We start from the raw sequence: 115,000 nt of genomic DNA on the forward strand, positions 1-115,000 counted from the left end.
GCATGAATTGGCACGCTGATTTCAAAGAGGAGTTTAGCAAAGCCGTTGCATGCACCTCTATGACTCTATGACTGTGCGATCAACCTTTTCTCAGGCACATTGCCATGCTAGTCTTGCCATGTATCTACCTGTTAACTTCCACAGAAAACAAGACTACGTATTTAAATATCCCTGAGGCTTTCCAGTAAGGCAGTGTCAGACCCTCGACTTCTTCAACATCTATAGTGTTCTTCCTCAGACAGAAAATGGGGTAAGGTCTTCATCCATGCATAGATTAATTAAAATATAGCATATATTTATTCATACTATGGTCTGTCCGAATACTCGATTCTGATTGGCTGGTAGGTGTGCATTAAAACCGTATATACACCACATACTGCAGGTTGTTCAGCTCAGTTTAATCACCGTCCTAAATTAATGTGCATATAACATACAGTTAAACTCACAGCTTCATTATTAGTAGAGACGCAAGTAATTCACACATGCACAATCTCTCTCAATCTCTCTCTCTCTCTCTCTCTTTCTAATATTCAATTCAATTCAATTTTATTTGTATAGCGCTTTTCACAATAGACACTGTCTCAAAGCAGCTTTACAGAAATATCAACACGGTATATAGGTATTAAAGGTGCGAATGTATCCCAACTGAGCAAGCCACTGAGTGGCGACAAGGAAAAACTCCCTAAGATGTTAAGAGAAACCTTGAGAGGAACCAGACTCAGAAGGGAACCCGTCTTCATCTGGGTAACAACAGATAGTGTGAAAAAGTTCATTAATAGCTACAGTATTTACTATAATTCATTGAAATAAACGTAATCTCATAGCACTACTTTATCCCTGTGTATGATTTAGACCAGGCAGAATTGTAGACCCATATATAAAATAACCAACATTAATACAAACACTAAGATTACTAACATCGTAACTAACATTAACCATTACTTTTTATCGTTTCAGTCAAATTTTGTGCTGCAATCATCAGTGACAGCGTTAGCTTGCCAATGCAGGCAAGTGACCATGTTACTGTCATATACATCTTTGCCTCCACGTAGTGCATTAAAATCGTGTAATGCACAACTAGCCATGGATTATCCCTTACATACACACACGCACATATATTTCCATCCATATATCCATCCATTTTCTGTACTGTTTATCCTACACAGGGTGACACGGAGCCTGGATCCTATCCCAGGTGACTCGGGGCACTCTCCTGGGCAAAAAATAAAAAAAAGGCCAAGCCAAAAATGGCAAATTGTTAAGCTTTTAATGGTCTTAACAACAAATTATATATACACACTTTATATAGCACATATACAGTAGATATCCACCATCGTCACCAAGCTTAGCCTTCGAAAGGGCTTACCGAGTTTGAATTAAAGAGGGTGATGAACAGAAGATGGCCTCCAGTAAGACATATGGTTTACATTTAAATTCATGGCATTTGGCAGACACCCTTCTCCAGAGCGACTTACATTTATCTCATTTGTACAACTGAGCAGTTGAGGGTTAAGGACCTTGCTCAAGGTCCCAACAGTGGGAACTTGGTGGTGCTGGGATTTGAACTTGTGACCTATTGAGCAGTAGTCCAACATCTTAACCACCAAGGATGATAGTTAATACTTTTATAAGACTGCTGTAATCACACAGAAAAAAAACTGGCTTAAGGGAGGATTAATGAAATTGCTATGGATCCACCAAGCAGCTTTAACTTCAGCTCTAATTCTAAAACGTCGAGCTCTGCACTGACTCTGAATAGATTGACAGTATACAGTTTGTTCAGACAAAAGCACATAAATATTGGGTGGTTTTGACAATATGCAAATAATCACTATTAGTCACAGGAGACTGTCACGCACCGGAGTTGGCACAGAAGCAGAAGTGGGTGCGTAGTAAAGGGTAGTTCCAAAGTCGCAAAACAAGCAAGGGTCAGGCGATCGGACAAACAAAGCACACGGGGACAGGCAGAACGCGTAGTCGTAAACGGGAAAAGAGGTCGAGATAACAAGGATAGCAAACGGATGTGAAACGCAGGCTTGGAAACGCAGAGAACAAGTCTACTGAACGTATACTTCGCAATGGACATTTGGTGAATGACTCTCTAAATACTAGTGGAGAGAGTGTGTGTGTGATTAGTGACAGGTGTGGGAGATTAGAACTCCGGGGATGGTGAACGCATGCGTGCATGGGAGGTGAGTGTTGCTTCTTGGGAAACTGAGTCCTGGCCGGGTTGAGATATGACAGAGATAAATCGATAAGATTCCCAACAGCACAATATACAAGTGGCAACACATCTGGGTTGGAGCTAGTGTGGGGCAATAAATCAAACAAACAAAATGATAAGACAGTTAGTTAGTACAAAACTGAAGAACTTGGAGTTTAGAAGCCCGTCCTGAGGTCCTGAAAAGGAATGGTCGGAAGTTGGGAATTACAGCTCCTAGTGGAATTCTGCATAAAGTCCAGTTACCCCAATAAGTGAAAAGCGAGTAAATTGCATTTCATTCCAAATTCACTGAATGATGCCCCACGTACCTCTACATTTATAGCCTAATATATTTATGGAGAAACAACCGAAGTGCTAAATTTGAAACAATTATAAGTTTGCAATGGGAAACGAGTTTCCAATTTGATCATCTGCATTAGTCACTTGAAGTAGAAGTCATTGTGGTTAATATAATTTGATAATTGCGTGAGATATTCCCCCTTAGCTAGTGAGGTTTTCGACACCTGATTGTATTTACCGCTGTGTTTGTGTAACTGGCGCCTTACAAAACATGATCTTTGAAGGCAGACAGCCGAGCCAAGGTTAAAAAGTAAATAAAAATATGTTGTTTTGGTGAAATATGTTTATGGTTTGTTAAGATAAAGATACCAAATATATTACTGGCAGAAAAACATGATTTTCGTCAAAACCTAATTAAAACGTGTTTTTCAGAATGCAGCCGCAGTGACATCTGATGGGTATTCCCAGACCACCACACATTTTACTTTAAATAGCTTATACTTAATATTTTACCTATTGGCGTCTATTGGTCTCAGAAGCTCATTTGGCAGAGCAATCCTTGACCATATGTTGTGCACCTTTATTTGCCAAGCTGATCTCATGAGAGAGAGCTGATCACATTTTTTGTTTTGTTTTTTGTTCACTGAAGTCGTACAAAAATGTATAGATGGGATCCCTGCCTCAACCCTAAACTTAATGTTTTGTCATAAAGTTTCAGTGCTGCTAACTGTTACAAATTACCAAAGAAATGCAATCATAATATAATGATGTACTCCTTGCTTTAACTAGTTGTTGGTATGAAACCAGGTGCCTTGTTTGATTTACTGCCTCACACACCCTTAACCACAGACTTAATAGCATTTGAGTCTTTGGGAATGATTTACAGTGACTTTTACTGCTTTTCAATTCAATTCAGTTCAGTTTCACTTGTATAGCACTTTTAACAATGGACATTGTCCCAAAGCAGCTTTACAGAAATTCAGGATATAGATTTTAAATGTATGAATTTGCCCCTAATGAGAAAGCCAGAGGCGGCGGTGGTGAGGAAAAACTCCCTGAGACGATATGAGGAAGAAACCTTGAGAGGAACCGGACTCAAAAGGGAACCCAGCCTCATTTAAATGACCCCAGTTAGTGCGATTCTAAATAAATCCTTTCTATAAATGTGCTAATACTACATGGTCAAATAATGCAGTTGTGTAACCAGGAAAATTCATTACAGTTTTTACATGAAGTCTGTTTTGTTAGCAGCATAACTGTTCATATGAATTGAGGTCCAAAGTCATCTTTATGGTTTGTAAGTGGTTTGTAAGTCTGTAAGTGGGTTGTAGGCACATACACCCAATTGCAATTCTTTATATACAAAATTTTTTATATTCTCTCTCCTTATATACAGTGGGGGAAAAAAGTATTTGATCCCCTGCTGATTTTGTACGTTTGCCCACTGACCAAGAAATGATCCGTCTATAATTTTAATGGTAGATTTATTTGAACAGTGAGAGACAGAATAACAACAACAAAATCCAGAAAAACGCACGTCAAAAATGTTATAAATTGATTTGCATTTTAATGAGGGAAATAAGTATTTGACCCCTCTGCAAAACATGACTTAGTACTTGGTTTAAAAACCCTTGTTGGCAATCACAGAGGTCAGACGTTTCTTGTAGTTGGCCACCAGGTTTGCACACATCTCATGAGGGATTTTGTCCCACTCCTCTTTGCAGATCTTCTCCAAATCATTAAGGTTTCGAGGCTGACGTTTGGCAACTCGAACCTTCAGCTCTCTCCACAGATTTTCTATGGGATTAAGGTCTGGAGACTGGCTAGGTCACTCCAGGACCTTAATGTGCTTCTTCTTGAGCCACTCCTTTGTTGCCTTGGCCGTGTGTTTTGGGTCATTGTCATGCTGGAATATCCATCCACGACCCATTTTCAATGCCCTGTCTGAGGGAAGGAGGTTTTCACCCAAGATTTGACGGTACATGGCCCCGTCCATCGTCCCTTTGATGCGGTGAAGTTGTCCTGTCCCCTTAGCAGAGAAACACCCCCAAAGCATAATGTTTCCACCTCCATGTTTGACGGTGGGGATGGTGTTCCAGGGGTCATAGGCAGCATTCCTCCTCCTCCAAACACGGCGAGTTGAGTTGATGCCACAGAGCTCCATTTTGGTCTCATCTGACCTCAACACTTTCACCCAGTTGTCCTCTGAATCATTCAGATGTTCATTGGCAAACTTCAGACGGGCATGTATATGTGCTTTCTTGAGCAGCGGACCTTGTGGGCGCTGCAGGATTTCAGTCCTTCACAGCGTAGTGTGTTACCAATTGTTTTCTTGGTGACTATGGTCCCAGCTGCCTTGAGATCATTGACAAGATCCTCCTGTGTAGTTCTGGGCTGATTCCTCACTGTTCTCATGATCACTGCAGCTCCACGAGGTGAGATCTTGCATGGAGCCCCAGGCCGAGGGAGATTGACAGTTCTTTTGTGCTTCTTCCATTTGCGAATAATCGCACCAACTGTTGTCCCCTTCTCACCAAGCTGCTTGGCAATGGTCTTGTAGCGCATTCCAGACTTGTGTAGGTCTACAGTCTTGTCCCTGACATCCTTGGAGAGCTCTTTGGTCTTGGCCATGGTGGAGAGTTTGGAATCTGATTGATTGATTGCTTCTGTGGACAGGTGTCTTTTATACAGGTAACAAACTGATATTAGGAGCACTCCCTTTAAGAGTGTGCTCCTAATCTCAGCTCGGTACCTGTATAAAAGACACCTGGGAGCCAGAAATCTTTCTGATTGAGAGGGGGTCAAATACTTTTTTCCCTCATTAAAATGCAAATTAATTTATAAAATTTTTGACATGCGTTTTTCTGGATTTTTTTGTTGTTATTCTGTCTCTCACTGTTCAAATACAACTACCATTAAAATTATAGACTGATCATTTCTTTGTCAGTGGGCAAACGTACAAAATCAGCAGGGGATCAAATACTTTTTTCCCTCACTGTATTATACTAACTGTTTCTTTTGTATCTGTTTGCATCTCTTCCAGTAAATAATATATAGAGAAAATATGACAAATATTTTAAAGGTCTAGTTGTTATCTCAATCACAGGGCACTCCCCCAATCCCATATATGATAATCTTGGGTGGACTTTTTTCCTTTGAAGGTTTCTCTCTCGCTCACCACCATTTGTAAAACACTTTGTATTAAAAACCAGGCTTTGCAGTGTGTTTATGTCTGTGTGCATCTGTGTGTGTTGTTACCATAGCAGTATTTAATGTACCCTATTTACGTTAACCTTTCACTATGCAATTGTTTTAGCTTTTGTGGTTTGATATTTTTTTTATCACTACCTGCATGTTCAGAAATATTGTCATTAAGGATATTAAAATGAAAACATCATAATTAATATTCCATATGTGACAATCACGTACGGTAAGACATTTGTGCCATGATTATATGTCTTACATTAGGTTTTGTTCTATGTTGCTGCTCTCGTACCTCCATGTGCTCTTGGGAATAACTGATTTTGTGGTTTCCTGAACAAGCTGAACAGGTTCCAAAAAACAGTTTGCTGAGAGAGAGAGAGAGAGAGAGAGAGAGAGAGAGAGAGAGAGAGAGAGAGAGAGAGAGAGACTGGGGGATCAAAGGAGGTGTTACAGAGGGCAACTATGTTGAAGTCTCTCTCTCTCTTTCTTTTTCTCCCTGTGTGTATGCGCACACACATAAAAGTGTGCAAAAAAAACGCACACGCCTATGAAAATGATTTAGTGTGTTTCAGCATATCATTTAATCTGACATCTACATTTTATTGTATCTATGAGTTGCAAATTTAGTAACAGATTTTACACATCACAGATTTATTGATGAACATAATACAACTATTTGAGTTGCATGTATGCAGCCAATTGACACTACACGAGTCAAACAATCCCCTAATGCAACAGGACTGGTGTTGACGAGCTCAGGAAAAAAAAAAAAAAACCAGCAGAAGACAGTGTCTTCTCTTTTTAAGTATTAAACATTGGTTGAACAGGACTTGTTTAACAATACCTGAATACATTGTTAACTTGTTTAAGATTTTTATGTTTATGATGACGTCGTAGGTCACATGACAACGCTAACATGGCGGACGTAGTATGTCCGGGATTGTAGTCATACTACACACACATACTGATTAGTACGTACTGTTTCAACGGCCGTGCAGTAGATACTGCATCGAATTCAGTACATACCGTCAGAATACAAGATATTGGACGTAGCCATCCTGTCCATCCAAGATGGCTGCCCTCATGCTTGTTTGTCCGCCCAAGATGGCTGCCCTCATGATTGTTTGTCCATCCAAGATGGCTGCCCTCAAGATTGTTTGTCTACCCAAGATGGCTGTCCTCATGATTGTTTGTCCGTCCAAGATGGCTGCCATCTTGATTGTTTGTCCATCCAAGATGGCTGTCCTCATGATTGTGTGTCCATCCAAGATGGCTGTCGTCATGACTGTTTGTCCAAGATGGCTGCCGTTATAAGTTCAGCTACATGGTGATTTATTTGTGCCTTAAACCACTCCAGCAAGTCTGTGGGACATAATTGAAGAATTGGATATGGTCAAAGGGAGTTATTTACAGAAAAGTTTTTGTGTATAGTATACTTCCATTACACTATCATTACCTGCATCAACAAACATGGTAAATGGTCTGCACTTATATAATGTTTTTTTTAACCTTAGTGGTTCCAAAGCGCTTTACACTGGTTCTCATTCACCCATTCACACACTCACGGTAGCAGAACTACCATGCAAGGCACTAACTTGCCAACGGGAGCAACTTCTTGCCCAAGGACACTTCTGCATGTGCAGTCATGTGGGCTGGGAATCGAACTGCCAACCTATTAAAGCCATGGCAATTGACGACCTCTACTTTGCAGCACATCAGTGCCAACTTTGTTTCTTCATGTAGGAATGACTCATACCAATTAAGACTAATCCAGCATATTACTAATGAAAACTGATACTATAATATTTATTTCATTAACTATGCCTTGTGGCATTTTTCCTGCAGATTATCTAGATTTTTTTTTTTTTTTTTTTTTACTGCACTTAGTATGATAATAGTCTTTCTTGAAAATCATACACAACTTTTTTCACCATTTCTTTGTTTTCAAATCTGAATTTGGATGTCCCCCACTGCAATGTCCTATGCACGTAACCAGAGTTAATAGGACAGCGTTCCATGCAGTGTCTTTATTTGAGGGTAACAGGAATCATGATGAATGTCTGTGGTAAAGGTACGCGCCGATGCAGGGTGTTTTAATGTATTTCAAATAAACAAAATAAATTGAGTTGCCTGTTGTGTTTGCCTTAAATATGCCAAAAAATGGTAGACGTGACATGAACGTTTAATCAAAGGGAAACGTTTTCCTCACTTGCAATTTTCACGTCGTTAATGTGGTCTGCCACTGTTTACTGAGATTTTAAATTAAATCACAAAATGTACGGCCTCTTAAATGGTTTTGATGAGTGGGGAAAAAAATCCAAATAAGATCTAGTTTATATTTAATACATGACCAGTAAGTGTAATTTATTATTTTACTGTTTCATTAGCAGGGAAATGTCAAGTGGTTGTACAGTACATAGAGAGCGCAATGTAGTACCACTGGATTAAATCAATATTAAAATGTCATTTTGCTTGCTAATGCTGTCCTATTAGACTTTACAGAACCCAACCATTCATTACAGCCGTTATGTAATCAACTATTGACATAATATCCACTGGAAAAATGTGTGTGGAATACTGTGCTTTCACTGTAGCTAGCCTCCATTCATAGCTTCATATCATCTTCTGAGATGGTAGCTTCTACTATCTCTCTCTCTCTCTCTCTCTCTCTCTCTCTCTCTCTATATATATATATATATATATATATGTATATATATATATATATATACATATATATATATATATATATATATATATATATATATATATATATATATATATATATATATATATATATACATATATGTATGGGCGGCTGTGGCTCAGGTGGTAGAGCGGGTTGTCCAGTAATCACGCTCACTTGCATTTCTTATCACACTTGATGCTCATGTGTATATATATGTATATACATATATATATATATATATATATATATATATACATATATATATACATATATGTATGGGCGGCTGTGGCTCAGGTGGTAGAGCGGGTTGTCCACTAATCGTAGGGTTGGCGGTTTGATTCCCGGCCCACATACCGAGTTGTCTTTGGGCAAGACACTGAACCCCAAGTTGCTCCAGATGGCAAGTTAGCGCCTTGCATGGCAGCTCTGCTACCATTGGTGTGTGTGAATGAGACACAGTGTAAAGCACTTTGGATAAAAGCACTATATAAGTGCACCATTTACAAACATGTATTTGTTTTGCAATGGTTATTTTTGAACAAATGATCAAAAGGTATAACCATAAAGACAATATTTACCACAAAAGGTGCCACTATTAGTGTAGGGCACTATACGTGTTACCTCATATTTATACCCCTGTTCCTAGTCACCCTAATCCTTGTACTAAACCATTTAAAATATCATTGGGAATATACTTCAAATATATTTTCCTCATATGAATTCATGGGGTGCCAATAAGAGTTCTGCTCTGCATTTGCAATTGTTTGATATCCGTGAGAGCAGAGTATTTTTGTGAATTTTTTTCAACAACGGATCAAAAGGTTAAACAATAACGACAGTTTTTCCACAGCCTTTTCTCCTTGTATTTACCAAGATTACTGGAAATACTGGAAACTGCCAGTATTACTGGAGGGCACTGTAACTGTGTAAGGACAAAGCTCTACCCTGTTGTGAATATATCCATGGTTAATCTGTTGTTTTCTTGTCAGTAATTAAATAGATTATGGGTATACTAAGCCAGCTTTTTATATGTCAGGCTGCCTTGGGGTGAATTAACGGTTAATGATAAAACTGGTTTTTTACAAAGCATTCATAGGACTGGTGCAACTGTTGGCTTTAATTATTTCTTGTTGTATTACATGTTTAATCATTTTTTTTTCATAATACATAGGTGTAAATGGCTACTACTAATGTATAGGTTCAACGTCTACATTTTAAGAAACATCCCAAATGATAAAGACATAGATTCATTTCGAACATGATTATTTTTATATGATTTACACATTCTGTGTTATTGCAAGTATGTCTCTAAATTTATTCACTGACATTCGGAGAGAATTCAGCATAGTGTCCCAAACTACACAAGGCACACTATGTACAATCTATTTAGAACAGTACACCAAGCAGTCTGGGATGTGGCACAACTATACATGACAGCATTACAGAAGCATTATGAAAAAAAAAAAACCAAAAACGAATCTTTACACTGCTCAGTTTCTAATCTCAAAATGCGCTTCTGTTTTGGCTCTGTGCATCTGCTGATAGACGCGAACGAAACCAATAATTAGCTACCTAGTGAATATATATATATAAAAAAGGAAAAAGCCGTTAGTGTTCCATTTGAGATGTTGCTACCCTTCTAAATTTCATACACTAGATGGTGGAGTAGACAGTGCATAGTGTACAGTACGTGCATAGTGTGTAGTATGTCATTTGGGACACAGCTTTTGACTGGTGCTGTATGTTGACTGAATAGACCGGGGTTGCCAGGGTTGTGGTTTTTATGCTAAATTGGGCTACTTTTGGAACAAGGTTACAGGTCAAAAATTTTTCTTCTTCTTTGGCTAGTTTAAAAACAGTTGGTGGCAGCGAAGCAAAATCTTGTTTTAAAGCAAATAATTAGAATGAATTTAAATGCAAATATAGTCTATGGCAATCAAAGTTTAAATATGGTAAGTATGGACAATGAATCTACAGTATGTTGGCTCGAGACATGTCTGTTGTAAGATATATTGCAAAGATTAGGAGAGATCAAAGTGTATAATGGTCATACTAGGCACCTTGAGAAAAAGATGTATTGCAGATATTGTAAAATGCATGTACACCATGGTGAACTTTATTCCCCCTTTAGGAGGGCAGACTTTTTGGGAGAGGTCTTTTGTCTGGTTTTTGAGAAGTAGTTGGGCTGGGAAGTGTGCCAAGACCTCACAAACCCTGTCAAGCAAGTGTAGGCATGTAGGGAACTAATAAGATTCTCTGCTACATCCCTATGGAAGTATTAGATTACATCTTTTAGATTTTTGATATTTAATTAAATAAACTGTCAAATCATATCTAAACATTGTGATGTTTTTATACTGTATGGACTTATACACAAAATATACCAAAGTTTAAAGCTCAATAGCATTTGAAGAGAATGACTTACAGTCACAAAACCAACTGGAAAGTGTTCCCGAAGGTGCCAGGTATGATGTACACCTTTTAGATTTTTGATTAAAAAAAAGTGTGTGTTATAGCTGACACCTAGTTGAACACTTTACAGTTGGTTTTTTGACTGTGTTATTCTCTTCAAATGCTTTTAAAGTTAGAATCATGTATACCAATATGTAACTTTAGAGACGGTCCCTTAATTTGTGCATATCTGCGAATATCGAATGTAAAACGTCAAGCCAACTGTATACCAGTCCGCTAGGTTCATCTTCTCTTGTGGCTTGTTTGCACAATCCCACCACTAGGGGGCCGGCCCAGAGTAACGTGTTACAGTAGTATCGGCAATCCATTGCTCTTCCCGTGAGACCCGGATATGAAGACTTGAATTCTAAGACCCAAAGTTTAAGACCTGAATTTTTTCCGCCTGAATTTTTGAGGTTAAAAAATAATATGTTGAAATATTACCTGACGAATAATGAAGATGGTATTTAAACAACTGAATATTTTAGAACCATATTTTAGGAAGGTGAATACGTGTGCATTGAATTTTGAATGCTGGAATTTTGTTTTCAATCAAAATATTGGATTGATCCAACCTGGCAACCAAGATGGCGGCGCACACCGTTGCTGCGGCTCACGGCTCTCCTTTCCAGTGCTCTTTTTCATTGTTTTTGTATTATTTCTTTATTATTTGTTTGAGCATTATCGATTCCATGAACATCCGCTATACAAGTCAGAACCTTATGGATATTGGGGATCAACACCGCATACCTATTACGAGAATGTTTCATCACATGCACAACATCCCAGACGACATAGCGAGATTGCCGGGCTCTCCGTGGATTGTTGTCGGGTCCAGAAGGCGGCGCAGACGGCGGAGGGAGAGGAAGCAAAAGCGGGGATGCAGGTCCGGTATTATGCTAAGGCTAAGAAAACAGCCACACAAGCCACCTTTACCGAGCCTGTTTCTCTCCAATGCCAGATCCCTAGTGAATAAAATCGACAACTTGGAATTACAACTAGCTGGAAATCGCTATGTTCGCGACTGCTGTGTTTTGATTATTACTGAAACCTGGCTTCATCCGAGGATACCCGATGCTAGCATGCAGCTAGCAGGTCGTACTATGCTTCGCTGGGACAGGACTGAGGACTCCGGTAAGAGCAGAGGGGGGGGGGGGGGGGGGGGGGGGGGGGGTGCTCTGTATGTATGTGCATGAGAATTGGTGTAACAACGGAACAATGATAGACAAACATTGTTCCCCTGACCTCGAGTACATGTCTGTAAGATCTCGGCCCTTTTTTCTACCGAGAGAGCTTACAGTGGTGATTATCACGGCTGTGTATATTCCACCTGATGCCAATGTGAACACGGCGCTCTCTCTCCTGTTGAACACCATAAACGAGCAGCAGAGGGCTTACCCAGATGGTGTTCACATAATTGCTGGAGACTTTAATAAGGCGAACTTGAAGACTGTACTCCCGAAATTCTATCAACATGTTAAGTGTTTTACTAGAGGGGCGAACACTTTGGATCATGTTTACTCCAACATCAAGCACGCGTATAGAGCCATACCTCTCCCCCACCTCGGCCAATCAGACCATCTCTCCCTCCTGCTCTCCCCTGCCTACACCCCCCTCAGACGCAGTGTCACGACCACTATAAAGACTGTTACCACCTGGCCTGATGATGCATTCTGCAAACTACAGGACTGCTTCGAACAGACAGACTGGGATTTGTTTGAACATCAAGAGCTAGAAACATTAACAGGAACGGTACTGGACTACATCAAGTTCTGTATCGGAAATGTGACTGTGGAAAAAAACATCCGGGTTTTCCAAAACCAGAAACCATGGATGACCAAACAGGTCCACACACTACTCAAAGCCCGCGACGCTGCCTTCAGGTCTGGTAATAGAGCTCTGTACAGAGCTGCCCGTGCCAACCTGAAAGGCGGTATTAAGGAAGCTAAGGCGGCCTATAAGAGGAGCATAGAGTCCCACCTGTCCAGCAAAAATAAACGGGAGGTGTGGCAGGGTATACAGAACATCACGAACTACAGAGGCCGTGAGGCGACAACAGGAGTCCTGAGTGCGATTCTGGCAGAAGAGCTAAATTGCTTCTTCGCTCGCTTTGAAACATCACAACAACAACACTCATCTGCTCCAGCCCCACCTCCACCCTCATCTGGCCCCCGTACCAGTCCAGCCCTGCCTCCATCCCCTTCTGGTTCCTGCACCACTCTACTTACTGTGAGGGAACACGATGTTAGACGGATGTTTCTGGCAGTGAACCCCAGGAAGGCTGTTGGCCCAGACGGTGTACCTGGTAACGTGCTCAGATCATGTGCCCACCAGCTTGCCCACATCTTTACCAGAATTTTCAATCTCTCCCTGGCCCAAGCAGTCATCCCGTCCTGCCTAAAATCAGCCACAATCATTCCAGTGCCAAAGAAATCGCCCACCACTAGCCTGAATGATTATCGTCCTGTAGCCCTCACTCCAGTTATCATGAAGTGCTTTGAGAGATTGGTTCTTCAGCACATCAAGGACTACCTCCCCCCAGATTTCGATCCTTTTCAATTTGCTTATCGTGCAAACAGATCCACAGAGGATGCTATCGCCGTAGCTGTCCACTACATGTTGAGACATCTTGAGCAGCAACAGAGCTACGTACGGATGCTTTTTGTGGATTACAGTTCGGCTTTTAATACAATAATTACGGACATTCTCGTCACCGAATTGGTCACCCTTGGTCTCCCCCGCCTCACGTGTGCCTGGATAAAGGACTTTCTGACCAACCGGTTCCAGACAGTGAGACTCGGGCCCCACCTCTCCTCCACTCGCACGTTGAGCACAGGTTCTCCACAGGGCTGTGTGTTGAGCCCCCTCCTGTACTGTCTCTACACATATGACTGTAGACCAGTCTACAACAATAATATTATCATCAAGTTTGCTGACGACACCACAGTGGTCGGACTTATCTCAAAAGGAGAGGAGGCAGCCTACAGAGAGGAAGTCCTAAACTTGGCAGCCTGGTGTTCAAAGAACAACCTGACTCTAAACACCAAGAAAACCAAGGAACTTATTGTAGACTTCAGAAAACACAACACGGAGCTGGCCCCCCTCTTCATCAATGGGGAGTGTGTAGAGAAGGTCCACACCGTCCGGTTTCTTGGCGTCCTTATCTCTGCTAACATCTCCTGGACGGACAACATCACAGCGGTCATCAAGAAGGCTCAAACGCGGCTACACTTCCTGAGGGTTCTCAGGAAGTACAATCTGGACTCCAATCTGCTGCTGATCTTCTACCGCTCGTCCATCGATAGCTTGCTGACATACTGTATCACGGTGTGGTATGGTAGCTGCACCGCAGCAGACAGGGAGAGGCTTCAGAGGGTAGTAAGAGCAGCACAGAAGATCATTGGCTGCCCTCTCCCCTCCCTGATGGATATTTATACTTCCCGTTGCCTCAGCAGAGGAAAAACTATCATTAAGGACAGTTCTCACCCTGGCTTTGATCTGTTCAATCTGTTGCCCTCAGGGAGACGTTACAGGTGCATCAAAACAAGGACTAGTAGATTTAAGAATAGTTTCTTCCCAAAAGCTATTACCATGATAAACAAACACATGTACTGAGTCCACAGCATATGTATATATTGTCTCAAACTGTGCATTTCATAGTACCTCCGCCATCCACCCTAATATCTATCTATCGTGCATATATCTTGCATATATTGTATATCTTGTTTATTTATTTTGTTTATTTATCTTATTTATTTATCTGTGTATTATCTGTTTATTCTTCTTGTGTATTGAATGTATATGTTTGCACGGAACAAAAAGGAGTGGCTCTTAATTTCATTGTACATGTGTATAGTGACAATAAAAGGCATTCATTCATTCATTCATTCATTCATTCATTCATTCAAAATATACAACCCCAATGAATTGCAGAGGAAACTAATTCAAGCATTGTTATTGCTGTGTTTTTTGTTTTCTTTTGTTTTCTTTTCAATTTATGTCAAATTGCTGGGCAGAAAAATTCAAGTATTGTTATTTTGATATGTTTTTATTCAATTTATATAATTCAACATGACATTTTGCCTTGAGGACATTTGGCACTATTATACTTCCATATAGGTCTAGGTACTAGTATTATATCAATACACACAATAACATTGTTCTGATCAAAAATGTTAAAATATTAACAAACAAGTTAGGAGTATCACAGGATATTTCTCCAAACAGGCTTTAAAACAGTTCAATGAAGACCATCTACCAGATGCCATGCCTCTTGATGCATGTGCCAGAGTATACATCTTCATTATTTGTCTTCACCTGGCAGCTGCCCATGGCAAATGAAATTGACTGACAATCCACTCCTCATTCTTAGCATTGAGTTTCCAGTATTATAAAAATTTCAACCTCTGCAAAGCTGCATGATCCATGCGTTCCGTCTGTATCATCTGTCTGCATCTTGTGAGCACTGAAATCTCTCTCAGTTAGGCCAGTATGTGATATAGAAGCTCTATATACGTGATATTGAAGCTCTGCATAGTCAGTTTACTTGCTATTACAATTTTCTTCCACTAGGGCTTCTTGTATATGCATAGCCAGGTGTGTGTGGAAATATACGCACATACTATATATGCAATATATCTTCATGCATGAGCAAAACTTCCCATTAGAAAACATACCATTCAATGCATAGAAACGTGCATACACACAATCAAGGTCGCTGGTCTTTTACTATACACGAGTCTCCTTTAATAACAGAATCAAGTGTCTTCCTTTGCAACCCAGAATGACACTTTGAAATGGTCTGTTTTTAAAGCTATTACCCCGGAGCAACACAGTTATCTGGAAGGCTGTTGACATGCTGCTGCTTATCAAAACTTGGCAAACAACAAGTGATGACTACCTACATCTGAATCTGCCCACCCCCCCAGTGTAGCAACATTGTTGATCACTGTTGTGGAAAATGAACTCGCATGAAGACTCAACTTGTCCTTAAACAAACAAGTTAAAAAAGACAGGTTAAACCAGTTTGATCACGCATGACTAGTGCAAGGGTTGAGTAACATACAGTAAGTTCTCTTTAATGCACAATTCAAAGTTACCATATAACAAGCAAACTCGGAGTAATTAACCATTAAACAAAATCATGGTCCTGTTTATCTTCCCATATAGACTTCTATTACATCTGCCTTGCTCTACTCTCCAGAAAATCTCCAAAAACTCCACTTTCAATGTTCTTTTCAAATAGATCAACCTCACATCAAGGCGTTTCCTTTTCGCTGCTGTTGAGAGAATTAAATAAATAAAATAAATAAAAACAGTAGGCAAGTGTGATGGAAGATTCTCTTTGAGCATTTACATGCCAGCCAAATTTAAACATAAATTACCGGCCTTCACAGAGCACAATGCATTCAAAGAGATTTCAACGTGCTTAGAACAGTTTGATGTTTCCCCTGAAGGTGATTTGCAGGGAGTGCATACATTTAATGCCGTCTCTTTGTAATGGGTCCGATCTATTAATCCTGTCACTGTACATTAGTTACTGTAAACTGACAATTCAGTTCAGTGGAATTAGGCGGGGTCTTAAGAATTTCCATTTAATAGGCTATTAGTCTATTCAACATTAAAGACTTTAAAGACACACACAAATTATGTAATAATGTAAATAGCACACTATGATACCTCATACTTTGTACTTATGTGATTTGAAGTCATTTTTGTTACGAAGCATAGACGGAGACGAGCGCGGGTGAGCGGAGAGATGACGTGAGAAAGGATCCAGAACGAGAATTGAATCGGGACAGAACAGGTAAGCTATGTATCAGGGGCGTAGGCAATAGCATAGTGAGAGACGAGCGTTAAGTCGAGCACCAGGGAAAACACTTCTAATGAAATCGGCTTGGTAAACAAACAGACACGAGGCTGCTGAGCAATTACTTCGCAAACAGCTAATGCTAGGGAGGCCCTAATTTATGAATTACTAATTGGTTATACTAATTAATTGATTGATTGATTGATTGATTGATTGATTGATTGATTGATTAATTAATTTTTACTTTTTTTTGCAAGAGTATAAATCTAATCTCAATACCAAAATCTTTATCACTCTAATTAGGGACTTTAATAAAATATAAGAAGAAAACACAAACAAACAAAAAAAGTTTCAATAACAGTGTACAGTATATGAGTGCTACTGATGTCATTCGCCCAAGAATCCATCTACTGTCCTTTCACTTAGAAGGTGAAAGTGATATGATCTGGCTTAGCATGCCAACACATTTGCTGAGCACTATTATGCGTACGTGTTGAAATTCTGCCCTGCGGGGGAAATTTAATTATACAGTAAAAGTTCCTAGTAATTGAAGTTCCTTAAAAAACTGGGTGTTGCTTTCACAATTCCACACAGACTTGATTTCAGGTACAATTGAGTTGTTGAAATTTCACATTGTCTAAGCTTTTCTGGCATTAATTGAACGAAATACCTTAACATATGATGCATTTTTTAAATTCTCATAGAAAATGCGTATATCATATAGTATTCTAAAGAAGCATGGATTACCCTTTTATCATGACTGACTGAAAGCTATTTTTACATGATATTTACTTGGTTGGTGGATAATTTGAAATGCATATATTTATTGGTTTATGGCTTTATTTTCATTCTCAATTATATGTTTAAAATATTTATTTGTAGCATACTTATTTAAGGCATTACTGAATTTCAATAATTTTGTATGAATACAGTAGACTAAGTACAATTAAGTAGATATTACGAATCCGGTGTGTATGTGGAAAGGATTACTCTGGAGACAGGCACTATATAAAAATAAATTTTTCCATTTATTTTTCTGTGAACGATTTTCAGCGCTTCTGTTCTTATAAACAAACACAAGCAGCTCAGCTCTCAGTCTCTAAATCAGTGTTCTTCTGAAAAGCACACATAAGTAAACTAGCCATGATCTCACACACACACACACACAGGTGAGAATCTGCCTCCTTTCCATCCGCAGCCAAAGCTCAACCATGTACCCGCTGCCACAGCTAGCCTGAGTATTATTTTATAATTCAACACCATGATAATAATATGATTTTTAAAAATCTTCAATTCTTTCCAAAGGCACAACCAGTCTTTTCTAAAATTCAGTAAAATGCACCTATTCATGCATCGAAGAGACGACCTCTCAAGCCAAATTCCTGTCCAAGGTCGAAGAGGCGACCTCTCAAGCCAAGTTTCTGTCCGAGGTCGAAAAGACGACCTCTCAAGCCAAGTTCCTGTCCGAGGTCGAAGAGACGACGTCTCAAGCCAAGTTCCTGTCCGAGGTCGAAGAGACGACGTCTCAAGCCAAGTTCCTGTCCGAGGTCGAAGAGGCGACCTCTCAAGCCAAGTTCCTGTCCGAGGTCGAAGAGATGACCTCTCAAGCCAAGTTCCTGTCCGAGGTCAAAGAGACAACCTCCCAATTCAAGTTCCTGTCCGAGGTCGAAGAGGCGACCTCCCAAGTCAAGTTCCTGTCCGAGGTCGAAGAGGCGACCTCTCAAGCCAAGTTCCTGTCCAAGATAGAAAAGGCGACCTCTCAAGCCAAGTTCCTGTCCGAGGGCGAAGAGACAACCTCCCAAGCCAAGTTCCTGTCTGAGGTCGAAGAGACAACCTCCCAAGTCAAGTTCCTGTCCGAGGTCGAAGAGACAACCTCCCAAGCCAAGTTCCTGTCCGAGGTCAAAGAGGCGACCGCCCACGCTAAGTTCCAGTCCACGGTCGCTGACACTGACAACCAATTTATGGAGTCTGTTGACATGAACAACCAAGTTCTCCTCATGCCTGAAACCGATGTCACGACCAACCAAGTTATGCTCACGTCTGAGTCTGTTGCCACCACCAACCAAGTTCTCCTCATGCCTGAAACCGATGTCACGACCAACCAGGTTCTGCTCATGCCTGTAACTGATGTCACGACCAAAACAGATTGTGTTCACGCCTGAAACCGACGTCACGACCAACCAGGTTCTCCTTATGCTTGAAGCCAACGTCACATCCAACCAGGTTCTGCTCATGCCCGAATCTGCTGACACAGACAACCAAGTTCTGATCATGCCCGAGTCTGCTGACACGGACAACCAAGTTCTGATCATGCCCGAGTCTGCTGACACGGACAACCAAGTTCTGATCATGCCCGAGTCTGCTGACACGGACAACCAAGTTCTTCTCACGCCTGAAGCCGACGTCATGACCAACCAGGTTCTTCTCATGCCTGAAACCGATGTCACGACCAACCAAGATATGCTCATTCCCAAGTCTGCTGACGTGGACAAGCAAGTTCTGATCATGCCTGAGTCTGCTCACACACTCAACCAATATCTGATCACTCCCGAGTCGGGGAAGAATGACACTCAACTTCTCAGTGTGGCTGAGGACGACACTCAGCCATGCTGCTCAGCCGAGGACATCGCTCCACCTCCCTGCTCTGCTGAGGATGTCGCTCCGCCTCCCTGCTCCACTAAGGATGTCGCTCTGCCTCCCTGCCTCACTGGGGATGTCATTCCACTCCAAGTCGGGGGGGAGTCTTCTGTCATATAACAGCAATTCCCAGAACACTCACATTCATTCTAATCACCCACACCTGCATCAAATTCACAGCACTCACAACCACAGTATAAAGAGACTGTTTGAACACAATGACTTTTTGCGAAGTATTGAGTTTTATCACCATACCAGGCGTTTGTACCCTGTTCCTCATTTTGATTCATGTTCTTTGATCTTGCTTCTTGTTCCTCGTTCTCGATTCTTGTCCTGCCTAGCTCATGCCTGTTTACTAGATTTGTTTATAGATCGCAAGGAAATCTATACTTGATATAGTAACACTGAATTCAGCACTAATTTAAATCAGGCTTGCACCTGAGTTGATAGGTAAATATGAAAAGTAAATAAGGTAAATAATAAACACAGCTGTAGATTCACACCATTTATTATTTTGCTTAGCGGACTGAATTACAGTGCAGAATGCACAGTAGAGAAAACAGCAGGTCTCTTGCATACTACTCATACATTAACACATCTGCATAAACATGGCCACACCTACACCAATGTCTTTGAGATTATTTATCAACGCAATATACACACACACACACACACAAACACACACACACACACACATACACACACACACACCCGGTATGTTGAACAGTAGGACGGCTTAACATACAATCTTCAGGATGGGGAGGACAATCTTTCTTCTTCTATTTCTTCTGGTGATGAGTATAAACATTCCTGTTTAATATGCAAAATGCACTTTTTTAGATTAAAAGGGATGTTTTAGAGCAATGCCTCTCAAGTTTTTTTATTTTATTTTTTATTTACAGGACCGAGATTTTATGGGTTCAGTCTTTTGTCTCAAAATGTTTTTGCTTTGAGATGTTTTCTGCTCTCAGAAGCTACTAATTTGCTCTTTAAAACTTACTGAAGTGTCTTAATGCTGTGCAAGGAAATTTACTTTTATGAGTTTTTTCTGTGATTTTTTAAAAGTTGATGCATTAAGGGTCAGTCATCAAATAGTTAACTCAATTTTAACACGTGATTAAAAGTGAATTTGGAACTAAATTGACATCAGGCTTGAGCCCAAGCTCATGAGGTGGCTATGATGTAGCAGCTGCGGATTCACACGATTCGAAGTAAACATGAAACTTTGCTTCTCATACATCCAGCGTGTTACTGCAGCCAGGTCTCACTCTTGCAAATTCATAACAATTTAATTCAATTTTAATAAAAATGTGCTGCACTTGTTCAAATCTATAGTTTTTGTTTGTTTGTTTGTTTTTCTCCACAAGATCAGGTTTGTACAATAGTTCTCTAAAATAGAAAAGGTGACAAAATAGTAATAATGCCAGGTGAGATATCAGGTCTGACAGAAACTTAACTTTAGGTATTTTTTCGCACATGGCACTTTGTGATTGCTCAAATATTTTCACGTGCCTGACAACATTGTTGTGGTAATGGTCCGGTTTCAAAATCTATCTGGTATCAGTGAGAACTTGGGAAGTCCACTGGCAAATAAGAATGGTCTTTTTAAGCGTAAGCGTTTCATTGTACAACCGCAATTCCAAAAAAGTTGGGATAGAATGGAGAAGAAAAAAAAAGCATTTCACCCTGTACTATATTGAAAACACATTATTAACACACTATTTAATGTTTTACTTTGTGAATTTAATTTATTTATTTTTTATTTAATTTATTTAAAATCTGACGACTGCAACACACACCAAAGAAGTTGGGACAGTCGACGGTTTACCGCTGTGTAACATCAGCTTTTCTTTTAATAACACTTAAGTGTTTGGACACTGAGTGAAGACACCAGTTGGTTAAGTTTAGCAAACGGAATTTTACCCCATTCATCCATTATGCATTTCTTCAGCTGTGCAACTGTACAGGGTCTTTGTTGCCTCATTTTGCGCTTCATAATACGCCACACATTCTCAATCGGAGACAGATCGGGACTGCAGCAGCTCTGGATGGCAGCATATGTTGCTCCAAAATGTGTACATATCTTTCTGCATTAATGCTGCCCTCACAGATGTGCAAGTTACCCATGCCATGGACACTGACACGCCCCCATACCATGACAGATGCTGGCTTTTGGACCTGACGCTGATAACAGCTTGGATGGTCCTTTACCTCTTTGGCTCGGAAAACACGATGGCTGTTTTGTCCAAATACTAAATAATAATATTTTTTCTCGTTTCATTTATTGTATCAGATCTTTATCGGAGACACTATTTTTTTGTTCAGTCCGCAAACTTTCTATGGGATCCAGGTCAGGGCTTTGTGCTGGCCACTCCAATGGTTTCACGTTATCATCTTTAAGTCGTTTTTGTTACAACATTGGACGTATGCTTAGGGTCATCGTCCTGCCTGAAGACACATTTGCGGCCAAGTTTTAACTTTCTGGTTGATGCATTGAGGTTTTGCTTCAGTATTTCCAGATAATCCTCCTTCCTTATGATGCCATTTATTTTCTAAAGTGCACCAGTCCCTTTTCCAGGAAAACACCAAACAACACGATACTGCAACCCCCCATGCTTCAAAGTTGGCACCGTGTTATTTTGCCTCAAGCTTTTTTCTCTATGCATACCTCTAACCATTGTGGCAGTAAAACTTTCTTTCATCCACATTTTTTTTTTCTTCTAAAATCTTGGCTGAGTTGCTCGGATTTTCCCATTGTATCAAGGGCAAAATAGTCCTGTCTCTTCAGAAACTTCTAGAAGTTTTTACATTAATTTTTGAAATCTTCTAAACTGTTTAACATTGGTGCATAAAAACTTTTGACCAATTGGAATTCTGATATAGTGAATTAAAGCTGAAATAAATCTGTCCCTAATCATGTGTTTTAAAATTAGCTCTGATTTCAACTAAGTATATGTCCTTTGACTTGCTAAAAGAAATTGTTGTGAAAAATTAAGATTAAATCACTTTAGCCTAGGTGTATGTGTACTTTTTGCCTCAAAAAGTACATTCAGTTTTAGAAGTGAACACTTCTGCAAAGCTCTTTATCTGTCTTTGTTCATTTTGATGTTTATTTTCAGCCGTGGTCCGAGACGTCACGTGGCAAGCTGATGAGCCAAGAGGCGAAAAAAGAAGGGACAAGTGTATGTATTTAAAAAAGAACTTTATTTCATAAAGGTCTTTGTTTATCAAGCTATGAATGGATGTATTCATAAATTATTCACGGGAGCATTTACGCAAGAAAGTTTACACTTGTGTAAATACATGGCTCGATCAGCTTGAAAGCATATAATGTCTGACTGAGTGATTTACTTTCAAGATGAAATTGCTTATTTATTTTAATTGCATATATTAATTGAAGTAAAATTTTGTGAAACTCAGTTGTTTCATACTAAACACTTGACAGAAAGCAGTCCAAAACAAATTTATAAATTCTGACAAATAAAACTCCCCACTTAATTAGGACAAAAAAAAAAATGCTACCCAATAAAACTAAATTTACTAAAGTGTTAACAGTTAGTGTGTGTGTGATTGTGGAAGTCAATGCGCTGCAGTGGCTGAGCCATATTACTGGAAGATTTAACACATGATCACTTATGAGATGTCTGAAAATGTCTTTCAATGTTTAGTTGTCATTCTGACATGTTCAACTCAGTTACCTTTGCCTTTTATGGAGCTTTATGGCCTTCACGAAATATAAATCAGCTGTGTGAATGCTCTTGGAAATTTAGAGCTGATTGGCATTTATCAACATACGCATGAGAGTAGGAAGAAAATCTGCCTTACCGAAACTTGTTTAAGATATTTTTGTTTGTTGTAGCCTAAGAAAACATTTACATGCAATTTAATTACAAGACTGATAAATAAGGTTCTGCTTAGACTCACAAATGATGATGAAATTGGATGAGTCGAATTGAAATGAAATTCATTCTACATTGACTAAGTGTTATTAAACCAATCAACGTTCTTTCTAAGGAACGTGTGCTCGTTCGATCCAAGAGGAGATGGGTGCTGACTACGATTGAGCTGGAGGAGGAGAGTGTCGGACCTTTTCCTCTAAAAATCACAGAGGTACCACATTACAATCATTGGGGAACAAACTCAAGTGTCTTCAGTTTGCGACACTACTGGAACTTTAAATGGGATCGGGTTCTATGGTCAGAAGAAACCAAAATAGAGCTTTTTGGTAATAAACACCAGAGATGGTTTTGGTGCACACAGAGAGGTAGCCATATGGAAAAGTACCTCATGCCCACGGTTAAATATGGTGATGGATCTTTAATGTTTTAATGCTATTTTTCTGCCAGAGGACCTGGACATTTTGTTAGGATACATGGCATCATGGACTTTAAGTGAAAAACCTGCCAGAAAGCTTAAAAATAGACCGTGGTTTGATCTTCCAGCAGGGCAATAATCCAAAACATACATCAAAATCAACACAAAAATGGTTTACTGACCACAAAATCAAGGTCCTGCCATGACCATCCCAGTCCCCTGACCTGAACCCCATAGAAAACCTGTGGGGTGAACTGAAGAGGAGAGTCCACCAGCGTGGACCTCGACATGTGAAGGATCTGGAGAGATTCTGTATGGAGGAATGGTCTCAGATCCCTCACCATGTATTCTCCAACCTCATCAGGCATAATAGGAGAAGACAGAGCTGTTATCTTGGCAAAGGGAGTTAAATAAAATAAATGGTAAATGGTCTGCACTTATATAGCACTTTTTAAACTTGGCGGTTATATAAAACACTTTACACTGTTTCTCATTCACCCATTCACACACACACTCATACAGCAATGGCAGCAGAGCTGCCATGCAAGGCATTAGCTTACCATTGGGAACAGCTTGGGGTTGCTTTGGCATGTGGAGTCATGTGGGCCTACAGTACAAAGTATTGACTAAAAGGGTGTCAATAATTACTGCACACCTATATTTAACAAAGATATTTTTTTTGTATAAACCTGTGTTTTGTTTGCAATTGTTTAATATCCATGAGAGCAGACTATTTTTGTGAATTTTTTTTAACAAAAGATCAAAAGATTAAACAATAAAGACAAATTTTTCACCACCTTCTTTGCTCATATTTACCAAGGGTGCCAATATTAGTGGAGGGCACTGTATATGGAAGCCAATGAAATTGTCCTTGCTCCTCAGACTTTCTACACAATGTAAGATTAATTGGATTAACTGATCAAATCTTTCCTTTCACTCTTTTGGTCCCAGTTGTTCAACGACCAGCAAGATGAACATTCCGTCAGGTTCAGCATAAGTGGCCATGGGGTGACAAAAGACCCGAAGGGTGTATTAGGCATCGATGAAAGAACTGGTGAAGTCTTCATGTACAAGCCAATAGACCGAGAAAGATATCCCATTTTCCATGTGAGTCCTTGTTTTAGGAGTGTTGCTAATTTTCTAATACATTTTTTGTCTATAAATGTATTTCCAAGATTTACATTCTGTGTGTATTAATTAGGAAGCTAATGAAGACGAGCCATTTGAGTTTTCTACTGTTTATTTCAGGAAAAAACACTAAATAGGTTCAATTGAAATTGCCATATGTGTCTCATTACATGGTTTATAACTAGGTGGAGTTCAATGTGCGTGATGCAAAAACTAATCAAACCCTTGACAAAACATTGTCCTTCGACGTGGCCATACAGGATAAGAATGATAATCCTCCTGTGTTCAACCATAAAGTTTTCAGTGTACAAGTTCCAGAGAAGCAAAATGAAGGTGAGGATTGTCCACATTTCTGTTTGTCTGCATGTTAAACATTTATTTTGAATAAAGAGGTATTCTTCCCAAAAGATATGTATGCAGAAATGAAGTCTGTTTTTCAAGACAGAGTTTGTCACCTGACCATCTCCTATTGTATATAGGTATAGGTATATAGGTATAGGTATACAATATATGTATATATTGTATATATATATATATATATATATATATATATATATATATATATATATATATATATATATATATATATATATAAAACATATATACTGTTACACCACGGCCAGCAGAGGGCACTGTGGCACGGCTCCTGATGAGTCATGTGACTTTGTTTTGGTTCGCTCGCTTCCTGCTTGAGCATTTAGTTAAGTGACTTTAATTTGCCCCAGGTGTCCATGTTTTGGTTTGATTATGTTTTCTATTTAAAACCCCTCGGTTACTGAGCAATACGCTCAGTATTATCGTTTGGATAAGTGATGAAGTTTGTATTGTTTTTTTCCATGCCTCGATTCATGCTCTCGTTTTATGCCACGATTCCAGTTTCTCGTTTTCCGGTGAAGACCGCGTTTTCTTTGGTTCTCAGTTACGTGTTTAATAAAGATTTCGACCTGCACCATGCATCTACCTCCAGTCCCGTTTCGTAACAGAATACTCAGCCAATAATGCGGAACCAGCAGGTCGCCATGAGCGCCGCCGAAGCGGCCAAGTTTGAGGCGTGGCACCATTCGTTCGAGGAACAGAGCAAACAACTCACCGAGGAAATTGCTCAGCTCCACCGCCTTCTAAAGCTGCTGCAGCAAGCCGGGCTATGCGCCATGTTGCCCCCCGTGCCATTTACCCCGTCCCCGCCGCCGGAGAACTACGCTGTGCAATGCAGCCAGCAAAGCTACCCGAACTCCTGGGGCTTCCCACTGCAGGGGAGTTATACAATGCCATGCAGACAGCAAAGCTACCCGAACTGCTGGGGCATCCCACTGCAGGGGAATTGCACCATACTGCCCAGTCCGGAGGTGAAGGCTGGCCCAGAACTTTTTTTGGCGGGGGCAAGGACAACAGCAAAGCTCCCGCCTGAGGTCAACATGGCAACCTCTGAGCTACAGCTTGAGGCTTATGGGGAGGTCTTGGCTGTGGAGCTCCTGCACGCTGAAGATGCCGTCCCACTGCCCTGCCTGGCCGAGGAGTTCGTCCCGCTGCCCTGCCTGGCTGAGGAGGCTGTCCCGCTGCCCTGCACAAACGAGGAGGCCGTCCCGCTGTCCAGCCCAGTTGAGTAGGCCGTTCCGCTGCCCTGCTCAGCCGAGGCAGCTACCCTGAGCTCCAGTGTCCTGAGCTCAACTGTCCAGCCCAGTTGAGTAGGCCGTTCCGCTGCCCTGCCCAGCCGAGGCAGCTACCCTGAGCTCCAGTGCCACCAGGGGCGGCGCCCAGAATTTCAGTGCTGCCGGGGGCAGTGCCCAGATTCCAGAGCCGCCGGGGGGGGTGCCTTGACTTTCATCCCCGGTGGGGGTGTTGCTCCGCCCATCTGTTGCCCGACAGAGGCTGCCTCGTTTTCCGTGGCAGCGAGAGACAGCTCACACAGGGGCCATAATTCCTACAGAAAGACTGGTGATGTCCGAGGAAATTAGGAGAAGGACAAGGGGAAGCAGAGCTGGACTTAAATGCCAGGAGTGAAAAAAAATGGTATAAACCGTTCATTCCATCCATTATTATGGGGAATGTGAGATCTCTCTCCAATAAGATGGAAGAGCTAACGGCGCTAACCAGGCTGCAGAGGGAGTACCGGGAGTGTAGCATTATGTGCTTCACGGAGACATGGTTGAACGATCTCAGTACGGATTCACGGGTTACACTAGACAGATTTCAACTTGTGAGAGCGGACAGGAAAACAAAGGAGAGCGGCAAGAGGAAGGGTGGGGGAAATAGCAATGTTTGTGAATGAGAAATCGTGTAACCCTGGGCATATCAGGGTTAAAGAGCAGCGGTGCACTAAGGATATTGAGTTGTTAGCAGTTAGCATGCGGCCATATTACCTGCCGAGAGAGGTCTCACACGTCATCGCGATAACTGTCTACACCCCCCCCCCGCCTCGGCTGATGCTACAGCAGCATGTGAACTACTTCACACTGTTGTCACAGCTGCAGACATCGCACCCACAGTCCCTCCTTCTCATCTCCAGGGACTTTAATGATGCTTCCCTGTCCTCAAGTCTCTCCACCTTCACACAGTATGTTAAATGCCACACTAGGGGCAATAAAACATTGGATCTGCTGTATGCAAACACAAAAGATGCATACAGTTCTTCACCCCTTCCCCCGCTTGGCTGCTCAGATCACAACCTGGACCATTTGCTGTCTGTCTACAAGATACTTTTGGTGAATAAACGACTTCCAATCACAAGGTATGTGATAAAAAAAGGCTGAGGAGACCAGTGAGGCACTAAGAGACTGTTTTGGGTCTACAGACTGGGAAATGCTCTGTAGTTCACACCGAGAGGACATTGACAGTCTCACTCACTGTGTAAAGGATTACATTAATTTCTGTGTGGAGAACACCATGCCTAAGAAGAAGGTTCGGTGTTTTTCCAACAACAAACCCTGAGTTATTCCAGAGCTCAAAGCTCTGTTAAAGGAAAAAAGAGACTGTTCAGATTGTGGACAAAGTTGAGCTGAGGAGAGTTCAAAAACAGCTCAGAGAAGAGAAAAGGAAAGGAAAAGACAGCTACAGAAAAAAGTTGGAGGAGCACCTTCAACAGAACAACATGGGGCAGGTCTGGAAAACAATTTCAGGTCAGAGCAAAGACAATGGGAGGGGCCTTGTATCCGGCAAAAAAATTAAATGTGTTTTTTAATAGATTTGATTCGGCTCCATCTCCTCCCCCCCTCCCATCAGACCTCAGACCTGTCAGCGACTCAACCTTTCCCTCTTGGGCCATTAGGCACCCCCTCCTCCACCCCCAGGGCTCCTGGAATATCGGCATCATCCAACTCACACCTCAGAGCTTCTGAGATCTCAGCATTACACAGCTCACACCTCTCCACTGCTCACCATCCCTCACTCGAGGAGGTTTCACACCCCTCCCCCATACCACTCATCAGGGATCGGTGAAGAAGGAGCTAAAGAAGACCAAGGCAAGAAAAGCCCCAGGCCCGGATGGAATCAGCTCCAGACTGCTTAAAGACTGTGCAGATCAGCTCAGTGAGGTCATTCTGTACATCTTTAATCTGATCCTGAGACTAGTGCGAGTTCCAGTACTGTGGAAGACTTCCTGTGTGGTTCCAGTATCCAAAATTGTGCATCAGAGTGAGCCAAACCATTTCATACCGGTGGCCTTAACTTCACACCTGATGAAGTCCATGTAGAGAATTGTATTGCGACAGCTGTGGACCCTAGTGAGGTCAGAGCTAGACCCCCTACATTTTGCTTACCAACCAGGCATGGGGTTTGAGGACTCCACTATTTATCTGATGCACAGATCACTTTTACACCTGGAGAATACTGGGAGCATTGTGAGGATCATGTTTTTTTATTTTTCCAGTGCTTTCAACACAATTCAGCCATCACTACTTAGGGGGAAGCTTTTGGGAGCTGGAGTTGACCACCACCTGGCTGCATGGATCACCAACTATCTCACTGACAGACCACAGTATGTGAGGCTCCAGGACTGTATGTCTGATGTGGTGGTTAGCAGCACGGGAGCATCACAGGGTACAATGACTGCTCCATTTCTCTTCACACTGTACACAGCAGACTTCAGGCATAACACTAACAGCTGCCACATGCAGAAGTTCTCTGATGATACGGTCATTGTTGGACAAGTATCAGAGGAGACCGATCAGGAATTCCGGGAGGTCATCGCTGACCTTGTCAAGTGGTGTGAATTATACCACCTCTGCCTCAACACCAGCAAGACAAAGGAGATGGTAGTCGACCTCCGCAGGAGGTCAACCTGGTCTACACCAGTGAGCATCCAGGGTATTGACATTGAGAGGGTGGAGACATATAAATTCCTGGGTGTTCACCTCAACAATAAACTGGACTGGTTCACAAACACAGATGTCCTGTACAAAAAGGGCCAAAGTCATCTCCACCTGTTGAGACTGAGGTCTTTTGGTGTGTGCAGGACCCTGCTTAAAACTTTCTATGACACTGTGGTAGCATCTGCTATCTTATGTGCAGTAGTTTCCTGGGGAGTTGGGAGCACAGAGAGGGACAGGAAACGTCTCAACAGACTGGTTAAGAGGGCTAGCTCTGTCCTGGTCTACCCTCTGGACAGCATAGAGGTGGTGGGGGAGAGGAGGATGTTAGCTAAGATGGCGTCTATCATGAGCAATTCCTCTCACCCCCTGTATGAGATACTGGGGTCCCTGAGCAGGTCCTTCATCCCTACAGCAGTCAGACTCTTTAATGCAACAACAACATAATGTAGCACTGCTAGGTGTTTTTTTACATCATCAACCCACACATTATTATTATTTGTTGCTCACCCCTATATTGTTAACTGTGCAATAATCCATTTATCCATTCATGTATGTAAACAAGGTGCTACACATCTGTATATATTCAAATTTGTATTCATCTGTACATACATTGAGGTGTCCATAGTGTACATATTACCATTGTTATTATTTTATTTACTACTCTAATTACTATTTATCTATTCCTGTTGTGTGTGTGTGTGTGTGTGTGTGTGTGTGTGTGTGTGTGTGTGTGTATATATATATATATATATATATATATATATATATATATATATATATATATATATATATATATATATATATATATATATTATTTCAATTCTATCCTATTTAACGTGTGTTCTTTCCTATGTATTTTTTGTGTAATAGAGCTGCTGTAACGAGGGAATTGCCCCAGTGTGGGATCAATAAATGTTATCTTATCTTAATTATCTTGTTGATATGTGGATTAAACCCATTAGATTAAACTGATCACCAACTTGATGTGCAAGCTACGTCAAGTTTCTAATATAACCAAAATTTAAATAGGGAAATTGAGTAAGTTGTCACATATTGGCATGATGTGTTTTTAGACACAGCTGTCATTGGTTGTAGTCTGTTGTAGACATGATGTCATATCTCGCTCTACTGAAATTTTTGGGACATGCAGAATTTGCCAAATGAATTCAGGATATACGCAGCCTCCTTCTTGCACATACATCATCACCAGCCAATCGAAACCTGGCCTAAATCTACAGTTACTATGTGAATATCAACACTGCTCAATTTCAGCATCAAATTGTGGTCCATTCTCACTGCATTAGGTGAACTTCCTTTAACTCTGCAAGCAAGCGACAAAGATGAGGATGGCAATGACAACTCCCGCATATCCATGAGAATAGTGTCTCAGGTCCCAGCTTTACCACAAATCTCCCTGAAATCCATCGACGGCAAGATCACAAAACTGGTCTTCACCGGATGCTTTGATTATGATGTGAGTATGACCACGTACACAGCTAAAGCGATCATCTCAATACAAACAGTATCAGTGCATCATAACCCTATTACTCATACATTACATTCCCTATTGTTTTTACACCCAGAATATTGTGGTGATTTGCTTAATCGAGTAAAAATAGGCAGACTCAGACATGTTAAAAAGTGAGCTTCACTGCACTGACTAACTGTTTAATTTGGAACTGATATCAGAATCTTTTTTTGATTGTTACATAAGGACTAAGGACTCTAGGACCATTAGGGTGCATGCTGTTATAGGAAAATATAATCAATGTTGGGGTGTAATTGTTGATATGGTGAAGTCTTGGATGGAGTCCCCAGTCTCAGTGCTTTGTTAATCATTTGCCATTGAAGTCCATGTGTAACAATTACACTATGCATATCAGTATCTATGTAGTACTCCAAATATTTGAATCTGTATTCAAAATTGAAGTGTAAGTGGGTATGGTCTAGACTGGATTTTTTAATATGAACCCTAATCTACCCCTAGAAACATTAGAAAACATTTAAACAGGGCTGCAGGAAAAAGAAGTCATTTTTCATTAGCAAAATATAACAAATAGAAATTTGCAGAACATAACTTCTTCTTAACTTTTACAGTTCTATCTGATATGTCTTTCAAAACTTTCAAAACAGCAGGGATCTGTTGTTTACATTTGGCAACTATTGTCATCTAATAATATTTTAACCGATATACTTTGTTTTTGGGGTTGTTATGCTATAATGAGATCAGAAACGTTTGCTAGACATGCTATCAGCTGGTACATCTACTGTGAAGCTGGTACACAGTGGGATACTTTAATATTAAGATTTTCCCTTAATAACAATACACAACATTCTTTAATATTAATGAAAAACACACACGAACAAACAAGTTCACATTTGTACAAACAAAAAAAGATACTGTATCTGTTTCGTGCATTTCACGGCAGTTTGCAAAGAAATATGGCAAAATTTATTTTGCAGCTCAGTAAAGCTGGGCTACTTGAGCAAACCCCTGTTTGTATATAGCCACCTATTCCTATCTGTATTTGTATGTGTTTAGAACACATTATCTGTTTAATCCAAAATAATGTATTCATATTTAGTTACCTCCCTACCCCATACCCCATGTAAGTTGTTACTATAGAAACTATGACATGTGAAAATGAGCATGTTAATATAACCCTGTGAGTGTTCTATTGTACAGTACTATTATCAGCCCTACTGTTATCTTACATGATTTAGAAAGCAAGGACTTACACAATGATTGTTGAAGCACGAGATCATGGAACGCCTTCACTTTCATCCACTGCGACTGTTATTATCAGTATCACTGACTCCAACACTCATGCACCTGTGTTCACTGCACCGAAGGTAAGGATATGCAAATTTTCCATACAAGGCAATACACCATTAGTTCTGTGCGACTACCACGAACTGGTCTTACATTTACCCAAATTTTTAATGCCATATTACATTCATGTACAAAAGGCCACAAGGAATGAAATAAGTCAGGTGAGGCTTAGTAAGGTGTTTTGGGGCTACAAAAAGTCACCGAACAGATTCAGCGTGCCTTGGCAAGGATCCTACAAGGCCTTGGATCTGCATAGGAGTGATGAACAGTGTTCCCTTTCAAAGGGAACTCCACGTTGCATTTAGCATAACACTATGGGAGTGCCCTTGCGTGCGACCGGCAATTGAAGCTTGTGTAAAATTATGCCTATTTATAGGCCTGCGGTGATCAGGTAATGTGGCAATTAAACGCGTCATGTGATATATACAGTGTATCCGGAAAGTAGTCACACTGCTTCACATTTTCCACATTTTGTTATGTTACAGCCTTATTTCAAAATGGATTAAATTCATTATTTTCCTCAAAATTCTACAAATAATACCCCATAATGACAACGTGAAAGAAGTTTGTTTGAAATTTTTGCAAATTTATTAAAAATAATAAATTTCGTGAACTCGACACAGTGAACTGTGATTTGGTGAATTGGACACAGATAAAATATCAGGTTTCTGGGGGAAAACCATGCATAAGCCATATTTATAACCCCACGATGTTGGATTATTCGGCCATCGTGGGGAATGAACGACATGGCTATTTAGCTATGCTGAAGGAGCAGGAGATGTTTGCAAGCTACCTCATTCCATCGACGGCAGGTAATTTAGGGGGGCCGGCTTTGCCATCCAAGCCACCGTGTAAGACCACTGTGGCATTGGTGGGCAAGGCCTATGCAGTAGTAGTCTTGCTTGTGGGTCAGTGCAGACAATAACAGTGTTACAGGCCTATCAAGCAGACCCGCTGAGTGAGTTCGACATATGGCGGCATTCAGCCAGTTTCTTCCCTGTTGTGTCGAGTTCTCCTGGGCATCCACGAGTGGAGCCCAGGCCAGCGCTAGAGCGAGAGAGATACAGAAGGTGAGTATGGCAGCCTGCCAACCCCCTCAGACAGCCAGGGGAAATAGTCGCGGCCTGCTACTAGGCTTGATCTGAGAATGGTTATAAAGGCCAAGCAGACAAAAAAGAGCAGTCCTGAGGGGCTGTGGAGGGACGTATCAGCGGACATGAGGTTGTTAGGTCAGTTAGCCCCCAGTGCTACTGTAGGGCCTCCCCTAGCCAAGGCTGTCCCAAGTTTTCAGTGTTTTCTGGTCAGCGAGCTGTCACAGGGCAACGTAAATCTGACGCTTTCCCTCCAATGGAATGTGGAATAGTTAACGTCACTAATATACCGTCTGGCAGCATGGAAACTACTGCCAAATGTGTCTCCATGGGTTCTGTCTACCATAGAAAGGGGTTACCGGGTACAGTTTAGAGCTTGACCCCCCTGGTTCAGAGGTGTGCTCACCACAGTAGTTAGCACAGACCAGAGCCCAACGTTAGTGCAGGAAGTAAGATCCCTCTTGGACAAAGGGGCCATAGAACATGTACCCCGTTCCCTGAGGGAAGGAGGTTTTTACAGCCGTTATTTCCTGGTCTACAAAAAAATAGAGGAGTATGCGGCCAATTTTAGATCTGCGTCATCTGAACTGTACTCTTCGGACATACAGGTTCAAGATGCTGATGCCCAAACTTATCGTTCCACAGATTCAGTTCGAGGACTAGTTTGTGATGATAAATCTAAAAGGTGCATAATTCCACATAGCCAGGATCAGTTTCTTCCCTTCGTGCTAGCTTTATCCCCTCGCACCTTCACAAAGTGCATGGATGTCATTCAGGCTCTATTGTGACTCCAGGGCATCCGTGTACCAAACTACCTGGATGACTGGTTAATTCTAGCATGATCCAGGGAACTGGCAGTTCAACATCGAGATGTTGTTCTCACCCACATGAAGAGGTTGGGGCTCAGGTTGAACCTCAGAAAAGTATGCTTTTTCCAGTGCAGTGGACAACTTTTGTAGGGGTTATAAGGATTCTACTACGATAATGGAATTTTGTATCCCCAACATGCATTGGTTCAATCCTATCAACATTGAGTAAGATGAAGCTGGTTCTTGGCATCCCCTCCAGTCACTATGGGAGACTATTGGAGCTTGTGGCTGCAGCAGCCAACGTCAATTGAGAGCTCACCATGTGTTTACAGACAACACAGTGGTGGTCTCATATATTGACCACCAGGGAGGATTATGTCCACTCCCCCTGTTCAGGCAGGCGCAACTCATTCTTCTCTGGGCAGAGGGAAAGAGTTGGTAGTGAGTGCAACATACATTCTGGGCAACTGGACTGTGGGCAGACATCTTGTTGAGGCAGGGGCTGAGGCCCAGGGATTGGTGGCTCCATCCACAAGTGGTGCAGTACATATGGCAGAGGTTTGGCCAAGCGGGACTGCATGTGTTTGCCTCCAAGGAGACAACACACTGTGGTTTGCCCTCACTCCTCCCACACAATTAGGACTGGATGCCATGGTGCACCTGTGGCCAAGGTCACATCTCTATGCTTTTCACCTGATCACTCTGCTCCCACAAGTTCTAGCGAGAATTCGCCAAAACAGTCTATGTCTGCTGCTAGTAGTACCTTATGGGCCAGCTTGAATATGGTTCTCAGAGACAATATCCCTGTTAGATGGCACTCCTTTGGGAGTTTCCCATCCGCAGGGATCTACTGTCTCAAGCTGGAGGGCTGATTTATCACCTTCGGCCGGAACTATGGAAACTGTGGGTCTGGCCCCTGAGGGGCACCAGCTCATAGATTCTGATCTCATAACTGAGGTTGTAGAGACCATGTTGAACACTAGAGCACCATCCACGAGGAAATTGTATGTGCTCAAGTAGTGGCTTTTTGTCTTGTGGTGTAAGGAACGCCAGCTAGAGCTAGTGAACTGCACAAGAGCTACAGTCCTGTAGTTCTTACAAGGATGTTTCTCAATGGGGTGGGCTCCTTCTACAATCAGGGTTTATGTGGCCGCCATTTTGGCCAGCCACGCCCCTGTTGATGTAGCCTCTGTGGGGAAACATCCTCTAACTTCGAGATTTTTTCCTGGTGTCAGGCGGCTGAGGCCCAGTTGCAGGCCAGGCAAACCTTCCTGGGACCTTTCTGTGGTCCTGGAAGGTCTGTCAGGTGCCCCATTTGAGCCCTTAGAGTCATCTTCTGAGAAGCTTCTGACTCTAAAAGTAGCTCTTCTGCTGGCCCTGACATCTCTCAAGCGAGTAGGAGATCTACAAGCTCTCTCTGTTGCCCCTTCCTGCCTTGACTTTACCCCTGGATTGGCCAAGGCCTTCCTGTATCCTAGGCTGGATTATATTCCTAAAGTGCCTACATCTGCTGCCCAGCCTGTGGTGTTGCAGGCTTTCTGCCCTCCTCTATATCCCACACCGGAACAAGAGAGAATGCACCTGTTGTGTCCAGTAAGGGCTCTCTGTACTTATATCCACCACTCTGGCCAGTGGCGTAAGTCGAAGCAGCTGCTGGTCTGTTTGGCGGTGACAGGTGCGGTGATGCTGGGTCAAAGCAGCGCATATCTAATTTTATAGTGGAACCACTCTCTATCGCTTATGAGGTGGGTGGTCTCGCTATGCCTCTGGGCATAAGGGCTCATTCCACTAAGGGGGTCACCTCCTCGAAGGCTTTGTCCAACTGGGTATTCTTACAAGATGTGTGTGCTGCTGCAGGGTGGTCTACGCCACACACATTCATTTGATATTACAGCCTTTGATATTCATTCTGCCCTGGGCTCGAGTGTCTTACAGTAACCCTTGGGCTTGTGTCTTTTTGAACAGGCCATACCTTTGGTATGAGGGGGTGGGTATTCTTATTCCCATAGTGTTTTGCTAAACGCAACGTTGAGTTCCCTTTGAAAGGGAACGTCTGGGTTACGCATGTAACCCTGTTCCCTGAGAAGGGAACGAGACATTGCGTAGCTTTGTCATACCATGGTAGGCCTGTGAATTGCGTCTTCGCTTCAGATAATATAAACTGATGACGTGGTTCACAGGTGTCCTTTATATATCACGCGACACGCGTAATTGCCACATCACCTGATCACGGCAAGCCTATAAATAGGCATGATTTTACACAAGCTTCAGATACCGGTTACGTGTGAGGGTGCTTCCCACAGCATTCAGCTAATGCAATGTCTCATTCCCTTCTCAGGGAACAGTTTTACATGCATAACCCAGATGTTTTTTCAAGAGTTACCCTCAGTTAATGCTTACAGAGGTGTGTAGCACGTCATTAAAATCTTCCGTTGGTTTTCAATTGTGTTGAGAGCAGGTCACTTACTTTTCTTTGTACATATGATTTACTTAGATTATGTTTGTCATTTATGCACAGTTCACATTTTTAAAAGAACATTTCTTTTTTTTATTAAGTTGTAGGTGTCTCTATATTTTTAAAATCAAATTTATTCATACTTATACTTACTGTTTTGAATTGTCTTGAGCAACTTGCACAAGAATTTCCTTCAGGATCAATAAAGTTTATCTGACCTTATCTTATCTTATCTTAAGAGGTAAAGGAAATAATAGTGGTCCTAAACTTAAGCTCTTCATAATAATAATTACATTACTTTATATTCGATTGGATTCTGTATGTGGAATGCAGTTCAATTGTATCTAAACACTATAAAACACACTTTGTTGTGCTGTTATAAGAAAATAATCAACAGTGAGGTGGTTTGATGAAGTGGAGTTACTGTTCCCACCCCAAAGTAATTTTTTCCCCCTAAACATTATGTTCCAAAGTAATTTGTTCCTCTTAGTCCACAAGAATTTACCAGTGCAAACAATTATTTGCATTTATTGTAGAAGGAAACGCCCAGCATATATTTCTGTGGAGCATCCACTAAAATAGTTAAACATATGTAAAGCAAACTATGCTGTACTTATAATAACATATGTCTCTTGGTCCAGTACGATGCTCAGGTTATAGAACTGGAAACCAATAAGGAACTTCTAAGGATCCCTGTGCGAGACCAGGACACTCCCAACACTCTAGCATCCAGAGCAATGTTCACTATTCTGAAGGGTAATGAGGAGGGCAATTACAAGATTGAGACAGACCCAGTTACCAACGAAGGAGTGCTGACTGTCATCAAGGTATATTTCAGAAATTCACAACCGAATTGAAATATAAATGCAAGTACGAATTTTCCAGTTCATTAGATATAACAATTTAGTAATTGACAACTAAGTGTATTAGCACTGTGTATTTGATTCAGCACTATATTATATTTAATAAGGACTATGCATGTTGTGAGGATAAGAAAGATTTAATATGTGGATATTTATGTCCTTGTTTCTCAGGCAAAGGATTATGAGATAACTACTATAGTTGAGCTGGAAATAGGAGTGGAGAATGAGGAGCCCTTATTTGTATGCATCGACGGAAAGCCAGTTAAACCCATTCCAGAGACTTTAAAAAAACCCAGCACGGTTAAAGTCGCAGTCAAAGTCATTGATGTGAATGACCCACCCGTGTTTCAGAATAAAATTCAGAAGGTTTACAGGATTGAGGAAGAAGATCCAGGAGAAGTGTTGTACACACCCATAGTGACAGATGAGGATTCAGTTAACATCAGGTATGTGTGAAAAGCAATTTTGATTGATTAAGATGAACCTTAATGGTAACCCTAAATGTACGCATGTCAAGTACTATAATTTCTTAATTTTCACACAAAAACATGATGAACTGTTTTTGCTTCAAGGTACGAACTAGCAGAAGATCCAGCTAAGTGGATGTCCCTAGACCCAAAGACATGCAAGGTTACCCTGGCAAAGAAGATGGACCGCGAGTCTCCATATGTCCACAACAGCACTTACACTGTCGTGATGCATGCAATAGATGATGGTATGATTTCCTAGCAAGGACTTCCTACACTTTACATTGTATAGATACATCTTCCAACACTAATTATGTCCAATTTTCAGTCTCCCTATATTTCTCTCATTGTTTTGTGACACAGGGGAACCTCCTGCCACAGGTACAGGCACTCTGGTGGTCCTTCTGGGAGATATGAATGACAATACACCTCATCTATCTTTGAACAGTTCAGTGATGTGTGGGAACAAAGCTGACAGAGTGAGAGTCAAGGCAGAGGATGCAGATGCTTTTCCATATAGTGGACCTTTCACCTTCACGCTTGGCAAAGAAGATCAGGAGCTGAAGAGACTGTGGAAGCTTGACCCGAGCTCAGGTGTGTAGAGAGAACAACTGTAAAATATGGAAATTCATGGCAGTGGTTTTCCTTAAATGAAAACTAGCTTGATTAATTTTCTAAAACAGCAGTTCTGACAGTACTACAGCTGCAAATCACATGTTTATATTAACATTCTAATACATTACTGCTTCTATAGAAACTATTTTCATAAGGTTTTATATGGCAAACACTCTGCACATGTGTAATTGTTGATATGGTAAAGTTTTCTGTTAGGAGAAGTTTATTTAACATTTTTGGAAGTAGTCTCCATGATAAATGGTGGTGCAGAAAGACCCAAGCAGATAGTACACAATGAGGGTAATGATGTATATCATGAAAGTGGCAGTGAGCACAAATTTTAGATGCTGAACCATAGTTGAATTTATTCTGCTGGTAATGTTGGTAAGTAATCTGCTGGTAAGTTTCAGATTCTTGTATACTATCTACCTGGCTCAGTTGGACTGTATTTTGTATTTTTTACATTAGAATTGTTTTGAAATGTCTGATGGTATATTGCAAAATAGTTTTCTCACGTAAATAATCCAGAGGTTTCAGTCTTCCTTAAGTTCTGAATTGTGGACAGGGCTTATTGCGATGTATCTACTAGACATGAATCTCTTAGTTAGCTGGTGTTAGTCACTCATTGCATCTCAACCCTAATTGTGTTACCTAAATTTTACTCTAAATTGGACTTCCTGCCAGACTAACAAAACAGGGGTCGTACTACCATAACTTTATTTGCCCTCAACTGTTGTCTCAGTGTTGGTAGGTAGGCTCTGGAACTGCCAGTCTGCCATACAGAAATATGACTTAATCTTGGCTTTAGCATCCATTCAGTCTCTCCATTTTCTGGCACTGACTGACTGAGATCTGTATGACTCCAGAGATCTTATTCATATAATTCTTATAATCCTTCCCTTCCTGTTTCCTTAACTGAATTTTCTCTTTCTACAGAAGAAATCCTGCACATTATCTTGTCCAACAAGTTTACCCCCTTACCTGCTGGATTTAACCCATTGTACAATGCTTCAGACCATCTCTCAATATCTCTTCCCCTTCATCAGTTGCATTATAAAGACTCCCTAACATCTGGTCATGTACCAACTGCCTTTAAGACAGTAAAGGCTATTCCCTCTTGGAAAAAGCCCATTCTACATACCTCAGATATCAGCAACTACTGACCAGCATCACTTCTCTCTTTTCTTTCTAAAGTTCTTGAGCATGTTATATACAATATTTTAGTTTTTACTAAATGGTTTCATGCTTACCTGGACAGAATTGCTGCTAAAACTGTATATATCATAGTAGATCCATAGTATCACTGTACGTTATGTTTACATTTACAATATTTTACTATTATACTATATTGTTATATTTTTGCGCAAGCTGTTACATATATCCACTTTATTCATGCTAGAACCATGTACTTGGTCAGTGCTGCACTGCCCTTTACTATGCCTATTTCCTACACTTGGTAAACTTGTTCTGTCTTGTGATGTTTGCACACATGAACTTTATGTAGTCCTGTGTACGTCTGTGTAGTCTTAGTTAGTTCTGTGTAGTCTCATGTAGTTCTGTGTTGCACGTAGTTCTGTGCTGCTCAGTCTTGGGTCCTTTTCAGTTCTCCCTCTATGCTCTCTCTGTGAGGTCATGTCATCACATGGGTTTTTAATACCACTGCTATGCTGATTACTCTCAACCCATCCTGTCCTTTCCTCTCTCAGACACTCATGTTTCTGCTTGAATCTCCACATGTTTGGCAGACATCTTGTCATTGATAGCAGCTCACCTGCTGAAACTAAATCCTAACAAGAGCTGCTGTATATGCTTGGAGATGCACGCCCACCTCAATGTCATTTGATCTTCACATTCAAATCACACTATCTGACAGTGCTCACAACCTTGGGGTAATTCTGGACAACCAAGTATCCTTCTCTCCTCACACTGGTAACCTTGGTCATGCAGGTCCTTGTCATTTGAAGGCTGGACTACTGTGACTTGCTTGTGGAAGGTCTGCATCTGTGTGCTAACTGACCCTTGTAATTGATCCAGAATGCAGCTGCAAGACTTATTTTCAACATCCCCAAGTAGTCCCACACTACACCATAGCCACACAACCTCTAATCTGTGTGTTTTCTTTTCATGTTGTACTAACCTCTCCCACCAGGGTTTTTGCTTGAAGTTATCCTTATTCCCTTACTGGGTGAACAAGCATGGTGTTGTGTTTTGTGTTTTTAATAGATGTCATGTATACCACGTAATGAAGGTTAGGATGGATGCAAGTGCAGAAGAGAGTTTTTAATAAAGAGAGGCAGGCAGACAAATCCAAATCATGAGACAATATCGTGGTCGAAAAAAACAGGCAATGGGTCAGGCAGTTGGCAAACAGGCATAAACTTGGCAAGGCTAGAATCGAGAACGTGAAACAAGAAACAAGATCAAAGAACATGAAACAAAATGAGGAACAGGGTACAAACGCTTGTTACGGTGATAACACTCAATACTTCACAAAGTGCAAAGAGACATGAGGGGTTTAAATGACAAACATAATCAAGGTTGAACCACAAGACAGTTGAGAACAATGATGACACTCCTACGTAAAACATCCGATGACAATACAGAGGAGGAGACAGGACATAAACCATAACAAAAGCACATGTTGAATGTAAACAAAGTCAATGTCAATGAAGACCCAAAAGCGTGCGTTTGGTAAGAGCTCGCACATCAGGCTCGCGCATCGAGCTCGAGCTTCAGGTTCAGCATGCTGCATGATACAGCGCTAACTCAATGGAGAAATTGTGACAGAACCCCTCCCCAAGGGCACTCCCGGAGCACCAGAACACACTCCCCTCCCATGGCGGTCCTGGCCCTCTGGGCAAAAAGTCTGCAGCTGAACCATGAGATTGAGCAGAGTCCTCAGCTGAGCAGGAAGGCAGAGCGGCGTCCTCCACAGGGCAGGAAGGCAGAGCAACATCCTCAGCAGAGCAGGAAGGCGGAGCATTGTCCTCCATGGACTCTGCAGGCTGAACTTGGTTGGCTGTGTCAACAGACTAAGGCGTGAGCAGAGCTTGGTTGTCCGTGTCAACAGACTCAGGCGTGAGCAGAACTTGGTCGTCCGTGTCATCAGACTCAGGCGTGTGCAGAACTTGGTTGTCCGTGTCAGCAGACTCGGGCGTGAGCAGAAACTGGCTGTCCGTGTCACCAGACCCGGACATGAGCAGAACCTGGTTGGTCATGATGTTGGCTTCAGGTGTGAGCAGATCCTGGTTGTTTCGAGACATTCAGGCATGAGCAGAACCTGCTTGGTCGCAATGTCGTTTTCCGGCATGAGCAGAACCTTGTTGGTCATGACGTCGGCTTCAGGTTTGAGTAGAATCTGGTTGGTCATGATGTCGACTTCAGGCGTGAGCAGAACCTGGTTGCTCGTGACGTTGGTTTCAGGCATGAGCAGAACCTCGTTGGTCGTGACATCGGTTCCAGGCATGAGGAGAACTTGCTTGGTCGTGTCAACCAACTCTGGCATGAACATAACTTGGTTGGTCGTGAAGTCGGCTTCAGGCATGAGCAGAACCTGATTGGTCGTGATGTCGGTTACAGGCATGAGCAGAACCTGGATAGTTGCGATGTCGTTTTCCGGCATGAGCAGAACCTGGTTGGTCATGATGTTGGCTTCAGGCTTGAGCAGAACCTGGTTGGTCGTGATGTCAGCTTCAGGCGTGAGCAGTACCTGGTTGGTTGTGATGTTTTTTTCAGGAGTGAGCAGAACCTGGTTGCTTGTGACATCGGTTTCAGGCATGAGCAGAACCTGGTTGGTCATGTCAGCAGACTATGGCATGAGCATAACTTGGTTGATCGTGTTCTTGGTTTCAGGCGCGAGTAGAACCTGCTTGGTCTTGACATTGGTTTCAGGCATGAGCAGAACCTGGTTGGTCGTGATGTCAGCTTCAGGCGTGAGCAGTGCTTGGTTGGTTGTGACATCATTTTCTGTCGTGATCAGAACCTGATTGGTCATGACGTTGTTTTCCAGCTTGAACAGAACTGGTTGGTTGTGATGTCGGTTTCAGGCATGAGGAGAACTTGGTTGGTCGGGCCTACAGCCTCAGGCTTGAGCATAACTTGGTTGGTTGTGATGTTGGTTTCAGACTGGAACGTGGCATGGAAGGTCATGTAGTCGATTTCAGACTAGAACTTGGCATGGGACGTCGCCTCGTCGACCTCAGACAGGAACTTGTCTTGGGAAGTTGCCTCATCAACCTCAGACAGAAAATTGGCTTGAGAGGCTCTCTTTTTGACCTCAGACAGGAACTTGGCTTGAGAAATCATCTCTTCGACCTCGGACAGGAACTTGCCTTGAGAGGCCCTCTTTTCGACCTCAGACAGGAACTTGGCTTGAGTGATCGTCTCTCCAACCTCTAACAGGAACTTGGCTTGAGAGGTCATCTCTTCGACCTCAGACAGGAACCTGGCTTGAGAGGCCCTCTTTTGACCTCAGACAGGAACTTGGCTTGAGTGATCGTCTCTCTCTGACCTCTAACAGGAACTTGGCTTGAGAGGTCATCTCTTCGACCTCGGACAGCAACTTGGCTTGGGTGGTCAGCTCGTTGACCTCTAGCAAGAACGTGACTTTATGCTGGAGCTCTGGAGATGAGACCGCCTCATGGGTCTCAGGTTGCAGCTCTGGGGAAGAGGTCGCCATGTTGACCGGTTGGAAATTGGCAGGTGAGACTAATTCTCGGGTCTCATGCTGGAGCTATGGGGATGAGACTGCCTCGTGGGTCTCATGCTGGAGCTCTGCAGGTGAGACTACGTCGTGTGTCTCAGGTTGAAGCTCTGGAGATGAGTTCACCATGTTGATCTCTGGCTGGAGCTCAGCGGGTGAGACTACCTTGAGGGCCTCAGGTTGGAGCTCTGGAGATGAGGTACATTCTCCAGTCCCCTGGATCCCATGGCTAGTAGACTCTGCGCCCACTAGCAGGCTGGCCCAAAAAAACGGGACGACATGAACCTTAGCCATTGCTTCTCGCCGGGGTTGTAGTCCGATAGGCTTGAAAAATTGAGCTAGCAGTCAACAAGAAAATATTCCGGGTAGCCATAAAACCTGTCACACCGATCTGGAAGATCTACGAAAGTCCACTAGCAAACAGGCATAAACTGGGCAAGGCTAGAATCGAGAATGGGAAACAAGATCAAAGAACATGAAACAAAACGAGGAACAGGGTACAAACGCTTCGTACGGTGATAACACTCAATACTTCACGAAGTGCAAAGAGACACGATGGTTTTAAATGACCAACATAATCAGGGGTGAAACAGACAGCTGAGTACAATGTGACACACCTACGGGAAACGACCAATGACAATACAGGGGCGGAGACAGGACATAAACCATAACAAAAGCACTTGTCGAAAGTAAACAAAGTCAATGTCACTGAAGACCCCAAAGCGTGCGTTTGCTAAGAGCTTGCGCATCATGCTCACGTTTCAGGTTTCTGAGCGCACTGCATGCTACTAAAAAGACACTTTTGATAAGGGGCATCTGCTGACTGCTGTAAATATAAATGTAAATGCAATGTCAATTAGTTGCTCCAAAAATATGTTTATAACACTGTCACTCATTCACTCTCTTGATTTTATATTTACCTGATGTCATGATGATCAGTTTAATCACCTGCATGTCCTCTTTGTTTCAAATAACCTGCATATCTGTTTTGCCACAGGGTATGAAACCTCATTGATTAGCCTGACGAGTCTGCCTTACGGGACGTACTCCGTTCCACTGAAGATTACTGACCAACAGGGGGTGCTAGCACACAGCATCTTTCAAGTGTTGGTGTGTGACTGTGGGAAAGGAGACGTGTGTCAAGACCTGCTACCTCGAACCTCCAGCCTCCATGGAGCAGCTATAGGAATTCTACTGGGAGCACTGCTCTTGGTGCCTTGTGAGTTTTTCCTTAAAAAATACAATTATAGTAATACGTCTGCTAATACATCCGGTCGCAATTAAAAATCAGAATCAACATTCAAAAATACAGTATTTTAACTTCTAAAAAAAGTAATTTTTGCTTTGTGAGAAATTACTGTTGTCTTTTAATGACTTAAAACCAGACTCAGTGCGCATGAGATGTAGTTAAGCTTTCCATGTAATCTGAAATATTTCCAATAGAAATGCTTGTAAAAGCTCCTTTTTTGCATAGATATGAGGAAAAAATGCACACTGTATCCATAACAATGTTCTTAAGACTACATGCACTAAGGAAACCAATTCAAATGATATACCAAGCAAATTAAAACTGCATTATTAACTGAAACACTTCTAAAGTATACCACAGTGTTATTCAGTAAATTGCACTTACTGTGAATTTGTTCTAAACATTTTGCCATCAATAATTACATACTTAATAATGCAAATTGATTAACCAGTAATAAAAGTCTCAATTTTTCCACAGTGCTGCTCTGCTTTTGTTTCTTCTGTAAGTGTGGAGAGAAAAAAAAAATCAATCACTTCTTTTTTGATGGAATCCAAACCCTGATGGCATACAATGATGAGGGAGGAGGTTCATTGTGCAAGGTGTGTACATGCTGATTGAAATATTAATCAGTGTTGTTCATGATTATAAACTTTACTATTTGTGGACTTCATCTTGTCTTTTAATGCCATTGATTTAGAGTTATTGCAGGACAAGCTCATCACAAGCTCACCAAGAGTCACAGCCATCTGCTGCTCAACACCTATTTATGATCGTTGTAGACTTTAGACGAAGGTCTATAATGAAATTAAATTAAATTTTATTTGTATAGAGCTTTTAATAATATACATTTACATAGACAACGACAAAGCAGAACAACTTCCTGAGATGAACCATAATCAAAAGGGAACCCATTCTCTTCTGTGTGACCCCCTATAGCAGGGCTGTATGTTATTACAATATACAGGTGTAGAGGAATTAAGGCAAACCATACTAAGTATGTTCAAATGATGTGTCTTTGCGGATTTGTTCAGTGTTCCCTGGTTTCCTCCACTCTATAATAACTTTCTTTATCCTTTGTTAACCCACTGTCATTTTAAGTCTACCCTACTGTACCACCCAGTACTTCTATACCTTACCCTATCCTACTGAATCAATCCCACCTTACCATGACCTCTAACCCTAATATATCCTGAATTCGTGCAGAGCCCAACTAGCAGTATTTGTCCTTTTAAGACAGAACAGGTGTGTATTGCATATTTTCTATTTTTAATTGCATGTACATGCTTTAAATGAACATATTATAACTGTAATTATAATAACAAACCTGTTGCATTTTAACCTTTCCTTAATGTACAATATGCTATCTTAATCCTAGCCTATTACTAGAAACTTTTTTCTAATACCCTTGATCAAAAAAATGAAATGATCCTGTTATATATATTTTTTCCAATAATATGTTACTACATCTTCCGATGTTTTATTTACAATATCAATCCTGTTAGGTAAGGCTTACCTTATTTTATCGATTTATCAATCATCAACTAGGTGCACAATTCAGCTAGAGTTTTGGTGTTTCACCTGTTCACACATGTTTTCTATGGGATTGAGGCAGGGTGATTTAGCAATCCAGTCAGCTGGAGTTCGATTATTTGATCATACTCATCAAACAATTCACACATTTTGGGCACAGATTTGGCTCTATGTCTGTTTTGCTAACCTGCTCTAATCCATCAGATTTATCAGATTTTATATGATCCTATGCCACAGGTTCCCAACCCTAGTCCTGGAGTACTCCCTGTCCTTCACCTTCTAGCATTTCCCTGCTCTAATATGTCAACTCAGCAAGAGCTATTAATTAGCTGATTATATGAATCAGTTCTTTTGTCTGCAGGGGAAACACTAAAATGTGTTGGAAGATACTCCCTTTCTGCTTCCTTCCTCCCCACTTACAGTACTCGATTAGTGCTCTTATCTGATTGTTCCACAATCTTGACTATTTCACCATATCACCATATCTTTTAAACCCCACCACATCTACCCATCTCACTTTATCATTTCTCCTGTACCAAACATGATACATCACACATCCTATACTACCTTGACCTTCCAGACACTCACTATTGTATTCTACCAGAACTTATGCTATTGTCTCCTGTACCATATCCTTCTTTACATTTCTTTACCATATCCTACACTCTAAGAAGTGTAATCCAATGTCCAAGGGGAGTTTTTTGTAGAGTGATGGAATGCTCTCCTTCTCACTGGCTCCCCCGTCAGAGAGGGTGGGTTGACTCTCCATACCAGAGGGAGAAGTCGCACGGTGGGCTCCACCCATCGCTCTTTCAGCTGAGAAGTTAGAGAGCCGAGAGCGGAGCTGCTTCATTGTGCATCCCTTTTTAAAATTATATATATAATTTCACAGTGTGAAATCAGTCAGCTCCCTCAAAGGCTGCTGTAGCATGCTCCACTCGCATATCAGAGATTGAGATAGAGCAGCGCTCATCTGCAATTCCCCCTTTAGATCCAAATGGGACCCCCAGTATCTGAGCCAGCTGGTTGCCTCGACAGCGGCCGGCCCAGAGTCCTGAGGTTCCAAGACACTTCAGCTCGCTTCAGCTGAGAAGTAAGCACGCGCCACTCCCATAACCTTCACACAAAAAATGTGTCCATCCCCCTCTGTAATAACATGAAAGCAGGGTGTAACACACTTTCTAAACTCTTCAAAGCTCATAGCACACAAGAACTGTTTACAGGTGCTGTTTTATAGTCACACAACATGTGAAATGCCACATCACCTGACCACAGCAGGCCTATAAATAGGCATGATTTTACATAGACTTACACAGACTCCAGTTATGTACCTTAAATTATTTTTAAAGTTACTCTATATGTATGTTTCCAGGTGAAACATACATATTAAAGGTATATAAGATGTAACCTTGATTTTATCACCCCACCAACAAGGAAAAGTACAGCTTGATCCAGGTTACCTTTCCTCCCCTGCCAGCTCTACTGTATCCTACCAAACTTTACCCTGTTCTCTCCTATACCATGTCCTTCTTTACCCTACTTCACACAACCTTTTTCTAACATGATCCTGCGTCCTTCTTTCTCCTCTTACTTTGAATTTCAGCAGCGTCCCACCAATCATTCAGGCAGCTTGAAGACAGGAACTTTTGGGGTTTGTACTGCATATTTGCTTTATTTATCTTTTTTTACGTATAGAAATACAGATACACAGTGTCACATCTGTACATTACCAAAAACTCTACAACAAATGTGAAAATAAAACAGGAAAATCAGAATCGCATTAACTAAATGATAAATCCTTACTGAACATCACATGCTCATTGAGTGTGTTTGTCTGAGACGGAGGAATATCTAGAATTGAATGTTTACACAAAGAGGAAATATTAATGTAAATAGATCTCCTGATGGTTTTATTCATACTCAGATATATCAAGTGTTACTGTGTTTTGCACATGTGTAGTATATTATTAAATGGAATACATTTACAGTCTGTCTAAATGGTTTTATGTTGTCTTCTGTATAACTCACACAGGAATCCAGTGAATTTAGAGATTCAACTGTTCCAAGGAACAGCTACAGAACAGTGAGTTTCACTAGCACTAAAAACGATTTTGCTAGGATTACGTTTGCTTTTGAGAGTAAATCAGAATGACATATATGGCATACACTATATGGGCAAAAGTTTGTCACGACCATATTTGATCATCCCATTCCAGATTTGTTCCCCTTTTTCTATTATAATAACCTCCATTTTTCTGGGAAGGCTTTCCACTATATTATATCACGTGGCTGTGGGGATTAGCCCATTCAGCCACAAGAGTATTACCGAGGTCAAGAACTGAATTTGGGCAACGCGTCCACACAGTTGGCATTTCACATTATCTTAAGGACTATTTTTTAGGTATTGTCGTAGTTTAAACTTGTTGACATGTTCTTGTCAACCTTGCTAATTTCATTGCAGTTGTTTGGTCATAATTTAAAGTTTGAAATTTTTCACTTATGTGTGTACCCAATCTCACATGCTAATACTCTGGGTGAATTACTTTATAAAAACAAAGGGAGGGATGTAATCTGGCACTACAGCTTTAAGAAAGGGTTTTCCCAGAAATGCTTGATGACGAATGCTGGTCAAGCAAGTGTGCTACTGTCTGAGCGGGATGCTACCAATCAATAAAACATTTGTTCATCACACAAGGTTGTTGATCTGAAGTCATTACAGTCGTATTTACCATTTAAGATTATGGAATAATTTAAGCCTTATTATAACACCTGTGTTTTGTGTCCCAGCAGTCCAGGACCAGAAGCAGTAGATATAATACATATGACACTGTTTGGGTAAGTTGTTTTAGAGGCTTTTAAGTATTATTTGAAAAAAAAAAAATATATATATATATATATATATATATTTTAAAAGGTTTTAAAAATGGCACCAAGATGGTAATCTTTCTAAATTAATTCATCTATTATAATTCAGCAGTTAATAATTTTACACACTGTGTTCTGATATGTATTTGCACTTTTCAGAGTGGGTTGAGCAGATCCTTTAGCTTTAACATGGAAGACCTCCTTAGAATGGTAAAATATTTCTCAGTTTTCACACAAACCTATCCTTTATTGAAGTAATTTCTTTTTTTTTTCTTCTTCTTGATGATACCAAGGAGTTCTTGAATGTGATTGGTCAGAGGGTGTCATTATTATATACATATTCTCTAATCCAGATTTTTATAAGTTTTATAAGATTGTATATTCCATCCATTCTTAACCCAGATAAAACCTTATACTCCAGTCACTATATGAAACAAAATACTAAGAATGTCATATTTAGTTTTTGAGTGGATTTGATATTTTTCTGGAATAATTCCACTTTCATATTATTCAATGATAATAAAAACATCATTAATTTTGCTACCATTAATTAAATTGGCAGATCTTCAAATTGTATTCTTCAGAAAGAAATTAAGGCATGTGAAGATAAGGAAAAAAAGAAATGATACCATATGTAATTTCAAACAGCAAACAATAACTGGCCAAATTTATTGTGATGTGGTGAGCTAAAAAGATGTACATCTGTGACTTCATCTTCTGGACAGATTTGTTGCTGGAATACATTACAAACCAGAGCAAACCAGGGGCGACAGTAGAAAGGAAAACTAATTTTATGTATAGAACTGATCAAATGACTTGCTTTCAGTCTTTCATTTCCCTATTTTATTACTTCATTTAGTTTTATTTTATTTTTAAAAATCTGATTATATTCTCTGTTGCTTTCAGAAAAGTTGTCTATATTTCAGATTTGATCACGTGTGTTCCCTTTCAAAGGGAACTCAATGTTGCATTTAGCATAACAGTATGGGAGCACCCTCGCACGTGCGACCGGTATCTGAAGCTTGTGTAAAATCATGCCTCTATTTATTGGCTTGCCATGATCAGGTGACGTGGCACCTGTGAACCGCGCCGTCAGCCTTATTATCTATAGCGAGACTGCATGTCGGTTGTTTTTGTAAAGAAACAAAAGACGCTTCATTTCCTCTCTATCTTTTCTCAAAATCTCAGAACTTTTCTATCCCTTTAAAAAAAGAGATTAAAAAAAGGAATGAGCGAGAGAGAAAAATATGAGTGAGAGAATTCAGGAAGTGTGTTACGGCTTGCTCCTATTTCATCACGGGGAGTGGTGCACACTTTCTGTGTGAAGTGTCTAGGGTAGAGCATGCGATGGCAGCCTTGAGAGGCTGCGCATTGTGACGCCTACATTAGGCAACTCTGCTCGCAACTTGCTCTCTTCTTGGAAGCCGAAGAGAGTTGGGTTTCAAAGCCTCGTGGATCTGGGCCGAGGGATCTCTTATGGATCCGGAAGAGGAGCCGGAGACGAGCGCTGCTCTATTTCTTGCCCTGTCTTCCGGGTCTGGCTCTCCCCTGAATTTTGGAGCTTGTGTCGTGACTCCTCCTTCCGCATGGAAAGCCAAAAGGGAAACAAAGAGAAAACACACACACACAAAAAAGTAATAGTAATAATTCCACTCTGACTCCAAGGAGCCAGAATGGTGTACTAAAAACTGACAGCAGCATATAAAGAGCTGCTTGAAGTGATTACTAAGGCTGGATGAGCTTGTTTCTCCCCAGTGAAAGTAAATCCTTCAAACTGCAGAAAACTCCCCTTTCTTCCAGAAGTGATTGACAAAATATCAGGCTTCTGAGGGAAAACCATGCATAAGCCGTATTTATAACCCCACGATGTTGGATTATTTGGCCACTGTGGGGAATGAATGGCATGGCGATTTTGGTGTAAGTGGAGGAGGTGCTTGCGAACTACCTGTCTTCATCAACGGCAGGTAATTTAGGGTGGCCGGCTTTGCCATCCAAGCCAACGTGTAAGGCCACCATGGCATTGGTGGGCAAGGCCTATGCAGTAGTAGTCTTGCTTGTGGGTCAATGCCGACAATGACTGTATTGCAGGCCTACCAAGCAGACTTGCTGAGTGAGCTCGACATATGGCGGCATTCAGCCAGTTCCTTCCCTGTTATGTCGAGTTTACCCGGGCATCCATGAGTGGAGCCCTGGCCAGTACTAGTGGGAGACACAGAAGGCAAGTATGGCAGCCTGCCAACCCCTGCAGACAGCCAGGGGAACCGGGCAGTCACAGTCGTGGCCTGCTACTAGGCCTGATCTGAGAATGGTCATAAAGGCCAAGTAGACAAAGAAGAGCAGTCCTGAGGGGCCATGGAGGAACGTATCAGGGGACATGAGGTTGTTAGGGCAGTTAGCCCTTAGTGCTGCTGTAGGGCCTCCCCTACCCAAGGCTGTCCCAAGTTTTCAGTGTTCTCTAGTCAGCGAGCTGTCACAGGGCAACGAAAATCTGATGCTTTTCCTACAATAGAATGTGGAAAAGTTAACGTCACTAAAATACAATCTGGCAGCATGGAAACTACTGCCAAATGTGTCTCCATGGGTTCTGTCTACCATAGAAAAGGGTTGCTGGGTCCAGTTCAGAGCTTGACCCCCCTGCATCAGAGGTGTTCTCACCACAGTAGTCAGCACAGACCAGAGCCTGACGTTAGCACAGGAAGTAAGATCCCTCTTGGACAAAGGGGCCATAGAAAATGTACCCCATTCCCTGAGGTAGGGAGGTTTTTACAGCCGTTATTTCCTGATCTGCAAAAAATAGGAGTATGCAGCCAATTTTAGATCTGTGTCATCTGAACTGTACTCTTCAGCCATATAGGTTCAAGATGTGATGCCCAAACTTATCGTTCCACAGATTCAGTTTGAGCACTGGTTTGTGACGATAGATCTGAAAGTTGCATATTTCCACATAGCAAGGATTGGTTTCTTCCCTTTGTGCTAGATTTATCCCCTCGCACCTTCACAAAGTGCTTGGATGTCATTCAGGCTCCATTGTGACTCCAGGACATCCGTGTACTAAACTACTTGGATTACTGGTTAATTCTAGCATGACCGAGGGAACTGGCAGTTCAGCATCAAGATGTTGTTCTTGCCCACATAAAGAGCTTGTTGATCAGGTTGAACCTCAGAAAAGTATGCTTTTTCCAGTGCAGATTACAACTTTTCTAGGGGTTATAAGGATTCTACTACGATGAGTTAGTTTCTATCCCAAACATACGTAGGGTCAATCCTATTAACATTGAGCAAGATAAAGCTGGATCTTGGCATCCCCTCCAGTCTCTATGGGAGACTATTGGCGCTCAAGGGCAGCCAACGTCATACCATTGGGCCTATTGCACAGGAGACCATTTCAGTGGTGGCTGAGAAGTTGGGGGTTTCGTCCAAGGAAGAAACCTCTGAGAGTAATCAGTGTCATGCAGCGATGCCTACATGCTCAGAGAATTTGAGTGTCCCCGGTTTCTAGCCTTGGGTCACACTCTAGGGGTGTCTCCTTTGTACAACGCGGTAATGACAGACACCTCCCTCACGGGCTGGAGTACGGTCTTAGACAGCTGTCCAGCTCACGGTCTCCGGAGTGGCCCTCATCTGGAGTGACATAAATTGCCTAGAAATGTGGGCCATATTTCTAGCACTGAAATTCCTTCTTCCTCAATTGAGAGGTCACCATGTGTTTACAGTCGGAGCAGCTGCTGGTCTGCTTTGGCAGCGACAGTAGAGGTGATGCTGTGTCAATGCAGCGCATCTCTAATTGGATATTGCAAGCAATATCTTTTGCTTATGAGGCGCGCGGTCTCGCTACACCTCTGGTCATAAGGGCTCATTCCACTAGGGCGGTTGCCTCCTCGAAGGCTTTGTCCAAAGGGGTATCCTTACAGGATGTGTGTGCTGCTGCAGGGTGGTCTACGCTACACACATTCATTCATTATTACAGCCTGAATATTCATTCCACCCCGGGCTCGAGTGGCTTGCAGTGACCCTCGGGCTGGGGTCTTTTTGAACAGGCCGTACCCTCGGTATGACGGAGTGGGTATTCTCGTTCCCATACTGTTATGCTAAACGCAACGAAAAGTTCCCATTGAAAGGGAACTTCTTGGTTATGCATTAACTTTTATTTAAGCAGTGTGTGAGCATCCCTGATGAAGGGGTTAACTTCAGTAATTAAACATATAACACACTTTATCTTTTTTTTCTAATTTTGAGATGCTGACAATCTTTCTTGTAAATTTTGCCAAATCTGTGTTTGCTAAATCTCTCAACATTTTCAAAACTAATTTTATCTCATTATTCTCCTGATGATTCATTACTGCAGAAGATCTCTAAACTTTCTAAGGAGGACTTCCCTGAATATCAACCACATGATTACAGCTCTGAAGGGGCTAACATTGACACCATGTCACTAGACAAGCTCTCCATCTGCAGCAATGGAGATGATCTGGACTTTCAGGAGAATTTGGGCCCAAAATTTAGCGCACTGGAAGAGATCTGTCAACAAGCGTTAAAAGAGAAGAACATTAAGTTGTAATTGTTTTTGAATGTTATTTGCTTTCCCAATGGATATTACAACTTTTTAAGTAGTCTTCTTTCCTGTCTCGATGTTTTGTGCATAATATTATACGTCATGGCTAAGCACTTGATTTTTCCAGCTATACACTTCACTTTACTTTATAATAGTAAGGAAAATAAGGAAAAGCTTACAAAAAGACATCAAGACTCCAGTATGTGTATAGTGAAGAATGAATTTGTGGTTAGCATGATTGCCTCACAACTGCTGGGGTTGAGGGTTCGAATCCTGCCTCTGCCCTGTGTGCACGAAGTTAGCATGTTCTTCCCGTGCTTTGGGGGTTCCTCCGGGTACTCTGCTTTCCTCCCCTAGTCCAAAAACATGCGTTATAGTCTTATTGGCACTTCCAAATTGTCTGTAGTGTGAGAATGTGTGTGCGATTGTGAAATCCCCCCCCCCCACTCCCCCCCCGCCCCATTCCAGGGTGTTTCCCACCACGTGCCCGCCTTGAGTTCAGCTCCAGACTCCCACTCAACCCTGTGTAGGATCAGCGGTACAAAAAATAAATGGATGGATGGAGTTTGTTACAGTAGGCTGTGATGATCTTTTCTAGTAGGTCTACTAAAAGTGAAGTCAGCCCCTAAATCGTGGCACATCCGTCAAAGTGTTTTGTTTTCTACTTTCCATTTGTTCTCCATTTCTCTTCAACCCTGGTTTGTGGAACCTCATCCTTGTTTCCCTATTTTCATATTTGGTTGTGATTCTTGTTCTCGTTAAATCGCTGTCTCTTGTGATTGGATTACTCCATTCCCCAATTTCGGCATCCTATTTCATTTCTTATACTAAGCTGTTTTTAAGCCTAAAGGTGCTTTCACATATAAAGCGTTTAATCAATTTCAATGGAACCTTTGTGTTTTTCTTTCCCCTTCATGTGGTTCTTTAGGCAAGTGAGCATGTAGTCTCACCCAAGCCATAACAACTCATCCAAGAGGGTCTAAGCAAGATGTTGTTGGTTCACTTCCACCTCTAGTGTGATTTGATAGCAGTCAGAAGGCAAATCGATTCTGAATCAACCTGACTGCAGGAAGTGAACCAAACATGCGGTGGGAAGTTATATTCATGAAAAGTGTATCGTTTCCCATGTCTGCTGAAAGTTTTGCTAACTCTGCTGTAGTAACACTTTTAGTGGGACTGTTCCTAGAATTGGAATTTTACATGGTGAACATAGACAAGCGGAGTGATACACACAGTGAAACATCCCAGTGCAGTTATACTTTTAACACCACTCATCCAGGCAAATTAATAGACCAGAACTAACTGTTGTTTAAAAACCATAATTTGTTTCTTTTTGGAATCTCCTGAAGCTTTAAATAAATAAATAAATAAAAACAAAAAATGGGGGACTAAATGTCCCCACAAAGATATGAATATTTTGACCTATTCATTCAATGAATAATGTTAAGTTGTATTTTTAATCAGTGCAATAAACAGACAATGAGCATTCACGACTTGATTACTGGTAAAGCATTATTTTTTTCCATAGTATCATATCGGTATCAAACATACTAATGTTGGTATTGGCGTCAAAGTCAAAATTCTGCTACGCCAACAACTCTAGTATCTAGCAGATGCCGTGCCTCTCACTGCATGTGGCCAAGCATATAGATTGTCTCATATAAATATGGAGGTGGGAGCAACTGACTTTTGTCCAGTTGTGCAGTTCTGATATATCCGTCCAGTTTTTATTTATCGAGAAGAATTTTCATTTCATCAAACGTCCTGAATGAAAAGGTGAATTATTATTTCATTTTTGTCTAGTTTCTTCCTGGGAAAGATTTAGACAAATACTTTTAAACATCTTAATTCTTGTCAATAAAAAAAAAAAATAGCAGTTTGTCACGCTCGTTATATACCACCCATAACGGCTTCTGTTAAAGATAATCCTCTACAAAAGGGATCTCGCCTGTCACTTTGCAACCTAAAATGATCATTTTAAATGGTCTGTTTTTAACTGATAAAAGAAACACTGTTGGGTGACCTGATTAACTGGAATGCTCTCAACATGCTTGTGCTTATAAAAACTTGGCATTTGATTCTAAACAAACACTGTCAACACCTCTCAAAAACATGACTGAATGGCATGGGTGGTGAGCTGGCTGTTGTTCACCATGGATAACCTACTAAATGTAAGGCTTTTCACATTCAGCTCTGGTGTGTGGTTTATGGTCAATACACACCTGCTTTAAGAAAACTTTTCGTTTGGGCTAGTTATTAAGGCAACCCCTTATAAATACCAGTTATTCATGAATCCAACATTAACAATAACTATAAGACATTAAATGCAGTGTTGATAGATTCTGTGATGAATATAAGCTAGTCAGCTGAAATAACTGGAAATCTTACACAAAAACATTCATACAGACCGAATGAAAATTAGGTGGATAAATGTTAATAATATGGGGTGTATGCAAGTGTATATCACCCCTACCACCACTTAATGCTTGAGACATGTGACCAGCTGGGGCTGCTTGGGAAGTGTAGTCCAGTGCCGATTTTGGCATAACCGTAACAAATGCCCATGGATATGGCTCGGAATGTTGAATATGTTCAATTATTTTAAAAGCAAGAAACACCGAAGCACATGATAAGTGTTTCTGTTATTTGACATTATGTTTTACAGTTTGTATGAGTGACACAAAATACAATACTCAAAAAAATACAATACTCAAAAAAATAAATAAAATTGTCACACATCATATAACAAAGGCTCTCATCTTTCACGAAATTTAGACAATCCTGTATTTCCTGTAGGAGGACTGTAACATCCCTCAACCATGTCAGCTTGACCACTCCCACACCTCCTGCGTCACCTGCCCAATACACACACACACAAACACACACCCACACACGCTCACACACACACACACACACACACACACACACACACACACACACACACACACACACACACACACAGAAACACATAAAGAGAGAGAGAAACTGTACAGATGGTATGTGGAACATTAGGACAGCTTCCTGTACAAGATTCAGGATGAGGAAAACCACTGTTTTGCTGTTTCTTCTGGCTGTGAGTATAAATATTTCTGTACAAGGCTAAATGTCGTGTAGTTTGTTTTGCATAAGCCAGAGGCTGGGAGGAATATAATTTATATTATTTTTGACTACATTCAAAATATGTACACAATATGTAACACCACACACATACACACACATATTTTTTACGCTATTAGAGAGGGTGTGATTAGAGCAATGCTTACAGCTGTTTTTTTTTCAACACACTGATTATGGCTTGAGAGTTTTGTCTCTACAAGTCTTTGCTTTGAGGGGTTTTATGCTCTCATCAGTTCCTAGTTTGCTCCTAAAAATTTACAGATGTCTGCACACACCAGGTCTGCTTGCTGTGCTAGAAAATGTGTACTTGCTGTAGTCTGGGTTTAACTTACATTTTAATTTAATTTGATTTGATTTATTAATCAAAAAAATAGTGAAATAGACTCATTTGTCAAGGATAGCACAATAAATTAAAAAAAAAAAAACTTGTTTCCATTGCGGTCCTTGATGTAAAGAACAAACTTCACTCCTAGCGACAGGTTACTTTGGTATTGCTTACTAAAATGCAAAGCTACAATAAATTTCCACATTTGCAAAATTTACAATCACAATTTTTTTACAGATTCTTCACTGTCTAATTACCAACTTTTGAGTTTCGAACTAAAACCAACCATATTTGAAATACTTTTAATATCCAAAGGCAACTTATTGCACACTTGATTCCCCTGAGTATTTGAAAGACCTATGACCATACATAGTTGTAAAACGATATAATGTAATATCCATGACACTTTGTCTAGTATTATAAAAATGTCTCTCACTTACCCTAGAGAAATATGTATTAAAACATGTAGGAGCTCTTTTATCTTGTGTACCACTTTTTGTATAAAATATACTACTCTGCTTTCTATAGGTAACCAATCAAGGTAACATCAACATGTGTAAATCTCCTAAAACCTAAAACCGACCTTATCAATTTATTTTGAGATTTCTGTAACTTATCCAACCATACATGAGACAGATCCGACATCCATAAAATGCATGCCTTCTCAAAATGACATTGCACTAAACACGATGCAAGTAATTTTACATTTTGTTTATCCAGAAAACGAACTTATCTAGCAAGAAATTTTGTCCTAACATTAATGCTACCTAAAGTTTTCATATCCTTTCTAGCACCACTTAAATCCAGGACACATACAAGATAATTAACAGTGGTTCTGCTTGATATTATACAATCCCCTACCTTGATAGACATGTTAGGAACCTTGTTCAGTTTACTTTTAGACCCAAATCATATGGATTTCGTTTTACCTAAATGCAATAAGAGTTTATTTTCAGAGAGCCAGTCTCTTACCATACATATCTCCTCACCTAATATCACTTATATTTATCTGACATCCTTGAAACTAGTAAAGCACTTAAAAAACAAACTACAGTCACAAACTGCTTGCATATCATTTATGTAGCGGTGGAATAAAAGGGGACACTTCCATGAGAAACTCAATTATTAATAATTATTTCCTCAGAGAGAATCCCATCAATTTCTACCCTTTGAACTCTCTCAGTCTCCTCTTTTCTTAGTTCTCCTGTAAGTTGAAAGAGCCTTAATCCTGCTTTTTAATTATTCCATTATTTCCTGATTCATCCAAGGACTCGATATTTGTTTCACTCGTACTTATCTAAGGGGGACAATTCCATCTAATACTTTAAGAAATAAAACTTTTAAATGTGTCCAAACATCATCAACTATTGAGGTATTACAAATGTCATTCCATTTAACTCTCTTAAATTGATCTTTAAATACTTCAAAGCTATATTTTTTAATGATCTAGACCATACTGTTTTATGATTACTAAATTTTAATTTATTTTGTTTCCTTGTACAGAAGATAATATTGTGATTGCTAATGCCATATTCTAGCATTAGAGTCTAGCAAGTCCATATGTTATGTTCCATTGATTTATGGACACAAAAAAATATGTGCAACAGTTATCAATTCACTAATATGTAAATAGTTAAGCCAATTGTTATTTGATTCCTAATTGCCTATCACCCTATTGAAAGACTAGAAAGAATTAAAGAAAGACAAGTATCCCACACAGATATACCACAGTTCAAGTCAATTGGACCTATGGTTCATGAGGAGAAGATTTTTGTAGGTTTGGACAAATTTTCTACGTACTGGAAAATCTATCATGGCAGGCTTTATGGGACCTAATAGCTTTTTTAGTTCCCCATGAGAAATAAGGCATGTCTACCAATTTTCAGACATTTTGGACTTATGGGGCATAGGGAAAATCATGTAGACTTTAGGTGTGGCCTGTAGTGTCACCTATGGGATCGTGTGAGCTATTTTTGGTGTGGGCGTTACTTGTGGCCTGTAGTATTAATGTGCCAAATTTCAAAACTTTTTAACACTAACGATTACAATAGGTGCCTACAGACTTTCGGTGCTTGGCCTATAATAATAATAATAATAATAACAATAATAATAATAATAATAATTATAATAATTATAATAATTATAATAATTATAATAATACAATAATAAGTACATGGTACTGCAGCCCCGCCCCAAAGGTTCAGCCATTTTAAAAAAATTACAAAAATATAAAGAATTTTCTGTGGGGGATGGGGCAAATTAATGATGCTGATTTTGAATATTATTATTCTGTCCTCTTTTTAGAAAATAAAATTTTGATCTAGTTTACATTTGTTTTAGTCTTTTATTGCACTTACAGGTTTTGCTAATTCTTCTGTTCATTGTGTTGTGTGTTTTCAGCTGTGGGCTGAGAGTTCACACGAACTGAGAATTCATGAGAAGACCAATAAAGAGACAAGTGTATGTATTTATTATTTTTTTTTTTTTCATACAAAGTGCTTACACTAACACATGAAAGTGAATACAATGAAAAAAAAATTATTATACTTTGACCATTATATTATGACTTTTTTGTTCTAAGGAACGAGTGCTCATTCGATCCAAGAGGAGATGGGTGCTGACTACTATTGAACTGGAGGAGGAAAGTCCTGGACCTTTTCCTAAAAAAATTACAGAGGTATTACTTTTGATAAGGCTCTCTGCACAAGAAATGATGGCTGAGCCACAATAGCATGTTGGTGCAGTGATGTTTATTTACAGTTTATTTTATATATATATATATATATATATATATATATATATATATATATATATATATATATATATATACAGTGAGGGAAATAAGTATTGACATTTTTTTCAATAAATATATTTCCAATGAGGCAATTCACATGAAAGTTTTCATCAGACATCAGTATTAACTCAAGTAATCCAGAAATATAAAGAATTCACAACGTTAAAGTCCATAAATAAAGTTATGTGTAATAAAGTGGAATGACACAGGAAAAAAGTATTGAACACACTAAGAAAAAGCAGTTCTCCAAGGCAAGGTAAGGTAAGGAACCAACTGAAATCTGTAACTAATTATACCCCCTATCTGTGCAACTTAAAATCAGCTGGGTTAGAAAATTTATGGTCTACATAAAGGCTTTTCATTACCAAGGTGTCACACAAGAAACATATCATGATGGGTAAAAGCAAAGAGTTCTCCCAAGACCTTCAGAACCTTATTGTTGCAAAACATATTGATGGAATCGAATACAGACGTATTTCAAAACTTCTGAATCCTCCAGTAAGCACCATTGGGGCCATTATCTGCAAGTGGAAGCAACATCACTCCATCATAAACCGGCCACGCTCAGGAGCTCCTCGCAAGTTTTCTGACCAGGGAGTCAGAAGAATAGAATGCATCCAGGTACTGTGACACAAGTCTGGCAGCTGACAGACCATCGGCTGGCTCATGCGCTTGTACCCAAGTCCTGACAACATAGGGCAGCACGCGAAGCAACTGTTCAAGGATAATGATTTCTCCAATCTCCTCCTTTGCATGTTGTTCCAGTCTGACCCAGCGTAGGTAGGGTCGCTTGAGATGGTGGTAGATCTCAGTCGGCGTTTCTCCCAGCATTGTTAATGGGTGACAAAAGCGTTGATGGTAAGTCTCCGCCGAGATGTCTAATTTTTCCAGCAGAGCCTCCTTCAGGTTACCATAGATGACAGACCTCAGTGCTTTTTCGTTGAGTGCGGAACCAACCGACATGACCATTCCTCCTCTGGGCATCTCCAGGTCCTTGCCAGATGCTCAAAATGACTGAGCTAATTCTCTATGTCCTCCCCTTCCTGATATACTGGCATTCAGGGCTTCTGACATGGCACACATAGTGGATCAGGATCAATGGATGGATGGGGCCTCACCAGATCGCTGGAGTAGGGCGCTCCATCCGCAGACTTTGTGTCATCTCTGGCATTACTGCAGGCTCTGGTGATCTCTGCTTATGAATTGACTCTCTGAGGCCTCAGAGCTCATGGAGGCAACCTTCCTCCCTCCTTTGCTGTGCCACCAGAAAGTCTTGCATAAGGGTCACAATATCTGAGGAGGTGTATAAATAAATAAATAAATAAATAAATAAATAAATAAATAAATCCTCACATCCAGATGGCCTTGTGTTCCACAGGCAGCAGAGCTCTTAAAAATTGATGCATTGAGGTGGTAGTGTGCCATTCTCGTTGAAGCCACCTCTTAGTGATATGGAGCAGGGTGTCCATTTGCGCTTGAGGGGTGGCTCCAGGGTGGTAGGACTATCTGTGGAACTTGGCTGCCATGTTGGTGAGAGACAGGCCAAAGCGAACCAGGAATTCGTTGTGTGAGTGAGCATGTTGACCCAGGCATGCTCTTCCCACTCCTCTGGCAGGGTGACTCGTTTCTAGGAAGGCCTCTACATCATCTTCACTACTGAGCTTGGTGAGCAGGTGCTGAGCATCTTGTCAGGGGTCCAGGAGAGGGATGGCAGCAGTGGAGCGGGGTTTATTTAGCTGCAGGAGGGCCAGTGTGGTGACCCAGAGGCTCTGGGCCAGCTCCTGAGTCACCACCTGCTAATGGATATTTGTCTCCAGCATGTGATATAGCATGGGATCCATGCTGGAGGTCTGGGTTGGGTCTGTGCTCATGCCCGCATTCTCCACCACTAAGGTGTAGTGGGTGGAACACAGATGCCCAGGAGACAAGAAAAGGGAAAAAAAAGACATGTCAGTGTGATCTTGACAGGAGAACTTGCTCACCTCTGTGTTGGCTGCACCCTTTTGCACTCTTAGGGCTTCTGAAGATGGGTGAAGAGCAGCCGCTCTTCTCATTGGCCGCCAGCCGTGTGTGCTTCGGCCGCCATGTGCTCTCATGCTGTCTTCAAAATGCGGAGTGCTGAAGTGGAGTTTGGCAAATTCTTGTATGAACAGACACTGCAAAATTCACAACATTTATAACATCCATTAGCAGATTCTTCTTTAACCACCTTCCTTTTGGCATTGCTTTAGTTCCCGAACATTTTCAATGCAGAATGGTCTCAGATATTACGGAAGGACTGTAGGGGCTCATTTCTTATATAAATGATGTGCTTGTCTGGGGATTGACAGGATGAACATGATGCATGTTTGCACATGTTATTGCAAAAGATTCAGAATGCTCAAATGATACTTAACGTGGATAAGTGCGATCTGTCAAAAAGCGAGATTCACTTTCTTGGACATACCATCTCAGCTGATGGAATCAGGCCAGACTCTGGGAAAACTGAGGCTATGAGGAAAATGCAGCTACCCTCAAATATTAGTGAAGTACAAAGTTTTCAGGGGATGGTGAATCAATTGGGGAAATTTATCCCACAACTTACTCTGAAAGTCAAACCGCTTAGAGGTTTATTGTCAAAGCAAAATTCCTGGGTCTGGGAAACAGAGTAGGACAAAGCAATTAGGGAGTTAAGAGCTTTCATCTACTCCTGTGTTAGCAATGTATGATCCTAAAAAAAAGCTATCAAGGTGTCCACAGATGCTTCATGATTTGGATTAAGAGCAGTCTTATTGCAGAAATAGGAAAATAAGTGGAGAAATGTGGCATAACCTTCATGATCTTTTACTCCTCTAGAGCAGTGTTATGCTTAAGTTGAAAAGGTCTAAAGTGGGCATGTGAACCCCTCAAAAGATTAACCTCATCAGCCTCCTCAGAACACAATCATTGGACTCCTTCCCTCTGAGAATTCAACATTTCAGGATGAGACTGATGAAGTACTCTTATTCAATGGTGCATTTTCCAGGGAAGAATTTAGTAACTGTCTCACACAAACCTGTAAAAACAAGGCTGAACAATGGCGATACAGAGTTGCTAGAGGACACAAACATTTATTTGGACGTAACCGGTCCGACGTGATGGGCCTTTGGCTCTGCATTGTGTGTGAAGGAAAAGTGGACACTGTACTTCTGTAGCTGGTCAACAGCTCTTTATTTTCTGCACTCGTTACATGGACATTATCATGAACACCCTACCTGCCAGCAATTCTTACCTCTCTAAACTAAAAGAACACTTGAAAGTAGGTAGTGTTTGTGGGCAGATCAGCTCAGATGAAATTTAATTTTATTCAGGGCACTGAAAATATATGATCACATCATGTTTGATGTACGAAAACAAATTATGTTAATGTAACTCAATTCAATCACATGGAACCGATGTACAAATTTGAATAAAGTATATTAACTGAGATTTTTTTCAGTGTGTGGACTTCTTTGTTCATTTTAAACCAGTTTTTTCAATAGTGAAACTTAAAATCTAAGTAAAGAACAAAAGTTTCCATTGGCAAGAAAGGAGACTCAGTGCTGTTATCTTGGCAAAGGGAGGTATCACAAAGTATTGACTAAAAAGGTGCCAATAATTATTGCACACTTATATTTAAGAAAGATATGTTTTGATAAACCTATGTTGTGTTTGCAATTGTTTGATATCCATGATATCAAACAAAATATCAAAAGGTTAAACAAGCCTTCTTTGCTCATATTTACCAAGGGGGTCAATATTAGTGGAGGGCACTGTATATGAAAGCCAATGAAATTGTCCTTGCGCTTCAGACTTTTGACAAAATGCAAGATTAATTGGATTAACTTGTCAAATCTTTCTTTTCACTCTTTTGGTCCCAGTTGTTCAACGATAAGCAAGATGATTATTCCGTCAGGTTCAGCATAAGTGGCCATGGGGTGACGAAAGACCCAAAGGGTGCATTAGGCATCAATGAAAGAACTGGTGAAGTCTTCATGTACAAGCCAATAGACCGAGAAACACATCCCATTTTACATGTGAGTCCTTAAATATGCATTTGATCTTTTTGCTTATATTTTAATAATTATTTTTTTCTTTGTATGTATTTTCAAGATTTACATTCTGTGTGTATTGATTAGGAAGTTAATGAAGATGACCCATTTGAGTCTTCTACTGTTTATTTTAGGAAATAAAACCCTAAACGTGCAAATGAAATTGCCATATGTGTCTCATTACGTGGTTTATAACTAGGTGGAGTTTGATGTGTTCGATGCAAAAACTAATGCACCCCTTGACAAAACATTGTCCTTCGACGTGGCCATACAGGATAAGAATGATAATCCTCCTGTGTTCAACCTTAAAGTTTTCAGTGTACAAGTTCCAGAGAACCAAAATGAAGGTGAGGATTGTCCACATTGCTGTTTGTCTGCATGTTAAACACTTTGAATAAAGACATATTCTACCCAAAACATCTGTAAGCAGAAATTAAGCCTGTTCCCTTTCAAAGGGAGCTTCACATTGTGTTAGCTGAACGCTTTGGAAAGCGCTCTCGGGCATGACCAGTAGATGAAGCTTGTGTAACATCATGCCTATTTATAGGCCTGCCATGATCAGATAACGTGGCAATTAAGCGCGTTACGTTATATATAAATGCCACCTCTGAACCACGCCGTCAGCCTTATTATCTTCAGAGAGACTGCATGTCAGTCGTTTGTGTAACGAAAACAAAAGACTCTTCATTTCCTCTCTCAAAAAATCTAGACTTTTCTATCCCTTTAAAAAAAAAGAGAAGAAAAAAAGAATGAGCAAGAGAGAAAAGTGAGTGAGAGAATTCAGGAAGTGTGTTACACTTTGCTCCTGTTTCATCATGGGGAGGGCTGCACACTTTCTGTGGGAAGTGTCTAGGGATGGAGCACGCCACAGCAGTCCTTGAGACGTCTGACTGTGCGCATTGCCTTACAATAACCAGCTCCACTCGCGACTCGCTCTCTTCTCGGAAGCCGAAGCGAGTTGGGTTTCAGAGCCTTGCGGATCTGGGCCGTCTCAGGTCCTGAGGAACTCGTATAGATCTTGAAAAGGACCCGGAGATGAGCTCTACCTCTTGCTCTCTCTGCTGGATTTTGGAGCTCGCATCACAACTCCTCCTTCCATTATGGAAAGTCAAAAAAAAAAAAAAAAAAACACAACCCCCCCCCAAAACAAACAAACAAACAAACAAACAAACAAACAAAAAAAACACACACAAAAGTAAAAAATAATAATTCCTCTCTGACTCTAAGGAGCCAGAAGGGTATGCTACAAACTGAGAACAGCATATAAAGATCTGCTTGAAGTGATGACTAAGTCTGGATGAGCTTTTTTTCTCCCCAGTGAAAATAAATCCCTCACACAGCAGAAAACTCCCCCTTTTTTCCAGAAGTGCATAACAAAATATCAGGCTACCCAAGGCTGGGTAACCCCTACCCAAGGCTGTCCCAAGTTTTCAGTGTTCTCTAGTCAGCAGGCTGTCACAGGGCAATGAAAATCTGATGCTTTTCCTCCAATAGAATGTGGAAAAGTTAACGTCACTAAAATACCATCTGGCAGCATGGAAACTACTGCCAAATGTGTTTCCATGGATTCTGTCTACCATAGAAAAAGGTTGCCAGGTCCAGTTCAGAGCTTGACCCCCCCGGTTCAGAGGTGTGCTCACCACAGTAGTCAGCACAGACCAGAGCTCTACATTAGTGCAGGAAGTAAGATCCCTCTTGGACAAAGGGGCCATAGAACATGTAACCCGTTCCCTGAGGGAAGGAGGTTTTTACAGCCGTTATTTCCTGCTCCGCAAAAAATAGAGGAGTATGCGGCCAATTTTAGATATGCTCAACTGAACTGTATTCTTTGGAAATACAGGTTCAAGATGCTGACACCAAAACTTATCATTCCACAGATTCAGTTTGAGGACTAGTTTGTGATGATAGATCTACACACATAGAAATATCGCCCAGTCACAAGAAGTTCCTGGGGTTTGCGTTGGAGGCAATGCAAACCAAGATCAGGTACCTCCCTTCAGGCTAGGTTTATCCCCTCTCACCTTCACAAAGTGCTTGGATGTCATTCTGGCTCAATTATGACTCCAGGGCATCCGTGTACTAAAGTACCTGGATGACTGGTTAATTCTAGCACGATCCAGGGAACTGGTAGTTCAACGTCGAGATGTTGTTCTCGCCCACATGTAGAGCTTGGGGCTCAGGTTGAACCTCAGAAAAGTATGCTTTCTCCAGTGCAGTTTTCTAGGGGTTATAAGGATTCTACTACAATGATGGAATTTTGTATCCCCAACATGCATAGGATCAATCCTATCAACATTGAGCAACATAAAGCTGGATCTTGGCATCCTCTCCAGTCTCTATGGGAGACTGTGGGAGCTTATGGCAGCAGCAGTCAATGTCATACCATTGGGCCTATTGCACAGTAGACCATTTCAGTGGTCACTGAGAAGTTGGGGGTTTCGTCTGAGGATGAAACCTCTGAGAGTAATCAGTGTCACGCAGCAATGCCTACGTGCTCTGAGAATTTGAAAGTGTCCCTGGTTTCTAGCCTTGGGTCACAATCTAGGGGTGTCTCCTTTGTGCAAGACGGTAATGACAGTCATCTCCCTAACGGGCTGGGGCGTGGTCTTAGACAGCTGTCCAGCTCATGGTCTCTGGAGTGGCATATAAAATGCCTAGAAATGTGGGCCTTATTTCTAGCACTGAAATTATTTCTTTCTCAATTGAGAGGTCACCATGTGTTTACAGACAACACAGCGATGATCTCATATATCGGCCTCCAGGTGGTATTATGTGCACGCCCCCTGTTCAGGCAGGCACAACTAATTCTTCTCTGGGCAGATGCAACGTTTTGTCAGTGAGTTCAATGTACATTCTGGACAACAGGAATGTGGGGGCAGACATCCTGTTGAAGCAGGGGCTGAGGCCCAGGGATTGGTGGCTCCATCCATAAGTGGTGGAGTCCATATGGCGGAGGTTTGACCAAACGGGAGTGGATGTGTTCGCCTCTGAAGAGACAACACACTGCCCGCTGTGGTTCACCCTCACTCCTCCTGCACCATTAGGGCTGGACGCCATGGTGCACATGTTGCCAAGGTCACATCTATATGCTTTCCCCCCTATAGCTCTGCTCCAACAAGTTCTAGTGAGAGTTCACCGAGAAGGTCTACGTCTGCTGCTAGTAGCACCTTATTGGCCAGGATTATATTCCTAAAGTGCCTACATCGGCTGCCAAGCCAGTAGTGTTGCAGGCTTTCTGCCCTTCTCTGTTCCTCACACTGGAACAAGAGGAATTGCACTGACTGTGTCCAGTAAGGGCTCTCTGTACTTACGTCCACCATTCCGGCCAGTGGTGTAAGTCAGAGCAGCTGCTGGTCTGCTTTGGTGGCAACAGTAGAGGTAATGCTGTGTCAAAGTGGCGCATCTCTAATTGGATAGTGGAAGCAATCTCTATCGCTTATGAGGCATGCAGTCTCACTACGCCTCTGGGCATAAGGGCTCATTCCACTAGGGGAGTCACCTCCTCGAAGGCTTTGTCCAAATGGGCATCCTTACAGGATGTGTGTGCTGTGGCAGGGTGGTCTACGCAGCACACAGTCATTCGATTTTACAGCCTGAATATACATTCTGACCCAGGCTCGAGTGTCTTGCCGTGACCCACGGGCTCGGGTCTTTTTGAACAGACCATACCCTCAGTATAACTTAGTGGGTATTCTCATTGCCATAGCACTCAGCTAATGCAACGTGATGTTCCCTTTGAAAGGGAACATCTGGGTTACGCATGTAACCCTGTTCCCTGAGAAGGGAACGAGATGCTGCATATCTTTGTCATACTGCGGCATGCCTGTGAATTACGTGTTCGCTTCAGATAATAAAGGCTGATGGTTCACAGGTGTCGTTTATATATCATGCGACATGCTTAATTGCCATGTCACCTGATCACGGCAGACCTATAAATAGGAATGCTGTTACACAAGCTTCAGATACCGGCCACGTGTGAGGGTGCTTCCCACAGTGTTCAGCTAACGCAAAGTCTTGTTCCCTTCTCAGGGAACAGGGTTACATGCATAACCCAGACGTTTTTCAAGACTGAGCTTATCACCTAAGCATCTTCTAGAAAATATTTCTGAACTTTACAGAGCAGTGATTTTTAATTTTTGGCTCTCAAATTCTTTTGTAGCCAGTGACCCTAATTCTAATGTATATTAAAACCCTATTAAAACTATTCCTATTGTTATTAAAATTACACTTAAATATACTACAAGTTGACAAATTTATATTATTGGTGTGTAGATTAACCCCATTAGATTAAACTGATCATCAACTTGATTTGCAAGCTACATCAAGTTTCTAATATAACCTAACACTAACCTTAAATAGAGAAATTGAGTAAGTTGTCACATATTGGCATGATGTGATTTTAGACACAGCTATTGGTTGTAGTCTGTTGTAGACATGATGTCATATCTCGTTGTACTGAAATTTTTGGGACATGCAGACAAATGAATTCAGGATATACACAGCCTCCATCCTGCACATACATCATTACCAGCCAATAAAAACCTGGCCTATATCTGCAGTTACTATGTGAATCTCCCAACTGCTAAATTTCCACATCCTAATTGCTGTCCAATCCTACTGCATTAGGTGACCTTCCTTTAACTCTGCAAGTGAGTGACAGAGATGAGGATGGCAATGACAATTCCCGCATATCCATGAGGATAATGTCTCAGGTTCCAGCTTTGCCACAAATCTCCCTGAAATCCATTGCTAACAAGATCACAAAGCTTGCCTTCACCGGATGCTTTGATTATGATGTGAGTATGACCACATACACATCTAAAGAGTTCTTCTCAATACAAATAGAATCAGTGTATAACACCTCTATTACTCATACATTACATTCTTTATTGTTTTTACACCCAGAATATTGTGGTGATTTGTTTAATCAAGTAAAAAGACTCAAACTTGTTTTAAATAGAGCACATTTTTGAGCTTCACTGCACAGACTAACAATTGTTAAATTTAGATGTTAAAATGTTAAATTAAACATTAAAATGTTCAATTTAGAACTGATTTCAGAATCCTTTTTTTTTTTTTTTGTTTTTTTTTTTTTTGGGTGTTATGTAAGGACTAAACCATTCGGGTGCATGCTGTTATAGGAAAATATAATCAATGTTGGGATGGTGTGATGTGACACTAATGTTGATTATTTTCCTAAAACAGCACGTCCTGAAGTGTTTTAGTCCTCTTATACAATGACAACTTGCCAAAGATTTAGATTTTTATACTTCTTAATGGATGACATTTTGTCATTTATATATATATTTTTTTCATTTTGACTTGAATGAAGCTTTACCTTTGACTCAAACATGAATAGATGTTAGAAAACTGTGTAATTTCTGATATGATGAAGCCTCAGTGCTTTGTTAATTATTTGCCATACAAGTCCATGTGTAGCAATTATACTATCTATATCAGTATCTGTGTAGTGCTCCAAATATTTGTATCTGTATTCGAGATTGAAGTGTGAGTGGGTATGGTCTAGACTGGATTTTTTAATGTGAACCCTACTCTGTCCGTAGAAACATTGGAAAACACTTAAACAGGGCTGCTGGAAAAAGAAATAATTTTTCATTCACAAAATGTAACAAATAGAAATTTGCAGAACATAACTTCTTCTTCTTAACTTCTACAGTTCTATCAGATATGTCTTTCAAAAGATTTCAAAACAGCAGGGATCTGTTTACATTTGGCAACTATTGTCACCCTAATAATATTTTAACCGATATACTTCAGTTTTGGGTTTGTTACATTATAATAAGTTCAGAAACATTTGCTAGACATGCACATCAGGATCTACTATGTAGCAGGTACACAGTGAGATCTTTTAATATTAAGATTAACATTCTTTATTATTAATGAAAAACACACATGAACAAACAAGTTCATATTTTTACAAGCATAAAAATACATATTGTTGTTTAGTGCATTTCATGGCAGTTTGCAAAGAAATATGGCAGAATTTATTTTTGCAGCTCAGTAAAGCTGGGCTACTTGAGCAAACCCCTGTTTGTATATAGCCACCTATTCCTATCTGTATTTGTATGTGTTTAGAACACATTATCTGTTTAATCCAAAATAATGTATTCATATTTAGTTACATCCCTACCCCATACCCCATGTAAGTTGTTACTATAGAAACTATGACATGTGAAAACGAGCATGTTAATATAACCCTGTGATTGTTCTATTGTACAGTACTATTATCAGCCCTACTGTTATCTTACATGATTTAGAAAGCAAGGACTTACACAATGATTGTTGAAGCACGAGATCATGGAACGCCTTCACTTTCATCCACTGCGACTGTTATTATCAGCATCACTGACTCCAACACTCATGCACCTGTGTTCACTGCACCGAAGGTAAGGATTTGCAAACTTGCCATACAACGCAATACACAATTAGTTCTGTGCGACTACCACGAACTGGTCTTACATTTACCCAAATTTTTAATGCTATATTACATTCATGTACAAAAGGCCACAAGGAATGAAATAAGTCAGGTGAGGCTTAGTAAGGTGTATTGGAGCTACAACAAGTCGCCGAAAAGATTCAGCATGCCTTGGCATGGATCCTATGATCCTTGGCAGTCCGTCGAACTGTACTGGAATGATGAACAGTGTTCTTTCAAAAAAAATTTCCCTCAGTTAATGTTAATGAAGGAGTGTAACACATCACTAAAATCTGCTGTTGCTTTTCAATTGTGTTGAGAGCAAGTGACTGTCCATTTACATCATTTTCACCCTCATCAAACTATTTAGTGAACACTCCATTCAGCCCATCATGATAAAAATGTTTCATTATAGTATAAAAGTGATCAGTAAGAAGAGCTTTGCATTGATGGCTCCCTGAGACAATTGAAGCAAAAATAAATTTTAAAAAATGATCCCGACAGCATTACAGGGCTACCAGGTTTTCCTTTAAGTTCTCGCTTGCTTGTATATGGTGTCATTAATATGACATTTAAGAAATAATATATATGATATATTCAGACTCGATGTGTAATTGAATGAGCTCCTCAAAAACGGGCATCCTTGAGAAATTACATTCCATTCCCAAAACCTTTAATATACTAAGTTATCAGGAGTTGGTAGGTATAACTATTAACTTGGTCATCCTATCAAAGACTACAGGTGCACGCACATCAACATTCCGCTATAAATCGGAAATTGGCGATATTCTAATTAGTATTAGAAAATTAAATTTACAAAGTAATTTTTTTCCTATCATTTTATGTTCCAAAGTGATTTGTTCCTCTTAGTCCACAAGAATTTACCAATGCTAACAATTATTTGCATTTATTGTAGAAGGAAACGCCCAGTATATATTTCTGTGGAGCATCCACTAAAATAGTTAAACATATGTAAAGCAAACTATGCTGTATTTATATTAACATATATCTCTTGGTCCAGTACGATGCTCAGGTTATAGAAGTGGAAACCAATAAGGAACTTTTAAGGATCCCTGTGCGAGACCAGGACACTCCCAACACTCCAGCATCCAGAGCAGTGTTCACTATTCTGAAGGGTAATGAGGAGGGCAACTATAAGATTGAGACAGACCCAGTTACCAACGAAGGAGTACTGACTCTCATCAAGGTATATTTCAGAAATTCACAATCGAATTGAAATAGAAATGCAAGTACGAATTTTCCAGTTTATTAGATATAACAATTTTGTAATTGACAACTAAGTGTATTTGCTCTGTGTATTTGATTCAGCACTATATTATATTTAATAAGAACTAGACATATTGTGAGAAAAAAAAAAGATTTAATGTGGATATTTATTTCCTTGTTTCACAGGGAAAGGATTATAAGAAAACTACTACAGTTGAGCTGGAAATAGGAGTGGGGAATGAGGAGCCCTTATTTGTATGCATCGACGGAAAGCCAGTTAAACCCAGTCCAGAGTCTGGAACCGTGAAAAACAACACAGTTAAAGTCGCCGTCAAAGTCATTGATGTGAATGACCCACCCGAGTTTCAGAATAAAATTCAGAAGATTTACAAGATAGAGGAAGAAGAGCCAGGAGAAGTGTTGTACACACCCATAGTAACAGATGAGGATTCAGTTAACATCAGGTATGTGTGAAAAGCAATTTTGATTGATTAAGATGAACCTTAATGGTAACCCTAAATGTACGCATGTCAAGTGCTATAATTTCTTAATTTTCCACACAAAAGTATGATGAACTGTTTTGCTTCAAGGTACGAGCTAGCAGAAGATCCAGCTAAGTGGCTGTCCCTAGACCCAAAGACATGCAAGGTTACCTTGGTAAAGAAGATGGACCGCGAGTCTCCATATGTCCACAACAGCACTTACACTGTTGTGATGCATGCAATAGATGATGGTATGATTTCCTATCAAAGACTTTCTTCACTTCACATTCTATTGGATTCTGTAGGTGGAATGCAGTTCAATTGAATCTGAAAGAATATGTTATAATGTACTGATACCACAGTATTGTTGTATTTTTTATTATTAACTTCAAGGGAGAGTGAGGGAACAACTGTTTAAAGTTTTTAAAGTCGCTATAACATAAGTGGCAACATGAGCTAATCAACTGCTGTGGTTTAAGAGGAATAAAACAGTCGGGGACATGATGTTATAGGAAAATACTAACTTTCGGGATGGTGAAACTAACTCTGCTTTGCATTGGGCCACATTCCACCACCCTGCCATTGATTCTTTTCCTATAACACCCGACTCTCAAATGTTTTTTTTTTTATTCATTAATTAATATATTGAGACATACACTGTGTCTGACATCACTTCCTCACTCAGTACATCTACTTTAAGTATGCGATACATTAACAATTCAAACGATACAAAGTACATAGTACTAAGTATAAAGTCTTTAAGAGCTAGTTTTCATGATGAGCAAACTCAGCATTCAGCAACTTTAATGCCTCTCTAATGCTTATATTCTTTATGTATAATGATGGCTATGTAAATTATTATAAACCACTGAGTAATCTAAAACAAACCATATCTTTATGGTTATGTCCAATTATTTCCAATTATGTCCAGTTATGTTGTGTCCAACTGTTCAATTGGTTAAATCCAATTTTCAGTCTCCCTATATTTCTCTCATTGTTTTGTGACACAGGGGAACCTCCTGCCACAGGTACAGGCACGCTGGTGGTCCTTCTCGGAGATGTGAATGATAATGCACCTCATCTAACCTTAAACACTTCAGTGATGTGTGGGAACAAGGCTGACAGAGTGAGAGTCACAGCAGAGGATGCAGATGCTTTTCCATTTAGTGGACCTTTCACCTTCACGTTTGGCAAAGAAGATCAGGAGCTGAAGAGACTGTGGAAGCTTGACCCGAGCTCAGGTGTGTAGAGAGAACAACTGTAAAATGTGGACATTCGTGGCAGTGGTTTTCCGTTAATGGAAATTACTATGACTGCTAGCTCGATTCATTTTCTAAAACAGCGGTTCTGTTAGTACTACAGCTGCAAATCACATGTTTATATTAACATTCTAATACATTACTGCTTCTATAGAAAGGACTGCTGAACAGTAGTTGAATCTTTCAGTGTTGAATTTTTTTCTCTGCTGTTCTTCCTTAAGTTCTGAAATGTGGACAAAGCTAACTGTGATGTGTCTACTAGACATGAGCCTTTTAGTTAGCTAGTGTTTTTCACCCATTCCATCTCAACCCTACTTGTGCTACCTCAATTTTACTCTATATTGGACTTCCTGCCTGACTAATTATCTCAATTTTCTTTATTCTTTAAATATCGCTCTGATTGATTGGTTGATTGATTGATTGATGTTTCACTGCCATCATGTGCCTTACACCAATCTCTGTACTTACATATCACAGAGCCTAGAGATATAGTCCACAAAACAGGGGTCATACTACCATAACCTTCATAACCTGGGGCAGTGGTGGCTCAGTGGTTAAAGGCTCTACGTTACTGGTCAGGAGTTCAAGCCCCAGCACTGCCAAGCTACAACTGAGACTATTTGGAGTGAACTTGGAGCATGTGGGGGGCTGGTGATGTCACTGCACCATAATTCGATGCCTAATATTTAAAAAATGAAAGCAGCACAAACAAAACTTTTATCAGCACAAACGATTGAGACTATTTGGGGTGAATTTGGAGCATGTGGGGGGGGGGGGGGGGGGGGGGGGGGCTGAGTGACCCCAGAATGACCTATGAATATTCTTTTAATATCTCCAGAACCGAAGCAGCACAAACAAAAATTTTTACTTCACAAATCAGCACAAACGGAACACGAACGATTGAGACTATTCTGCCGACGCTTTGCGGCATTGGTGGGGGGGGCCAACTTCACGCAGGCCTAATATGTGCATTTTCTTTTCATGTTGTACTAACCTCCCCCATCAGGGTTTTAGCTTGAGGGTATCCTTAGTCCCTGACTAGGTGAACAAGCATGGTGTCATGTTTTTAATAGAGTCTACAAAGTCACTTTTGATAAGGGGCATCTGCTGAATTCTGTAAACATAAATGTAAATGTAAATAATGCCATGCCAGTCAGTTGCTCCAAAAATATGTTTATAACACTGTCACTCATTCACTCTCTTGATTTTATATTTACCTGATGTCATGATCATCAGTTTATTCACCTGCATGTCCTCTTTGTTTCGAATCATCTGCATATCTGTTTTGCCACAGGGTACCAAACCTCACTGATTAGCCTGACGAGTCTGCCTTACGGGACGTACTCCGTTCCACTGAAGATTACTGACCAACAGGGGGTGCTAGCACGTAACAACTTTCAAGTGTTGGTGTGTGACTGTGGGAAAGGAGACGTGTGTCAAGACCTGCTACCTCGATCCTCCAGCCTCCATGGAGCAGCTATCGGAATTCTACTGGGAGCACTGCTCTTGATGGCTTGTGAGTGTTTCCTTAAAAAAAATACAATTATAGTAATACGTCTGCTAATACATCCAGTCGCAATTAAAAATCAGAATCAACATTCAAAAATACAGTATTTTAACTTCTAAAAAAATTCTATTTTTACTTTGTGAGAAATTATTGTTGTCTTTTAATGACTTTAAACCGATTGTTGACTCATCAGACGCTGTTAATCTTTCCATGTTATCTGAAATATTTCCAAGAAAAATGCTGGTCGAAGCTCCTTTTTTGCATACATATAGGGCTCATGCTGTGTGCACGCTGTATCCATAACAATGCTCTTAAGATTACATGCACTGACCAAACCAATTGAAATGGTATACGAAGCAAATTAAAACTGCATTGTTATCTGAAACACTTCTAAAGTATACCACATTGTTATACAGTGTCAGAAAGCACTTACTGTAGGTAAATGTGTTTTGAGATGCTGTACAAGTCCACAAAGAGGTGACTGTGTAATTACTTAGACGTGCACTTTGCAAAACTATTAGCTGTAAACTTTTTTTTTTGCTTTAGTGCAAAACTTAAGAAGGAAACTACACAATAAGCATGTTTTGGGTGATTGACTACATTTGGTCCTAAGGTAAAACTGTGCACAATTTTGTTTTTAAAACGTTTTCATTTTAAGTTGTCGTCAAGCTTTAAAGCATACTGAAAAGTCTCCAGAAGAAGTATTTTGGACAGGTCTAATAAACGTAACAGGGAAAACAGAGACTGAGACTACGTTAGACATTGATGAAAATCCTGCAATCTAAACATTTTTGCCATCAATAATTACATACTTAAATAATGCATATTAATTAACAGGTAATTAACAGACTCTACCATTTCCCCACAGTGCTGCTCTGCTTTTGTTTCCTCTGTAAGTGTGAAAAGAAAAAAAAAAACAATCACTACTTGCAGATTGATGGAATCCAAACCCTGATGGCATACAATGATGAAGGAGGGGGTTCATTGTGCAAGGTGAGTACATGCTGATGATAAACTTTACTATTTGTGGACTTCATCTTGTCTTTTAATGCCATTCATGTAGAGTTATTGCAGGACAAGCTCATCACAAGCTCATCACGAGTCATCTGCTGCTCAACACCTATTAATGATCGTTGGAGACTTTAGAGGGAGCCCATTAATTTAATTTAATTCATTTTTATTTGTATAGAGCTTTTAATAATATACATTTACAAAGACAACGGCAAAGCAGAACAACTTCCTGAGATGAACCATAATCAAAAGGGAACCCATTCTCTTCTGTGTGACCCCCTATAGCAGGGCTGTATGTTATTACAATATACAGGTGTAGAGGAATTAAGGCAAACCATACTATGTTCAAATGATGTGTCTTTGTGGATTTGTTCAGTGTTCCCTGGTTTCCTCCACTCTATAATAACTTTATCCTTTGGTAACCCACTGTCATTTTAAGTCTACCCTACTGTACCACCCAGTACTTCTATACCTTACCCTGTCCTACTGAATCAATCCTACCTTACCATGACCTCTAACCTTAATATATCCTGCTATATTTTGTTCTCTTCTAATCTATTAATTTCCCACATAGCTAATAACATTTCCCCCCTACTTTATCCAGGTGTATTTTATGTTTCTTTTCATTCTCCTTTCAGGCTGATCCACAATTCATGCAGAGCCAAAATAGCAGTATTTGTCCTTTTAAGACAGACCAGGTGTGTATTGCATATTTTCTATTTTTAATTGCATGTGCATGCTTTAAATGAACATATTATAACTGTAATTATAATAACAAACCTGTTGCATTTTAACCTTTCCTTAATGTACAATATGCTATCTTAATCCTAGCCTATTACTACAAACTTTTTTTTCTAATACCCTTGAGCAAAAAATTTAAATGATCCTGTTATATATATTTTTTTCCAATAATATGTTACTACATCTTCCGATGTTTTATTTACAATATCAATCCTGTTAGGTAAGGCTTACCTTATTTTATAGATTTATCAATCTTTCATCAACTAGGTGCACAATTCAGCTAGAGTTTGGGTTGCCTATTTTGGTGTTTCACCTGTTCACACACGTTTTCTATGGGATTGAGGCAGGGTGATTTAGCTGTTCAGTCAACTGGAGTTCGACTATTTGATCATACTCATCAAACAAGTCACACATTTTGGGCACAGATTTGGCTCTATGTCTGTTTTGCTAACCTGCTCTAATCCATCAGATTTATCAGATTTTATATGATCCTTTGCCACAGGTTCCCAACCCTAGTCCTGGAGTACTCCCTGTCCTTCACCTTCTAGCATTTCCCTGCTCTAATATGTCAACTCGGCAAGAGCTGTTAATTAGATGATTAGATGAATCAGCTCTTTTGTCTGCAGGGGAAACACTAAAATGTGTTGGAAGATACTCCCTTTCTGCTTCCTTCCTCCTTCCTTACAGTACTCGATTAGTGCTCTATCTGATTGTCTCACAACCTTGCCTACTTCACCATATCCTACCAAGTTACCAAGACATTTTAAACCCCACCCCATCTATCCATCTCACTTTATCATTTCTCCTGTACCAAACATGATACATCGCACATCCTGTACTACCTTGACCTTCCAGACAATCACTATTGTATTCTACCAGAACTTATGCTATTGTCTCCTGTACCATATCCTTCTTTACATTTCTTTACTATAATCCTATACTCTCAGAAAATTAGGGTACCAATCTATATTTAACCTTGTTGCTAAGGTGCTACCGTCATGGGTACATCTTTTGTACCTTTAGCATGTATCTTTTACCTGGGAACATGCATGTGGTGCACCTTTAAATAGCTTATAGAGTGTACGTAAATGAGCTATTTTAGATTATGCTGCCCACATTCTCCACCATTATGTGTCAGGGAAGTTTAGCTATTTTATATCACATCAAACCAGTGACTACAATTCCAATCCTGCACTGCAGCCTTCAAACATGTCCGTCATGGACCGCAATTCCCAGAACACACCTTCATTCTAATCACAAAGTCCTGCATCCAATTTACACAAACTATTACACCACACATAAGAGACTGTTCAAACACTTAGTCTTTGCGAAGTATTACACTCAGTTGCTTAGTCTCTTTCGTATTTCCAAGCCTTACATGAAGCGCCTCCTAGACCTTTAGCATAGCAAAATAGCCATACTGTTTACCCCTCATGATGGCTGAATAATCTGACGTTGCGGGATTATAAACATGGCTTTCCCCATAAGTGTGACACTTCATGGTGCACTTCTGGGAAAAAGGGGAGTTTTCTACGGTGTGAGGGAGCACTCTCCTTCTCATTGGCTCCCCCGCTGGCTCCTCGGAGTCAGAGAAGGTCGGTTGTCTATCCATACTAAAGGGAGAAGTTCCTTTGCAAGCTCCACTCATCGCCCTTCGTCTGAGAAGTGAGAGCCGAGCGGTTTCATTGCGACCTTTTTTATTTTGTAATTATATATATATATATATATTTCACAGTGAGCCCAGTCAGCCCTCTCGAGGGCTGCTGCAACATGCTCCACTCCCACAAAAATGAGGCACTGGCTCCCCCCTGTTCATACCAGAAGGAGAACTCGCTTCACGAGCTCCAGCACCACGTAAATGTCACCATGTCACCTGACACCACAGCAGGCAAATAATAGGTTTGATTTTACACAAACTTCAGATTCCGGTCGTGCCCGAGGGCACTTCGCATAGTGTGAAGCTCATGCAATGCTGAGTTCTCTTTGAAAGGAGACATGGTTTTGTAGTTCTATTTTGTGGGTTTTCTGGCTGCCTGATTGCTGGGCCCTACAAGAGTAAAGCTTTTACGGTATATCTGTGGTCCTTAAGGTCCATTCATGTACGTTATATTTATGTATATGTATCTATATTTATGTTTCCAGGTGAAACATACACATTCAAGGTACATAAGTAACCTTGATTGTATCACCCCACCAACTAGGAAAAGTACAGGTTGATCCCTTTATTTCTGAGTGTGTCCAATTCCACACATTATCCAACTTTTACCTTTCCTTCCTTCCCATCACTACTGTATCCTACCAAACTTTACCCTGTTCTCTCCTGTACCATGTCCTTCTTTACCCTACTTTATCTTTACTCTACACAACCTTTTTCTAACATGATCCTTCTTCCTTCTTTCTCCTCTTAGTTTGAATTTCAGCAGAACCCCACCAATCATTTAGGCAGCTTGAAGACAGGAACAATTCAGGTTTGTGCTGCATATTTGCGTTACTTTTCACTTACAGAAATACAGACTGGTGACACTTTACATGAAAAAGTAATAATATAGGAATACAGTTAGACTCTCTGAATGGTTTTATGCTGTCTCCTGTATAGCACACACAGGCATCCAGTGGATTTAGAGATGCAGCATCCTTGAGGAACATCTACCGAACGGTGAGTTTCACTAACACTAATAACGTTTTCGCTAGGATTGCATTTGCGCTTGAGAGTAAATCAGAGTAAATCAGAGAGTATGACATGTATGTCATAAACTATTTGGCCAAAAGTTTGTGGACACCTGACCATCACAACCATATGTGATCATCCCATTCCAGATTTGTTCCCCTTTGCTGCTATAATAACGTCCATTTTTTTGAGAAGGCTTTCCACTAGAGCACGTGGAGCATTACTGAGGTCAAGAACCGACGTTGGGCGATAAGTCCACACAGTTGGCATTCCAAATTTTCCCAGAGGTGTTCAGTGGGGTTGAGGTCAGGGCTCTGTGTAGGCCACGTGACTTCTTCTACACCAACCTTGGCAATCCATGTGTTCACTGACCTCACTTTGTGCACAGGGGCACTGTCATGCTGGAACAGGTTTTGGTTTCTTAGTTCCAATGAAATGAAATTGTAATGCTGTAGCATACAAAGACGTTCTATACAATTGTGTGCTTCCAACTTTGTTGCAATGGTTTGGGGAAGAACCACATTATGGGTATGATGGTCAGGTGTCCATGAGTGGGGTGTCCTTTTGGTTATATAGTATAGCTAATTCAGACACATTGAGTGCAGTCTGAGCAACTGTGAAGAGCAACTGAATGTGCATCAAAGACAACTGGATACTAGACAACAAAAAAAAAAAAACCTTTTGAATTATAAAGTGGTGTCTGGATGCAGTGGCTTGAATGGCAGAAATTCCCATTGAGATTATATTTACCATTTAGGAATGTGGAATAATTTGAACCACAGTTTCAAAAATAAAATAAGGTCATTATAACACCTGTTTTGTATCCCATCAGAATTGGACCAGAAACAGTAGGAATAGTACATATGACACTGTTTGGGTAAGTTGTTTTAGAGGCTTTTAAATATTATTTGAAAATATTTACAAATAAAAAGAGGTTTAATTCAGTAGCTATTATAATTCAGCAGTTCATTTTTTTTTTACACACTGTGTTCTGATATGTATTTGCACTTTCCAGAGTGGGTTGAGCAGATCCTTCAGCTTTAACATTGAAGACCTCCTTGGAATGGTAATGTATTTCTCTCTTTTCACACAAACCTATCCTTTATTGAAGCTATAGTGATTTCTTTTTTTTTTTTCTTCTTAATGATACCAAGGAGTTCTTGAATCTGATTGGTCAGAGGGTGTCATTATTCCATACATATTCTCTAATCCAGATAAAATACCATGATCCTTTAAGATTATAAGACTGTATATCCCATCCATTCTTAACCCAGATAGAATCTTATAATACTCAAGTCACTATATAAAACTTTTTATTTTATATTGTTCTGGAATAATTGCACTTTCATATTATTCAATGACAATAAAACATAATGCAAAAAGCATCAATGAAAATATGTTAAGCTTGTCATTTTGCCTCATATTAAAATTAATTTTACTACCATTAATTAAACTGGCAGATCTTCAAATTGTATTGTTCAGAACTAAATTAAGACATGTGAAGATAAGGTAAGAAAGGAATTATACCATGTGTATGGTGTGTATATATACATATATACACACACAATAACTGGCCAAATTTAATGTGGTGGTTTGAGCTGAAATCTTCTGAACAGATTTGTTACTGCAATGCATGACAAACCAGAGCAAGTCAGAGGCAACAGTAGAAAGGAAAATAAATTATATGTATTTATCTGATCAGATGATAAATGATATAGAAAACGTGAGCTTGTTGCCAGTCCATCATTTCCCTACTTTATTATTTTATTTAGTTTGATTTCATTATAACATTTTTTTTTCCTTTTCTGATTGTATTCTCTGTTGCTTTCAGAAAAGTGGTCTATATTTCAGATTTGATCACATGTGTTTCACATGATTGTGAGAAACATGTGATGTGTGGAAAACATGTGAAAAACTTTTATTTAAACAGTCAATAATTAAACAGAACAAACATTCTCCTTTTTTTTTCCCTCATAATTTTGAGATGCTGACAATCTTTCTTGTAAATTTTTGCCAAATCTGTGTTTTGCTAAATCTCTCAACGTTTTCGAAACTATTTTTTATCTCATTATCTCTTCTCCTGATGATTCATTACTGCAGAAGATCTCTAAACTTTCGAAGGAGGACTTCCCTGAATATCAACCACATGATTACAGCTCTGAAGGGACTAACATCGACACCACATCACTGGACAAGCTCTCCATCTGCAGCAATGGAGATGATCTGATGATTTTTCAGCAAAATTTGGGGCCAAAATTTAGTGCACTGGAAGAGATCTGTCAACAAGCGTTAAAAGAGAAGAACATTAAGTTGTAATTGTTTTTGAATGTTATTTACTTTCTCAATGGCTCTTACAACTTTTTGGGTTGTCCTCTTTCCTGTCTCGATGTTTTGTGCATAATATTATACGTCATGGCTAAGCACTGGATTTGTGCAACTATACACTTCACTTTACTTAATAATAGTTTCTCCTCAGACAGATAAAGCTTACAAAAAGACATCAAGACACCAGTATGTGCATACTGGAGAATGATTTTGTGGTTAGCATGTTTGCCTCACAACTCCGGGGTTGGGGGTTCGAATCCTGCCTCTGCTCTCTGTTTGCGCTGAGTTTTGATGTTCTCACCATGCTTTGGGGGTTTCCTCAGGGTACTCTGGTTTCCTCGCCTAGTCCATAGTCATACGCTGTAGTCTGATCGGCATTTCCGAATTGTCCTTAGTGTGCGAATGTGCATGGGATTGTACTAACAGTTTTAGTCGTTCAGACTGTTCCTAGTATTTGAATTTATATGGGAGGGACACACACAGTGAAAAGTCCCAGTTTGGTTACACTTGGAACACGACTCATCCAGTCAAATGAATAGAGCAGAACTAACTGTTGTGTAAAAAGCATCATTTATTTGTTTTTGTAATGTCCTGAATGTTGATAAAGGAAAAAAAGCTAAATAAAAAATGCTGGATGTGGGTTCAGTGAATTTCATTACTGTATAAACAAGAATTGTTCGTGTAAGTTTGGTAATAAATGGAATAATATCCATCTCACTATCATTTCAACACTGATATTTCCTTATGTGGCATGTAAATGTGCAAAATATTGTTCAGATCGTAAGTTACTTCCAATTCAAACGTTGCTTTACTGCAAACATGCTGCAATCCTTGCTCAAGAAATTTGTGTATGGGGCATGATTTTATATCTTAGTAGGGACTAAATGTCCCCACAATGATATGAATATCTGGCAGTTTTAACCTATTCATTCAATGAATAATGTTAAGTTGTATTTTTAGTCAGTGCAATAAACAGACAATACGCTAACAACTCTAGTATCTAGCAGATGCCGTGCCTCTCACTTGGCATGTGGCCAAGCATATAGATTGTCTTAATTATGTCTCATATAGTTGCTCTTGACACAGTGAATGCACAAAGATATAGAGGTGGGAGCAACTAACTTTTGTCTAATTGTACCGTTCTGATAGAAGAATATTGTTATATTTCATCGAATATCCTGAATGAAAAGGTGAATTATTATTTCATTTTTGTCTAGTTTCTTCCTGGAAAAGATGTAGACAAACATTTTTATCCTAATTATTGTCAATAAAATAACTAGCACTGTTTGTCACGCTCGTTATATACCACCCATAAGTTGGGCATATTACGTTCAAACATCATAGAAATGGGCTTTTGTTAAGGATGATCCTCTACAAAAAGGATCTCACCTGCCACTTTGCAACCTAAAATGGCAATTTTAAATTGTCTGTTTTTAACTGAGATAGATACATCGTTCAGCGACCCGATTAACTGGCATGCTCTCAACATGCTCCTGCTTATAAAAACTTGGCAAACATTGATTCTAAACAAACGAATCTGCCTAGCTCTTCCGGGAGTCAAAACATGTTAAAGACATGACTGAATGGCATGGGCGGTGATGTTGTTCATCATAAATAACCTAAAAATGAACTTTCATGAAGACTCCAAGAAGCCTATCGTGAAATATTATAATTGTTATATTTTCATCAAACAATTCCTTATAACATGCTCAGACTTTGTGTCTAATCTCACCAAACTGCTAGTATTACCCTGTGTCATTTGTTATGCTGTGATTACTTTAATATGCATGTTATACCAGTATTTCATGGTGCAGATTTAATGGATATATTTTGTGACATCAATCACAGGCAGAACATATTTTTAACATGAATCCACCAAAAGAGTGCTCAAGTTCATTTGAAAACTCATCATCATTACAAATGCAGTAAATAACACGATCGTTGAGTATCACCAGCCACTGTTCAAAACTGTTTCATCTACTTGGTTTTTTCATATGGTTCGTATCCATCATTGCAAATATTATAAATTTCATTTCAAATATTCCTGTCTGTCTCGCCTCTGTGCACAATATCATACCTTCTGAATCCGCACGTGAGTGTTTATTTTAAATGGAGGCACAATGCCTAGGGAATGGGTCATCAATTTCTTCTGAAGACATCTGTGGAAGAAATAGCCTTAACATGAGCTTCATTTCTTAATTGAATGTTAACTCAATCATAGCTATAATCTAAATAGGTGATGTGCTTTTATTTTCCTTACTCCTGCACTGCCTGACCTTTGAAGATTTAACATGTTTGACTTTCTTTTCATCTAGGGTGCCGGTGGAGCCCATGGTGAAAATCCATGTTCCTACATTCATACGTAATGTTAGATGTCACACTCTCCTAGGTGGAAGATACTTCATAAAAATAATAATGAAATGAATTTAAAAAAAAAAAAAACTGAATATGAAAATGAATCAAGACAGATCCAAATAAACAATAAAGTTCCAATGAAAAGTAAAGCTACATGTTCTCTTCCTCTAACTTGTTCAGTACTCGTTATACAGATTAAATACATGTGGGCAGATGATGTGAACTATGGATCTGGTTCAATGTGATTTGGGAACAAAGAGCAAGCTGAATTTTCTCAACATAAATGTTGTATGTAGTTTGTCAGCAGATTGTCTAGATGTACATCACACATCTGATGAACAAAGATTTACTCTCCCGTTCTGTAATGATGGCTGGAAACGAGGACTTAATGTCATATACTGTAGAAAAGTCATATAGAACATAGAGAAATCTCAGTTAGCGCTTTGGGAATGAAGTCACCTTTCACGTTGCCTTTTATTCTGATCACAACCAGACAGTTATATTGTTTCTGAGTTTAGTCTTTGTTTAGACTTTGTTGATGCTGAAGAAGCAAAAGTCTAAGGAACCCTTAACCTTCAGACTAATGATTTGCAATTTCTGCACACAGTGCTTGAAAAGAAACACGTATAATGAAGCTGAAAAGGTACAAAGGGGGTCTATGAATTAGTTAATGGGTATCTCTCTCTCTCTCTCTCTCTCTCTCTCGCGCTCTCTTTATATCGTTATTAAAGTAGTGCTTAAACAGATACATAGCAGACAAATATACATATAGACAGTTTTATTTTGTACATGTATACCAACTTAATCTTCCCGTATCACCATTAACGAAATCTGTCACCACCTAATAAAACAGTTTAAGTCACTAACCAAAGTAAGTATACAAACTGACGCTATGACAAAGGAACAAAAACAATGAACCTTTCTTAAAGAAATTCCTAAATCCTCTGACCAAGTATATGGCTGTGCCATCTGTCTATTAAATGAATGCCAGTCCTTCACGCTGAAAAATAAGGATCAAAATATTCTGCCAGTAGTTTGGCACTGTGACTCAAAAAATTGTTTTTCATCTGACCTCTGAAAGCTAGTTACTGTTCCAACTGCCGTACAATACTGATAATGCTCTTACACTTAAGAGGGCTGATTGGAAGACCTTGTTAAATAATATTATTATGTTATTTCATTATAATGTCTAATATTTAATAAAATATTTTCTTATATATCTTATATTACTTTTTTGCCTTTCTTATATGTTGACATGGTAGAAGACGTGACAATGGGGAATGCTGGTGTGAAGGTGATGCTGCACAAGGATATGTCTTTGCAAACTGTAAGTGATTAGTCAACTTAATCCTTCGCATGGTATTCATACGTTCCCATAAATTTCTGCTACTCTATGGATCCCGCTGAAGTTTGAACAAAATGGTTTGACTTAATATCCACAGCAGTAGTGTACAAGCCATTTCTTCCTAATTTGTTTATTAACTTTTATTGCATGCCTAAACGGAATAAAAGTTATTTGCCAGATTCAGATGCTCCTAAACAAATTGTTATAAAGTATCGGTTTGTAACTTATCAACAAAGACTGTACTATCGTTTCTAATATGATGCCTTAAATATGGAAAAATATTTTCACCGAAATATTTCAGAGATTTTTTTTTTTTACACTAGTTTACACTAAATGTCTAATATTCTGTTCTGTTGGAAATATGCCTTAACTGTTCAAATATTTTGGAACCTTTAAAAATGACTCGACGGCTTCTATAACTTTGGCTTATAGTGTATATGACTGCTCACTGTCATAAACCCATACAAGGAAATAAAAAGTAATCATTTTGACTCCAGATCAGGAGTGGGTAAAGACATACTGGTTTTCTGATCTATATTATATATACGTACTTTAGATAATGTCTCTCTGTGGACCATGTTGGAATGTCCCCATGTCAAAGTATTGTAGAACTCCTAAGCATTAGGCCACCTCATCATACTCTTTCCATACCATCGTGCTCTTTGCCTGACAAAGCAATTCACATTCTATGTCAAAACATATTTGACAGTTGGGGTCTAATTCTAAAATCACCAGATACCAAATGTACAACAGTTTTGTCTTGTTGCCATCACAAAATAAAAATGTTTAAACCTTGAGTAACGTGTACATTTTTCACACTACATTAAGGGCGGGGATCCTTATAGACTGTGGAACAGAAATGTACTCAGTGTGACTCCACCGATTTATTTCACATTGCAGTACAACCATTTTTCGTTTTTTACCATTAAATGTTTTTTCTACCTCCTAAATAAGCCTTCGGACTTAAGACATGATCTTTGTAGTTGTTGACGCCCTGCTCGGGGTTAAACAACAACGTCTTTACAATATATGTATTTTTTTTTTCCTCGGAGCAAAAGTCAAGTCCTCTCTCAATTCAACAGGTCCTCTTGGTGAATACACGGCATCCTCTAGGGGTATTAGGATTCCTCAGGGCAGACATTGTAAAAGATAGTTGGAGAGTCTCTGCTGTGTTTTAACTACAACGTCTTAACCATTATTGAAGCACCGAGACGTACGACTCTCTCCTTAATTCATTAACACAAACACATTTGTAATCATTCTAGTCAGCAAAACCTCCAGAAATCACATGTCTCTATATCACACAGACAAACAACTGCCAGGAAAGATCACACATTCAGGTCAAACAGTGTTACCAGAGGTCATAAATGTACACACCTTAACTGTCAGCCAGCGGGGACACGGGATGTCAAAGCATAGACAAAAGGTTATGTATTTAGCAACAGTTCTGTGTATCCTCACTGGCGAACCATTTTCTGAAAACTTGTTTATAGTTGAAACAAAACGCACGATTCTTTTAAAACACAATCTTTAAAAAAAAAAAAAAAAAAAAAAAAAAAACGTGCTTTTTTTTTTTTAACCCTTAAAGTACCTTGTTTGGAAAGTAGGCTATGTAATACAATTTTTTTAATTTTCTTCAGACATATTGTCACTTCAGTCTCCACTATGAATAACACTTTTTTTTACACATCAGTGTTTTTCTCAACAACATAGGCAACAAATGTTATCTGTTCATTTCCTGACAGAAGGATTACACAAATCATACACATAGGTGGCTACACATGCATAACATGTCCACAATTCTAATACATCTACCACATTCAGACACTAGGTCTAGTATTTTCTGATAGATTAGTTACACAAATTGATAATTACCACAGACGTAATTTCAGAAACAAAGATTCACTTAAACCATAAATGTACACATCGGTAGGGGTCGTAAAACACTGAAACGCACGACTCGTCCTTTAATTCAATAACATAAACACATTGTAAGCATACTGGTCAGCAAACCCCCAGGAAACACATGACCTTACCTCTCTCTCTCTCTCTCTCACACACACTCACACACTCACACACACAAAAAGGAAGGACACAACCCAGACGTACAGGTGCCAAAATGACCCACTGATACAGTCGATAGGGTTACCCCCACCCCTGGTCATAAAATAAGTGTCTCCCTGACAAACCTCTTGGTCAGGAAAAGCACAAAGGGCCATAAAGTAGACTACCTACAAACTGTCATTCAGGAAAAACACAAATATCATAAATTAGCACATTACTTCGATTGACAGTTTTACAGAAAGTACTGTCTACCGGTGAAACACGTTTATGGGGGGGGGGGTTTAGAGAGAGAGAGGGAGAGAGGTGTGTCTGAAAGACGCTTGTATGGGCGGGGTTTAGAGAGAGAGAGGTGATTCGGTTTTAACATCGTTATTGCTTTAACCCAGCGAATGGAAGACATCTCGGGAAAACTTATCTTCCAGTTTAAACAATACGGGCGATTCTTTTAGCCAATACTTTAACATTTTTACCTCATAAGGATCCTTGTTTAGAAGTCGTGTAATATGCACTATTCTTTTTAAACAGCTCTTTTAACCATTTTTTCCTCCTAAAGGTTTATGTGTTTTTTGGAAGACAAGTAATTCATATTCTTTTTAAACAGCTCTTTTAATCATTTTTTTTTTTTTTTTTTTTACCTCCTAAAGGTTTATGTTTAGAAGGTATGTAATACGCACGGTTCTTTTAAACAGTTTCTTTTTTTTTTTTTTTTTTTTTTCTTTAAACGCCTTACCTCCTAAACTTTTTATTCAAAGGCAAACCGGGCTCATTAAAATCGTAATCAACATTTGTTTTCATTTATCTCACAAACAAATATTCTACTCATATATGTACACATTCAAACATCATGCTTTTTCTCACAATGTGGTTACACAAACGAAATACCCCTCACATAGTAGCACAAACACATGCCCAATAGTAACCATTGATATGATTTTCAGACGTATTTCATCCCCCGAAAACTAGACTCATTAACATAAACACCTTTGTTGGGGGGCTACTCCCCACACACACCCCTCTCCACCACTGAGAGAGGGTTACTCTGTTTTTGGCTTAGGTAGTTAGGGAAGTATTGGTATTTTCTTTGTTATTTTCCTTTTAGGTAAACTAGCTACCTAACAAAAGAATCCTTTTGTTTATTATTTTGGCCTTGGCCCACCCTGAAGTTACGTCTGGTGTTTGGTTATTTGTATAGTTGTATGTATTGAATTGTGTGTTACAATATACCACAACTTTTTTGAACAACCCTGTTTGTGTTGTTATTCCTGGCTTCCCTTATTTAAACGTCAAATTCCACCGAATCCCGAGCTGGTTACTCTGTGTGGCCAGGCCGTAACAATATAAAATGCATATGTCATGCTGGAACAGGTTTGAGCTAGTTCCATGGAAGAGAAATCTTAATACTAGAGCATATAAAGACATTCCAGACAATTGTGTGTATCCAACTTTGCGGAAACAGTTTGGCCACCCCTATGGGTGTGACGGTCAGGTGTCCACATATTTTTTGGCCATACTGTAGTTTCTGTTATCATGCACGTTATAACAGCTATAAACAGACATTCCTTCACCAGCCTCTCTCTTCTTTCTTGAAACTGAAAACAGAAAACTCAGTTTGCCATGTTACAGAGAAACTGGAACGCCTAAATTCCTCTGTGCTGAAACGTTTTCTTTGGTAGAAAACTTACTGAATGGTACAAAGCACTGACACTGGACACTGCTTCCATAAATGTTAAATAAATGTCTACTTAAAGAAAACTTCATCATATGAATGATTCATATTTTTTTTCTTTATTAAATAACAACAGTTGTTTTTCCTTTCATTTTCTCTTTACTGAGATTATGTGGTGTACCTGTCATTCAAGTCACCGTGAATGAATTGTTACAATAGAAAGGATAGCGTATTAGAGCAAGCACATTCATATAAACATATCGTTTGAATTACAGCCAGAAGCACTCTCGGAGCTGCTGTCATTGAAAATTAATCAACACATTCTGATCAATTATAATAAAATATCAGAAATGGACTGGCAGGGTATATGAATTATAATGACTTTATTCATGTACCCTTCTATAGTCCTTCAAGACAGTTACACCCAGATCCGATTGCATTTCCACATGTGAAATATATTTGTATTTAATAATATATAGGCTAGCAATACAACAATTTCAGATTTCCTTAATATCATATAATATCATACACTGATGTTTCACCCTCCCCCTATATACCGTGGTGCTTCAAAGTCTGTGAATTTTCTACATATCTGTATAAATATGATCTAATCATCATCAGGTTTTCACACAAGTCCTAAACGTAGACCCAAAAGAAAACCCAATTGAACAAATGAGACAGAAATATTATACTTGGACTTATATAGTATGTGAACCTCTAGGATTAGCAGTTAATCTGAAGCTAAATTAGAATCAGGTGATTTCAGTCAATGTGACGACAATCAGGTGTGAGTGAGCGCCCTGTTTTATTTAAAGAACATGGCTCTATCAAAATCTGATCTTCACAACACATGTTTGTGGAAGTGTATCATGGCACAAACAAAGGAGATTTCTGAGGACCTCAGAAAAAGAGTTGTTGAGGCTGGAAAAGGTTACAAAAACATTTCTAGAGAGTATGGACTCCACCAATCCACAGTCAGATAGATTGTGTACAAATTTTGTGCATGGCAGAGTTGCAAGGAGAAAGCCACTGCTCTCCAAAAAGAACATTGCTGCCCGTCGGCAGTTCAAAGATCACGTGGACAAGCCCGAAGGCTATTGGAAAAATGTGGATGGATGAGACCAAAATAAAAGTTTTTGGTTTAAATGAGAAGTGTTAATTTTGGAGAAAGGAAAACATTTCATTCCAGTATAAGAACCTTATTTCATCTGTTAAACACGGTGGTGGTAGTATCATGGTCTGGGCCTGTTTTGGTGCATGTGGGCCAGACGACTTGCCATCATTGATGGAACAATGAATTCAAAAAGAAAATTTCAGGACATCTGTCCATGAACTGAATCTCAAGAAAAAGTGCGTCATGCATCAAGACAAAGACGCTAAGTGCACAAGTCGCTCTAACAAAAATGGTCAAAGAAGAATAAAGTGAATGTTCTGGAATGGACAAGTCAAAGTTCTGACCTTTATCCAATAGAAATGTTGTGGAAGAACCTGAAGCAGGCAGTTCATGTGAGGAAACCCACAAACATCCCAGAGCTGAAGCTGTTCTGTACTGAGGAACGGGATAAAATTCCTCCAAGCCTATGTGCAGGACCGATCGACAGTTAACGGAAACGTTTAGTTGCAGTTATTGCTGCACAAGCAGGTCACACCAGATACTGAAAGCAAAGCTTCACATACATCTGCCCCTCACAGATATGCAGCATTGGATCGTTTTCCTCAATAAACAAATGACCGAGTATAATATTATCGTCTCATTTGTTTAATTGGGTTCTCTTTATCCACTTTTAGGACTTGTGTAAAAATCTGATGTTGTTTGAGGTCATATTTATGCAGAAATGTAGAAAATTCTAAATGATTCACAAACTTTCAGGCAACACTGTATATAGTGCTCCACTAATTAAAATATCATAATTCATCATATGTGTGTTGATATTATGTCCTGCGGGGAATTGAAAGTGTTTCAACCAACTGAAGTTCCAGCTACAGTAGCTAAAGTTCCTGCTATGTAAATGTCCTGGTTTGAATACTGAGAGTTACTGTCATGTACGGTAAAACTCAAACTCTCACTGTTCTCTTTCTCCTCTTAACTTATTAATGAGGCCCACATGAACGGTACTTTTTGGTTGAACTTTTGCCTAAGAATGGTGGCTCTGACTAAAGAAGAAGGAAAAGAAATCGAGCGCAGCAAATTAAAGACATGTTTGCTAAACTTCTACTAATTTCAGAGATATAGCTGACTTTTACAAAATAAGCCTTTCCCCACCTCATCTTTTCTTCCAGTCGCCATAAAACTGCATAACTGCAGTGAGGAGTAGTGAGGACATCCCTGCAACCTTGTATTAATGCAATCAATACTGCTGTGATTACTTTAAAGCACTCAAAGCCACAGCCGCCCCAGAGACAGAGGTGTGTCTGTCTCTGACCTATTTTTATGGTTATTAAGCTCAACCAAGGCATCACTGAAAAAAAAGCTGTATAATAGGATGTGCCGCCAAATAATGAAGATATAAGCCATACTGATAAATTAAACTCCATTTGCAGTGATTAATGGGATCATTACAATTAAAACTACCCACAAACTAGTATTTTCGACTGCATACAACCCCCCAAGAAACAGTTCTCCATCCAATACCCAATAATCCATTTTGAAAGTAAATACCAAAATGAACCTGTAATAACATGCTTTGCCCCAGCTAAGGGGCAAATTATTATAGCTTGACACAGCATAAACAAGACATACCTGCTAAGCTGCCAATTACTATACACTATACAATACACTATACATTTCAACACCGCATGCTCCAGCTTTCTGGGAAATGAAGGCAGTCTTATCAATGACTCACCCTTGTCCTTTTAGACGCTTTGGAAGATTGCATGATTGAGTGATCATTACATTTCCAAACCTCACTCGTATTACCGGCAGTTGCAGATGCAAACACATACAATAGCGAAAATGATCGAAACACTTTTTGCCATGGTCATAAATGAGAAAAATGTAATTATTAGGCGTAAAACTCATCAATAGAGCACTAGCTCATTTTTGAGCTTCTAGAAAAATATAATTCCAAGATTCAAACATGCCAAACTCCCAAAGAATTTAAAGGGTCACCTTGTCTTGTCTTTTCCCTGTTTGGGTTTGATTGAGCCAGTGCCTGCTAATTCCTGTTCTTGGCTGATAGGAGTGGAACCCGATGTGGTCTTCTGCTGTCTTCTGCATCCTACGGTGGCAACAAAAGTGTCCAGAAGCAAATCACACACACACACACACACACACACACAGGGCAGAGCTGGGCATCAAACCCCCAACCCTGGAGGTGTAAGGCAAACGTTCTAACCACTAAATCTCCGATAGGCTAACTGATGTGGCAGAATGACAGATGCTAAAACTACAAAATCAAATGTGCTCTTTTATTAACTCAACCAGTTCTCCAACGGCTACAGTGGCCTTTCGTAGCCATTTGATTGATATCTGTCCACCCCGCTTTACCTGATGGACTGCCTGCTAAAGTGTACGAACATTCTCAAACGCTTCTTACAAGTTTGTTTTTCAGGAGAAGTGATGATGTGTACGTGCGGACATATCCGATGGATCTTTATCTGTACACGGTAAATCCCTGCAGATATGAAAGCTTGTTTTTCACTGGGCTATTTTTAACAGTGAGAAGCCGAACACACAAAAATCAGGGCTGTGGTTAAGATGGAATGGGTGCGGACAACATTTCTTTTCATTTCAGCTTCTTTTAACGTGCTGGATTTTTTACTGTGTGGTAAATAAGAATTCATTTTGATTAATTCCGATTTACTACTGAACCGACAAGTTATCACTAAGCAGTGTAGGTTAGCTAGTTCAGCTAAAATTCGTTTTAAATGTATGACTAGGGTTAGGGTTAGGGTTAGGACTAGCCGCTAATGTGACTAGTCTAATTTTAAAATGACAGAAACTGTGTTGTCTACAGTTTTATTTTTGGCATGTAAAAATCATGACTATAGTGTGACCTAGCACATATGTTTTTATTTTATTTTATTTGGGTTAAGTCAGTTATGGACACATACTTTTATTTTTTAACATTTGAATAATATACGCTTTTACATACAGCTGGTTGTTTCTTTATCCGAACATTTCTTGAAGTTAAATATCAGTTAAACCCATACAGGTTTTTATCATTTTAGCATTGAGCTGTCTCATTCATCTGTCTTCATTACAGCTACTCAGTCTCATGCAACTAAAGTAGACTTTGCTCCTAGGTTATGCTTTTTTTAAACACATATTTGTGTAATAATAATAATAATAATAATAATAATAATAATAAAGTCTGCTCATACTGTTTGTGTTAAATATGATTAGACAAAGGTGTGTTAAATTTTTGCCATAGTAATAGCTCAGGGGTGTGCCTGAAACTTGCGTGCATTTGTATTAAGTCAGGGCAGATGTTAAATACCACACAGCAGTGTGACAACAAAACCTGGGCTGTTCTTTAAGCAATAACTCAGTTTTAATCCAGTCAATCCCAGTTATTTAATTATTATTTTTTTTAAATTATTTATATATTTAATTTTAACAATGGTTTGATAATGGGTTTAGTTTTTTGGGAGGAGTGTAAACTTTTTTTGGGGGGGAGTTTAAAGTCAGTTAGATCAATTTGATCTATGACATATTTAAAAGTCATAGATCAAGTTTAATGTACATTCATTTTTAAGATATAAACTTACATATACACTTATATGCCCCATATTATCAAAATTTATCCACCTAATTTTCAGTGTTCCGATGGTCTCGGTCTGTATGAATGTTTTTGTGTAAGATTTCCAGTCATTTCAGCAGACTAGCTTATATTCATTACAGAATCTTTCAACACTGCGTTTAATGTCTCCTAGTTATTGATAATAGTTATGGATTCATGAAAAACTGGTATTATTTGTCTAGTTAGGGTTTGCCTTAATAACTAGCCCAAATGAAAGGTTTTATTAAAGCAGATGTGTGTTGACCATAAACCACACACCAGAGCTGAATGTGAAAATCCTTACAAGCCTTACCAGATGATCTTCAGCTTTGGTAAAGCTTTGCATATAAAGAAACAGTCAAAGACAATGTACATTTTATTATCTTATTATTAGCTATAAAATGTGCATTGGTTTAAGATTTGTTCACTTGTTAAGGTATTTTTTCCTCCCAGTGTCCAAAAAAGGGCAGGTAGGTGGACTGGCTATGCTAAATTACTGCTAGGTTGAATGAATGAGTTGGACTGTTACATATTTCCGTGCCATCCGGGGTGAATTCTCCCGCCTTGGGCCAAGTGTTGCCAAGATAAACATTATTATTATTGTTATTATTATTATTTATTTAAAAGATTATTTATTTATTTATTTATTTATTTTTGGACTGCATGCTACTTATGCCAATATACTGCTTAGTATTCTGCAATGAAATGGACCAGAGTATGTGGACACCTGACCATCACACCCATATGTGGTTCCCAAAACTGTTGCTACAAATTGGAAGCACACACTTGTATTGAATGTCTTTATATGCCGTAGCATTAAGATTTCTCTTCACTGGAACCAAGAGGCCAAAACCTGTTCCAATATGACCACACACCTGTGTACAAAACAAGCTCCATAACGACATTGTTTGTGAAGGTTGGAAGAAGGTGGAAGAACTCAAGTGTCCTGCATAGAGTCCTGACCTCAACCCCACTGAACCCCTTTAGGATGAACTGGTGCCCCAGGGCTCATTGCCCAACATCAGCACCCGGCTGTGCTCTTGTGGTTGACTGGACAAATCCCCACAAACACGATCCAAAAATCTAGCCTTCCCAGAAGAATGAAGGCTGTTACAGCAGGAATGGGGAAACAACTTAATATGAATTCCTGTCATGTAATGGAGGCAAAGATGGATGCCAGTGCAGATTTTTAATAAGGAAGTACAAACAGATAACCAAAAGAGTGAAGCTGGGAACATAAACCAGAGCAGGAGACACAAGGCAAAAATACATATTAATAATAGTCGAAGTAAAGTGCACTTTACGACACACAAACAAAACCACAACAGAAGCTAGTCAATAAAATGTAGGAAAATGTCTGGGTTACGCATGTCACCCTGTTCCCTGAGAAGGGAACGAGACGTTGCGTTTAGCACAACACTATGGGGAGCGCCTCTCACGCAACCAGCATCTGTGCATTGCATGATATATGGCACCTGTCATAACCGCTCCATCAGCCTCTATTATCTGAAGCGAAGACACAATTCACGGGCCTGCCCTGGTATGACAAAGCTACGCAACATCTCGTTCCCTTCTCAGGGAACAGGTTACATGTGTGACCCAGACGTTCCCTTTCAATGGGAACTTCGACGTCGCGTTTAGCATAACAGTATGGGAACGAGAATACCCACTCCGTCATACCGATGGTACGGCCTGTTCGAAAAGACCCAAGCTCGAGGGTCACTGCAAGACACTTGAGCCCAGGGTGGAATGAATATCCAGGCTGTAATAATGAATGAACGTGTGTGTCGGCACCCTGTAGCAGCACACACATCCTGTAAGGATACCCCTTTGGACAAGCCATGATACAGCGCCCCCTGGAGCAGAGAAGGTTAAAGGCCTTGCTCAAGGGCCCAACAGTGGCAGCCTGGCAGTGCTATGGTTTGAACCCCTGACCTTCTGATCAGTAACCCAGAGCCGTAACCGCCAAGCCACCACTGCCCCAGTCACAAATGCTCATGAATATGGAATGAAATGTTCACTACGTTCAATTATTTTAAAAGCACAAAACACCCAATCATACGACAAAGTGTTTCTGTTTTTTGACTCAACAAAAACTAATCAGTGTATATTATAAACACCTATAACTCATGTCACTCAGGCTCTCATATTTTCAGAATCTAGACAATCCTGTTATTCAGTTAGGAGGATGAATTCAAGTGCAGGATGCACAACATCCCTCAGCCATGTCAGCATGACCACTCCCACATCTTTGAAATAAGGCACGCACGCAAAACACACACACAGTAAGAGGGACGGAAACTGTGCAGATGTTATGTGGAACACTGGGACATGTTCTCGTAGAAGCTTCAGGATGAGGAAAACCACTGTTTTGCTTTTTCTTCTGGCTGTGAGTATAAATATTTCTGTACAAGGGTAAATGTAGTGTAGTTTGTTTAGCATAAGCCAGAGGCTGGGAGGAATATAATTGATATCATATTTTACTACATTCACAGTGTGCACACATGCAAACGGCACACACACACACACACACATACACATTTTTCAACACACTGATTATGGCTTGAGTGTTTTGTCTCTAGATGTCTTTACTTTGAGGGGTTTTCTGCTCTCACGAGTTCCTAGATTGCTCCTAAACAATTTTAAAATAGTTCTGAAAACTACAGACTTTCCTGAATGTATCCCAAAAACAATGAAAGTTCTAGCATTTTAAAATCTCCCCCAAAGTGCAAGGGTAGAAGACTGTTCATCACAGCATCACAGACAATTCCGACAGTTCCGACATTCAGTTTGCCAACTGAATTCATTAGACTTGTGTCTGTTTTGCTATGTCACTGATCACAACACGATGAGAACCAGACAGTCACTGTGTGAGGAAATCACACTTAGCTAATTCATACTATATATTAGCTCTGCGATATTCCATTGCAATTTATTTTAAATCGAATTATTTCTTGGCCGAGCTGCTTGTGCTGAATTAAAGGGCCAGTACACGGTTGAAAGATTTAAATGAAGTTGAGTTGACAAAAAACAGCTACATGTTGCACAGAAAAATATATTTGTAGAGTAGTGTATTTCATATCCAGTTGATATCATCAAAAAAAAAGTTTATATAATATATAAACTTTGTTTTGTTGTTCAATGATGAAGTAGAAATGCTTTTGTTTGTGGAGAGTGAGTGTGAGACTAACAGGAGGGTTTTTTTTTTTTTGTTTTTTTTTACAATTCAGTCAATGTTAATATGAATTAATAACATTCAATAAGCTAAGAAATCTTAATTTAATCTTCTGAATTGAGTTCATGTGTTAATGTTAATTAGAATACTGTGTTTTCTGTTTATGAGACCAGTTACTGGGAAACAACTTGTTGAAATGGAGAGAATAAAGACTTTATTTGCATCTATTTCAGAATTGTGGAATTCATTTATTAATTTAAAAGAACGTATAAAAGGCAGAACTATCAGTATCGGTTATCTGTATCGGCCGAGGAATTTAGTATTGGTGCATTTCTAATACAGGATCATTGATATTTACTTTATTTCAATTAATAGATCTCGTATGGTAGCACTTATTGTATTGTTCTCTGCTTGATATCGCTTTGCTTGTATCTTTCTCATTTGTAAGTCGCTTTGGATAAAAGCGTCTGCTAAGTGAATAAATGTAATGTAATGTAATGTACTTCAATAATATTTACTTTCAAGGAAGGGCGCACGGTTGCTCAGTGGTTAGCATGTTTGCTTCACACCTCCAGGGTTGGGGTTTTGATTCCTGCCGCGGTTTGCATATTCTCCCCGCGCTGCAGGGGTTTCCTCCCGGTACTTTATGGTAGGCTGATTGGCATGTATAAAGTGTCCGTAGTGTGTGAACGTGAATGTGTGCCAATGCTAGATCTGCCTTGTGCCCCAAGCTCCCTGGGCTCCAGGTTCCCCATGACCCAGTAGGATACGCAGAATAGAAAATAGGTGGATGGATGGACTTTCAAGGAAATAAAAAACCCGAAACAGCCCATATATGCGCGTGAGCTCTTGAACGCATTCACAAATGACACATCATTAACAAAAACATAAAATAATTCATTTATTCATTTAAAAGCGATCCAGTGGCCCCATGATACCTAAACATGCAGACAATTTAGAACATTGAGCATTTGTCCAAGATGAAAAATAAAATTGTACTATTTATACTATCTATTACTACTAATAAATAATAAACGCATGACACTGCAGGTTCTGCCATAAAAAAAATAAATAAATAAAAAATAAATTAAAATGTAAAGAATTTTCTGGTTTATAATGATATCAGAAGGAACAAAGACACGCAACACAAATCTGTCTTAATTGTTATAATTGATGTTTTTACGGAAACCACATGTTAAACTGTGTCTTAGTCTCAAGTTCTATAATGTTCTGGTACCATTTATGAACGCGCTTATCCTTTCAGGAGGGGTTTGTTTCATGTGAACACCATGGCCTAAGGCTTCATCTCACTGTTAGTTTTTGCAATGTCAATACTTCCCAGGAAATGGGGAAAGCATCAAGACAAGAATCCTTGAGGGCTAAACTAAAACCAGTTTTTACATAAGTACTGCTTGAACACCTGGACCTTTTTTATGAATGTTGCATTACAGTTTAACGACTGTCGTTATGATCAAGTTCTATAGAATAGAAATTAAACGAGTAAGGCGAAATCTTTGTGGAATGTATGAACTGCTCCATCTCAGATTGTAAGGCAATTCTTTAATGACGGGAGCATAAAACCGTTAAGCCCTAAGGGAAAAAGACGATTATTTACACTGATAAAGATTTGTCTGGTGTATATACTTACAAGATCATAACTTTTTAAATGAATTTTTTTATGTGTAAACATTTTTTTCTTTCTCGGTGGGGGTGGGGGGTGGGGGGGCAGGGTGGAGTGCATGGAGGGGTTGTTTACTCAGTAATAATCTGCCAATTCAGCGTTCTTGTACAAATTCCTGTGTATTCTGTAAAACTAGGGGGGAAAAAATCAATGATGCTGATTTTAAATATGAGCATTCTGTGCTACCTCTTTTTGGAAAAGATCATTTTTGAAATCCGTTTTTGCATTTGTTTTAAGCTTTTATTGCTCTAACAGGTTTAGTTTCATAAGAGAGCACTTTGCTAATTCTTCTGCTCATTGTGTTGTGTGTTTTCAGCTATGGGCTGAGAGTTCGCACGAACTGAGAAGCCATGAGGAGACCAACACAGAGACAAGTGTATGCATTCATTAATAACTTTATCATACAATGTGCTTACACTAATACATGAAAGTGATAAAAATGGAGAAAAAAAATGAATTATACTTTTAATGAGTGTAACAAAAACTATTATGTTATGACTTTTTTTTTTTTTTAAGGAACGAGTGCTCACTCGATCCAAGAGGAGATGGGTGCTGAATACTGTTGAACTGGAGGAGGAATGTACTGGACCTTTTCCTAAAAAAATTACAGAGGTATCACTTTACAGGCATTTAGGCCTCATTTATCCACCTACAGTGCATCCGGAAAGTATTCACAGCGCTTCACTTTTCCCACATTTTGTTATGTTACAGCTTTATTCCAAAATGGATTAAATTCATTATCTTCCTCAAAATTCTACAAACACTACCCCATAATGACAACGTGAAAGAAGTTTGTTTGAAATCTTTTTTTTAAAGATACAATTTTAAAGTAGTAATTAGTAATCTGTAGTGGATTACCCTTTATTTGAGTAACTTACCCAACACTGGTTATGTGTCAGATACATATATTTTTTGAGGAAACTCAGAACTCAAACCAGGAACTTAATTTATCAGGAACCTTAGCTAGCAGGAAATTTAGTTCGTTGGAGCACATTGTATTGAGATATAATCGTCATTCTCTGTAGATTACAGAGAACACTGTCTGAGTTATGTAATTTTTTAATAGGCAGGTGTGGTACACAATCTCATTTAGTCACTTCAAAGCACCAACTACATGAACAGCATTTTTTTGATTCGGTATTGATGACATCATTCATTATAAAATACAAATGATAGCAAGCAAATTGCTGTGAGATTAGAGTTTGTGACGTGCTTTTATAGGGAAATAATTTTCGTCAAGCAAGTAATCTGTATTCAAGATGAATAGCTGAACACATGACGAGCTACATAACGAGCTCATAAGAGACAGACTGGTAATGGGACTGGCTAATTTAGGTCTGTCTGAATGCATGCAGCTGGATAAAGACTTGACATTAGAGAAAGCAGTTAGCATAGCCAGACAGTCAGAAGTTTTCTGGGGATAGTGAATCAGTTGGGGAAATTTATCCCACGACTTGCAGTGAAAGACAAAACGCTTATAGATTTATTGCCAAAGCGAAATCGCTGGGGCTGGGAAACAGATCAGGACAAAGCTTTTAGGGAGTTAAAAGAAGAGACGTAACCTACCCCTGTGTTAGCGATGCAAGATCCTGAAAAAGACAGGTGTCTTAGACAGGTGTCTCATATGGATTAGGCACGGTCCTACTGCAGAAATGGGAAAATAAGTAAAGACTTATGGCATAAACTTCATGCTCTTTTACTCCTCTAGATTGACAACTGAATTGGGAAAATTGACCGCAGATAAGTAGATATAAGAACATCCAACAAGCAGATTTTTATTGAATTTTATTTATTTATTTATTTATTTAGTTATTTACGTAACACATCATACCTATGCAGATATAAGGTAGAATTTTTAAAGTAAAAGCTGTTATGACCTTGAAAATCCCAATATTAACATCAGGTTGTGCTTTGTGCTTCATTTTAAATAACTCGGTTGGAGAAGTTTCCTTGATATTATCTGTGTGGTCTAAAAGAAGAAAAAAAAATCATCTCGCGTAATATTCATTACAATTTCTACACTATTAATCACACTTTTTCGGCAAAATTTGGCTTTAACAAATGAGGAGGTAAAAACTTTCAGTCTGCTTAAAAATTTCTAAAACCTTGCCAGGTAAGTGTGTTTCTACAGAATTTTAATCAAGGTACGTGCCATAGTGACAAGCTTGAAATAATCTTATTCTACTGGTAGATGATTTTGGTCATTTTAAGCGTAAGAAAATACAGAGTTTGAAATGAGTAAAAATGTCTACAAAGAGGTTTAATAATCTTATATTGGGATAATCGTAATCTTATAATCGGAAATAATAGATAAATCTATATTCAAGATATTTTTACTTGCTAAGATGTCTTTTTTTTTTTCTTTTGCAGTGTACCGTACAGTATATGAAATCCAATTAAATTGTTCTTGCTCTTCAGACTTTCTGCAAATATTAAGATGAATTGGATTAATCTTAACTGTCTCTAATCTCTCATTTTACTCTTTTGGCTCCAGGTGCACAACGATAAACACTTGAATCACAGCCTCAAATTCAGAATCAGTGGCCAGGGTGTGACAGAAAAGCCAAAGGGTGTGTTCACTATCAATGAGAACACTGGCGAAATCTACACACACAAGCCCATAGACCGAGAAACCTACCCCATTTTCCATGTGAGTAATCCATTCTGCATTTGAACGAGATCTTTTTCGAGAATTTACGCCTATTTCGTGTATTTCCACGGCATTTATTCAGTGTGTGTTCATTTTAAAGTTTGAGTCTTCTAATGTTTATTTTAGAAAAATAAAGTTTAAAATGAAATAACAAAAGTTGTTTTATTGCATTGCTTGTGATTAGGTGAATTTTGATGTGGTGGATCGACAAACTGGTGAAATTCTTGACAAAACTTTGGCTTTGAACTTGATCATAAGGGATAAGAACGATAATCCACCTGTATTCAAACCTGAGATTTTAAACATAGACATTCCAGAGAACACAAAAGAAGGTGAGAATCACACACTAATGTTTGTAAAACAAATCGGTTCTACTTCCTTAGTAGAAAACAAAGGATTTCCTTATCAGAAAGGATTCCTCTTTAGGAAGTTACTGTAAGACGCTTTATTTATACAAAGAACATTTCAAAGAACCCTTTGAAAAAATACTGGAGTAATTACTACATTTTATTTCTTTATTTCTCGGCCCACAAAACTCAAAGCAGTTACATTGTGTACTATGTAGATTTTATTATTATTATTATTTTTAAAGTGCATCATTTTATCACACTTTTTCCTAAATTCCTAATCCTTGTCTATTATCGTCGCGTTAGGTCAGCTTCCTGTTTCTCTGCAAGCAAGAGACATTGACGAGCAGGACACTGACAATTCTCGCATCTCGATGAGGATAGTGTCTCAGGAGCCAGCGCTGCCAAAAATCTCTCTGGCTTCCATGGCGGATATAAAAGACAGCATGATCACAAATCTCGTCTTCACCGGCTGCTTTGATTACGATGTAAGTGTGAACATGCCCACAGTACCAGGTTATCACACCTTCAATATTCATTCAATAGATACTTTTTACGCCTAGATTATTGCCACGATTTGTTTAATGGCGTAAAAGTAGGCAGACTCCAACTTGTTTAAAATACTACCTTGAAAAAGTACATACAGTATGTTTTTTTTTTTTTTTTTTTTAATTTCAATACATTGTGAAAACATTCTGTTAATTAAGAAAGAAAGCACACTGTGTCAGGCTGTTATAGGAAAATAATCAGTGATGGGGTGGTACGATAAAGAGAAGTTTCTGTTACCACCCCAAAGATGATTATTTTCCCATAACGACAAGTCCTAAAGCACAGGAATTTGCTAATGATTAATTTCTCTCATCAATTAAAGAACTACATTAGAATTAGTCATGTTTAATATTGTGGAACATCTCCAAAACGTGTTAGTTCCTGTTATCACTTACGTTACAACAGCGATAAACCGTCATTTCCTCCTGTGTTGGAAAACGTACTAACCGTTATGCTGGAGACTCGTTTCATGAGCGTGTCCTCACAGAAAACTTTCTCATATCATTTATCATACATTTCTCTTTGTTAAATAACAAGACATTTTAATCCCTTTATTATTAGCCTTATATTATGTGGAGCATCTAGCATACAAGAGCCTGTATATGAGTTGCTACTTTACAGTATAAACAATGATATGTGAAAATGAGAGCACGTATATGAACCTATGATTTGCCTTGTAGCTGGAATTATTGTCAGAGCTGCTATTATAGAAAATTAACCACCAATCAGATTTGAGAATTCAACAGTGGCATGCTATAAACTAATTTAGCATCTCGAGCTATCCGCTACATCTTACATACTGTGTGCATCACGCTTTAACATCACCACATGCTGCCTTACTGAGCATGTCAACAGTGTCCTGTTATACTGTAACATTTACTTTATATATGCTAACTAAAATTATTTTATTTGTGTTACACTTGAGGTTGATTATATTAGGCTCACAGACAGTCACACATGCTAACACTTGCTTTGCTCTCATATGCTTCAGAAAGTAAAGACATATAAAATGCTGGTCGAAGCATGCGATCATGGAACCCCATCTCTCTCATCCACTATGACTGTAAATATTGCCATCACTGACTCCAACACTCACTCACCTGTGTTCACTGCTCCAAAGGTAAGGATTTGCTTCTATCTCTACCTCTACCAAGTACCGTTTTTACTTTATCAGTGCCAGATTATATCCATGTGATACAAATACATATCCATGTACGAAATAAAGATTGATGGTATATTAAAGAAAATAAAAACAAATCTCTGAGACTGTGCTGGAGCGATGAACTTCATTCTTCCATAAGATTTTCTCAAATTTTCACTCTAAAAACTCACATACGTGTTCAGTTTGTGAATGTTAAGGAATAAGGATATGAATTATATGATTTTTATCCTCATCAAGCCATTCATTGAGACTTGTGTCATGTGAATGGGGGTGGGGCCATCCTGGAAGAGACCACACCCATCAAGAAAGAAATGTTTCATCATAGGATAAAGTGGAGTAAATAACAATAGTCCAATAACTGAGCCCTGAGGCACTCCTAAAACAGGATCCTGTCAAACATACTTATGAAGCCTCACCATTTACTGGACCTTAAATTTAATCGATACTCTCACCACATTGCCTACAAGTCATTTCATACATAAAGTAAATAATGGTCTGAAAACTGAACACAGAGGCACCTCTATTGCACGACATGATTCTGCCAAATACATTTTGATTGGTTCATCATGTCTGTTGTACTTGCCCCTTAAATTTAAACATATGGTATTAACTGATTTAACTTGTGTTATTTCTACTCAGTTCAATGCTCAGGTTATGGAACTGGAAACCAATAAGGAGATTTTAAGAATTCCTGTGCAAGACCAGGACACTCCCAACACAACAGCATCCAGAGCAGTGTTCACTATCCTGAAGGGTAATGAAGAGGGCAACTACAAGATTGAGACAGATCCAGTAACCAACGAAGGAGTGCTGACTGTCATCAAGGTAGATATCGGATATTCACAGTAGAATAGGATATACTTTTATAGATACTGTAAGCTTGTTTGAGAAATAGAACAACTCTGTTGAGATTTAATATGTGCATATTAACGTCCTTGTTCCACAGGGAAAGGATTACGAGAGAACTACTCTAGCTGAGCTGGAAATAGGAGTGGAGAATGAGCAGCCCTTATTTTTATGCGTCGACGGAAAGCCAGTTAGTCCTGTACCGAAGACTTTAAAAAGTAACAACACGGTTAAAGTCACCGTCAAAGTCATAGATGTGAATGACCCACCCGTGTTTCAGAATAAAATTCAGAAGGTTTACAGGGTTGAGGAAGAAGAGCCAGGAGAAGTGTTGTACACACCCACAGTAACAGATGAGGATTCAGACCCAGCTAAACTGAGGTATTTATGAAAAGTAGCCGGTTTAACTGTGAGTGATGTCTTGAACTTGGGTTATTTTTTAGCCTAAAATAGTTAATGAGACCAGGCAAAGTTTATAAACTATACTAAAACCGTAAAGGCTTACAAAGGCCATAAGCTTTGAAGTATAAACACTTCAAAAGCAGAAGTTTCTTGATTTCCACACAACTGTACAATGGTAGGAAAAAAAAAACCCTAACAATAACTGCATGTGCGTTTCAAGGTACGAGCTAGTAGAAGATCCAGCTAAATGGATGTCCATAGACCCACAGACAGGCAAGATTTCCCTGGTAAAGAAGATGGACCGCGAGTCTCCATATGTCCAAAACAGCACCTACACCGTCTTGATGCGAGCAATCGATGATGGTATGATTTCCTACCACAGACTTCCTGTACTGATACCACAGCACTGTTCAAATCAAATAAAATGTGTTGTTATTTAACAAAGAAGGTATATACACATGAGTGCACGGTGGCTTAGTGGTTAGCAAGTTCACCTCACACCTCCAGGGTCGGGGGTTTGATTCCTGCTGTGGCCCTGTGGAGTTTGCATATTCTCCCTGTGCTGCTGGGGGTTTCCTCCCCCAGTCCAAATGCAGACATGCATGGTAGAATGATCGGCATGTCTGTAGTGTGTGAACGTATATATGATTATGCCCTGCGATGGATTGGCACCCTGTCCAGGGATGATCACTCTCAGCAACTTTACCTCCTCTCTAATGCTTATTTTCTACATGTATAATGATGTCTATGGGAAATTATTAGAAAATGAATAATAAACTGAAACTAACAAAATTAACCTCAATATCTGCGCTAATTATGTCCGCTCTTCACGATCTCAATGTTTCTGTCATTGCTGTGCGACACAGGGGAACCTCCTGCCACAGGTACAGGCACTCTGGTGGTCCATCTGGGAGATAAGAACGATAATACACCTTATTTAATCTCCAACACATCAGTGATGTGTGGGAACAAAGCAGACAGAGTGAGAGTCACAGCACAGGATAAGGATGCTTTTCCATTTAGTGGACCCTTCACCTTCGCGCTTGACAAAATTGATCCGGAGCTGAAGAGCCTGTGGAAGCTTGAGAAGAGTGAGTTAGGTGAGTAGTTAGAACAGCAGGATAATCCTGTTAGTCATACTCATTTATTTGCACTAAACTAAAACCAAATAAAACAAATCAGTTATCTGAACTTGAAGACGCATTAAAATAGTTTATACCACAGGACTGTTGAATGCTTGATTCTGATTGGTCAGATGGTGTTGATTAATTTTCTATGACATCAGCTCTGACAGTAGTGCAGCTGCAAGCACTTGCTCTAATATATCTTTATTTACCTGTACCAGACTGCATGTTAAACACCAATCAATCCACATCTGCTGTGTTTCTGCCTCAGGTTCTGAAATCTTATTGATTAGTCAGGAGAGTCTGCCTTATGGGAATTATTCAGTTCCCCTGAAGATTGCTGACCAACAGGGGATGCTAGCACATACTGTCTTGCAAGTGGTGATATGTGACTGTGGGAAAGGAGATGTATGTCAGGACCTGCTTCCTCGATCCTCCAACCTCGACAGAGCAGCTATAGGAATTCTACTGGGAGCACTGCTCTTGATGGCTTGTGAGTCTTTCCATAAAAGATATATAATTATAGTCATACTCCAAACCCAGATTTAATAATAATAATAATAATAATAATAATAATAATAATAATAATAATAATAAAGCATAATCAGACTTCAAGAATATAGTTATTAAAACTTATTTTGGGTTTATTCCAAGTTTTAATAAGCTAGTTAGCTGTTAGTTCCTACTTTACGGCATTCTGACATTCAGGCGGATTTCAAGAAGCAATATTTTGGACTAGTCTAATGAATGTGAAAACAGAAAAACAGAGTGAAACCTCTACATTCCACTCTGCTGGAAAACCTGGATATAAATCTAAACATCTTAGTATTTTTATTTACCTATGAATTCACATCATTTAAAAGGGTAATTAAGCATCCTACTTTTTTTTTTCAGTGCTGCTCTGCTGTGTTTTTTTGTGCAAGTGTCAAGAGAAAAATAATTTCAAGCAATGCTTGCAAGAAGATAGTATACAAACCTTGATCAAATACAACGAGGAAGGAGGAGGTTCAATCTGCAAGGTGTGTTCACACTCTGTTAAACATTAATCCATGTGGTTCATGGTTATATACTGTCACATTGTACTCTCTCATCCCCCCCCCCCCCCCCCCCCCCCTTCAGTTAACTGTCAGGCTAGTGACTCACTCAGAGTAACAAGACAGGGGCCTTTCCATGGAGCTTGAAGTTTTGGACTCTTTTCTAAGGCTCGTCTCTTGATGTAGTGATCATGTGATTTCTTTTGCCTTTCTTGCGCAGTCCACAGATCTTGTCTAGCAACCTGACTGGGCAGCCTATTGCCTATTATCATTAGTCTTGACCTGTTCACTTTGTTGCTGTTGTGCAACTTTGAGATGATATCATCTGGATTCTTTTTTTAAGTCATTGAAGGGTACAGTCAATGATTAATTAAACAACATCCCACTCCTGACCACAGTTGTCGTGTTGGAAAGCTAACGCTTTCCCCTTCAGTTAGCTCTCAGGCTAGAGATTCGTTCACCTTGCTTTTTGTGCCGTCCCAACACATTTAAGCTGCCTTGAAATGTGAAACATGAGGAATTGCATGAGTAGAGAGTTATACAGCAAAAGTGGATTTCATGCAGCTTATTTAGTGAGGGATTTGCTCAGAGCTTACCACTAATACCCTCCAGCCTGAGCAACCAAACTACTTATCTGGGTTCAGTGCTGGGGCTAACGACAAGTCTCAACTTGCTGTGATATGTGCATTGACATAAGAACAGGCTGCTCATTTTAGATTGGCTGATACAATCACGCCTACTTTCTCCCTCTACAATACTCTATAAAGCCAATAAACCACAAAATCTGCCTGAATGTGTAGTTTCATGATGCCCAGTGATGAACTGGTGTCCAATCCAGGGTATATTGAAGCCTTGAGCCCAGTGTTCCCAGCATACAGTACAGTAGGGTGCAGGGTTAAAGGGGCTACTCAAGATGAATGGTTCAATTGCTCCACTTTAAATTAACATTATGACATTATGATATTCTTCTTTTTGTCTGCTCCACAATTCATCCAGTCCACAATTGGCCATTATTGTGACTTGATGACTGAACGTACACAGGTGAGTACTTTATCTTACCCTATTCCCTCCTTTTCTATATTATTGTCCCCCTCAACTTTACCCTACCCTAATCTGTTTTATTCCACACACTACCTTTACCTTCCCTTTCTCCTCTACTGTATCCTACCAAACTTTATCCTGTGCCATATTTTTCTTTACACTACCATATTCTGTCTTCTACCCTACTCTTTCCAAGTCCACACATTACCCCACCTTTTTTTTTCTTTTTTTTTTCGCTATAGCCTAATCGACTGTATCCTATCAAACCATAACCTGGTTTGATAGAGGGAAGTAATGGGAATATCCCTATTCCTTCTTGTACCACACACTACTTACCCCTATTTTACCCTATCCTATTGTGTCTTATTCCACACATTACCCTACCTTTACCTTCCCTCCCCTACTCTACCTCTACCTCACTCTACCTGTACTGTATCCTTCTGTACTCTATCTGTCCGATTCTACACATTACCCCACCTTTATTGAACCTATACTCCTCTACTGTATCTTACCAAGCCTTACCTTATTCCCTCCTTTACTAGATCCCCCATTAACCTACTTTACCCTACCCTATTCTGTCTGTTCTACACTTTAACCTACCTTTACATTTCCTAGACTACCCTCTCTGCTGTATCCTACCAAACTTTTCCCTATACCATATCCTTCTTTGAACCTACTCTACTCTGTCTTATTGGACGTGCTAGCCGACCTTTACCTACAGTCCCGTTGTCCTCCCTACCCTACTCATCAAAACTTATCTTACCCTATTCCCTCCTGTACCCCATCGTTCTTTAACCTACTTTTTATACCTCTCTTTAATGTACAGTATCCTCCTTTCTTCCTTCTCCTCTTTAGTTTGTACCACAGTTCCAACAGAGCACCACCAAACAATTTGGTGGCCTGAACCCAGGAGCAATTCAGGTGTGTATTACGTGTCTGCTTTCTGTACAGACTGACATACAGATGGGTGATATATTACAGGGCACATGACAAACAGCTGCTTTTCTGCTTTTCTGTCATTAAATAAGCCACTTTTTCACATAAGATGGCACTTTTACTGTTCATATTGTAACACCAGTTGAGCATTCTTTGTGACTGAATCTTTTGGACTTGATCCAAAATCTAGGTTAACTGGGTCTGCTCATCTTTTTTTGCAAGTAAGATAAGAGCTTCGTTTCTTAAGTTTGTCCACTTATTTATTCAGTTTTTCCTTTACTTTGTCACCTACAGAACACAATTGCAGTCCCTTTACATGGTTTAATGCGGTCCCCTGTACAGCTCACACAGATCCTTAATGGAGTTAATGATGCAACTGACTCAAGGAACATCTATGCAAAGTCAGCAGTGAGTGTCACGAATACTAAAGATTATCTATCATCTGTCAAAGTCACTAGTCACTGCCAAACATAACTTGCAAACTGTACATTGCCGTCTGTGATGTTTTGAATCATTTGAAGTCTCATAAATGCATATTTAGTCTTCCATGGGATTATTACAGCCGAAATATTTTTCAGAATGACATTGTGATGTTCATTATGTCACCTGTATTTTGTGTCCCATCAGACCTGGAGTAGAAACAGGATTAGAACATATAACGCTACTAGGGTAAACTGATTTACATACAAAACAAGCTTTCACAAATCAATTCAAAATGGCATTAGGAAGTGAATATTTTTTGCGCATTCTGATTTTCATGTATTTGCACTTTCCAGCGCGGATTCACCAAATCAGTCAACTTACTGTCCGTTTTGAACATGGAAGAGCACCTTGAAAGGGTAAACTCTCACTCGCTTGAATTTATACATACACACACACACCTGCTCTTTATTGAAGCTACAGGGGTCTCTGATTGATCAGACGCTGACAGTGGTCAGAAGTTCCTATAACAGCAGCTCTGAGAGTCGATCTGATGTTGCGGTTTAATTAATGTCCTTGTTCTAATACATTATCATGTGTATAGTAACAGTGAATTCACCAGGACTTGTAAATCATGCAAGACTAATAATAACCTAATTAAAAACATGCTCATTTATGCATACATGCATATGGTGAAGCCTTCTGCAGTTTCAAAGTCAATAAGAAATCAACACAGATTTCATGAGCACTAGAAAGAAAGAGACAATTCTTTGGAAATTTGCACACCAAGCAAGGTTTTTGCGTGCACTAAGTCAAATATAATGGATAACTGATTAAACATTCAAAATATTGTATGAACACAAACCAAAGACAAGTGTGCATTCTGTTAGCAAGGTTCGAGTTTATGTAAGCTCATTTACCCCCTAATTATTAGCTGCTAATGATCCTTCTTGTCAGTAAATGTATATGTATTGCCTTTATGGTAATGATCTCTTCTCCTATTGATTCATTACTGCAGAAGCTCCATAAACTTTCAGTGGAGCAGCAGGACTTCCCTGAATATCACCCACATGACTACAGCTCTGAAGGAACCAATACCAGCTCCGTGTCACTGGACAAGCTCTCGTTCCAGAGCATAGGAGATGATCTGGGCTTTCTGCAGAATTTGGGGTCAAAGTTTTACACTCTGGATGAGATATTTCAGCAAAGAATAAAAGAGAAGGACATGAAGTTGTGAAAATATATATATTATTTACTTTACTAATGGATCTCTCACCTTGTTGAGTAGTCGTCCTTACCATCTGTTTTTTTTTGTTGTTTTTTTATAGATAATTTAAAATATAATATAATTTAATTATATCTTAAGCTTAAGCAGTTGGGCAACAACAACAGTCCATGTACATTACTTACTTTGAAACGCAGTACTATTCTTGGACAGGACCTATTTTGCTCTGAGAACAGCTTCAGTTTTTTATGGCATGGATTCGACAAGACTTTGGAACCATTCCTTGGAGATTCTGGTCAATGTTGACATGATTGCATCAGAGAATTGCTGCTGATTTGTTAGCTGCACATTCATGCAGTGAATTTCCCATTCTATGACACTTCAAAGATGCTCTATTTGGGTCTGCTGCATGGGGAGGCCATGGAAATACACTGAACTCTTTCTCAGGTTCATGGCACCATTTATCTGGAACTGGCATATTATCATTCTGGAAACCATTTTAAGATAAATTGTTCACATAATTTTAATTCAGTTCACTTTGATTTACAGTATATAGCATTTTTTTTAACAATGGCCATTGTGTTACGACCCACGATGTGTGAGTATGTTTCGTGTTTTCCGTGTGTGTGTATCCAATCTGTCCAGGTCGGTCTATTCCAGACTCCAGTCTGGGCCTTCCTGCTCTGCTTCAGCTGCATTTATGTATTTTCTAAACGATGATGTCATCATTGGACGCCAGTATTTCACTTTTGTCAATGCTCACCTGGCTGTGTTTGTGTGTTTTGTTTGCCTTTATCAGCTCTGGGATTTTACGGTGAATTTGGGAACCAGTGCAGTGTCGATAAGATAAGGGTGATATGGACGGTCACATTTTCTGCTTCTAGTAAGGATTCTGGCTGCTGCATTCTGGACTAACTGGAGCTTGTTAATGCACCTACTGGAACATCCAGACAGACAGGCATTAAATTAATCCAACCTAGAGGTAACAAAGGCATGAAAAAGGCACGATCTTTCATTTCACTGCTTTGCGGACAATACTCAAATTTATCTACTATTGAAATTAAATGATACTAATGCTTTACAACCCCTGTTGGCTTGTTTAAATGATTTAAAATCATGGATGCAACAAAATCTTCAGAATTTTAATGAAACTAAACTAGAGATGATTGTATTTGGATCTTCAGATGGATATGATCTCCGAAATCTTAACGTCGGCCAGTTGACTTGCTTTTATAAACCGCCTGTGAAAAACCTGGGTGTGATATTCAAGAGATCCCTTAAGTTTGATAAACAGATAAACTCAGTTTTGTTTTGTTTTTTCACTTTAGACTCTTGGCAAAAGTCAAACCGTGTCTTTCATTCAAATATCTTGAAAAGGTGATACATGCTTTTATCTCTATTGGCATGATTATTGTAATTCCCTTTATGTAGGTATTTATCAACCTGTCTCTTATTGGTTACAAATGGTCCAGAATGCTTCACTGGCTTCCAATCCAGCTTTTATATCTCTAAAAGGATTGGCACCAGCCTATTTATTTATTCTTTTATCTATGAACAGTCCATCAAGGTCCTTGAGATCTTTAGAACAAAGGTTGCTGACTGTTCCTAGGGCAAGACTAATATTAAGAGGCGCTCGTGCTTTTACAGCCATTTTTTTCAGCCCCGAAATTCATCAGAAATGCTTCAACGTTATATGATATTAAGTCTAAGTGTCATAAATCAAGGAGGTAACTCTGGACTTCAGTTGCCATCAGCCATTGCACTGTACTACATGTCACATGACCACCTGCACCTGAATCACGTTTCTGTTAATGAGCACACTTATATATAGCCATGGTTTGCACGGCTTCTCTGTCTTTCGTTTGTCCTAGATTACTGTGTTTTGTTTCTTGCCACAGTATTTTGCCAAGTTGTCTTAGTTTGTTTTGTTTATCTTGAAGCGTGACACTAAGTACAAAATGTATTTGTTCTCTCAGCCTTTTAATGTACCATAGAGAGTAATTTGATTTCAGGTTATCGTATTTTTGAATTGTGTGTTTGATCTTTGGTCAACTCGATGTTGTTTTAAATTGTGCTATGTAATTAAATTGACACTTTCATTGACATTGAAGTAGTTTCTTATCTTAGCAATATTTCTCTGATGAAAGAATTATATCGTAGTAATATTATTTACATGAGCTTCAAATGAGAGACTGGGGTCAATAATCACACTAAGGTATTTTACTGATGCACATGATGTGACTGAAAGGCCATCCAGAGTTACTACGTAATCAGTAAGCTTACTTCAAGCTGCCTGCGGTCCTAGAAGTACTTCTGCCTTTTCAGAATTAAGTATATGGAAGTTAATAAGCATCCAGTCTCTAATGGCCTTTACACATACCTGAACTTTATTGAGCTGGCATCTGTCATCTGGCTTTGATGAAACCAAACGCCAAACCACATTCTGTCGAAATTACAAGCGCATGGTTGTGTAGCCAGAGAGTGCAGGTGCGAGCATGGCCTGCCTTGTGTGTCACATTATGAAGCGCAAAACAAGGCAACAAAGGCCCTGTACAGCTGCGCAGCTGATTAAATGCATAATGGATGAATGAGGGAAAATTCCACTTGCTAAACTTAACCAACTGGTGTCTTCACTCAGCGCACATACTGTTCCAACTTTTTTGGAATTGGGGTCATACATGCATACATACATGCAAACATACCTATATGCACACTTGTACACCTGCACATTCATGCAAGTGTAAATATCCAACCAACCAATCATGCTGCAGAATCATAATGCATAAAATCATGCAGTTACACTTCAAGAATTGTAGTTAATGTTTAGTAAATCTTTAAGCATGCCTTTATTTGGGTTCTATAATATACTTGGTAAGAATCTTACAAACTGTGACCCTTCTTAGCTAAGCTGAGGGAACTCTCATTTAAAAATTACTTAATTAGTTAAAAAAAAAAAAAAGCCAACTGGACAATTAGATAATTGTCATAATGACAATTACATTTGAAGGGAGGATTTTACATGTATTTTGCTACAAATAAATCCATAGCAAGCAGCATACAACCATTAGTCTGACATTTTTAACCATGCATTATTAATGGATTTTTAAATCCAACTAATAAAGAAACAGAAAAAATGGTAATCTGATATAGTTAACATAGTGATAATGAGTCTTTATTGGTCACATAGACATATGCACAGTGAAATTCTTTTCTTCACATACCCCAGCATGTCAGGAAGTTGGGGTCAGAGTGCAGGGTCAGCCATGATACAGTGCCCCTGGAGCAGAGAAGGTTAAGGGCTTTGCTCAAGGACCCAACAGTGCAGCTTGGCAGTGCTGGGGTTTGAACCCCTGACCTTCCAATCTGTAACCTGGAGCCTTAATCGACAAGCCACCACTGCCTGCTGTAGCAGCTGCTATTATATTACAAACTGTCTTTCAGAATGTCTTTCAACGTTTCTTCTGAAAAGAATTTGTTGGGAGTGCACACAGCACATAACAATATGCTGTCAGGTGATATCTTGTATGGTGTGTTTTGTATGGAATGTGAAAACAGTTCAGTGGAACTAGAGGGAGTGTTAAGAATGTTTCTATTTACGGTAAGTCTTTTTCAATGTAGCTTTTATTGTCACGTATCGTGACGGAGCGGAGATAGGACGGATGCAATTGCAGTATGAACAGTTGTTTATTTTAAAAGAGAGACAGGCAGACAGATCCAAAACCTGACCCAAAAACGTCATCCTAAACAGGCGAAGGTCAGGCGATCGGCAAACAGGCATACACAGGGTTAAACACGAATCAAGGTCGTGGTCACGGAAAACAGGGTCGATAAACAGAACGAGAAACATGAACTATGACGAGGAACTGGGAGCGGATAAGCCAGCGTGAACTAACTCTAAACATGGACCATGAACTAACTCTAAACATGGACCGTGAACTAACTCTAAACATGGACCGTGACTATGACTACTAAACGAACTAATCTAACTCTACAATAATCTTCCGCGCCCTGTGCTGGGAGGTGCACGGTATATATGATCAGCGTCTAAACTGCTAGCAGCTGAGAGCAATACAGACACACTTGAAATCCCAGCCAATGACAGAACAGGGAGGAGACATGACAGAAACATAAACAAAACACACGTGTCCAGAGGTCACTACTGTCAACAATGGAAAAGCAGGTGCTCGCGCATTCGCACTTGGAGCACGCTGCTTCAAGGGGAAATCATGACACTTATTATAGCTTATAATAAATAAGTTCACATGCACACAAATACTAATACAGGTGCATCTCAAAAAATGATATTGTGAAAAAGTTATTTTTCCCCCCTGTAATTTAATTCAAAAGTGGAACTTTCATATATTCTAGATTCATTACCCATGAAGTGAAATATTGCAAGCCTTTTTTTTGTTTGTTTTGTTTTAGTCTGGATGATTACAGCTTACAGCTCACGGAAATCAAAAATGCACAGTCTTAAAATATTAGAATATAAAGTGAAATATTTCACTTTACGTATAATGAATCTAGAATATATGAAAGTTCCACTTTGGAATTAAATTACAGGAAAAAAATTTACTTTTTCTGAAGGAGTGATCGCCACACGAGTTCCTGTGAATTAGTTGTTACCATAGAAACAATAATGTATTAGAATGATTGCAATAATATAAAACTTTCTTCTGCAGCCAAAGTACTGTCAGAGCGTCTGTTATAGCTCATCAACCATCACTTTCTGGCCACTTAGAATCAAGAATTCAGAAGCACTGTGGTATAAAATGATTTAGCGCCCCCAAGTGTCCTCCAGAGTCTGACATGCGCTTACACATTTTATTTATTTAATTATTTGTTTTTACATCGTTGCGTGCGGCCTTACTAAACCTGCGAATTAATCACATTAAAATTGAAGAAGCTTTTCTGTTTTACTGTAAGCTTGACTTTTATTTGACCTTATTCTTAGTGTTTTACTTCATCAGTGACAGATTATAGATGTCTATACATGGGTTTGAATGGAGCAAAGTCAGGTGACAAATGAAAAGAAAAATAAACATAGTGTGTTAGTAGGGTGCTGAGCCACCATGAGCTTCCAGGCCAGTTTCAGTGCGCCTTGGCATTAATTTTACAAGTCTGGGGAACTGTACTGGATTAATAAATACTGTTTCCAAAAAGATATCCCCTCAGTTGGTGTTTTGCTCATGTAGGTGGAGAGCGCTGTCTAACACGTCGATAGAAGATCTCATATATGTTTAACT

General features: G+C 39.6%; 3 protein-coding genes across 9 annotated transcripts; all 3 read left to right on the forward strand.

The window, feature by feature from the left end:
• Nucleotides 1-19,981: 19,981 nt before the first annotated feature.
• Nucleotides 19,982-54,560, forward strand: LOC108275790 (cadherin-like protein 26). Of its 6 annotated transcripts, none has more exons than XM_017486778.3 (19): nt 19,982-20,081; nt 22,410-22,472; nt 23,305-23,400; nt 24,556-24,711; nt 24,918-25,065; nt 30,344-30,513; nt 31,764-31,892; nt 36,869-37,054; nt 37,262-37,536; nt 37,663-37,805; nt 37,921-38,151; nt 43,872-44,093; nt 44,601-44,722; nt 45,327-45,365; nt 47,257-47,304; nt 47,686-47,736; nt 48,441-48,488; nt 48,678-48,728; nt 52,864-54,560. In XM_017486778.3, the coding sequence occupies exons 1-19, from the start codon at nt 20,046-20,048 to the stop codon at nt 53,074-53,076; spliced, it is 2,427 nt and encodes an 808-aa protein (XP_017342267.1). In that variant the 5' UTR covers nt 19,982-20,045; the 3' UTR covers nt 53,077-54,560. The 6 variants fall into 6 exon arrangements, 5 of the variants coding, with proteins under 5 accessions (XP_017342267.1, XP_017342268.1, XP_017342269.1 ...); XM_017486779.3 differs by having other exon boundaries at nt 48,444-48,488; XM_017486780.3 differs by lacking the exon at nt 45,327-45,365.
• Nucleotides 54,561-55,982: 1,422 nt separating this feature from the next.
• Nucleotides 55,983-81,651, forward strand: LOC108275789 (cadherin-like protein 26). The gene is made up of 19 exons (XM_017486777.3): nt 55,983-56,143; nt 58,913-58,972; nt 59,094-59,189; nt 63,185-63,340; nt 63,555-63,702; nt 67,982-68,151; nt 69,634-69,762; nt 70,813-70,998; nt 71,205-71,482; nt 71,609-71,751; nt 72,511-72,741; nt 74,054-74,275; nt 75,135-75,259; nt 75,916-75,975; nt 78,427-78,486; nt 78,615-78,674; nt 79,519-79,563; nt 79,702-79,752; nt 80,787-81,651. The coding sequence occupies exons 1-19, from the start codon at nt 56,069-56,071 to the stop codon at nt 81,000-81,002; spliced, it is 2,511 nt and encodes an 836-aa protein (XP_017342266.1). The 5' UTR covers nt 55,983-56,068; the 3' UTR covers nt 81,003-81,651.
• Nucleotides 81,652-95,347: 13,696 nt separating this feature from the next.
• On the forward strand, nt 95,348-111,857 carry LOC128628653 (cadherin-like protein 26). 2 transcript variants are annotated; one of them, XM_017486775.3, is made up of 19 exons: nt 95,351-95,551; nt 98,335-98,394; nt 98,535-98,630; nt 100,513-100,668; nt 100,853-101,000; nt 101,322-101,503; nt 102,556-102,684; nt 103,366-103,551; nt 103,673-103,953; nt 104,195-104,337; nt 104,841-105,074; nt 105,370-105,591; nt 105,993-106,117; nt 107,129-107,173; nt 108,029-108,094; nt 108,404-108,517; nt 108,737-108,778; nt 108,886-108,948; nt 109,548-111,857. In XM_017486775.3, the coding sequence occupies exons 1-19, from the start codon at nt 95,477-95,479 to the stop codon at nt 109,764-109,766; spliced, it is 2,586 nt and encodes an 861-aa protein (XP_017342264.1). In that variant the 5' UTR covers nt 95,351-95,476; the 3' UTR covers nt 109,767-111,857. The 2 variants fall into 2 exon arrangements, with proteins under 2 accessions (XP_017342265.1, XP_017342264.1); XM_017486776.3 differs by lacking the exon at nt 108,029-108,094 and having other exon boundaries at nt 95,348-95,551.
• The last annotated feature ends 3,143 nt before the right edge of the window (nt 111,858-115,000 follow it).

Source organism: Ictalurus punctatus, chromosome 15 (assembly GCF_001660625.3).
Source record: "Ictalurus punctatus breed USDA103 chromosome 15, Coco_2.0, whole genome shotgun sequence".
Lineage (NCBI taxonomy): Eukaryota > Metazoa > Chordata > Actinopteri > Siluriformes > Ictaluridae > Ictalurus > Ictalurus punctatus.

Excerpts from the sequence above, each read along its gene's own strand:
- LOC128628653 (XM_017486775.3), top strand. The coding sequence starts at position 95,477 with ATGTGGAACACTGGGACATGTTCTCGTAGAAGCTTCAGGATGAGGAAA. Across the intron at positions 98,631-100,512 it reads TTCCTAAAAAAATTACAGAG|GTGCACAACGATAAACACTT; the intron begins GTATCACTTTAC and ends TTTTGGCTCCAG. Across the intron at positions 108,518-108,736 it reads ACATCTATGCAAAGTCAGCA|ACCTGGAGTAGAAACAGGAT; the intron begins GTGAGTGTCACG and ends GTGTCCCATCAG.
- LOC108275790 (XM_017486778.3), top strand. The coding sequence starts at position 20,046 with ATGGGGAGGACAATCTTTCTTCTTCTATTTCTTCTG. Across the intron at positions 38,152-43,871 it reads GAAGCTTGACCCGAGCTCAG|GGTATGAAACCTCATTGATT; the intron begins GTGTGTAGAGAG and ends GTTTTGCCACAG. Across the intron at positions 47,737-48,440 it reads CAAGGAACAGCTACAGAACA|CAGTCCAGGACCAGAAGCAG; the intron begins GTGAGTTTCACT and ends TTTGTGTCCCAG.
- LOC108275789 (XM_017486777.3), top strand. The coding sequence starts at position 56,069 with ATGTGGAACATTAGGACAGCTTCCTGTACAAGATTCAGGATGAGGAAA. Across the intron at positions 59,190-63,184 it reads TTCCTAAAAAAATTACAGAG|TTGTTCAACGATAAGCAAGA; the intron begins GTATTACTTTTG and ends TTTTGGTCCCAG. Across the intron at positions 71,483-71,608 it reads GAGGATTCAGTTAACATCAG|GTACGAGCTAGCAGAAGATC; the intron begins GTATGTGTGAAA and ends TTTTGCTTCAAG.